This window comes from Nomascus leucogenys, chromosome 5 (assembly GCF_006542625.1).
Source record: "Nomascus leucogenys isolate Asia chromosome 5, Asia_NLE_v1, whole genome shotgun sequence".
Taxonomy (NCBI): domain Eukaryota; kingdom Metazoa; phylum Chordata; class Mammalia; order Primates; family Hylobatidae; genus Nomascus; species Nomascus leucogenys.
In genome coordinates this window covers 116,501,001-116,645,179 of record NC_044385.1, presented here as the reverse complement: position 1 = coordinate 116,645,179, position 144,179 = coordinate 116,501,001, and the positions used below count along the sequence as shown (strand labels likewise).

General features: G+C 37.8%; 1 long non-coding RNA gene across 1 annotated transcript; it reads left to right on the top strand.

Annotated features, from left to right (window-relative positions):
* Nucleotides 1-51,730: 51,730 nt before the first annotated feature.
* Nucleotides 51,731-131,519, top strand: LOC105739800. Its single transcript, XR_001115781.1, has 3 exons — nucleotides 51,731-51,799; nucleotides 69,610-69,676; nucleotides 131,337-131,519. It is a non-coding gene; the product is annotated as an uncharacterized LOC105739800 (long non-coding RNA).
* The last annotated feature ends 12,660 nt before the right edge of the window (nucleotides 131,520-144,179 follow it).

Here is a 144,179-nt window from a genome sequence, read left to right as displayed (position 1 = left end):
GTCCAATCTTGGGGCTTCCCTGGGCCACTTTGGAAAAATAATTGTCTTGGGCCACACATAAAATACGCTAACAATAACGATAGCCGATGAGCTTTAAAAAATCGCAAAACAAACCCTCATAATTTTTTGAGACAGTTTATGAATTTGTTTTGAGCTACATTCAAAGCCGTCTTGGGCCACATGTGGCCCATGGGCCGGGGGTTGGACAAGCTTGCTATAAGAGATGAAGTGGATTTCAACACACAAGGTGCACATGTTTCACAGCTAAATGAACATTAAATTCATACCAAAGAATGGAAAGAAATTAAAAGTTCTCATTGTGTACATTGAAGTTTAAGATACTGCAAACCTTAGAGAGCTATCAACAGGTTTACTGTAGTGTAGGATAAATAACCTTAATTGTCTTACATAAATGAATTTCTTATATTGTCTTCTGTTGAGTGAATTTTAGTACTTAAAAAAGATTTTGGAGGAGAGAGTTAGCTGATTTAACTTTTAGTGTTTGTATTTATAGGTTCATGTAACTATTTAGTTCTATAAAGATAAAAAATGATAAATGTCATAAATAGAAAAAAATTTTTGAATATTCAATTGACACAAACAATTTTAATGGATTAAATAACAGACTTTTAATGGTATTGGTGTCTTCCTTGATTTTAATTTTTGGTTTTGACACCAGAAAGGAAAAACAAAGAATAGTCTTTGCTTTTTCACTTTTAACTAAACGTGATTTTAGCAAAAGATACGGAGGGAAAATAAGTCATCCCAAAATGAAGAGGATATTAAAGAAGTAAGGAAGTGATATAAGCTTTTCTCTTTTTTGATAATGCTGTCTTCACATACACCAACTCCAGTACAACAATAGTAACAAACTGAAAAAATGACGATGAAATGTACAATGTTCATGGATTAAGTTAAACCCACAATGAATAAAGGGACTATGCATCACAGCAATACTATCCCTACTGATTAGCAAAAATTCTCAAAAAATCCGTTGCACTCCACAATGCAGCTCCTTCTTTCTCCTTACATTCATGACAAAAGGACACGTCAGTGGCACTGAAAATCACAGGGCACCTTTGCTAGCTGAGAAGGAGGAAAGTCAAGAGCTGTAGAAAGTTGTCCACAACAATAATAATCTCCAGTCCATAAAATGACACAAATTCTGCCCCTTTGGCATATTTTGTGAATGTGGCCTGGCTTCCTGTGAGCTAGCAACATGCTCCAGACTGGGGTTCTACCACTGGTATAGAAGCTTACCCGTCTTTGTTGCTCAACTATATTTACTTTACAGATAAATGAATGGAGGCTTAAAAATATAAGTAAATTACCCAGAGTACATCATTTGTAGGTGGTTGAAACTGGAATTTTACATGTCTGACTCTGTGTTCTTTATAAAAATTTAAAAAATAGATTTATAGATTTGGGGGTACAAGTGCAGATTTCTTTTTGTTTTATTTATTTTTATTTTTTGAGATGGAGTCTTGCTCTGTCGCCCAGGCTGGAGTGCAGTGGTGCACTCTCAGCTCACTGCAGCCTCTGTCTCCTGGGTTCAAGTGATCCTCCTGCCTCAGCCTCCTTAGTAGCTGGGATTACAGGCTCCCATCACCACATCTGGCTAATTTTGTTGTTGTTGTTGTTTTTTTTTTTTTTTTTTTTTTAGTAGAGATGGGATTTCACCATGTTGGTCAGGCTAGTCTCAAACTCCTGATCTCAGGTAATCCACCTGCCTGGGCCTCCCAAAGTGCTGGGATTACAGATGTGAGCCACTGTGCCCGCCCCAGTGCAGATTTCTTATATGCATGTATTGCATAGTGGTGAAGTCTGGGCTTTTAGGGTAACTGCCACCGGAACACCGAACATCGTACCCAAGAGGTGATTTTTCCACCCTCACCCTGCTCCCACCCTCCCACCTTCCTCCCCTTGGTAGTCTCCAGTGTCTAGTGTTCCACTCTGCCTGTCCATATGTACTCATTGTTTGGCTCCCACTTGAAAGTGAGAACATGTATTTGACTTTCTGTTTTTGTGTTATTTTGCTTTGGGTAATGGCCTCCAATTTCTTCCACGTTGCTGCAGAAGAGGTGATTTCTTTCTTTTTTATGACTAAGTAGTATTCCATGGTATAATTATACCACATTTTCTTTAACCCTCCGTTGATGGACACTTAGGTTGATTCCATATCTTTGCTATTGTGAATAGTGCTGTGGTAAACATACAAGTGCAGATATCTTTTTGATATAATGATATTTTTTCCCTTTGGGTAGCTATCCTGTAGTGGGATTGCTGGGTGGAATAGCAGTTCTATTTTCAGCTCTTTGAGAAATCCCATACTGTTTTCAATAAAGGTTGTACCAATGTTCCTTCCCACCAACGGTGTAAAAGCATTCCCTTCTAAGTTTGTATTCTGAACTGCTCTATTATACTATCTTTTATTAAATTTCAACCTCTCAAAAACCCACACATCTTATTTATAAGTTTGATCCAGTTCCACCTTCTGGCTCACCTGTGTCTTGCTTGTTTTGAGGGATACCTTCCAGCCTGAGGCTCTGCAATTCCTCCTGTCCTTCTGGGTACTTTGAGGTATCCTTCAACAATGTCTACCTAAGGACAAAATAATAAAAACAAAACAAAACAAAAACCACAAAAACCAAAAATGAAAACCCCAAACAAACAAAAGTGTTTTAAGGAATACATAAAATTGCGAATGATCATTTTACATTTTTATTACATGTGAGAACCTTAAAATCACTTAAAAGATATATCTGTGTTAATATTCAGCATACATTAGGTGTAAATTACCTTGGGCTCAGTTCTGTGATCCACACTTAGGAAATACTAGTTCACGTAGCCAAGGGAATGCAATTCTCCTTGGGACTATATGATGTGGGGGAATTAATTCTGATTTCTTCTGCTACAAGCAAAGTAAGTTTCTGGAAACTTGCTTTACTCCTGAACTCCATGACATATTCAGAAGTATTTAGGGGCCTTGCAAATTCCCTGCACAATTTTTTAAAACAGGGAAAATCATAAAATTTCTAAGTAGCCACAATATCTGTTTGTTTATTGTTGTGGTTGTTTCACACGGACCTTAAGGAATCAAGCTCCCTTATGGTGCTTACTTTAATTAAAATTATTATATTAAGAAAGGAAAAGAAAATCAGTCTCTTAGATATTATCACACAAAAGCCAAAATTGTTAGAACTCAATAATTTGGTTGAAAATTTTAATAACTAATGAAAAATTTAAAAGAAAATTAAAATTTAAATGCACAGTGATACACATTGTGTTTTTAGATCCACCCGTTTCTGCATTACGTGTCTGAGATTTTAAGTCTATACTAGACAAAGATTTTTTAAACTTGTTCTATATAATGCTCTCAATTTTTGAAGATAATAAGATTGAAAGTTCGTGCTTCTATATCATACTGTACTTTGACAATCAAAAAGACTAATAATCAGAATCCAATTTTTGTATGTTTCTTAATTGATACAAACCTTTCCACATAAACTCTATTAATTTCTTTAGAATTTCCCTTCTTATCTAGATATTAATCATATTTGATTACATAGAAAATCCCCATTATATTATGGTTTATAAATGCGTGGACTCAGATAATGACACATTTTCTAAAATGTATTTTTTTAAAAGCGTGATCTAATATATTAGCATGTTAGTCAGCGTTCTTCAGAGAAACAGAATCAATGCATTGTTTATTAATTTATTTATTATTAGGTACTGGTTCATGCAATTGTGGAGGATGATTTGTCCCAAGATCTGCAATCTGAAGGCCTGAGCCCTAGGAGAGTTGATGGTGAAAGTTCCAGTCTGAGTCCAAAGTCGAGTGATCTCTGATGTCCCAGCTCAAAGACTGTCAGGCAGGGAGAGTGAATTCTTTCCTGCTCAGCCTTTTCTTCCATCTAGGCCTTCGGCGGATTAGAGGAGCCCATCAGCACTGGAGAGGACAATCTGTCTTACCCAGTCTACTGATTCAAATGTTAGCCTTATCCCTGAAACATGGGGGGTTTTAAATCAAATATCTGGGCACCCTGTAGCCCAGTCAAATTGGTACATAACATTAACCATCACAATTACCTCTGTGTGAATTTCATCAATGTGCCTATGGCCACTGCATACAATTTATGGAGGCTGTGTACTTCCCAAATTTAGGAAACATTATTCATCAAATTATTCATCAAAAGATCTTAAAGGTGCAGGCATTCTCCCCACTAATTTATGTAAAATTGATGTTTAGGCTAGATAGAGGATTGCCTTTACCTATCAAACTGTTATAAAAGGGTTTCCAAGTTATGATTTAAAAACTGCTCCTGTCCGGGCTCAGTGGCTCACATTTGTAATCCTAGCATTTTGGGAGGCCGAGGCAGGCGGATCACTTGAGGTCAGGACTTTAAGACCAGCCTGGCCAACATGGTGAAACCCCCTTCTCTACTAAAAATACAAAAATCAGCTGGGCGTGGTGGCACGTACCTGTAGTCCCAGCTACTTGGGAGGCTGGAAGAATCTCTTGAACCTGGGAGAGCAAGGTTGCAGTGAGATATGATTATGCCATTGCACTCCAGCCTGGGTGACAGAGAAAGACTCCATCTCAAAAAACAAACAAAAAACCAACAAAACAAACAAACAAAAAACCCTGTTCCTACACAGTTAATAAGATAATTAGGTAATCATCTTTACAGTAAAACAAAATTCCCATTTCCTTTAAGGCATATTGGAGATTGAGTTGCCTCTGTTCTTCATTTACTCATTCCTAGCTTAGTGATTAGTTTTTGAAATGAAATTGTATTCTTAATTAAGTATACAATGTTGCAATCTCAAAAAATATATGGTAACTTGTAACTTACAATATTAAAATGCTTCTAAAGGGCAACAACTTAAATATTTCCAAATAGAAAATGAAGAGAAAGAAGGAAAAATTAACTAAAATAATTTTACAGTTATTTTTTCAAGTCATTAATAATCAGTTTGCATAAACTATGGCAACAATGAGAAAAATCTAGTTTAATCAATTTTGAAAATTAGAGTCTCTCTCGTTTCTTTTTTTTTGTTTTGTTTTTACAATAAACTTTTTTCTCAAACTTGTTTGCCATGTTAAAATAACTGTTGATTTGGAGTTCATTTTGTCATGAAAATCATTGCACTGAGAAGAAACAGTGTCTGGCTTGTCAGAGTCTAAATAATGCAGTAATCTGGAACTGCCCCCCACCCCTTTCCGTCTAAGATGAAAGTTGTTAAATAGAAATAAAATCAATGACTTTGAATTCAGACACGAATGGCTTCAGAAATCTTTGCAAAATGACCTCTTTTAGTGATCCAAAAGGTCTTATGAATTTTCATGGGAATAATATCTAGCAAGTAATTCCTAAAAATGAAAAGAAATTATCTTACATTTTAGTTCCTTTCTCACCTACTATCACTTTTGTTGAAAGATGACCCTAAAATTAACCTAAAAATAATCTGTCCTGCATCTCAGTGATGTGTACGTGTACCCTCACCTCATGCTCAAGATTTTTCTTTCTCTCTGGACTTCCTTATTTTCTTTTCTTTTTTTTTTTTTTTTGAGACAGAATCTCGCTCTTTTGCCCAGGCCGGAGTGCAGTGGCGCTATCTCAGCTCACTGCAAGCTCCACCTCCCGGGTTCACGCCATTTTCCTGCCTCAGCCTCCCGAGTAGCTGGGACTACAGGTGCCCGCCACTGCGCCTGGCTAATTTTTTGTATTTTTTTGGTAGAGACGGGGTTTTACCGTGTTAGCCAGGATGGTCTCGATCTCCTGACCTCGTGATCCGCCCGCCTCGGCCTCCCAAAGTGCTGGGATTGCAGGCGTGAGCCACCACGCCCGGCCAACTTCCTTATTTTCTCAAACTAACAAACTATGTTTGTTGTCATTCCGACTTAAGAGGTTTCCTTTATGCCTTTTTCTCATGGTCTCCAAATCCAGTAAGGAGAAACTCACAGTTATTTTTTCTTGTCATTGATACCTCATTTTAATTCCCACTGTTTTCATCTTGGTACTAGAACTCATCACTTCACAGCAAGACGATTTTAATAATTTCTCGGCTGATCTTTCCTGATCTTGTTTCTGGCCTCTCCAATATTTTCTGTATGCCACTGCTTGCTTTATTCAGTTCATCTTTCTATTCAAAATCCATCCATATTTCCTCATAATTAATAGAATAGCTTTCAGATACCTTTAGATTTTCTTTAAGATTTTCCACACTCAGACTCCAATCTACTAATCTAACATATGGTTTGGCTCTGTGTCCCCACCCAAATCACATCTTGAATTGTAATTCCCACAGGTCAAGGGAGGGAGATGGTTGGATTTGCGGGACAATTTCTCCCAAGCTGTTGTAGTGAGAGTGAGCAAGTCTCAGGAGATCTGGTTGCTTGATAAGTGTGGGGCTCTTCCCTCTTCATGCTCTCTCTTCTTTCTCACCTGCTGCCATGTAACATGTGCCTGCTTCCCCTTCTGCCATGACTGTAAGTTTCCTAAGACCTCCCCAGAAATGTGGAACTGTGAGTCAGTTAAACCACTTTTCTTTATAAATTACCCAGTCTTGGGTATTTCTGTATGACAGTGTAAAAACGGGTTAATACAGTAACATCACTGATTGGCTCACCCGGAAGACATTTTTAAGAGTTACTCTGTGCCAGGGGCTGTGCTGGGAACTTGATGCATAAAGTTAAGGAGTATGATTATTGGTCTTGACAAGCTCACAATGCTTCTCAGCAAGAGGAACTTAGAGGCTGGTCATGCTTTCCATTACCCCCTCCCCAAATTGAAGTGCTATTTTTTCATTTAATAACTGATTCATTTCTCATTTTTTTCCATAAAACCTTCTTTAACTATCCCAGTCCATTTTGATTGCTTCCTCCTCTGAACTTTTATCTTATTACATTTACTTATGATAATCTTGATCACTTGTTCTTAACTGGGGTGGACTTTGCTCCCCAGGAGATGTTTAACAATTTCTGGAGACATTTTTAATAGTCAGAACTGAGAAGGGGTGTGCTATTGGCATGTAATGAATAGAGGCCAAGGATACTGCAAAACGTTCAAAAATATGGGGAGAGCCCCCCACAACAAAGAATTATCTGGCCCCAAGTGTCAATCAATAGTGCCAGTTAAGAAACCCTGATCTAGGTAGTTGTTATCAATATATAAGCCTTATTTCCAATTATGCTGTAAACTTACTGAAGTAGAAACCATTTATTTTTCCATATATTTTTCTTTCTTTTTAAAAACACAGTGTAGGCTGGGTGCAGTGGTTCACGCCTATAATCCCAGCACTTTGGGAGACCAAAGCGGGAAGATTGGTTGAGCCCTAGAGTTCGAGACCTGCCTGGGCAACATAAGGAGACCCCATCTCTACAAAAACTTAAAACATTAGCTAGGTATGGTGGCATGTAGTCCCAGCTACTCAGGAGGCTGAGGTCGGGGGATTGATTGAGCCTGGGAGGTCAAGGCTGCAGTGAGCCATGTTTCTACCACTGCGCTCCATCCAGCCTGGGTGAGAGAGCGAGACCCTGTCTCAAAAAACATGTTGTAGTGGGTTGAATGGTGGCCCCTCCCCACAAAAGATAGGTCCACATTAAATCCCTGGAACATGTGAATGTTGCCATATTTTGAGAAAGGGTCTTTGTAGATGTAATTAAGGGTCTTAAAAATGAAGATATCATCCTGGATTATTTAGACAGGCACCAAATTGAATGATAGACAATAAATAGAAGGACAATAAATGATCCTTATAAGACATACAAAGAGGAGCTGCATAGACAGGAGAGACACACACAGAGAGAGGAGGAAATGTGAAGATAGAAGCAGAGATTGCAGCCATGCAGCCACAGCCCAACACAGAGGAGAGGAGAAAAGAGAGACGGAGATGGAAATGATGTGGCTACAAGCCAAGGAAGACAAGGATTGCCAGAAGCCACCAGAAGCTGCAAGAAACAAGGAAGGAGGATTCTCCCCCAGAGCCTCCAGAGAGACTGCAGTCTGCCAAAACTTTACTTTTGAACTTCTGGCCTTCAGAACTGTGAGAGAGTAAATTTCTGCTATTTTAAGCCACCAGGTTTTCAGTAATTTGTTACGACAGCCTCAGGAAACAAATACACCTAGTAGGTACAATGCATTATTTACCCATAGTGGGTGGTTAATGAATATTTCATATTTATAATGAAAACCATCTTTCTTCTTTGTAGAAGTTCAATTATGCCTTTTTACAAAAATTAATCAAATTAATATTCTTGTACTTCGATATAACTTTCCTCAGTTAAACTTCTTCTTTTTTTTTTTTTTTGTGCATGAATAGAACAGAATTTATTTACCTTACCCATTTTGTGCTACATTTCAATTATTTCCTGGATTTATAAAAAATACTCCAGTGCATATCCTTGGAACTAAGTCTTTGAAGAGATCTTTAGTAATTTTCATGGGGTAAATTTCTTGACAGATAAAGGCAAGGAAATGAAGAGTTTTTAGGCTGTTATAGCATTTGGTATTCATTACCTTAAAGAGTTCCAAAAATAATTATGCCACTTTTTTTTTTTTTCTAGCCTCTACCTTTATTTCTTTTTTTTTATTTTTTATTTTTTTATTTTTTATTTTTTTATTATACTTTAGGGTTTTAGGGTACATGTGCACAATGTGCAGGTTTGTTACATATGTTTCCATGTGCCATGTTGATTTCCTGCACCCATTAACTCATCATTTAGCATTAGGTGTATCTCCTAATGCTGTCCCTCCCCCCTCCCCCCACCCCACAACAGTCCCCAGAGTGTGATGTTCCCCTTCCTGTGTCCATGAGTTCTCATTGTTCAATTCCCACCTATGAGTGAGAACATGCGGTGTTTGGTTTTTTATCCTTGCGATAGTTTACTGAGAATGATGTTTTCCAGTTTCATCCATGTCCCTACAAAGGACATGAACTCATCATTTTTTATGGCTGCATAGTATTCCATGGTGTATATGTGCCACATTTTCTTAATCCAGTCTATTGTTGTTGGACATTTGGGTTGGTTCCAACTCTTTGCTATTGTGAATAGTGCTGCAATAAACATACGTGTGCATGTGTCTTTATAGCAGCATGATTTATAGTCCTTTGGGTATATACCCAGTAGTGGGATGGCTGGGTCAAATGGTATTTCTAGTTCTAGATCCCTGAGGAATCGCCACACTGACTTCCACAATGGTTGAACTAGTTTACAGTCCCACCAACAGTGTAAAAGTGTTCCTATTTCTCCACATCCTCTCCAGCACCTGTTGTTTCCTGATTTTTTAATGATGGCCATTCTAACTGGTGTGAGATGGTATCTCACTGTGGTTTTGATTTGCATTTCTCTGATGGCCAGTGATGATGAACATTTCTTCATGTGTTTTTTGGCTGCATAAATGTCTTCTTTTGAGAAGTGTCTGTTCATGTCCTTTGCCCACTTTTTGATGGGGTTGTTTGTTTTTTTCTTGTAAATTTGTTTGAGTTCATTGTAGATTCTGGATATTAGCCCTTTGTCAGATGAGTAGGTTGCAAAAATTTTCTCCCATTCTGTAGGTTGCCTGTTCACTCTGATGGTAGTTTCTTTTGCTGTGCAGAAGCTCTTTAGTTTAATGAGATCCCATTTGTCAATTTTGCCTTTTGTTGCCATTGCTTTTGGTGTTTTAGACATGAAGTCCTTGCCCACGCCTATGTCCTGAATGGTATTGCCTAGGTTTTCTTGTAGGATTTTAATGGTTTTGGGTCTAACATATAAGTCTTTAATCCATCTTGAATTAATTTTTGTATAAGGTGTAAGGAAGGGATCCAGTTTCAGCTTTCTACATATGGCTAGCCAGTTTTCCCAGCACCATTTATTAAATAGGGAATCCTTTCCCCATTGCTTGTTTTTGTCAGGTTTGTCAAAGATCAGATAGTTGTAGCTATGCGGCATCATTTCTGAGGGCTCTGTTCTGTTCCATTGATCTATGTCTCTGTTGTGGTACCAGTACCATGCTGTTTTGGTTACTGTAGCCTTGTAGTATAGTTTAAAGTCAGGTAGTGTGATGCCTCCAGCTTTGTTCTTTTGGCTTAGGATTGACTTGGCAATGCGGGCTCTTTTTTGGTTCCATATGAACTTTAAAGTAGTTTTTTCCAATTCTGTGAAGAAAGTCATTGGTAGCTTGATGGGGATGGCATTGAATCTATAAATTACCTTGGGCAGTATGGCCATTTTCACGATATTGATTCTTCCAACCCATGAGCATGGAATGTTCTTCCATTTGTTTGTATCCTCTTTTATTTCATTGAGCAGTGGTTTGTAGTTCTCCTTGAAGAGGTCCTTCACATCCCTTGTAAGTTGGATTCCTAGGTATTTTATTCTCTTTGAAGCAATTGTGAATGGGAGTTCACTCATGATTTGGCTCTCTGTTTGTCTGTTATTGGTGTACAAGAATGCTTGTGATTTTTGTACATTAATTTTGTATCCTGAGACTTTGCTGAAGTTGCTAATCAGCTTAAGGAGGTTTTGGGCTGAGACAATGGGGTTTTCTAGATATACAATCATGTCATCTGCAAACAGGGACAATTTGACTTCCTCTTTTCCTAATTGAATACCCTTTATTTCCTTCTCCTGCCTGATTGCTCTGGCCAGAACTTCCAGCACTATGTTGAATAGGAGCGGTGAAAGAGGGCATCCCTGTCTTGTGCCAGTTTTCAAAGGGAATGCTTCCAGTTTTTGCCCATTCAGTATGATATTGGCTGTGGGTTTGTCGTAGATAGCTCTTATTATTTTGAGATACATCCCATCAATACCTAATTTATTGAGAGTTTTTAGCATGAAGGGTTGTTGAATTTTGTCAAAGGCCTTTTCTGCATCTATTGAGATAATCATGTGGTTTTTGTCTTTGGTTCTGTTTATATGCTGGATTACATTTATTGATTTGCATATGTTGAACCAGCCTTGCATCCCAGGGATGAAGCCCACTTGATTATGGTGGATAAGCTTTTTGATGTGCTGCTGGATTCGGTTTGCCAGTATTTTATTGAGGATTTTTGCATCAATGTTCATCAAGGATATTGGTCTGAAATTCTCTTTTTTGGTTATGTCTCTGCCAGGCTTTAGTATCAGGACGATGCTGGCTTCGTAAAATGTGTTAGGGAGGATTCCCTCTTTTTCTATCGATTGGAATAGTTTCAGAAGGAATGGTACCAGTTCCTCCTTGTACCTCTGGTAGAATTCAGCTGTGAATCCATCAGGTCCTGGACTCTTTTTGGTTGGTAAGCTATTGATTGTTGCCACAATTTCAGAACCTGTTATTGGTCTATTCAGAGATTCAACTTCTTCCTGGTTTAGTCTTGGGAGGGTGTATTTGTCGAGGAATTTATCCATTTCTTCTAGATTTTCTAGTTTATTTGCATAGAGGTGTTTGTAGTATTCTCTGATGGTAGATTGTATTTCTGTGGGATTGGTGGTGATATCCCCTTTTTCGATTTTATTGCATCTATTTGATTCTTCTCTCTTTTCTTCTTTATTAGTCTTGCTAGCGGTCCATCAATTTTGTTGATCTTTTCAAAAAACCAGCTCCTGGATTCATTAATTTTTTGAAGGGTTTTTTGTGTCTCTATTTCCTTCAGTTCTGCTCTGATTTTAGTTATTTCTAGCCTTCTGCTAGCTTTTGAATGTGTTTGCTCTTGCTTTTCTAGTTCTTTTAATTGTGATGTTAGGGTGTCAATTTTGGATCTTTCTTGCTTTCTCTTGTGGGCATTTAGTGCTATAAATTTCCCTCTACACACTGCTTTGAACGTGTCCCAGAGATTCTGGTATGTTGTGTCTTTGTTCTCGTTGGTTTCAAAGAACATCTTTATTTCTGCCTTCATTTCATTATGTACCCAATAGTCATTCAGGAGCAGGTTGTTCAGTTTCCATGTAGTTGAGCGGTTTTGAGTGAGTTTCTTAATCCTGAGTTCTAGTTTGATTGCACTGTGGTCTGAAAGACAGTTTGTTATAATTTCTGTTCTTTTACATTTGCTGAGGAGAGCTTTACTTCCAACTATGTGGTCAATTTTGGAATAGGTGTGGTGTGGTGCTGAAAAAAATGTATATTCTGTTGACTTGGGGTGGAGAGTTCTGTAGATGTCTATTAGGTCCACTTTATGTAGAGCTGAGTTCAATTCCTGGATATCCTTGTTAACTTTCTGTCTCGTTGATCTGTCTAATGTGACAGTGGGGTGTTAAAATCTCCCATTATTATTGTGTGGGAGTTTAAGTCCCTTTGTAGGTCACTGAGGACTTGCTTTATGAATCTGGGTGCTCCTGTGTTGGGTGCATATATATTTAGGATAGTTAGCTCTTCTTGTTGAATTGATCCCTTTACCATTATGTAATGGCCTTCTTTGTCTCTTTTGATCTTTGTTGGTTTAAAGTCTATTTTATCAGAGACTAGGATTGCAACCCCTGCCTTTTTTTGTTTTCCAGTTTCTTGATAGATCTTCCTCCATCCCTTTATTTTGAGTCTATGTGTGTCTCTGCACGTGAGATGGGTTTCCTGAATACAACACACTGATGGGTCCTGACTCCTTATCCAGTTTGCCAGTCTGTGTCTTTTGATTGGAGCATTTAGCCCATTTACATTAAACGTTAATATTGTTATGTGTGAATCTGATCCTGTCATTATGATGTTAGTTGGTTATTTTGCTCGTTAGTTGCTATAGTTTCTTCCTAGCCTCGATGGTCTTTACAATTTGGCGTGTTTTTGCAGTGGCTGGTACCGGTTGTTCCTTTCCATGTTTAGTGCTTCCTTCAGGAGCTCTTTTAGGGCAGGCCTGGTGGTGACAAAATCACTCAGCATTTGCTTGTCTGTAAAGTATTTTATTTCTCCTTCACTTATGAAGCTTAGTTTGGCGGGATATGAAATTCTGGGTTGAAAATTCTTTTCTTTAAGAATGCTGAATATCGGCCCCCACTGTCTTCTGGCTTGTAGAGTTTCTGCTGAGAGATCAGCTGTTAGTCTGATGGGCTTTCCTTTGTGGGTAACCCGACCTTTCTCTCTGGCTGCCCTTAACATTTTTTCCTTCATTTCAACTTTGGTGAATCTGACAATTATGTGTCTTGGAGTTGCCTTCTCGAGGAGTATCTTTGTGGCGTTCTCTGTATTTCCTGAATCTGAATGCTGGCCTGCTTTGCTAGATTGGGGAAGTTCTCCTGGATAATATCTTGCAGAGTGTTTTCCAACTTGGTTCCATTCTCCCCATCATTTTCAGGTACACCAATCAGACGTAGGTTTGGTCTTTTCACATAGTCCCAAATTTCTTGGAGGCTTTGTTCATTTCTTTTTATTCTTTTTTCTCTAAACTTCCCTTCTCTCTTCATTCATTTCATCTTCCATCAGCGATACCCTTTCTTCCAGTTGATCGCATCTGCTACTGAGGCTTCTGCAATCTTCACGTAGTTCTCGAAACTTGGCTTTCAGCTCCATCAGCTCCTTTAAGCCCTTCTCTCCATTGGTTATTCTAGTTATCCATTCTTCTAATTTTTTTTCAAAATTTTTAACTTCTTTGCTATTGTTTTGAATTTCCTCCCGTAGCTCAGAGTAGTTTGATCGTCTGAAGCCTTCTTCTCTCAACTCGTCAAAGTCATCCTCCATCCAGCTTTGTTCCGTTGCTGGTGAGGAACTGCGTTCCTTTGGAGGAGGAGAGGTGCTCTGTTTTTTAGAGTTTCCAGTTTTTGTGTTCTGTTTTTTCCCCATCTTTGTGGTTTTATCTACTTTTTGTCTTTGATGATGGTGATGTACAGATGGGTTTTTGGTGTGGATGTCCTTTCTGTTAGTTAGTTTTCCTTCTACCAGACAGGACCCTCAGCTGCAGGTCTGTTGGAGTTTACTAGAGGTCCACTCCAGACCCTGTTTGGCTGGGTGTCAGCAGCGGTGGCTGCAGAACAGCGGATTTTCGTGAGACCACAAATTCAGCTGTCTGATAGTTCCTCTGAAAGTTTTGTCTCAGTGGAGTACCCGGCTGAATGAGGTGACAGTCTGTCCCTACTGGGGCGTGCCTCCCAGTTAGGCTGCTCAGGGGTGAGGGACCCACTTTAGGAGGCAGTCTGTCTGTTCTCAGATCTCCAGCTGCGTGCTGGGAGAACCACTACTCTCTTCAAAGCTGTCAGTCAGACAGGGACATTTAAGTCTGTGGAGTTTCTTGCTGAGTTTTTGTTTGTCTGTGCCCTGCCCCCAGAGGTGGAGCCTACAGAGGCAGGCAGGCCTCCTTGAGCTGTGGTGGGCTCCACCCAGTTCGAGCTTCCTGGCTGCTTTGTTTACCTAAGCAAGCCTGGGCAATGGCGGGCGCCCCCTCCCCCAGCCTCGCTGCCGCCTTGCAGCTTGATCTCAGACTGCTGTGCTAGCAATCAGCGAGACTCCGTGGGCATAGGACCCTCCGAGCCAGGTGCGGGACACAATCTCCTGGTGTGCCGTTTTCCAGGCCCGTTGGAAAAGCGCAGTATTAGGATGGGACTGACCCGATATTCCAGGTGCCGTCTGTTTCCCCTTTCTTTGACTAGGAAAGGGAACTCCCTGACCCCTTGCGCTTCCCGAGTGAGGCAATGCCTCGCCCTGCTTCGGCTCGCGCACAGTGCGCTTCACCGACTGTCCTGTACCCATTGTTAGGCACTCCCTAGTGAGATGAAACCAGTACCTCAAGCAGAAATGCAGAAATCATCCGTCTTCTGTGTCGCTGGGGCCGGGAGCTGGAGACCGGAGCTGTTCCTATTCGGCCATCTTGCCTCCACCCTCCAGTTAAACTTCTAGATGTGTCAGCGCAGGCATACCACCTGCTCGCATGAGAAGCCACACAATACAAATATCAGATGCCAATGCAAATCCATCTGTGTAAGTAGTCATTAATTTATTTAAAATATACTCCATGTAGATGTACTTTAAAAAAAACTTAACCTACCCTGCTAAACTTATTAGCTATAAAATAATAATGTTAATACTTTAGAAGCTGGTTATGTTTAATGCCGCTTGTAGCAACATCAGCTTTAATCTCTAGATGGCACTATGTTATAAGGAATCAACCCAAAATCTGATATTACAATTTTCATATAACTCTTCTTGGAAATGAAGAAAATTGTCCTGCTAAAAATCTTCTAAGGAATTATATACCGTACACTGAAAGTCTGATTTTACTAAATATGCATAGGCTTCTAATTTATACATTACTATGGGATAAGGAAAGATAATAGGGGAATTGAGTTCTTAAAACGTGCTAGTCAACAGTAAAAAATACATCATAAAAGTTGTTCACTTACGCTTTTGGATTATTTTGTGTACATTTTGTTGGAAAACTATATATAAACAACAGAGCCAGCGCTAGTGTTCTTACATGAGAATGTCCAAATAACCTAACACTTTATCTTTGATAGTTACAGGTGAAGATTAACGAACTACTTTTCACTTTAGCTTAAAATATAAACAAGAAACACATTTGCTTTTTTAACTCATTATTGAAATTCCAACTTTGGTCTCAGTAGAAAGAGAAAAAGCTACTTGTATCATCTTTTTCTTAATTTTCTTTTTTACATTCCTGACCTCTCCTCTGAAGAATATATTTTGCCTTGAGTCTCCAGTGACTTCTAGGGATTTAAAAAATTCTTTTAACTTCCTGAAGCCTTTAGTAATGAGATTTTTCTCTATTTGCATATGTGGTAAACTCAACGAGGCAATCAATAATCTCTTATCTTAGGCTTCTTCACTTTTATAGCATTTTGAACCACTCCTAAAGTGCACGTTTTCATTTATTGTTTTGTATTTTAATTATCTGCAAATAGGTCTTAACATCTCTGCCAAATTATACTTTCCTGGGGGGATGGCATCCTGACTACCTTTATGCACATGCTATGTGCTTAGTAACTTCCTATTGAATTAAATGGATTTAGTAGCATACAACATTATCCTATTCAAAGTAAAAAAAAAAAAGCTTATTTGTAAGTTGACCTTCAAAAACCCCCAAAACATCAGAGTATCTTTTATTGAAGTATAAAATGAAGATTTCAAGTAAAATTACATATACTTTTCTTGGTCAGATCAATGATTTATGGATTAGTTTTTAGGTAAAATTTGAGTACCTTCAAAACCAGTTTGTTTGAATTTTTCTACTCTCTATGTACAAATAGAAAAATAATCTCTATCATCACCCCTACCAATCCCATTCCCTTAACCTTTACTGTTCCTTCAGATCTCCACCTATCTGCCAATTCTTGCAGGAAGAATTCTTTCATCTTCAGAGAGATGCCACATTTCTGTGTTCCTAAGTCACAGAACCCTTCCCCTATTATAGCATAAAATTAGACTTTCATTGCTTATTTCTTTGTCTATGTCTTTTACTAGTCTTAAATTTCAAAAGAACAGGAACCATGTGTATTTTATTTACTCTTACAAGCCCAGGAGCTAGCACAAAGCCTGCTGCATCTTAATCCACATCTGTGGATGAGGGTAGACGGAATGATTTCAGGATGAAAGGAAAACATTTACATTGTTTACTTTACAAATATGTTGGGATATTTATGAAGTGCCAAGCACTTGTGTATTCTAGACACAAACAATCGAGCAGTGAGCAGGGCAGAAACTTCCCCTGCCTCCATGGAGCTTCCATTTTAGTGGGGCAAAGACAGGCAAGTCAACAAATAAATACATAAGTAAGCAAGTGAGTACAAAATAAGGAATTTGTAAAAAAAAAAAAAGCTAAAAATATTAATAAACAAATAAGTATATAACATATATAACTTAGGTAAGTACATGTGATAAAAAATGATGGAGGTCAGGCGTGGCAGCTCACGCCTGTCGTTCCAGCACTTTGGGAGGCTGAGGTGGGAGGATTGCCTGAACCCAGGAGTTTGAGACCAGTTCATGATAATTTGAAATAAAAGATGATGGTACTTAATTATAGCACATTGAATTAAAAATATGCAGGGACATTAGTAATACTTAGTAATAAGAAAGAAGGAAAAAAGAAAGAGGGGGCCAGGCAGGGTGGCTCATGCCTGTAATGTCAGCACTTTGGGAGGCTGAGGCAAAAGGATCTTCTCAGCTCAGGAGTTTGAGACCAGGCTGGGCAACACAGCAAGACCTCATCTCTACAAAACATAAAAAAAAAAAAAAATTAGCCAGGTATGGTAGTGCATTCCTGTAATCCCAGCTACTCTGGAGGCTGAAGTGGAAGGATCACTTGAGCCCAGGAGTTGGAGGGTGCTGTGAGCTAGGATTGTGCTATTGCACTCCAGCCTGGGTAACAGTGTGAGATCCTACCAAAAATAAATAAATGAATGAATGAATGAATAAATAAATAAATAAATAAATAAATAAATAAATAAATAAAAGTGATGAAATCCTTTCCAAGGAGATACAATTGAAGCAGAATCTGAATGAAGTGGATGAGGGGAAGGGTACCTGTGTGTGTTTGTGGAAGGACATCTCCTTCAGAGGGCAGTTAATGTGAAGGGCATGGAAGCAGAAGATTGCTTGGTGTTTTCCAGGAACAGGCGTGAGGCTGGAGTGCATGAACAAGAGCAGCAGAGTGTGGCTGGAGATATGGCTGGAGAGGAAACCTGGTGTCAGATAATGAAGAACCTTGTAAAACCTGACAATAACTTTGGATTTCACTGGCTATGGGAGGTCCTTGTACTGAGGTGGTGGTGATGGCAGTAGCGGGCATAGCCAGATTTGGTTTATATTTGAGTTGGAGCTGTCAGAATTTGCTGATAAATGTGGAGTATGAGGGAAAGGGAGGCATTAAAGATAACTCCAGGTTTTTGGTGAAGGCAACTGGAAAAATGGAGCTGCTGTTTATTGAGACAGATAAGAAGTAGAGGTTTTAACTTTCTGAAGCAGACACATTGAATTAAAAATATGCAGGGACATTAGTAATACTTAGTAATAAGAAAGAAGGAAAAAAGAAAGAGGGGGCCAGGCAGGGTGGCTCATGCCTGTAATATCAGCACTTTGGGAGGGACAGGGAGGCTTTTGCTTTTTAAGGTAGGAGCTATATCAGTGTGTGTGTATGCTAAAGGAAGTGATCCTCAAGTGTGGGAATGATTAAAGGTGCAGAAAAGAGGGGATAATTCCAAGAGTGCTCCTTTATTTGGTGAGAAGAGCTGTGAACCTATACAGGTGAAGTGGTTGCCTCAGATAGTTCACCCCATGTGCAAGGAGGAACTGTAAGGGTATAAAAGTCAGATGCAGAAAAATTGGTAGATTTGAAGCTGGGAGTACATCAAAGCTCTTTTTGATACCTTCTATGTTAATTGATGAATCAATAAATATGTAATATTTCTGAGTTATCGCAGGAGGCTATGAAGAAACCTTGAGTGGCCTGGCAGCCTAAGGGTAGGTTCTGAAGTGAAAGAGATTTAGGAATTTATTCTCGGGTCCTCCACTTAGTGGCTGTGCAGTTTTGGAAAAAGTAATATCTCCGAGTCTCATTTAGAAAAAGAAAAAAAAAAAAAAGGCCACCATTTATGAGCCAGTCGACCATCTGAGAACCAGGAATTTGTGTTAAAGCTTTACATGAATTATTTCATTTCATCTTTATAACATATATGCAAACAAAATATTATTTATCTCCAATCTTGATGATGTGAAAAACCAAATTTGGGAAGGCTGTAAGGATCTTGATTAGGATCACATATCAGATGAGTGACAGAGGCAAAATGCCTCTGGGAGGCAGACCCCAGATCTCAATGCTCTTAAAAACTAAATTAAGTTACTCATTAATAAACACCATGGAAATACCAGCCTTTGAATGAAATATCTGAAAATGTCTAAGACAGCTTTGGGTCTCATCCATCATATGCCAGTGCTAGGCAAAATTCTGCGATGGCCCTCAATGTTCTCTGCCCTCTGGTGCATGTAGCCTGTATAGCCCCTGGATTTGTGAATACAAAGATTTCGGTCTCTAATTATATTATGTTCTATAGCACAGTTGACCTTTAAAAAGGAAGATTGGCCAGGTGCGGTGGCTCATGCCTATAATTCTAGTACTTCAGGAGGCTGAGAAGGAGGATTGCTTGAGCCCAGGAGCTTGAGACTAGCCTGGACAACATGGCAAGATCCTGTCTCTACAAAAAAAAATGAAAAATTGGCTTGGTGCAGTGGCACATGCCTGTGGCCCCAGCTACTTGTGAGGCTGAGGCAGGAGGATCACTTGAGCCCAGGAATTCAAGGCAGCAGTGAACTATGATCACACCACTGCATACCAGCCCGATTGACAAAAATGTGTGTGGCCTCAAGGACCACACAATGGCCCTGGGTGGCCTCTAGGAGCTAGAAAACCCTCGGCTGACAACCATCAAGGAAACGTGGACATCAATGCCACTGCCACAAGTAGCTGAATTCTTCCACTATCCTGAATAGCTTAGAAGTGGAATTTTCCCCAAAGCTTCCAGATAACAACTCCATTTGGCCAACACCTCAATTTCAGTCTTGTAAGAACCTGAATAAAGAACTCAGTCACAGACTTCCGACCCACAGAACTGTGAGCTAATAAATGGCCATGGCTTCAAGTCACTACAATTGTGGTAATTTACCACACAACAAGAGAAGCATAATAAAATATCTCAAAGATTGTTGTGATGATCAAGTACCCAGTATTCCTACTTACTTATCAAATGGAGGTAGGAAATCAGCAGCACTTGTTTTCTGGTCAGAATTCTGCTGACCAAAACAGGATCTGATCTAGACAGGATGAAATGAAGAAACTGTCAGGAACCAGCAGATGATGAAAAAAGAGATCCCAAGGTGCTCACTGCTCATTAGCATAAGACACTCCCATCAGCACCATGACAGTTTACAAGTGTCATGGCAATGACCTGGAGTTCCCACCCCTTTTCATGGCAACAACCTTGGCATTACCACCCCCTTTTCTAGAAAGTTCTAAATAACCCACTCCTCAATTTGTATCGACCTACCCCTTAATTTGCATGCAATTGAAAGTGGATTTATGTGACTATAAATGCGGTTACCAAGAGCCCATATGTGGCCGACACTGGGCGCACTGCCTCTGAGTTAGCCCTGCTCTACAAGGGGCAGTACCATTCAGTGAAACAGTGCTCTCTAACACCACTGGCTTGCCCTTGAATTCGTTCCTGGGTAAAGCCAAAAACCTCCCTGGCTAAGCCCCAATTTGGGCTTGCCCATCCTGCAACAAAACCATAGTAATTTTCTTGAGAAAGCATTCATTTTAAGTCAGATTTCATTCACTTGAGAATGGAGATCTAAAATAGCAGAAAAGCCTCAAAAGAGCAACTGGTTATGAGAAGCTGAACAGATCTGGAAGAAAGCCCAGATGTGAGGAACACAGGAGGAGGTGGTGTGTTGGAAACCCACACATGAGCCATGGGGAAATAGGAGTGGCTATTAAGGATCCTCAGCAAGTTCACACTCTAGAGGTTCTTGCTGTGGAAACTAAGGCTGAAACTAAAGGGCGGTTCTTACAGTGGAGGGAAGGTATTTAGGGTGGATAGAGCCAAAGCAAACTTGTGTGGTTGCATTTCACACTGGCTTTGCCCTTAATATATTTTTTTCTAATTAGACTCTAATATTTAGTCACCTAGATTCAAAGCAATGCCATTATTTTTGTTGTTGTTGTTGTTTTTGTTTTTGAGAAGGTGTCTTGCTCTGTTGCCCAGGCTGGAGTGCAGTGGCGTGATCTCGGCTCACTGCAAGCTCGGCCTCCTGGGTTCATGCCATTCTACTGCCTCAGCCTCCTGAGTGGCTGGGACTACAGGCACCCGCCACCACACACGGCTATTTTTTTTTTTTTAATTTTTAGTAGAGACGGGGTTTCACCATCTTAGCCAGGATAGTCTCGATCTCCTAACCTCATAATCCACCTGCCGCAGCCTCCCAGAGTGCTGGGATTACAGGCGTGAGCCACTGTGCTGGAGCAATGCCATTATTTTTAAGTCAGTCCTTCTACAAGTCATTGAGTCTGATTAATGATGCCTCAAATATTTCTTACATTTTATTTCTTCTGCTTGCTCCTTATATTAAAACTTCGTCTTCTGGTAATTGGTTTGCTGTTGCAAACACTTCCTTGGCCATTACCCAGGCCATTTCTGTGCATCAGACTCGTCTTACCTGAACCTTTCACTCCTCATGGCATTTCCTTACTCGTACCTTCTCTGCCCAGGACTCTATCTTGCCTAGAACTTTGAGTCTCTTGGTCTGTCTCGATTCATGTATGAGGAAACTGAAGTCAATGCAGTGCACTTGTTAGAGCAGCAAACAGGGCCAAAGGAAGGCCTAGAACAAGATCTCCTGATTTAGCTCAGTGTTTTTCTCCATTACACTATTCATACTTCTTACAATGGCTTCAAGGCTTTTCTCATTTATTTCCAGCCTCACCCCTCCACCTTTGCTGTCTTTACTCCTCATTGTGAATCATCCACTCCAGACAGCCCCATTTCCCATCTGTCCTGTGAATGTGTCAGACTTACCTTATTCCACCCAGTGGATGACTTCTTTTCTCCTTTGCCTTTCTAATGATGGTGTTTATGCTTGCCTGTCACTCTACCAACACAGATATCTTCTCTCTGTGAATTCTGCCAGCATTCACTGTTTGTATCACTCATTAAAACATGAAGTTTACAAACCACCTTATTTGGTTGTAAATGTTTCATGGGTGCCTGTCTTATTTTCCAAGAAGATTATACATTCCCAGACGATATCCATGGTTTCCCTTTTATTTGTAGCCAGCTCTATGCCTTGTACAGCGTAAATAAATAATATATTGAACTAAATTAGTCTTAGTGTTCTGAACTGTTTACAGATTAAATCATGAACATTTACTGAGGGCCTATTTGGTATTAGTCAGGGGATAAATCTCTCCTCAAAAGGAGCCCACACTCTAACGGGGAATTTAGGCAAGTGAATTGCTCCAAAGTTGTATGATAAATACATTGTGTGGAGAGTTTTGAGGTTATGCTACTCCAAATACCAATCCAACTATGATAGAAAAGTGAGATGTCATGGCTGGTCTTGCTCTTGGCATGGCTTTTCTCCAGATGAGACAGATGATTCATGCAGGGATTTTATCCATGCTACATGTTACATTAGTTTCATGCTCTAGCCAGTTGAACACCCTCAGAGAACTAAAATATATTGCAGCAGAGCCACATTTTAAGGACTTTGCTGTAGCATGGATTCAATTATTCTGGGTAAATAACCTATCTGATTAGATGCCCTATTGTATTTTCCTTTGAAAAGTTCTCTGATCCAGATCCAGTTGATAAAAAATCAATTTTCAACGTGAACTTTTTCATTTTAAACAAATATGCCCTTACCATGTTGTGAACAATTTAAAGTTTGGAATGTTGGCCCTTTAGAAACATGTTGAACTTAATTATAATAAATTACGTTGCTTTGACACTGTCTACAAATGACAACAAATCTTTTTCACATAATACTTTCTAAAAAAGCTAAATAAATAAATAAATAAATAAATAATAAAGAAGACTGAAAAGTCCAGCTGACAAATTGCAACCGGTCTGCACTAGGATGCTTTAGTACATCATTCAGTATCACTGAAATGTAAAGGAGCTTTGTTAGAGTCTTAAAAATTGAGGACTTGGATTCCTACCCAGTTGCAGTAACACAGGGTAGCATTGTTAGTTCTGATTCAAGTGCAGCTGATCAAAAGGTTATTGAATATTCCTTGTCTTTCTGCCAACTCTGAGTGTCTTCTCCCTGACTAAATATTTGGATCCTGTTGTTCATTAATGCTTATCTTACATTCCACTCACTATCATTATCTACCTTTCTCAGTAATTAGCTAATTATATTTCGAGATAATTAGTTTAATGAAAGTGTGGGAAGTATGCAGTAAGAATCTAACTGATATTGTCCTGACCTCTACATGTAGATTAAGCAAAAAGTAAGGGACACAAAATATACAAAAATAAGGAACACTTACAATATTATGCATGTTCAAATGATGGTATGTACTTTAGCGAAATATCTCAGGTAAGCTCTAGTCTCCTTTTTGTTTCTATGACTCCTTGAGAGTATATAATGGTCCATTGCATGTTAGAGATATGAAATCATTGCTCCAAGCCATTAGGGCAGCTTTTTGGCCCTACAATGGTAATTTTTGGTTTTGTTTATGGATTTCTCAAATACAAATAAAGAAATGCAGGAATTTAGGAAAATGAATTGAAATAAGATGAATAAAGTAGCTTTCTTAGTAGAGGCAACATAGCCGCACTTGTAGAATTTTTCTATTTTTTAAAAAAGAGCATATTAAAAAAAAAGAGCAAGTTGAAAGTAAAACTAAATGCTTATTTATTACCTTGTGATCTATTTATTTGTAGCTATGTATGTGTGCATTTATGTATGTATGTCCTTGAATGTGGCACTTTGCAGTTTTCTATGGGAGCAAAAAAGAATATTAGACACGATTTCCATCTGTAAGGAGGTTATTCCTCCTTAATGGCAGTTATGAGAATGTGCCTCTCAGTTCTCCAACTCCAGGGGTATTGAGTATGACTGACTGTGTTAGTCCATTCTCCCACTGCTATGAAGAAATACCCGAGACTGGGTAATATATAAAGGAAAGATGTTTAATTGACTCACAGTTCCACATTCCAGGGGAGGCCTCAGGAAACTTACAATCATGGTGGAAAGCAAAGGAAAAGCAGGCATCTTCTTCACAGGGTGGCAGGACGGAGTGAATGGAAACAGGGGAAATGCCAGATGCTTATAAAACCATCAGATCTCATGAGAACTCACTATCACGAGAACAGCATGGAGGAAACTGCCTCCATGATCCTATTATCTCCATCTAGTCCCACCCTTGACACATGGGGATTACGAGGATTACAACTTGAGGTAAGATTTGGGTGGGGACACAAAGCCAAACCATATTACTGACTAAGGACCTCTGCTGTTGTGCTTTGAAGGCCATCACTGCCGCATTTACACTGTTCATAAGGAAAATGATACACTTATCACAGCCTTCCAAGCTACAGTTAAATTTTCTACACTTCCTAGTGACTGTTCTCAGCCGATAACTGAGTACAGTTGAGATACTAAAACAGCTTATTCCCAGAAGACATGAGACTCCTAAGATAGCCCAATTTGGATTGCGGACTCTCCATGAATATTACTGGACCTTCCTCTGACTGCATCGCAATCTAGGATGATTCCACTCAAGATTCCTTCCCACTCTTCTTCCTTCAGGATCAGACTTGCGTTGTATGTGAATAGTTCTTCCAGCCTCCCCTGGCTTGCTCCTTATTTTCCTGTGCAGGCACATTTTCCCCATTAAAAATCCTCACATGCTTAATCTTGTCTTGACATCTTATCTTGGAGGACACAGACTAACATGCTAGAGGAAGAAATCAAATATTACTCAGGAAAAAATTAAAAACATTATCAGTAAGTACGAAAGAAGAGGAAATGGACAATACAGTGGAAAACGTCACAAAATGACATAAAGTACTTGATTCAGATAAGTAAAAAGGGGCTGATATAGAAATTATAATGCATAACATATTTTGGGAATGGTAGGCATCCTAACTGAATGGAATACCGGAGAACTGAGGATATGTTGGAAAGGTTTATTGAAATCAGATTATGGAAGAATTGAATATCATGCTGGAGAATTTGGCTGGTCTCTTTTCTCTACATTTCTTTTGAAAATGTGGCAGCAGTGGAGCTCCAAGGATTTGAGAATGCTGGACACCAGCTGGCATTTTCTTTCTCAGACTATCAGTATAGACGCAGGACTAATGTCTGGTGGAGTTCAGCAGCACAGGAAGAAAGCTGTGAAAAGGAATGTTAACTCTGGAATGGGATTTGCGATTCTAACCCCTTTGTAGTTTCCCAGTGAGCTAAAAACATAACTACACATGCGTGCAACAGATTGCTTTTGAGAATCAGATTTCGGTTCTGCACAAGAACAAGCAAAGGAGCTTCTTTCACTTCTTTCTCCTAGAAATGGGGTAACAAAGAGCAGTTATGGGGCTAGAGTTGAAAGGTTTTGTTTGGCAATCCAAAATAGGGTTTGTTTGGCAATGAATGTGCTTAAAAAACCCAGAAATTTAACATTAAAATATAATTTTATGACCGTTCTTGAATAATGAGTTTATGTGAACAGATTTTTATTTTTGCATGGTCACAAAACTAGATTTGAGTAGCAATCCCTCTGTTTAGATAGGGTAAGCGTCCTTCGGTGCACCACAATCCCCACTCAACCCTATTGTCTAACATCTGTTTCATGTTATAAATATATAGTCCTGTCCAGTGTTTGTAATTTTTGAGTGTATGACCCCAATCTAAACCTACACTTAAACTTTAGCTTTTTAGATCCTCCCACATTAGCGTTGAAACCTCATACCAGCTCAGTCACATGGGCAGGGTGTTTTGCTTTTGGGCAATTACTTTGTGTATATGAGTTAAAACAGCTGAAATGCATTGGATGCCAGGGAAATTTGCTGTGAGATTTTCTTGTTGACCAAGCCATAGAAGGCTAACATTTTCTACTAAGCTCCAAGAGGAATGAATTGACGATCATGGCAACTGAGCTTCCATGCAATGATTGTTGAGAACAATGGTTGGGGAGTCTCGCTCCAACGAATAACCTGAGTACTTTCTTCCTCTACAGGTGCTGAGGAACATCAAGCATTACTTGAAAACAAGTGCTCTCAAACTATTCAATATGTTATCACGTTATATGTCTATGTTATGTGAGAGCTTGCATAATCTTCCTCTAAAGGTTCAAAAACTTTTATTTAAAGACCACAGGAGCCACCTACTCTGTGTCTCAAACCACGAGGCTCATACGTGATTTCTCTAGTCATGGCACCTACCTTACAGATCCATAGATTGGAAATCAGCAAACTTTTTCTATGAAGTAGCAGATAATGAACATTTCCAGTTTTGTGGGCCATACAATCTTTGTCACAACTATTCAACTTGGCCCTTGTAGCGTGAAAGCAGTCATAGTCATTATGTAAATGAAGGAGCGTGGTTGTGTTCCAATAAAACTTTATTTACAAAAACAGGCCGTGGGTAGAATTTGGCCTGCAAATATAGTTTGCCAACACTGCCACGGAGCATAAGGAAAATGATACACTTATCACAGCCTTCCAAGCTACAGTTAAATTCTCCAAGAATTTAGGAAGTGTTAAAACTCCAACCACGACTCCATGTATTCCAGGTCCCTTCCCTCTTTGGTTAAAATGTAAGCTTCTCCATATTTCTACAATCTGCTTTCCAGAAAACTCTCATTTTTTTCTTCCTAACTTGCTCACGAACTCCCCAAGAATTTTGTCCTTCCTAAGCCTCTGTAGCTTCTTGGCCTTACCAAAAGCCTGGTTCTCCCACTGAGCACACCACCTCTATAGCCTGTGTAAGTGAATGCAACATCTGGAACCCGGACTTTCAGGTCATCGACCCTCTCATGCTCAAATAATTGAGCTCTGGCGACTCCTGACAACCTCCTCTGACATTTCCATTGCTTATATTATTTCCACATTTCTATCTGCAGTCCTGACAAGAATTTCAACTTGTTTATCCTACTGCATGACTGATATCCTTTTAGAGACCTAACAAAGAACCCAAACTTAGTATTTCCAGAACAGAATTTATTATTGCTGCCCCTAAATCTGCTCCATCTTTGTCTTCTCGCCTCTGAAAATGACTCCACTTGACCCTCATTGCCTTAGTCCCAAGCTTATCTTGTTCTCTTTTTCTTATTCCTCACCTCCAAGTCATGAAAACATATTCCAGCTCTCACCTTGTCATTGTCACTCTTTAGACTATTCTTCCTTAGTCTCTTCCCTGGATCACTGGAATGACTACCAGCAACCTGATATCCCTGAGGCCTACTCTTCACAGTCTACACAAAGCAGCCAGAATTGACTTTGAAAGCATGAAGTAGATCACTCCTCCATTTTAATCTTCTGACGTGAAAAAAAAAAAAAAAAAAGGAGCAAACTCCATGTATTTTTCTGTTAGGCTGTACACAATACGGCCTGTGTCACTTGGATGTCATTCTTGTTTATTTTATTTTATTTATTTTATTTTTTTTTGAGATGGAGTCTTGTTGGTATCCCAGGCTGGAGTGCAATGGTGCAATCTCAGCTCACTGCAACCTCTGCTTTCTGAGTTCAAGCGATTCTTCTGCCTTAGCCTCCTGAGTAGCTGGGATTACAGGCACCTGCCACCACGTTGGGCCAATTTTTGTATTTTTAGTAGTGACGGGGTTTCACCATGTCGGCTAGGCTGTTCTCGATCTCCTGACCTCAACTGATCCCCTGCCTCGGCCTCCTAAAGTGCTGGGATTACAGATGTGAGCCACCGCGCCTGGCCGCATGTCATTCTTAATCACTCTTCTCCGTGTTTGCTCCCCCTTGTGCCGTGGGCCTTCTCTCCATTCTAAGCTCATTCCCATGTTAGTGCATCTGCACTTTTGCTCTGGCATCTTTCCAGATTGTTTTTCCCTTCATGTTTCAAAGCAGAATATTTCTTGTCATTCAGATTTTAACTTAAATGGAGTCTCCCAGAGATCCTGACCCCTCAATAGAAAGTAAGCACCCTGTCCTTCTGTATCCCTTCACCATGGTATAATTTTATCTGTGGTATTCCTCACGCTCTTCGCCATTTTATCTATGTTTTTTTTATGGCTCCTCCGGTAGAATGTGAGCTTCAAAGGAACAATAATTGTCTGCTTATTCAATTACGTTGGGTCCTTAGTCATCACCCCTTCTAGTTTTCTCTCCTTGGTTTTGGTTGTAAATTGTCTTGATGATCATTTCAGCAACTTTCCTGCCAATTGTTCGGGCCTCTTTTCTTTTCATCACACCATTCTGCCAAGTCATCATCCCTGGATGAAACTAACTTCTACCCACTCTGTGCCACTAGTCTGCCTGATAAGACTTGCTGTAGAAAATTACATAACCAAGACTGGTACCATTATAAATTTACAGTCATCACTTCCCCTGGGCTCTCATTGTTTCCTTGCGTTCTTAATATATTTCCCAATTGGCTCATGTTGGTGTGCATCACAACAGTTATTTTAAATCTCCACCCCTTCACTTTCACCAAATGACCTCACCCCAATTCCATTTAAACAAAGTCCCAAGAGAGGAGCTTTTACACCTTCCACTACCAAACCTACAAATCTTCCTTTCTTCCTTCCCTCCTGTCATACTGGCAGAGGTGGTTCTTTCTTAGATGTAGCTGCACTTTTATTTTTGCTTTGGACACTATCCTTTCCCCTCTTTCAGGATCTTGCCCTATTAGTTATTTTCTGCTCTGTATCAGACACTTCTCCCTCTTATTAGCCCTTCCTCACTCATTGTTCTTGATAGGTTGAATTCATTTTCAGTTCCTGGCCTCCATCAACCTTATTGTCTTTCTCACTCTTTCCGTTTTCTCCCTCTTTTGGGATTTCTAGCAGCTTCCTCTGCTTGCATCATTCCCTCTTCTGTTCCTCAGCGCCCCTTCCCCTCATATCATATGGCTGATACCCTTTCCTGCAGATTTTAGCTTAGATGTCAATTCTTCGAAGTGGTCTTTTCTTTCTGCAGACTATATTAGGGCCCTTATTATTGCTTCTATCACATTTTTATTTTCCTTTTTAAACCCCCATCATGGTTATAATTATTTGTTTAATATCTGTTTTCCTTGATCGGGAATGAATGCCCCATGAGGGAAGGGACCGTGAGTATCTTGTTCGCTACCTGATATTTGCACCTGACACAGCACTGGTATTCACACAGAGGCTGTTTGTTGGATGAATGAATGAATGAATGAATAGAAGAAAAAGGAAGGGGAGGAGAAAGAATGACAAAGGAAAAGGAAGAACAACCAAAAGAAAAGCACACCCAAAAGCCTGAAGCTGATAAGACTGTATCTATTTCATACTTCCTTTCACTAGAGTCACCCTGTGGCTCCCAATAGATGGGAGGCCCTGGCCTTCCTATCAGGTAGGTGGTCCAGTCTCACTTCATTACCCATATGGGTGATAAGCATTCTAAGCTAGCTCCAAGCTCCTCCAGCCTGATGTGCTTAATACTCCATCTCCTAGAATTGTTGCCCAATGAGTCTGATGTGTACTCAGACCTCCTTGAGGGTGGATTTGGTGTGGGGACAGGGAGGAGAATGTTGTGCACCTCTTAGTGGCCATGACCCCTAACAAGGAAGTTTTGGGTGGAGGGGAGAGATAAGAGTTTGTAGGGGTAGACTGGGCTAATAGAAGGATATTGCAATGATGAAAAATGAGGTGATAAGGATCTATGTTAGAGCAGTGAGAACTCTGGCTTTATACTGCTAATCATGTGTATGCTACTGAATATTAACACACAGCTTAAAAATCACTAAAAGCAGAAGACTAATTCAAACAGTTGTGTTCTTGTGTGTTTCTGCCTAGGGAGATTAGGCTAAGAAATTAATAAAATAAAAATAAAAAGCTAATTTGAACATGTCAAATTGGGTTAGTGAATAACAAGAACCTTGTTTTAAACAAAGGAGGACATATTCAAAATATCAGGCTACTGTTTTAATTAGTAAGTAGGGTTAAAAGAAAAAAAAAAGAGAGAAAAGAAACAAAAAAATCCCTTTAGAGTTCAATTATAGAATCCTCCTAGATAAATGCTATGTGAATTTGATTTTCCTTTTATAATCTTTACCGTGTCACATAAAGAGTAGCAGATGACATCAGCAGATGGACTTGTGTTATCTGCTACTGCTTAAAACCTTCTCTAACATTTTTTTGGCCATATTCATAAACATAGGGTATGGTAGAACTAACTTACATCTGTTTAAAATCCTTGGTAACTTCTGTTAAAATTTATTTTAGTAAGTTATAACATCGCAAGGCTTTTCTTTTTTTATTATGGACAATATTCTATCCATTTTAGAAATAAAGTCTGAGGTATATTTCAATACTTCTAGGTAACTATAAGTTTGAAAAAGGAAATGTGCCTTTACTTGAGGTTTCGTATGGGTGAGCATTCCTAAGGAAATCATTGATTTTGGATGGCAGTTTCAATTCATGGAGGAAAGGGGAGAAAGAGATGGAGATTCTTGTTTTAATTCATAATTTCTATAGCTTTTCACAATTCTCAAAGCATTTTAGTTCCATCAATTTCATTCTTTACCTAGGCGTGGCATTTTGATAAGTAATATGTTTTCCAAATGAGCAGAAAACGAACCACTCTCTGTCTACATTACCTTCATTAACTTTATCTGAGAAAAGAATGTGACAATCACCGCTCCTTACTTGGTAAGAATTTGCCTGATTATAGTTAAAGCAACCCCAGGGAATTGCTTGAGCATTGTACCCAGGAAATGTCACACAGAGTCTTAAGAAATCTTAAATAATTAACCCTAATGAATTTTAATACTTATGTAGTTATTGTTCAGGTAATGACCAAATTCAAATCTAATGAAATTTGTGTTTACTCCAGTTAATTTTTAAAGAAAATTATTTCTTAAAACAGGACCTCTAATATATGTAGTTAGTTGTAGAACTAAACAGCAGTAAGAAATATACTTTCTGAAATATATTTCATAACTTTCAAGTTCTGATTATATGACTAGTTTTTTTATTTTAGAACAAATCTGATGACTTTCTAAAATTGCCTTAAAAAGCAAGATTTAAAAACTAGAAGCTGAAAGCCTCAAAGAAGCTCCAGGTCAGATGTAGTTAAACACAGAAAATGTGTTAGTGAAGTATACATTCACTTTCAGGCAAATACTCTTAAAAGAGTTTCTTTAGCAGGAATCATTGAGGAAGGACAATTCCTTCAGTTATGTCTGGATTGTTGCAGCAGGTCACCGATTTCAGACAGACTTTATGGAGTCCTAGAGTCCCATAGAATTCCATGAGAGACTCTCAGTGGGTAGCAGGGAGATGAGAGGGGGTGGGCTACTTGGAAGATATCCTAAAGTATGTAGTCGAAACACAGATCCAAGAAAGTAACCACATAAACCACATTGACTCGGTACTTTTTTTTTTTTTTTTTTTTGGCAGATACCTAGTCGGAACAGAAAGAAATAAAATAATGATAACAAGAATAATATCATGAATAATTTTTGTGGAGAGCTTACTAGGTCCCAGGTGCTAGAATAAATATCTTACATATATTAATACATGTGATTTTCACCTCATCCTCACTAGGTGGCTAATATTATTATCCCCATTTATGTTTGAGGAAACTGAGGCAGAAAGTAATGAAATACCTTGTTCAAAATTTATCCAGGCAGCAAGTGGTAGAGTCCAGATTGAGGCTGACTCTAAGCTTCCCTGAACTTCCCCCTTCTAAAGAGCAGCTCTGCCTTTATATTTGATTTATTGAGGTTTCCCCTAAGATGTTTCATTTATTTATTTATTTATTTATTTATTTTTTTATTATACTTTTAAGTTTTACGGTACATGTGCACAACGTGCAGGTTTGTTACATATGTATACATGAGCCATGTTGGTGTGCTGCACCCACTAACTCGTCATTTACATTAGGTATATCGCCTAATGCTATCCCTCCCCCTCCCCCCACCCCACAACAGGCCCCGGGGTGTGATGTTCCCCTTCCTGTGTCCAAGTGTTCTCATTGTTCAATTCTCACCTATGAGTGAGAACATGCGGTGTTTGGTTTTTTGTCCTTGTGATAGTTTGCTGAGAATGACGGTTTCCAGCTTCATCCATGTCCCTACAAAGGACATGAATTCATCATATTTTATGGCTGCATAGTATTCCATAGTGTATATGTGCCACATTTTCTTAATCCAGTCTATCATTGTTGGACATTTGGCTTGGTTCCAAGTCTTTGCTATTGTGAATAGTGCCACAATAAACATACATGTGCATGTGTCTTTATAGCAGCGTGATTTTATACTCCTTTGGGTATATACCCAGTAATGGGATGGCTGGGTCAAATATGTATTTCTAGTTCTAGATCCCTGAGAAATCACCACACTGACTTCAAGTTACCAATGACTTTCTTCACAGAATTGGAAAAAACTACTTTAAAGTTCACATGGAACCAAAAAAGAGCCCGCATGGCTAAGTCAATCCTGAGCCAAATGAACAAAGCTGTAGGCATCACCCTATCTGACTTCAAACTATACTACAAGGCTACAGTAACCAAAACAGCATGGTACTGGTACCAAAACAGAGATATAGACCAATAGAACAGAACAGAGCCCTCAGAAATAATGCCACACATCTACAACTATCTGATCTTTGACAAACCTGACAAAAACTAGAAATGGGGAAAGGAGTCCCTATTTAATAAATGGTGCTGGCAAAACTGGCTAGCCATATGTAGAAAGCTGAAATTGGACCCCTTCCTTAAACCTTATACAAAAATTAATTCAAGATGGATGAAAGATTTAAATGTTAGACCTAAAACCATAAAAACACTAGAAGAAAACCTAGGCAATACCATTCAGGATATAGGCATGGGCAAGGACTTCATGTCCAAAACACCAAAAGCAATGGCAACAAAAGCCAAAATTGACAAATGGGATCTAATTAAACAAAAGAGCTTCTGCACAGCAAAAGAAACTACCATCAGAGTGAACAGGCAACCTACAGAATGGGAGAAAATTTTTGCAATCTACTCATCTGACAAAGGGCTAATATACAGAATCTACAAAGAACTCAAACAAATTTACAAGAAAAAATCAAACAACCCCATCAAAAAGTGGGTGAAGGATATGAACAGACACTTCTCAAAAGAAGACATTTATGCAGCCAAAAGACACATGAAAAAATGCTCATTGTCACTGGCCATTAGAGAAATGCAAATCAAAACCGCAATGAGATACCATCTCACACCAGCTGGAATGGCGATCATTAAAAAGTCAGGAAACAACTGGTGCTGGAGAGGATGTGGAGAAATAGGAACACTTTTACACTGTTGGTGGGACTGTAAACTAGATGTTTTATTTGTTAAATAATGTTTTGCTACTAGACACAACTAGTAACCACCATACAAGATAAACAAAATAATTATTTCTTATTAAGGATGTTAAAATGATGAGCTACATCAAATAGCAATCAGATAGATCAGCTACTATTTTCTGAGCATTTGGGCAGTTATTTCTATTTGAATTCCACCCAAGAATCCCAGTATCGTCTCAATGTGTTTTTGAGGTTATTTTGGTGTAACATATTGGCATTAGCATATTTATAACATGCTTTTCTCCTTGATTCTTAATCATACTAAAACTCCTCCTTGTACAATTCAACAATTTGCTAACAGAAGTTGCTAATCTGTTCATTTTTAAGACAATGCAAAATAATTATTCAATATGTAAATGCATTAAAATGATGTCAAGTCACTTTTATATGGCTAGGAACTAACAGCAGGGGAGTCTTAGGTAGTAGCAAACATAGATCCTGAAGTTTATACCTGTTTTGCCATTACTGTACTCAACAGCTACAGATGCTTAGAATCAGGTCATAGAGAAAAGTCCAAGTTGATAGGTCAAAGGAAAAATGATACTTTAATAGATTAAAAGTCAAGAATTCCCAACCAAGAACAGAAAAGATTGGTTGAGATATGAATAGCAGTTCTTTTGTGTGTATCAGATATTTTTGGTCTCTAGTACCTGAGGATAGAAGAGTCAGTGATACCCACAGACATACCTACTTATATTCCACATCAATGTGTTTACTTCCAGCTCTTAATAATGGGGCTGAAGGCCTACAATTCAACAGGGCCATTAGATTCATAATGTCACCCAGGGAATACATTAATGCCAACCACTATTTCTCAGCACAGAAACCTTCTCATTCTGAATTCCTGTGAAGCACTTTCCTTCTTCGTTGGCCACACAGTCTGAAATATTTAGTTCACAATGGAAAAAGATAAAAACTTCAACTCTATCCATTTTTTTTCAGGCTAAAGAGAAATAAACCTTAATGCCTCTCGAGCTTGTGATAGGTGACCTTTGTTGTCTGACAGGAAAATGAAAAGCCCCCTATTTTTATATTTGGCTTAATAAGTTACTTGAGGTAGTATGCTCAGTAGCCAAAACTGACTGGTGATTTCCTTTCTAGATGACCCATTAAAATTGGCTGAAGATAATGAATTCATCCATCACTTATGACTAAGTGTACTGTCCCCTGCATGCACTCAGGATAATAGCATTTCAAAATGAAGGGTATTAAAATCATCAGATAAATCTAACATTACTGAGGAAAGTCATTTCAAAATGATCACCCGGAGGTCATCATTATGCACGTTGATGCCGGTTTCCAACTGGTCGAGGCCCAAAATTGGAAAAGGGAACAGGGCAAGGAGCAGTTTCTTGTGAGTGACATCACTATTTTTTAGCTACTAGGTTTCTCAGCCTTTTTCAGGAAGAAAGAGACTGAGATAGAGAGAGATAAGAATGTTCTTCAGTTCCAGGTTTGTAGAAAATTTTTCTGCATTTTACAAAACTGAACCTTTATTTATTTTATTAACATGAAGCCATATGAAGTCATAATATTTCCAGAGAATAGGATGAAAATGTGATGAAAGGCACACAGCTTTGACACAGCTCCAGGAGAAGCTGTCTGTAGTATAAGAGTGGGCTAACTCAGCTTCAATCTGGACTCTACCACCTGCTGCCTGGATAAACTTTGAACAAGGTATTTAATTACTTTCTGCCTCAGTTTCCTCAAACATAAATGGGGATAATAATAATATTAGCCACCTAATGAGGATGAGGTGAAAATCACATGTATTAATATATGTAAGATATTTATCATAGTAACTGGGACCTAGTAAGCCCTCCACAAAGGTTATTCATGATATTATTCTTATCATTGTTTTATTTCTTTCTGTTCTGACTAGGTATCCGAAAAAAAAAGTACTGAGTAAATGTGGTTTCTGTGGTTACTTTCTTGGATTTGTGTTTCAACTAAATTCTAGGATATCTTCCAAGTCAGCTTGCATTTTCTCTTATTAATTGGATTTCATAACACTCATGATCGGAAACTACTCTTGTTTAATCCAACTTACCTGTTACTTCGGGAAACATGGGATACTGCAAGCATAATATTGGACTTAGTTTGTTGGTGGGGGGTGGTAGAGCAAGGAGTCTGGAATGATAAGAACTCTCTGGAATATGAATGGTCTGATGTTCTTTCATTGTGGAAGGTGATAAAAAGACAGGATAGGAGTGTCAATCTATCTCAACCAAAACCTTCTGTCATTCATTATGGGTGACTGTTGTTATGGTAAAGGAACATAGTGGAGCAGAATGGATGTTGGAGAAGATATTACAACCAGTTTACCTATAAAGCAAAATATGCCAAATTCCCCTAATCTGCTTTCTCCCTATTACCCTGGGACCCCTATATGAGTTAAAGTAGGATCCTCTTCCCACTAAACCTGTAGGGAATATTCTCATTTGTTTTCTTTTTATCAGATTAAGAGACTATAACCAACTACTGTGTACAGGGAAAACTTGTTGATGAAAAGTTTCACATATTTGTGGCCCATCTTTATTAAGAAATATCTATTTAGCTAATTAACTCTTTGTTTAGATCCTAGGACTACAAATATAAGTAAGATATAATCCTTGCCTTCAGGGATCTCATAGTCCAACAGAGGAAAACCCTATGATAGAATGACTCTAACAATAACAAATCATTTAAGCATAAAAATTGTTCTAGAAACTGAGAGGAGGAAGAAGCTGGTTGACCAAGTAATCAGTTGCTGCTGACCAATTTTTATAGCATCAGTGAAAATTCATTCATTTAAATGAAGCTCATTCAAAGAGACAGATGGTCTCAGAAATTAAAATATCCCTAGATGCTTTCCTGAGTTAACATATTTTGATAGAACTGAATAAAAAGAAGACTTCTTTAGGTTTTAATGTTTTCTATGTTATAGCACTGAAAGAGGTGATTCTTATTCAGCAAGGACTTCTTCTAGGCATTCTTGGTCTCTATGTTTGCATTTTGATTCTATTAATATTTATAGAACAGCCACAGGGTGCTCAGCACAGTCACCAGTTATATAATTTCATTGAGTTTCACTCTTAAAAAGCAATGTTGGAGCATCCAACAGGGATAAATATTTAGTGGTGAAACTATGTATCAGAAGAAATCATTTGAATTCATTACTCACCATGCCCCTGGGCTATAATTCTATAGTATTGGAGGCAAAACTAAGCATAAACCCCCAAATGCCATAACTTGGGCTTAGAATTCAAGACAATGAATGTAGCTATGTAAATTCTGTATTTCACAAATAAGATTATTATTCTTTACCATAGTAAACTGAAATGTAAAAGATAAGGGAAGAGTGAGATTAAATATCTTAACCTGATGGTTAATTGAATTATAAATGGCAAGTTTTGTGGGCCACTTCTACTAAACTATACACTGGAATATTTTTAAATATAGTAAAATTTTGGTTGCAAGATAATACATAAAGGTCGAACAGAAATTAGATTGTATTTAATATACATATCTATTCATCTTTTCTTGTAGATACTTTTAGATTTATACCTCCTTACTTTGCCATTTATCACTCTTCCCGCTAGCACCATTCCTTGGATGGGTTCAGAGTTCCCAACTTAAAAATTCATTCTCAATTGTATGACTAATCTTTTTAACAATTCTTATTATTTTGGTAAAATATATATATATAACATAAAAATTACTATTTTAACAACTTTCAAGTGTACAATTCAGTGGCATTAAGTACATTTACAATGCTGTGCAAACATCATCGTTATCTAGTTCCAGGAAACTCCATGCCCATTCAGCAGTCACTCCTTCCCTCCCTCCTTCCCCTAGACCGTGGAAACCACTAATATGCTTTCTGTATCTACGTATTTGTCTATCCTGGATTGTGTGGCTAATTGAGATGACAAGTGCTGACCTGGGAACAAACATTTTAGTGCCTGGGATGCTGACCTCATTCTTATTCTGGGAAAAGCTTTCAAAATTTTACTTCTTTTCAACTTTGGAATGCATGTCCCAACATTTACCATTACTTGCCCCGCGGTAGGATACTGACTTTTAACTCTGTTTTGCCTTTGGGCTCACATTCTGTTGATATTAGACCCCCAAGTTGTTAAGAATGCCATCTGTGAATGGCATGTAAATGTAAATGGCATGAACGTAAATGACATAGGTGAATGAATGTAAATGGCAATAGGATAGTAGAATGAGTAATTAATTCAGAGCTATTACTTGGGGTTTACTCTCCAAAATGATCTTAAAATTCAACACGTGTTTATTGAGTCCTTCCTAAGTGGAAAGTGCTGTAAGTGTGTGAAGGTAAAATTTCTGGGGACTATGGATGGATGCACAACACTTAATCCCTCCAATGATAGAAAAGAACAAAAGGACCATCTCTCAGGCCTCACAACCAAAGGAGGCCCAGCACCTTATTGAACTTTGGGATATTAGAGACAATATGTCTCAGTTGGCCATTCTACTTTATCCTTTATATCAGCTATTCTGCAAATCCATATCCTTTGAAAAGCACTTGAATCAATGGACATCTCTGAAAGTTGTCCAAAACGCTTTGACTGATGACAGTCCACATGAGTGGCAATTTTGCCTATTATAGTCTCTGGGAAAGGGAGGCCATCTGAATCACTTCTGCAGATGCTTACGGTAAGTGTCTGTTTTATGATGAAATTGACTGCTGTGAAGCTGCTGATCGAGCCTGCACTGCCCTGGGTAACAATACTAATAGCTGGATCCTTCAGTGTATCAGAACTCATAACACATTGACCATCATAGACTGGGCACAAATTAAAAGACTTTATGCTTTGAATGCAGAGCTACCACTGCATGAAAGATTTGTCACTTTCCCCAAAAGTTGATGGGGAGGCCGCTTTGCATGGGCTATGACCTCTGCTTACTCCTGGGAGTCTATCAGGCATATGGCTCCTTTGGGGGCCATAAAGGTGGCCTGATTGCTGTTGATACTTGTCAGGGTATGGAGTTGTTGCAGTCTGATCAGCTGACTCTGGTCACAACATTGTGGCCCTTGAACTAATCCAATGTGTCATGTTTTTGGCTTTTCAGACCATTTTTAGTCTGACAATTGTGAGCCTTCTAACACAAAAGCCACGTGGTAGTGGACTGATAGTCAAAATGTTCAATAGCCTTTCATGCTCTGTGCTTTCTACAGGCATCTGGTATTTGGTGCACTGGAATGGCCCCCTCAAAAGTTGACTCAAAAACATTTTGACTCCACCTCTCTCACTTCTTCTGATCCATACACCTTCGTGAAGCAGTTTGCTCACCGAATGCACTATTCTCAGAAAGGGATTATCGCCTTTAGGCCACTTCCTGGGTTACGATCAAGGCAAAAAGCATTGGATTGGGAAGTTATACAGACCTACTTTGAAAAATTTGGGATTCTGTTCCAACCATGCCTGGGCATGATTCTTCTTTCTTTTTCTTTAATGACATCCACATTTTAGTGTGGTTTATGCCTCCATGGGATGGCAGCCTGACCTAGGAGATTCAAACTTTATTTAGTTCAGCCACCTGGATACTATTCTTGCATTGACATGGTCCAAGATCATATGGCTAATGACCACTTGGCTAAGTACATTAGTCAGGAATTCCCACAAAATGGCCCACATAAGACAAAATAGAGAACATAATGGGTCTTTGAAAGATTTAGTAAAATGCCTTTATCATTCCTGTGGCTGGCTCTTCATGATGACACGTCTGGATGCAACTAGGAGGAGATAAGAGAAAAATGTAAAGCTATAGCTACTGGACTAGGACGTGCTTTTTTCGGGAGGTTTTGCAGGGAGGTGAAATATGAGCAATGACCTGGAGGGAAACACTGTAGACCCTGAGAAGTACAAGAGAATGAGGGACATTAGTGATCACTGACTTGCAGAATCAACACTGGAACTTCTTTCATAAAGGAAAATACTCTGATAAGGCTCTCTGAAAGTTTTGTAAACACCTCAATATAGTTAACTAACTGTTGGTCTGTCATCTTCTGCCACATGATTTTGACTATGATTTGATCTCTGCTCCCTAAAACTTTACCTGGGAGTCTGTTGGAAACATCAGGGAGGGCCGAGCTCCTGCACTTCCCATGCAAAACACCCCATCAGTACCTCAGAATATTGTTTCTAACCCCATTCCTGCAGCCATTGTAGTGACATGGAAATACAGGCAGGTTGGACTGATACCCTGAGGCAGTCTCTTCAGAAACAAGGAGTAGATTTAATTATTTGAACTGAACTGGAAATCTAAGCCCTGCCAGTTACCTAAGAAATTGTGTTGGAAGCACTGCCTCCTGTTTCCTTAACTGATATAGGTCCCAGTTAGGAGGCACTGACATTTAATTTGGTCCCAGCCTCTGTTCAGATTAAGTACTGTGGCTGACGAAGTGGTGTACTCAAGAAAAATTTACCAAAAGAAAAGATAGTATAGACATGAAGAGGAAATATTATTGGGAGACAGTTCTTCATGGGTTTCTTCCTTTTCTGCACATCTTGCAAACAGAGGGGCTAACTCACCTTGGTTCAGGGCTCTCTTTTAAAGGATTTTTGTGTGGCAAACAGCCTCAGAAGTTAGAGCTATTTTCACCAAGGACGTGTTACTGTATATTATAAACACTGGGATTTCCTAAGCTCAGGGTAACTCGCTGTAATGCCATTCACTCCACATGCAAGTGTCACCAGACCCTTTTTACATTGTCTTATGGGAATTGGGACGTAGGGGTCAGCACAAGAAAATTGACACTCTGACCAATGCTCTTTCTGCAAGTAATAAACTGTGCTTTGTTTCTGACCCAAGAGTCTCATCTTCTGCCAGCATCCATGGAACTGGCAGAAGCTTGCTCAACTTGCTAGCTTAAAAGCAGGTTAAAAATTTTAGACTCTTTACTATTTCTTAAGAAGCCTGCCCTGATATAGGGTCTAACCTGCGATGTGGATGATGCCGTTTGTGAAAATAAAATTTCCAAATGTTGAAGCCAGATCCACCTGCCAGAATTGCTAATGAAAATATAGATCATTCTAATATGTTTTGGAAAATCAGAGAAATGAACTTGAGGTTTGATGATTGGTTTTACTTAGAAAGTATGAATTTTTGGTGGGCTAATCAACTGCCTTTCTATTTTGGCTAAATTGACTAAATAATATGATTCCATATTAATCATATTCCTTATCCAAAGAGCCAAAACACTAAATGCTTCTTGGTTATAGCAACTAAGCATAAATAACTGCTAATTCCTGCATACTTGAATGAGTAACTAGAACACAACTCTCATAATATAAACCAAGATAGAAAGAAACCCAGTTTTGCAAACTGGGTTATAGTTTTGAATTTAAAGGAAGGCAGGGATCCGGTCCGCCATTTTCAGAAAGAGGCACCATTGTGACAGTGTAAACTGATTTGAGAAACAATGCTGAAAGCCCACGGTGAGTACTGAAGGACACTGGATTAAGGTCACAAAGACGATTCACAGCACAAATGGGGAGTTTCAGGTTGGCAGAAAGAAAACCCTTTGAGATACATAATGGGGAGAGTGACAAAACTGAGCCCCACAGAATGTGGAAAGTTGGATGGCTTAAATGTATCTTTTCAAACTCATGCCAGCAAGGAATGGATTAATATATTACTAAACCTGAAGGTGTGGTATATTGGAGCTAGGAGGTGGTGTGCATTCTGCGATCAGTGGGTTGAAAATGTTGGGAAAATCAGGGAAAGGGAAAGGAGTCAAGGAGCTGCTGCCTTCTGGAAACTTAGTATCTATGAGAATAGTACACACTGAAGGAGCTGAGGGAGTGGAGAATGGAAAACAGAAGACTGCTCCAGGAACTGGGAAAGATTGCCTGAAGAGGAATTAGGATAGTGCAAAAGCATACTTTCTTTGACCTCATAATTGTTTTCTTGGAGCTTCTAGTATGCTTAGTTAGGAGACTCATCTCCACATGCAAAGGACAGAATGTTTATTGTTATTATTGGTGTCATTGTTATTACATGAATATGTATGAGTATGTCACACTAAAACATGTCTTTGGACCAAAAAGTAATGAAATTTTGTCATTTTACTACTTTATCAAGTGGAAAGTCACATGAATTCATTTTATTTCTATTTAGCTCTGAAGAATAAATTTGAATTCTTTCCTTCAGCGGCAATATTGCTTTTAGTAATTTCTATCAAAAGATGACAGATGAAATAATTTTGGAAAGATGGGTTGCACTAAATATATGGTTTTATTAATGGGGTCTACAGTATACATTTGCATCATGAAAATATGAATATGTATAAAACATACTTGTAAATTCTGATTTCCTAAATTACACCAGCCTTGGGGAGGGATAGGAAGATAAAACTTGGGTAACCTTCAGAGTGGCATTACTCAAGTCTCAAGTCAGATCTTGAAGTTTGTAACTATACTTATTTTAGATTGCAAACTTTATTATGTTTCCTATTTTATAGGTAGGAAAAAAATGCAGATTACTTAGGGAAATATAACAGATACTGAACCAAACTCCAACTGAGTGTTGGTTAGAGAAAAGCAAGGATCGGGAATCCTATCAGCAGATGAGGGCTTTCACAGATCTTGGTTCCCTTTCACCTCTATTTCTCCATTATTTGCATCTTTTACATACTTTGTGTGCCCAATAAAAATACATCTCAAATGCAATGTGACATTCCCCAAGTGAGGATCATCCCTTTCCATTTTGAAGTAGGATGGCTTTGTTATTGCAAGAATGACTGCCATCCCTTCGTTGTGTTCCTCCTGTGATAATAATGCCAAGACACAATTATGGTTATTCAGCAAACAGATTTAGTTTTGGTTTCTCCTACAAACTAACCCAGAAAAAAAACCCAGAAAACTGGCTCAGTCATTCAAGGTCAAGGTTAAAGAATTCTTTTTTCTAGTTTTAATTTGGATGCCACTGTCATGTGGTCACAAAGATCCTTTGCTTGGCCAAACTTGAGTCAGGGTTCTGAAATTTCTCCTCAGCCCATCTCTTACTTCCTTATAACATCCTGGTTTAGCAAGGCAGTTTACCTCGATATCTGCTCACACCAGATATCTGATCGGATTCTTCATCCTTCACCATCCCCCAGGTGATGTCTCATTACCCTGGCCTGCATTTAACAAGAATCCTGTTAGGTTGGTTTAGCCAGAATCCCTCTTACCTCTGATGTTTCCTCTTAGTAATTTTCCATCCTTTGACCCTCTACTTTGCTCCTTGGATGTAAATTCCCACCTGCCCATGCTGTATTTGGAGTTGAGCCTGATCTCCCCCACTACAAGACTCTATTGCAGTGGTCTGTATACCTATTGCAATGGTCCTGAATAAAGTCTTTCATACTGTGCTTTAACAAACATCATTAAATAATTGTTTCTTTTTTTTTTTTTTTTGAGACAGAGTCTCGCTCTGTTGCCTAGGCTATAGTGCAGTGGCACGATCTCGGCTCACTGCAAGCTCTGCCTCCAAGGTTCACGCCATTCTCCTGCCTCAGCCTCCCGAGTAGCTGGGACTACAAGCACCCACCACCACACCCGGCTAATTTTTTGTATTTTTAGTAGAGACGGGGTTTCACTGTGTTAGCCAGGATGGTCTCGATCTCCTGACCTCGTGATCCGCCCACCTCAGTCTCCCAAAGTGCTGGGATTACAGGAGTGAGCCACCGCGCCTGGCCCAAATAATTGTTTCTTTAACAATGGTGTCACTTTTTTTTTTGAGACAGGGTCTCACTCTGTTACCCAGGCTGGAGTTTGGTGGCTGGATCATGACTTACTGCAGCCTCAACCTCCCCAGGCCCAGGTGATCCTCCCACCTCATCCTCCCAAGTAGCTGGGACCACATGTGCACACCACCACACCCAGCTAATTTATGTATTTTTTTTATAGAGACGGGGTTTTGCCATATTGCCCAGGTTGGTCTCGAACTCCTAGGCTCAAATGATCCTCCTCTCTTGGCCTCCCAAAGTGCTAGGATTACAGATATAAGCCATCGTGCCCTGCCTACGTTTAATAAACAGTCTTGCCATGCGGCTCATGTGGCAGTGCAGGGAAAACATCTTGGGTGTCTGGAACAGGGTAAGTAAACACCACAGTGAGGCAGAATCGGTGGCCACCGCCTGGTGTGAACCTGGCTAGTGAGAGTTAAGGCCTCTCTGTACAGTAGCATCTTCCCAAGTCAGGAAAGCGCCACAGATTTGACATCACAGCTTTCTCTCCCTGGATTCGGAACACTGTTTTCTCCTTAAGAACCTAACAGGAAGGCACAAATATACTTCTAGGGTAATATCTAGCAAGAGAGAATAAAATAACAATCTCAAGGCTGCCTTTAAGGGGCAATAGTGAAGTTATTCCCATACTGAGGGGGAAACATTTTTATCCCCAGCTCACTTATTGCCTTATTTGCTGAAGTTGATTCCTTCGTATTCCTTAAGAATTATTAGCTAATGTTTTAATGAGGGTCACTGGGAGATGGGATGTGATCATTAAATAGGGAAAAGACGAGCTTCACACACAAGCTTTAGTCTACTTTTCAGTTTTGTCCAAAGTTGGATAGGGTCTTGGTTCCTCCCCACCTTCATGTTTCCACTATTCACATCCCATGCACACTTTGTGCATCCAACAAGAATACACCTCAAATGCAATGCTGTTTCCTGAGCCTCTTAAGGAGCTTATTTTTATCATGCCAAGAACTTTCTGCTTTCCATGAAAGTAGTTCTTTTAGTTAGCACCTTGAATATTCCTTTTTCTAAATTCTTGCTCTCAAATGAAGAACTGCTTTGAACACTACAAAAAATCTAAGTAGAGAAGAGGACTGGGAGAAAAACAGACAGTGGCCATCTGTTGCTCTGGCTATCCTTATGCAAATTGGGAAAGCTGTTTCTTTTCTTTTTTTAAAAGACATGTTTAATTTTGAAATTATATAAATGTTTAAAGTAGCTAAAAAGCCCAATATTAAACTAATAATTTATCTCAAAGTTTATGAAACATGATTGACTTTACTCACCTTCTAGCACATAAACATACCTTCTAGCACATAAACATCCGAATAAATATTATCAAAACCAGATTACAAAATGGGAAGCTTTATTCTTACTCAATTGGTAGTATCATTTTCTAAAACTTTTTAGAAATAAACTTTGGCAATTGGCTTCAAAACTAAATTAAAATTAGACGAAACTTTTTTTTTTTTTTTTTTTTTGAGATGGAGTCTCGCTCTGTTGCCCAGACTGGAGTGCAGTGGCGCAATCTCGGCTCACTGCAAGCTCCGCCTCCCGGGTTCATGCCATTCTCCTGCCTCAGCCTCTCGAGTAGCTGGGACTACAGGCGCCCGCCACCACGCCCGGCTAATTTTTTGTATTTTTAGTAGAGACGGGGTTTCACCGTGGTCTCGATCTCCTGACCTCGTGATCCGCCCACCTCGGCCTCCCAAAGTGCTGGGATTACAAGCGTGAGCCACTGCGCCCAGCCCAAAACATTATTTTTACTAAATAATCATATTTTTTCTTTTCCCCAACTTTTCATCAGACTTGAAGCCATGTATCTGCTAGCTGTTTTCAAAATTCAAATCTGTGATCAACACAATTTGTTACATTTTATTTTTCAAGACATTTTCTTTTAGTTTCAGAAAAGATCCCTGATTCTATAGAAGTAACAACGAAAAAAATGTCTAAAGCCACCAATGAAAACAAGTATTATAAAAAGTATTATAAAGGGTCAACAATTTTTGGGTGTGTGGCATATGGCAGGTTTGTTTTAAAAAGTCACTTTTCTAAATGTTATGCCCCATATTTTGTCTGTTTTCAGACCAATGTGATTGAAGAAATCAGCTTTGAGTGTCATAATAACTTCCTGAGTTTTCTTTCGTTTGTTTCTTTATTGTCACGAGATCGCTTATTGCTTACATTGAACCATTTATTTATTCTTCTGTAAAGATGCCAATGCCAGAATTTCAGCAGAGAAGCAGTCAGTAGATGTAAGAGGTTCTTTTCTGAAAGGAATAGATTCATGCTTCTTGTCTAGCATTTATGTAGTTATTCTGATAATGAATTTCTAGGTCAATTTCGTAAGTGGAAGGTATACAACTCTCACAACCATAATAGGCATTCGGAATCTGTAGTAAGAAGCACTAGACAATTTGAAAGAAGCACTAGACAATTTGAAAACAAAGTCAGAAACAGGAACTCATAATAAAATTGATAACGGATATTCAGTATATAATATGAAAGACAGCTAACTGCAGAAATCATACACTAAAGAAAAAATAATAAAATTCACCCACTCTAAGAAGGCATTTGTAAACATTTTAATAACACCAAGTTGTTGTTTTAATATTTAAACCTCATCAAGATAATTACAGCAATTGAATTCAGTGGATCCAAATGCCAGTCCATGGATAAACTGCATCAGAATTACCTGGGGAGTTTTAAAATTGTTTCCACTTTAGAAACTTTTGACATAGTCCCTAGGGCCTTAATTTAAAACTATTGAAACAAAATTGCAAAGATCAAGGTATCCTTAACTTAAAAAATATCTCAGGTGATTCCGATACAGTTAAGCTATGGACAGGACTACATTCGAGAACTCCAGGTGCAAAGGAGAGTATCCTTAGCAGTTTTCTCAGAGAAACTGCAGAGTAGAATAACCTTTAGCAATCAGAGATGAGTAACACATGATTCCTGCTTTAAAAAGGCTCTGTTAGGGGAGAGGAGTTGGAGATTGCCAAGAATGGGTTCTCTGCAGACGCTGAAGAGAGAGAAACCTGAACAATTCTGAAGAATCTAGATGGACTTTGAAAAATGTGGAGGCTTTTACTGAGTGATATAGGATGTTAAGTTCAGCAGCTGATGGAAGATACAGGTAAGACACTCTATGTACGAAGGGATAGGTCTATAAGAGAACGTGTAATGATCTCTTAAAATGTTTGCTGGGCCTCTCTCCTTAGAGTTAAATTTCCCTTCAGGGGATCTTTGGCAGATGTCCTTTGAGCTGAGAGCAGAAGGGCAAAGGGCATGACCCTTGCCCTCTAGCTGGTCCCTGTATTCTCTTATGCAGCTGTTAGAGATGCTTATCAGCCTTCAAAGGTTGCCCGCAGGGAATCCCTGCTGGGTGCCTACTGGCACGTAGAAGTCCTTTTCTTTAGGGAGTCTCTCTCAAGCTAGAGGCAAATCTAACCAACACATGTTCAACCTAGGACAGTATATAAAACCCTTTTGTATGCACCATTTCATCTAATCTTCACAACAATCCTGCAAGACAAGTGTTATTTCTCAACATTTTTTTTTCTTAGGGGATTAAGTCACTTGGTTAAGAACATAAACAGCTAATAAGCTGTGCAGCAGGAACTCAAACCTATGTCTTGGACTCAGAATCCTGTGATCTTTGCTCTACATTTATAAAGCCTCTCTGCTTCTGGGTAAACTGATGAAATTGAGATTCTGGGTTTATAAGGCTGAAAGCCACACCTGCACTAGTCATACTTCCACCTTGAGATTTTAAGTTTCCTTGGAGTGTTTTTTAAAAGGACTTTGTGGATCTCAGTAAAAACACAACAAATATTTGTTAAAAAACACACGGATATATTTTATACTTTGAGAGTCTTTGCAAAGTGTATCAAAGTTAATCTTCCTTAAAAGTTTAATTCAGAGGAATTTTATTTCTTCTAGGTCTGAAAATTATGCTCCCATGCCTTTAATTAACAGAGGACAATGCCTTAAAAAGAAGGCTTTCCCAATGCAGAAAGCAACATACTAACAGATTGAAATAAGGTCAGCTACTGGTATAAGGGTGTAATGTTGACATGAGAAGGGAAAATACAAAATAGTGGGTATCAAGACCTGTGTGAACAGAAGGGGAACTAGAAGACAGACTTACAAAAGTGACAATGAGGACATTTCTTTTTTATAATGATGTCTAGGGTTTCCCCAGTCTACACCTGCTATTTTTGTAGTTTCTTTGTGAAATACTTTGAGCTTTTTAGCAAATTATAGATCATTCATACTCTTTCACTTAGTCCCCTGACTTCTATTGCCAACCTAGCAACTGTTGTTTTCCTCAGTAGAAATAGATATAAAAATAAAGCATCAGACCAAATGTGCTTAAATGCAGTGATCAAATTCTCTTAGAGAGTGGTTTCAAAATCTGGATGCAGCTGAGCCCATTCCTTAAGCAGAAACATGGAAGCCCAATAAGTAAAACAAAAGCAGATCTGATGTCATAGAAATGGGGTCAGGGGGACAAACCTCTATTTCATCACGTCCTTCGAGGCAACCTTTCGACTCCTCTGGCAAGGGAGATCCACTTCTGGGATTTGAAATGGGGTGAATTATCCTGTTTTGTTTTTGTTTTACAATGGGACCTAGAATCTATTCTTTGCGTGTCTTTTTTGGCTCCACTAAAAAGTAGAGTTCAGGACAGTCAGGAATCTGGGTGGCACATAAGCTAAGTCCCATGAAAATGAGAAGTGGAAAAACTGACATATATCTAGTAACATTTCAATAGCAACAAAGAACTATTTTCCTTTGAAAATTTTCACAGTGAATGTAATCTCATGAAAGAATAAATGTTCTGTCATTTTCGGAATTTAAAGAGTGGGACGAATAACTTTTAAAAATACTGAAAAGTGCATTATATCTCTTTGACTTGTGGTTTAGCTCCACCATCCATCATAATTGTAGACGATAGGAAGAGAATCTTGATCATCAATCTACCCTCCTGCTCTTGTCAGCGCTGCTGTCCTCAGATAAACATAATTTGTTTCTACTATTTTTATTTTCTGAAAAGATTTGAATAAATGGAAACATAGAAGCTTTTATTTTAGGCATAGTTTTTTGTGGAACTGAGTGGCTTTGGAGCTTGTTTAAAGCTTGGCCAACCAAAAATGGAGAAAGGAAATTATATGTACATTTTATGTTATATAGTAAACTTTAGGTCAGCTTGCTTTCTACTGGGCTAGAGGATATTAGATCTTTTGTGCTTTTGTAAATCACAGGATGAGATATTTATGAAGCTCTTATGAAAATTACATAATTTTCAAAGTGCTCTTTCTATTAAGGATATGTGTAGTTTTTTCACTGAGTAATGTTTCACAGACAGCATTCTTCTGCCTATGTGCAATAGCTAGAAATCTTGAAGAAAGGAGATTCAACTGAACTTGGACCTGGCATTGTTGAGTACTTCGCACTTATAAATTAGATTTACCCTCATATGAGATACAATTTCTTTTTGTATTCAATCAAATTCTTCATTCACTTTATGGCATTTCTCTAGTCTAGGCCTTTTAGCATCCAAGTTTTTCAGAACTTTAGTCCAATTACACATCTCTGAAAATATTCATAGGTATACACCAACTATCTCTGAATCCCAGAGAAAATTAGGAGATGCTCGGCTTACTCTTTTTCTGTAATTATATCTTTAGAAATAAGAAGTCTTCTAAATTTATCTCCATTCTATATTGACTGGAAAGGCCATTACATACACAAGAAAACTTAGAGGTATAAATATACAATGTGAAATGTCTGTTTTTTGAGTTTTTTCTTTTCTTTAAAGTAACTTATTTAGAGATTTTGGGGTACAGAAGACTAAGGAAGACAGCACAGACTCAGTAGCAAAAAATTCCTGCATATCAGAGCATTTCTTTGAGGAAATATCATGAAGAGGATGTATGGAAATTTTAATTGACTACCTAAGAAAGAGCTACCATGTTTTTATACACATGGACTCAAAATAAGTTTGGCCACCGATTTTAATTCTCCACATAGTCCTTTGGCATTAGGTGGCCAGTCAGATGATCTTGTTGCTAACACTTTCCTTTTTGGTCCTTACGATAGAGAAGGTAATTCCTAAAATGGCTACGTAAATAAGGTGTCATGAAAATAACCTTAAAAATGGGTGCAAAAGTTGGAAAAAAAAAAACTGAATCCAGATTATGGGCTCATTCCACAAGAATGTATCAAACAGGGCTGATATTCTTTTCTAAATGCAGATGAGTGTTGGAATAGCATGCATATTCTTAAAGGCTCAGACAACCTGAAATTCCATTTTTTTGAGCCCTTCAAAGTTTGGGCTTTTCAGAAAAAGACTAAAGAGAGGAAATGACTCAGCATCATTGAAAAAAGGAATAGATCAAACTTGAACTCAAAAGTTCTATTTTCAGTTGAGGAAGTCTTGTTGCTAAAGCGTGGATCTGTTTGCAACTTGAACACACTGAACAAGCCCCACTTCTTTTGCAACCTCTAGTCTTACAACAGAATATGTGTAGATGTGTACCCCTTTACGATGATTTTGTTTTGCATGCAATCAAATGGTTATGAAGTTTTTGTACAAGAATTTCCGTTTGAGGCTAAACTTTATTCCTGAAGTGTCATATATAGTTCCTCATAAAATATTTATTGCTATTACTTTTGATTCCTTAATGTGAGGTTTGGTAGAGCAGTAACTGCCATCTCTTACCGTGTTGTTATCTCAGTTGCCAACTATACTTTTCTATTTTTTAGAGCACTTTTAGATTCCCAGCAAAATTGAGCAGAAAGTACAGAGTTCACATTTACTCCCTGCCCCTGCAAATGCACAGCCTCCCCCACCATCAAGGACCCTCACCAGATGGTACATTTGTTACAATCGATGAACATACATTTATATTTCTTTATCACCCAAAGTCTATAATCTCCATTAGGGTTCACTCTCGTGTTGTACGTTCTATGGGTTTTGACAAATGCACAATGCCATATAGTAACCATTAAAGTATCATACAGTATCACCTTAAATATTCTCTGTGCTTCACCTATGGACATATGTGTCTCTTCTTCTCCCTCCTCCCAGCCCCTGCCAACTACTGCTCATCTTACTGTCTTCATACTTTTGCCTTTTCCAGAATGCCATGTAGCTGAAATTATACAGTAGCTAGCCTTTTCAGAAAAATTATACTTTTGGAAAACCGAAAGTATTTAGTTGCAAATCATAGGATTCATTTCTAAATTCATGGCTGTTTTTAAGATTAAAAAATTAGTAACAATTGTAAATATAGTTATTTTAATATGATATAAATATATGTGTGTTTCATATAAAATAAAAATATATATGTATTCTTTGCATGATTGCTGCATCCAATGTCAGGGGCCATTTTCAGATCCTGAAAGAGGCAAACTATTGTCTTGACTGTATTCATATGTAGTTTCCAAGTCTCCTTCAAAATACTTGAAAAAGAGAGATTTACTTTTTTCACTTTAAGATTCAGTTTTTCTATTTTCATCTACTTTGCTGTCAAGAAAGGAAATCCTGATTTTTACCAGGGTCATAACTTCTTAAAATATTTCCTGCCTGACTAGAATTTAGAAGACTTGAAATTTTCAAAATGGATTGCTGGAGGCTTAATTTTTAATTACTTATTTTAGGTTAGCCGTCTTGTTCCTCCAAACTAAACCCCGAGTAGTTTGTGTTTATGATTACCCTGGCAGCTGTGAAACAAGGTGACAAGGAGGTCTTGTTTTTGTTTTGTCAGAAGTAGCTCTTGTGGACCTTGTTAGGCTATAGTGATTTCATCCCTCTACATGGATGGTGTTAAAGTCTTCTCATAAAGTGACGTTTTAAAATCTCATAGTAAAAAAATCAATTTTCCTTTGAACTGCCAACCAAGTTTCCATGTCACAATTTGTAAACGTCATTATGGTGAAGTGAAAACTGCTTGAGAAGTCCTAGAGAACTGTGGAAAGAAACACTTATGTGTGAGTTTTGCTAGCTGTCAATTCTTAAATATGGAAACCTAAGACAAGAAAGTGATAATATTTAAAGAAGAGGAGGGATACTGAAGGAATAAAAGAGTGTGCTAAGCTTTGTTCCATGTGTTAATAATGTTAATGCTTTTTAATTGTTATTAAAAATTTGGTAGTTGGCTCTTCCTTTTATCAATGAAATGTCAATTAATTTTTAGAATAATTTTCAACCCCACGTGAGAGAAAAAAAGTCACAAAACCAAGAGAAATTATTACCTGAAGAGGAAGTGGTTTAGGAAACTTGTCAATCACAGTCATGACTAGGGAACCACTTTGGTCACCGCTTCCGATCCTAACTAGCTGTTATTTGGAGAACAGTTGGTAGCACCCAAGCTAGATGTCACATTCATGACAATTGCTTGCGGTGGGGATGAAGGAGAAGGTTTTAAGATATATGTCCATGGGGTATGTTTTATTTTAAAAAATCAACTTTAAAAATTACTTGTAAAATATTCTAGTAATCAGCTGACCCTAAAATGTAGATGTTCTTTAATGGAAATAATATTCTTGATAAAGTTTGCATAAAACAAAGAGTGTTAAATTCTGTTGAAAAGTAAAGCAGATCTCTAATCTAAAATAAACCACCTTTGTTATATGATATGCTGATAGGCGGATTGGTTGATTGAAAGTTATAGAAGAATTAGATAGGACATTAAACACATTAAAAACATGTGTCTGGACAAATGATAATTTGTTAGAATATGGTCAAAAGTTAAGCATGCAGAGGTGCAGTCTAAGAAAACTTACCTTTCAAATCAGTTTTCAACAGATGTGAGTGTTCTCAAAAATTCTCAATGTATGAGATACCTTTACAAGAATTATTACTTACTACAAATCCTGGCATAGTTCTGTTTCTTTAAAATGCAGCAGGGTGAAAACATGTTATCTTAACAGCTGCCTCCTGAACTCCTTTCCGGGCAGTACTGTTTTGTTTATGCAACATTCACTAGGACAGGGAGACCCTGAGGGAATGGGTATTGGCAGGAATAAAAGTAACGAAGGAACAGTTCTGCTTCTGTGAGCCAGGTGTTTAAGAGAGGGTAGGACCAGAGAAGTAGTGTTGGAAGTGAGGTGGGTGTCAGAGATGCCAGGAAGGTTAAAGGCTGGAGTGCTACATGGCATAAATCTGTCAGTGAAAATTTCTTGGGGGAATATGCTGGAACCTCTTTGGGACCCCCCAAATCTCCAGTAGAAGTCGTTATAATTAATAGGCTTGATTTCTTTGTAGCTTTTGGGAGATGGGTTAGAAAAGGGACCTTTGTTCCATATTTGGGATGACCCCAGGATGAACATATAAAAATAGGCATGAGACACAGGGCAGGGGTAAAAAATTCAACCTGAGGAAGAAAATCATATCATAAGAGATTATGGGAATTTAAGGCATACCTCCACCTTCTCCATTCCCAGGAATTTGAATATAATTAGGGAAGATTTTGAATTTCCACAATCCATGCAATTGGGTGTTTGAATTAATTTTATTTAGATTTTAAGTAGTGAGGAGAACAGGTGACATCATGATTACACAATAAAGTGTGATTCCTTCCACGGTGTTTGAAACTTCAGAAGAGGTCTTTTGTCCATGTTTTTAGCGGATTTTATTTTTCATATTAACATGTAGAAGTTCTTTATATGTATGAATACTAATCCTTGGGCAGTTATGCATGTAGCAAATATTTTTCTACTATATGGCTCTTACTTTATTGCTTTTATAGTATCTTTTGATAAGCAAAAGTTTGAAGTTTTAATGAAGTGTTTATTAATATTTTTCTTTATAGTTGGAACTTTCAGGGTCTTAAGAAATCTTTCCCAATTCTGAAGTCATGAAGTCATGAAGATAAACTGTCTTCAACAACTCAGTTTTAGTCTTGAATCCATTTAAAGTTAATGTCTATGTATGATACAAAGTATGGATGCAATTTTATTTTGTTTTACTTTTTTGCCATAGAAGTGATAATAATGAATATCTTTGTCATTAAGCTGCTTTATCATAAAGCAAATACTCTCAATGTTTTGCCATTAAGTGTGGCATTTGTTTTAATGCTATTTTTATACATGTTCTTTTTCAGGTCATTATACATGTTCTTTTTCTTTCTTGTCATTTTCTTGTTTGCCTCCTTGCTTGGATTTTTTAAGAGTGATACTGAATTTCACCACCCCCCTTTTTTTGTATCTATTGAGGTAATAACATAATTTTCCTTTTTTATTCTTTTAGAGTAGTAACTAATTTTAATACTTTATTATTATTAATTCAATCCTATGTTTCTGAAATAATTCCAGCTGGGTCATGACATATGTACACTTTTAAACAATGCTGTGCTCAATTTGCTGAATTTATGCCCATAAGTAAGATTGATAAGTAATGTTTTCCTTGTTTTTCCTTGGTGTCACAGCTTGAGCGCTCCATCTCAAGCTTGAGAACTACATTCAAAATGTATTGAGGAGACTATCACATTTTCCCATACTCTGAAAACTTGTGTAGGATTGGAATTACCTGCTACAAAGCCATTTCAACCTGGTGTTCTCTTTTGGAGAAGATTTTTCACTGCTGATTTAATTTCTTTAATGGCTCTAAAACTATTAAACTTTTACTTGCTCTTTGAGTAAATTTTGGAATTTGTATTTTTAAAGGATTTATCTATTTTGTCGACATTTTCAAGATACTTGACATTACTGTTGCCCCTAAAAACTTGTCACCTTTTTAAATCTCTGTAGCATGTATTATAATGTTCCTTTTTTATTACAAATATTTTTTATTTTGTGTCTTCTATTTGTCTTTCAGTTGATCTAGCCAGAAGTCTTTCTGTATTATTAATCTGTCCAAAGGCTTAATTTTTGGCTTTGTTGATTCTCTCTATTGTATATTTTTGCTTCTCATTGTTATGATTTTATTTTAAATATTTCTTTCCTCTTATTTCCTTTGTTTTTGATTTTCTGTTCTGTTTCTAAATTTCTGGGTTGCACACTAACTATGTTGAACATTTCTACTTCTCTAATGTAGGTATTTCATGATATATATTTTACTCTGTGTATCAATATAGCTATGTCAAGTATTTTTTGTTGTGTTGTGTGTGTGTATATTTCTTTCATTTTTGTGCCTTTTTTCCTTTTACTTTTTTCTCCACAACTTGTTTAGCAGCTATGTGTTTCATGTCTATTCTTCTAGAAGTATCAAAACATTTACCTTCATCCTGAAAATTACAAGAACTTTAAAATGCTTTAACTTTGATCATACTTCTTTTCCAATTTACATACAGTGGCACCTGATATTTTAATTCTGCTAATCTTTAAAGACAGAAGTTAAATGCTACTACTTTATTCAATCAATATTGTTGAGATTTAATACAAAACTTAATGATATCTCTGCTTATGATCCCTTCTCATACTCAGACCTTCTCCCTGGTATTATCTTTATTCTGCCTAAAATACATCCTCAGACTTTCCATTATTAAGGATTTGGTATGACAAAATGACTTTTAGTTTGTTTCTTTTTCAGTTTTTGTTACAGAGATTCAGTTTTACTTCATTTACTCAAAAGAAGAAAGCAGTAGTTTAAAAGACAGACTGTGGGACTGAGGGAGGGAGAAAAGAATTCATCTTAAAAGGTAGCAAGTTTCTGTTCGGGATGATGAAAAAGTTGTGGAAATTGATAGGGGTCATGGTTGTACAATGTTGTGAATGCACTTAATGTCACTGAATTGTATACTTGAAAATGATTAGAATGGTAAGTTTTATGTTATTGAGTTTACACACAGACTCGCACACACACACATACACACACACACACACACGTGTGCATGCACAGGTTCTGTGTGTGCATGTATAAATGTACCTGTATTCAAATCGCCCATCTCTTGCTAGCAGTGATGTTCAGGCAAGTAAATTAACCCTGCTCTGCCTTTCTTCTCTTATCTGTCAAACGGAACTGTACATGAGGTAGACTGCCTACCTCAGGGTTTTTATGAGGACTAAATGAGGTAGTATATGTAAAATGATTAAAACAAGGCTGGTTTATATTCACTATTCAGTAAGCATTAGCTATTATTATTGTTCCTTGTTCCTTATATGCAGAGATCACTATGCAGTGATAACAAAGACAACACAGGCCTAGGGAGGCCATGGAATTCCCTCCAAGCTTAAACACAAGCTGAAAAACGCCTATGCTGCTTCCCGTGAAATCACGGCTGCATACCCAATGATCTTACACAATTCAGATTTATTTCCGCTCACCTTTTTCTGGGATATGAACATGTGACTTTAATTTCATCATCTAAAAACCAAGTTTTGCCGGGCGCAGCGCCACTCGGGAGGCTGAGGCAGGAGAATGGCGTGAACCCGGGAGGCGGAGCTTGCAGTGAGCAGAGACTGCGCCACTGCACTCCAGCCTGGGCGACAGAGCCAGACTCCGTCTCAAAAACAAACAAACAAACAAACAAAAAAACAAGTTTCAGTTTAATAATTTAGTGTTTAAGATGGTTTATGAAACAAAAGTCATCATCCTGTGAGGGTAACTATCATACCATTTCATGTTAGTATTAGAGTACTTGAGTACTTGTCAGAGAACAAATCTCTGGCTGCCTTTCAATTCTTGTCATAGCCTGAAGGTGCTTGTGAGTAGGATGATTTTTGGCTGTTTTATGTATTTGTTTGTAGTTCTGAACAAAGATATCTGTTTAACCTGGATGTGAAGGCCCATTCTATTTTCATTCTTTAATTTTTTTCTTTCTTGTTTTGATGTTTTGAAAAAAATAAAATTAAAGATATCATTGTAGTTTATGAAGAAAAATAATAGAAAGTTACACAATATAAACGTATCTTATTTCTTAGTCTGCAGATTTTATTGGGCATACAGTATATATTTTTGAATACAGTTAGGAAATTGCTAAAGATTTAATCAATGTGAAAGAATTAATGTTATCTCCATTCTTCTAAGAGGCATATTCAACTGCAGTCATTAAAATTGCTAACCTTATTTATCAGGAAGTCCAAGTATCTTTTAAAGGTATGTAGACTGTTTAAAAACTTATACTTGCATAGACTGGAAAGAGTTTATATTGAAATTTACCCAATTGTTTGGTTTGGAAAAAAATGTAAACCTCTGCAATCACATTTGTAATATGAAAATTATTAGTGAAGACAGAAAGTATCTAACTGATTGAGAACTCATAAACAGAGAAAAAGCTTCTTTCAGGCACCCATGGGATATCAGAGCTCTGCAGCCCCTTGACGCTGAAAGTCCCTCACAGGCACAGCCACTTCAAAGCCTCCCTTTTTCCCAGCTGGCTCTCCACTTCTTATGAATTCCGCCAGGAATATTTCACCAAGCTGGAAGATAAAAATACCTTTCAGTGTCAAAACCTCACAATTTTTAATAATAAGACGTTTTAATTGGATTTTTGCTTTTGTTTTTTACATAGGTCAGCACAGACTAATAACTCAGAGCTGGCATATCTTTTGGTGGTCAAATGTAAGAAATCCACAAATTCCAACTTTTTAATATTATACATAGAGCAAGATCTGGTGGCTGTTGATTTTTGAACCAATTAACCTTATGCCAAAAAAAACTTAGTGATGACTACTATATACTGCTGGGTTTATGTCATATTTTAAGTGCAAATTAACTTAAATCTCTCTAGGAGAGACTTCATATTCGTTGTTTGTTCGTAGTTTTTGTTTGTTTTGAGGCACAAGGGACCTGGAAGAATAACACTCACTTTCTAAATTAGCATCTTCAAAGATGAAGTATCGGATTTTAAATCCCCAAACTGGTGAATCATAGGGCTGCAAGGGATCTTGTTTTGTATTTTTATTCAGTTATTTTGCCTTTTAGAAGGATGTAGGTAATGTAGTCAAATAAGGTTATAGTCCGTATTGAAAGTTTCTCCAAAGAAATAAATGTAATATACAGTTCACTTTTTCCAATAGTAGACAGAGCTATTTGCCTTACAGAAATAGAGAAATCTAAGTTAACAGTTTACTTTCTCCTCACTTTTGAATGTAATGTCTTCTGTCTTTTATTGTTCAGAAGTTTGTTGTCAGTCTACTGTTGATCCCTTGTAAATAATCTGTCCTTTTTTTTCTGGTTGCTTTAAATACCTTCTCTATGACTGTAACTGTACAGTTTCAATATTATTTGTCTGTCTATCTATCTATCTATCTATCTATCTATCTATCTATCTAGATACATGTCTACCTATGTATCTGTTTATCTATCATCCATCTATTATATACCCACCCATCTATGAATCTTGAGAGGATCTTTTGCTTTTTGACTCATGAATGACAGCCTGAATACATTATCAAATAGTAACATTCACAGCCATTATATTTTTGAGTAATATTTCTACATTCCCTCTGTTATCACTATCCAGAACTCCAAATAGCTGTATATTTGAACATCTCATCTTGTTTTCTTTGATGCTTAAATTGTCTTTTATTTTCCTAATTCCTTATCCCTCTTTGATACATTTTAGGTATATTCCTTATCTTTCAATTTGTCAATTGTGCCTTATATTTTTTTATCTCCTGTGTCATCTACCTATTAAGATTTAATTTCTATGATTATATGTTTTACTTTTACAAGTTTGAATTGTTCTTTCTCAAAGCTAGCCAGTCTTTTTCCATTGTGTCTTGTTCTTTTTAGAGGTTGATTTCTCATTCAATAATTTTAAACATGCTCATTTCCAGAGGGTTTATCAGAGTCTTTTATAATATAAAGTTTGTGGGATTCTAATCCTTTTGGCTGTCCCTGCTACTCATTGCTCATAGTGGAATATTTAAAAGTAACTTTAAACATATCTTTAGCATTGCAATTTTAGTGTACTTGCAGGTATGTAGTGAGCTTAGGTGGAAGTCGTGGCCCTCCAATGCAGATTTGCTTTTGCTTCTACCAGATACCCTACAAGCTATCAACGCTCAGAATCATTTTGCTATTGTTGCTAATATCTTGGCTCGGGAGTTCCTAAACAAACTAGTAGGAGAATTCTGAACTGCAAATCCATGCAAGGTGCTGGTCAATGGTTTTTGATACTCAGGGGAGATTTTCTTTTTTTCCGTACCTAAGCCCATGGCAGAGACATAGCTTCCTTGTTCTTTTGTATGTGAGTATATTTTTGCCTTAGTCTACTTGTCATTGACAGTGAAATATTTTGAGGTCCCAGATTTTGGTAGGGGTTTTAGTTCTAACTTCCTCCTCCTGTTTGGGCCCAAGGCCTCATTTCTTGTCACTCATGGTATTTAAACCCAGGCTGTAAGTTTATGGAAGCTGTCCACATCTATCATCCACGGCAAGGATAGCTGCCAGTATATTCGCATACTGCTTTAGTTTTTCAACTCTCTTTTGTTTCTGACTCCTGAGTACTTCCTGTTCTTGGACTTTCAACTATGGATTTAAGTGGATTTTATCCAGCGTTTCTAGGTGTTTGCATCTGGATAATTTTTAGTTTATCATTTTCCACCATCTTGTTAGAGTATGTCATATAGCTATTAAATGCTGCTCCCTCAAAAAACCAGCTGATGCTTTAAAATGACCTCTTCCCAAGCAAAATGCCGTCTTTCTCTATGGCTTCTCTTTGAAGTGAGTATAGTTGTAGTTATAATTTGTTGAATTATTACTATATATTTATGCTTCAATTATATTATTTAATGCTCACATAAAAACCTGAAAGGTTGGGTTTATATGCATTTTATAAGTGAGGATATTGAGACTCAGAGAGGTTAAATGACTTGCCCAAGGTCACATAATAGAAAAATATCACAGGCACGATGTCAGTGGAGGTCTATTCAATGTAAAAACATTGCTTATAAACATTGACAGGTTGAGTATCCCTTCTCCCAAATGCTTGGGACCAGAAGTGTTTCAGATTTCAGGTTTTTTGGGGGTATTTTAGAATATGCACATATACATAATGAGAAATCTTGGGGATGGGACCCAAGTTTAAACACAAAATTTATTTGTGTTTCATACACATTTATACACATAGCCTGAAGATAATTTTACACAAATTTGTAATGATTTTGTGCATGAAACAAAATTTTGACTGCAACCCATCACATGACGTCAGGTATGAAATTTTCCACTTGTGGTATTGTGTTTTACTGAAAATAGCTTTGGATTTTGGAACATTTTGGATTTCAGATTTTCAGACTAGGGATGTTCAACTTGTGTCTATGTGGCCCACAGAGATAATTAGTTTCAAGAGATACTATTCGATATGAATTATCTGGTATGCTCCTTGTAAAAAGTTTTATAGCCATTAATATTTGGCTTTAGAATATGCTATTTATATGTATATATTCACATGCACACATGGAATTTTTTAATTTAAATAATGATCCCTTCCCATTAATGTTTGACTTTAGAATGCATTTTATGATTTAACAAATTTTCTCCCTGTTTCCTAGCCAGACATTAAAATTAATCAGAACCTATTTATCACTAATGAAAATTCACAGAATGCCTTATAAATATATTCTTTCATTTAGCTATATGACAAGGCAATGCTAGCAGTGACTGAATGGCACAATTGTCTATAGGATAATGCCTACAGTTTTCAGCTTGTCACATGAAACTTTTGTGAACTCTTCCCATCTTGTTATTACTCACCCTCCCAAACATTGTCCTAGCTTTCAAAGTGAGAGGTGAAGTAGGAAGTGACCCACGGAATGCTCCTTCTCATTCTAATTTAGTAACTGGATGGGTTGGGGCCAGTTGCTAAGACAGAGAATGTTGGAGGTGAGGATCCGGTCTGGGGTCTGGAGGAGGAAACAAATAAGTATTGAGCCTAATGAGTTTTAGCTCTGGTGGGACATCCAAGTGAAGATGTCTAGGAGGCAGTTTGGTTCTGGAAAAAAGGGGAGAAAGCTTTGGCCTCTATCTTCCCAATTACAGTGAATTTTCTGGGCAGCAGGGACTGGATTTGTATTTTACAATGTCCCAACACAGTGCCTTGCTCAATAGGTCCTCTTGGTCTAGCATCTGAGTCCTTGAAGTTATTTAGCTACATTATCTCCACGCATTTCCAGAACACTCTATTTACCTAAGCCTTAGCCCTTTTCACACTACATGCCTTAAATACTATCACACTGTTTTGAAACCTTCTGCTTAATTTTTGTTCTCCCCACTGGACTATAAGCTTTTGGAGAACAGGGACAGCTGTTTTGTCTATTATCACAAATAGTACCTGGTGCTAAATACATACTCGTGGACTAAATGAGTAGATGCTGACTAATTACAGTTCTAATTCAATACAGCATTACAAAAGCACAGCAGGTAAGGAAGGAAGCCAGGGAATTCTTATGGGGGAATGAGTAGTAAAAAATTAGGGCATTCTCTTTGGGCTAGGTCAGAAGAAAAGTGCCATGAAAGATAAGCTTCATGAAATGCACTTGTTTGGAATTATTTCTTAGTATTTAACTTGGGAATAAACTGGAGCAAGCTCACTTATTTCTGCTCTTATTATACTTTGGTGTTCTATGCACTCCAGTTCCTTATTCATTTTTCACAAGTTAAAAGGGTTATTGGGAATTATACAGAGAGGTCTTCCATTGCTACGAAAGGAATGTGTGTTGGTAACTTCCATTAACATTTATCAAAGTTTATATATCCTTAACTCAATGTAAACAAAATGCTTCAAATTTATGTCTCTTACAAACTTTATCATTAATAATTTTCCTATTTAAATGACACAAAAATGTACATGCTTTAAAACTATATTAGTTGTTTAAAAATGTCAAGAAAGTTAAAGTTTATGTAGTCTGCCACCTGCTTAATGCCTGTAAAATCATTCCTGCTGGAGATACTGAATTGTTTTCCATTATATTAACATCGCATGAATAAAAATCCAAGCCTTTTACATCACAAGTTTCATAAGGTGTTGACTGGCCTGGAGCAGGATAAATTCAGACAAATATTTATGGTGCCAAGAGTTGTGTATATAAATATTCTTCCTTGAAAATGCTTCTAGTGTACTGTTAAACTGCCAAGGTGATATAATTTAACAGTTAAAGCAGTGAATAGAGAGCCAGGGGTCACTGAGTTTGAATTCTTTCTTCATTCCTACTTTAGAATTTGATCCTGAACCATTTGGACCTTACCAAAGTCAAATTTCTACTTTGTGAAATGAGGAAAAATTAACCGTTCAGTTGCTGGGGCATGAGGATTGGGTCCGTGGTTAAAGAGACTTTGAAAATATACAATTACTATTAGAATGTAGGTAGTCACAACATTGCTTTAATAGTTCATTCAGGCTGGTATAACAAGGGCATTAAACCAAATCATGACTTAATCACCTCCCAAAGGCTCCACTTCTTAATACCATCAGCTTGGCAGTAAGGATTTCAACATAAGAGTTTTAAGAAGACATAAACATCAGACCATAACAATTGTCATGTGTGAGGGAATTGGTTTGCCTTTATTATTAATCTTCACAAAGCATCATCAAATTAATTTGCAGTAACACTTGTTATAATTTACTGACTTCTTGCTGTTACTCAGACACTGCCCTAAGTACTCTATGTACCCCGTTTACTCCTTGTAACAAGGAGTTAATAAACCTTTGAGGCAGGTATTATTCCAATATTACTGAGAGTAATATTAAAGGAGGTGAATGAGCTCATCATCACCCAGCTTGAAGATGGCAGAATCACATTCAAACCCATGTGATTCTGAAGCCAGAAGTCTGCGTTTTTATATTCCATGCTATGATGTCTCCATGCTTTGCAAATGAGGTATCTGAGGCTTAGAAAGGTCAAGCAGTTTGGTGAAGATCACAAGCTAACATACTGGACTGGAATGAAAGCTCTGATGTGTCTGACAAGGGAGCTCTAGCTATTTCTATTATTGCTTCTCTAATATTATTAATGTGCTTGGTATCTTTTGCACCACTTTTCTCTCTTGGATTACCAAGATAATTAGAGTCAGTGTTCTGCTGAATGCCTTGACCTCCCTAATCTCAGAAGCCCAATCTTGCTAATGAATTCTACTTTGGGGGATATGAAGGTGGATTATGCATCAAAGGTGGAATCAGTTGCATTTAAATCTTTTGGAATTCAGTTCCTTATTGCTTAAATGAGGGGTTAGGATGGTAGAATCTATGGGTTTTTACCTCCATTATAGTTTAGCGTCTTTGAGTGCAATGAACAAATGTGGTCCATCTACTGAGGCCCTGGTGCCTAACTTTGTAGATAGACCAAAAATATTCATTGGCTTTAATGAAGTTGCATTAAATTCCTTGATTTTAAGACTTGGTAAAACAAAATTTCTACTCTATTTCATTGCTTTATAAAATGGCAGATATTTTATTTTCTTTACAAGATGAAAGGAATTAAATATAGTGGCCAAATGATTTACTTAAATTGTTTATTGGCCAGGCGCAGTGGCTCACGCCTGTAATCCCAGCACTTTGGGAGGCCGAGGCGGGCAGATCACGAGGTCAGGAGATCGAGACCATCCTGGCTAACACAGTGAAACCCCATCTCTACTAAAAATACAAAAAATTAGCTGGGCGAGGTGGCAGGCGCCTGTAGTCCCAGCTACTCGGGAGGCTGAGGCAGGGGAATGGCGTGAACCCCGGGGGGCGGAGCCTGCAGTGAGCCGAGATCGCGCCACTGCACTCCAGCCTGGGTGACAGCGACACTCTGTCTCAAAAAAAAAAAAATTGTTTATTACATCTTTGTTCATTAGACGGAACACGTGAGGTAGTGGCAGGATCAAACTACTTAGGTAGATCCATTTGGAATAATTCATTTGCTTAATCCAGATGAAGCTGCCAAACCAGTCATGCTGTCTTGCTAAGACTGTTGAGAAGAACATACACTGTGGAGAAGAACATTCACAGACAGTGTAAAATGGTTAAACAGTAAAGCCCCAGGTAGTTGCAGCCATGGGATATATTGATTAGGGACATGAAAGTAGTGTCAGAGAGTCCAAGGATTTCAGCATAAATGGGCTTATTTTTAATGCTGACTTCCCACTGCTCTCTGAAGACAGTCATAGAGCTTGATGATTGCTTGTAACTTAATAGCATTTACACTAACACGATTTCACGTGGGTAGAGGAAGAATGGAAAGTTTCTTCAGCATTAAGTTATATGTTTCTAGGGAAGTCCAATGCCGGCAGCAGCAATAGTTACTTACATCTGAGTTCCTGCCACTTGTTGCCACAATACAGGACCCTTCCAGTTGGTCCCATGGTGCCTTTAGTAGGTAGAATAGTGCTGTTTAAATATGTGCATGCTCTAATCTTTGAAACCTGTGAATGTGTTACCATGCAGGGCAAAAGGGACTTAGCAGATGTGATTGTTTCCAGACCTGGAGATGGGGGAGATCATCCTAAGTTAGCTTTGTGGGCCCAATGCAATCACATGAGTCTTTATAAGCAAAAAAACCTTTTCTGGTTTTCTAGTGGCCGGAGAGATGTGATGAGAGGACTCAACCCATTGTTGCTGGTTTTGAAAATAGATTAAAGAGGCCACAAACCAAGAAATGCGGGTGCCCCTAGAATATGGAAAAGGTGAGAAAACAGGTTTTTTTCCTCCCTAGAGTCTGCAGAAAGAAGTGCAGTTCCTTTGATTTTAGCCTGGTGAAACTTGTGTTGTACTAATGATCTGTAAAACCATAAAATAATAATAAACTTCTGTTTAAGTGGCTGTATTTGTGATAATTTGTTAGTGAAGCAATAGAAAACTAATACAGTCTCATTGTACATGATATTTCCTGAATCACAGCAATGAGATTCAATAAGAACTACCTTTTGAAGGATGTGTTAGGTATGGTGTTAAGCTATGTGTGTGTGTATATAATTATCATGCAACAACCACCCCCTAAAAATCTATATTATTGTCTCCATTTCATAGATGAAAGAACTTACATAAGTTCTTTTTTGAAAGAACTTAAAGTAACTTACATAAATCACATATCTAGTAAATGATGCAACAGTTATTTGAAACCAGGTCATTCTGGAGTCAAAACCCATAGTGGGTCTACAATACTCTTTATATACAAAATGTTAGGATTATTTTTCTTTATCAGAAGGTATTTAAAAGCAATCATGTTCACATAAAATAGACTTTGTTACGTCAGATCTTTAACCTTAGATGTCAAGTTATTTTCTCCAGAAGAGTGCCTGGTATATTACGGGCATTCAACATGTGGTAATAGAATGAATGATTGCTGTTTAATATACATGTGTGATATAGGTATATGTTATTACGTTTATTGTATTCTGTGTACATATTATATTACACTATACCTATATATGTATAGGTATCAGCTTTTTTTTTCCTTTGTAAAAATAGGAGAGAGATGTTACTTTTGCCACTGAAAAATCAGGGATTCTAATAGGTTTCTTCTGCATTTATAACATTTGAAGTTATAATTACATATTATTTTTAAGAAGTTATTTAGGCCAGGGGTGGTGGCTCGTGCCTGTAATCGCAGCACTTTGGGAGGCCGAGGCAGGCAGATCACTTGAGGTCGGGAGTTCGAGACCAGCTTGGCCAACACAGAGAAACCCTGTCTCTACTAAAAATGCAAAAAAAATTAGCCAGGCATGGTGGCGCGCACCTGGAACCCAGCTATTCGGGTGGCCGAGGTACCAGAAACGCTTGAACCCGGGAGGCGGAGGTTGCAGGGAGCTGAGATTGCAACAATGCACTCCAGCCTGCGTGACAGAGCGAGGCTCTGTCTCAGAAAAAAAGAAAAAAGAAAAAATGTGATTTGGAGGTCATGTGTGGTTTATTTTCATAATTAGCATCAATAATGAGAGTATATTTAATAAGGTAAAGAGACTAAAGTGGAGTGAATCTTTATGAATTTAGATATTAATGTTATTTTTCATTAGAATATTTTTAAAAGATTACAAACAATGCAAGGAAAGTTAAATGACCTTTGCTTTTTCAAGCCAAGGGTTTCATTCTCTTTCTAAAATTGCTAGTAAAATTAGAAAGATAATAGCATCTAATTAAACTGTATTCATTTTATTTTAAAGTGTACACTAACAGCACAAACTTACCAATAATAGTGCAACCCAACTTATTGGTTAACCTGCACTGTATATTAGTCCACCTTTAAATGATTACTAGATGCCTTAAGGAAGAATCTAGGTGCTACAGAAACTTCACTTTCATAAGGGCATCAATTACAACTAAATTGGTAAAGAGGATTGTTAATTAAGAAGCAATTATTCATATAACCTTTCTTAAAATAACATTTCATTGTACATTTCCTTCCAACTATTTTGTAACAAATTTCAGTGAAGACTCCCAAATGAAAATAGAGATTCATTTTATTAATTAGAAAAGTAATTCCTATCCTTTTACTAAGATGACAAATGTTAATATTTGACAACAAAATAATCATGGGAAATTGGGAATGCTATTTTGCATTTAGTAGAAATTTATTGAGTACCTAGGAGCAGGATACTTAACCGGACACTAAAGTAATTTTTAAAATACTTAGTTTTGTATCCTCTAACCTACGTCTCCTCATTTCCTCCCCCTCTCCCTCCCACCCCTGGTAACCACTGTTTTGTTCTTTCTCTTATATTTGAATTTTTGTTTTAGATTCTACATAAAAGTGAGATCATGAAATATTTGTCATCTGTCTGCATAATGTCCTTCAGCCTCATACATGTGGCAAATGGCAAGATCTTGTTCTTTTTTAGGGCTGAATAATATTCCATTGTATGTCTGTACCACAGTATCTTTATCCATTCATTTGTTGACAGATACAGAGGTCATTTACATATCTTGGCTATTGTGGCTAATGCTGCAATGAACATGAGTATGCAGATATGTTTATGTGCTAGTGACTTTATTACCTTTGGGTATACACCCAGAAGATGGATTGCTGCGTCGTATAATAGTTCTATTTCTAATTTCTTTAGAAATCTCCATACAGTTTTCCATAATGGCTGTAGCAACCTAAATTCTCATCAGCAGTGGACAGGAGTTCCCTTTTCTTCACATCCTTGCTGACATTTGATATCTTTTGTCTTTTTGTTATCAGCCATCCTAATGGGAGGTGAGGTGGTATCTCATAGTGGTTTTGATTTGTGTTTCCCTTTTATTAATGTGAAGCACATTTTCTCACACCTGTTGGCCATTTTTATGTATTCTTTGTAGAAATATCTAATCACGTCTTTTTCCCATGTTTTAACTGGGTTATTTGTTTTTTCACGATTGAATTCTCTGTAGTCTAGAGATCTAATGTTGTAACATGAAGATCATGGGCAGTAAATTTGTACAGTATGCGAGATTCATGCTAAATTAGTAGATTTTAGCTGCTATTGCCACCAACACACATGTACACACAATATGTAACTGTGTGAGGTTATAGATATGTTAATTTGTTTCATTTCAGTAACCTTTTCAGTGTCTTTATATCCCATAACATAATGTCGTAGACTTTAAATATAAACAATGAAACAAAAACTATGACCATTCCGAATTGAAGGCAGAAACTTTAAAAAATATTTGTACATCCACATTCATAGCAGCATTGTTCATAATAGCCAAGAAACAACTTATGTGTTTATCAAGGTTAAAAGGATAAACAAAATGTGGTGTGTGTGTATATGCAATTCTTATACACGCACACACACACACACACACACACACACACAATGGAATGCTATTCAGCCTTAAAAAGGAAGGGAATTCTGACACGTACTAAAACATGAATGAACTTTGAAAACATTATTCTAGCTGTCATAAATGAGTCATAAAAGGCCGAATATTGTACGAGCCAACTTATATGAGGTAACTAGAGTAGTCAAATTCATAGAGATAGAAAAGAGAATGGTAGTTTTCAGTAGCTGGGAGGAGGGAGAATGAAAAGTTATTGTTTAGTGGTTACAGAGTTTCAGTTTGGGAAGATGAAGACAGTTCTGGAGATGAATGGTTGCTATGTTGCAGAACAATGTGAATATGCTAATGCCACAAAACTGTACACTTTAAAATAGTTCAGATGGTATTTTGTATTATGAATACTTTACCAGAATAAAATACTTTTCAGTTATTAACAAAATCTTAGTTGTGATATTAACATGATGATTTATTAAAAGTCTGTAATAGTTATTAATATACATAAATGATATGTATATTTTAATAATATAGAATTACATATAATTTTTAAAATTATATATTCTATAATGTATTGGTGCCTAAATAATAAGCAATGTGAAATTCTTCACATTGAAGACCAAAGGTATGAAACGTGTGTTTTATATGACAACAATCTAGATTGTGGCATATATCAAATATCTTGATTAGCTAATTCAAATATTTTGTAATGACTAAATAGTTACAGCCATGGAAGTAGGGGTGGATTTTGTCAGAAGAGTAAAAAATAAGGAACATTTCAGATGGTAATATTCATGGTAATTTAGAGAATTCAAATCAGAAATCAATCATGGAACCCAATCAGATCCATGGAGTACCAGTACCCGGAGGGCAGTCATCAAAATTGAAATGAGACTTGGGGCACAGGGAGAGAGATTTGAACTACGTGAGTTCAGGAAGCACTTCCTCATACCAGTGGCCCAGAAGGAGTGGTTTAGAAGGAGACAAGAACGAATCGAAGCCCATGAAAAAGCAGCAAATGTCTTTGGCAACTAGTAGTTAATTACATTTGCTTTCGCCTCTTCCCCTCCTGAGGAAAAATTGCTTCTGTGCATTTTCAGGGGAATCCCTTTCCATGTGAGAGAGGAATTCTCATGGCTTTCACCTGCTTTGGGATGTTGCTTCCTAATTATCCTTTGCCATCTTTCTCCCTACTCTCTCTTTTACACCCTTCTCTTGATTATGACGAAGTCAAGTTTATCCACAAAAATGCTTCCCTAAGCCTTCCTGCTAATTTTTATTTTAAAGTTATCTAGTTGATTCCTTTTTCAATCTTATAAATTTTTTAATTCCCTGAAAATAACCACATGCCTTGAACTCAAAACGTCTTACAGTTTCTGTAACTCTTGGTTTGCATAAACCCTAAAATGAAGTAATGTGTACATTAATTATATGCTTTGCCATTTACTTGTGGTTTCTGTGAAAGCAAATGCCACTATTTTTAGTTCCTGATCTTAAAATTACTCTTTCTCAAATGCTGTTAAACCTTAATGAATATCCAAATTCATATAAATTATTTAAGCTATAATTTCCTATACTAAACAGTCATTAGATTAACATATATCCTTAGAGCTCTTCCCAGCTGTACCAAATTAGCTTTTTTTGAATACTTTTAGATTTGAAGCAATGCACAAAGTTTTGCTCTTCTAAGTTGTATTCTAAGGTTACAAACAGCAATTTGCCTTAAAAATGCCATTTAGGATGTTTCCTCCAGTTAGTATTCATGCAATAAAACCTCATGTTTTTCCCTAAGAATTATTGAATTTTAAAACATCCTGATCTTTTCATTTACATACAAGTGAGGAAACTAAGATATAGAAAGTTTGGATGAAGTGCTCAGCATTTCAAAGAAGTCTGTATATTGAAATGTTTTCTTCCTCCTTTCTTTCCTCTTTTTTTTTGTTTTTCTCTATTAAGAAAGCAAGTACGACAGAACCATCTTAGTTTGGATAGTATTCTCACTTAGAAAAAAATATAAACTAATTGAAATGATGGAAATCAAAAATGAAAACATTCGTTTAAATCTTTATTTTTTAAAACTAACACATATTTAAGAATGTATAAATTCCAGTGTGTATCTGTCAAGGTATTCCTGATTTTATTTTTCACTACACTCTTTTCCTGAGTGTTTTCATCCCTAGAAGGCACACTCACATGGAGGAAGCATCTTCATGTTATTCCAACAAATGCATTTTCTTTTTCTTAAATTTCCCCTTTCTAGCCTCTAGATATAGGCTGTCTTTCTATCTCACATCTTTTAGAGATTCTTTTCACATACTTCGCTGTGTAGTTATTAATGTTTCCTCTCTGACAATTCTTTATTTCTCTTCCCTTGAAAGAGAACCCTGCTGCTGTCATTACTTTTTCTTCAGATTTCCTTCAGATCTCTCCTTTTGCCAGCTACCCAATTCCCAGTTTACAGGGAACCCGCTGATGGCAATATTTCTTTCCTTTTCTTTTTGATTCAGAATACTCAGAATGCTGTTTGAATAATAATGGTGATAGGTATATTGTATTTACAAATTACTATCCATCTGGTGATTTCAATGTAATTTATGTGCATGAATTCATTAGTAGTCTCAATTTTCGCACGATGTGTTGGGACAACTTGTGTTTTTTCTCAGTGAGGAAATAAAGGACAAAAGGAAGACAAGATTAGGGACTAACATTATCTATTAGCGTGACGTAGGCACAGTGTCCAATAGAATAGGGTTTGTCTTAGTCCATTTTGTGTTGCTACAAAGGAATACCCGAGGCTGGGTAATTAATAAAGAAAAGAGATTTACTTAGCTCATGGTTCTGCAGGCTGTACAAGAAGCATGGTACCCACATCTGCTTTGGGGGAGGGCCTCAGGAAGCTTCCATTCATGGAGGAGTGGAAGTAGGCTTTACATGGTGAGACAGAAGCAAGAGAAAGGAGAGAATGCTGTTAGACTCTTTTTAGGAGCCAGCTCTTGTTGGAACTTCTAGTGAGAACTCACTTAATCCTTTAAGAATGGCGCCAAGTCACACATGAGGGATCCATCCACATACCTCCAACCAGGCCTCACCTCCAACACGGTGCATCAAATTTCAACATGAGATTTGGAGGGGACAAATGTACCAACTATAACAGGGACTTTTTTGGGACAATATAATAAACATGTATTTCAAAAATTTGATAATTTTGGTAATTTTAAGAAAATGATATTAAGTGAAGTCAGATTACCAGGATTTTAATTTTATTCCACGAAATTCTACTTTCAATTTTCCTTCCCCTACTAGCATTTCTAGGTGCAGACAAGGGATTTGGGGCATAGAAGATCACACTCTTCTTCCTCTGTGTCTTAAGGTGGGTTAATTTTATCTTTTGGGCTTATTACATTGCCCTTCCCATTTGCATCTCAGTCTTTTATCCCAAGTTGTGGCCTGATTGTAATTATGATGGATACCAAAGAAATTTTAGGAGCTCTCCAGAACTTGGCTTAGCGATTTTTGTGCAAATGGTCTGTTGGAAGAGTACATGCAGGAGAAAGGAAGAGAGGGAAGCAAGGCAGGGCAGGGAAGAAGCTCCCGAACAAAGCAAGATTTCAGAGGGAAACTTGGAAACTCACTCCAGCTCCCCAGAGAGAGTCCACAACACCTGAATTGCACCCATTTTGCAGTAGGGGTTTGACCTGTTGTACCTCCCTGTCAGCCATTTATTGTTGACTGCCTTGGGGGCAGAGTGTAATCTCTAAGGTAAGGCAGTTCTCTGAAGTAGGAGCAGCTCTGGGCCCTCAGTAACCTTATAGCAGCTGGAGAACAGGTACTTTAGACTGGAAAAGAAGATTGGAATGTGTGTATGGTTGAACTTTGGCAGTGTAGCAAACCACCTAGAGGCTTAAAACTGCAGTGACTGAGTTCATTTCAGATTTCTTCAGGTTGTTCATGTGGTGGGGCAACTGGACAATCCTGTAGGTCTCAGGAGGTTTTGGCTGATCAAGCCGGGCTTGCCCCCATGTCTGCGGCCTTAGCTGGAATGGCTGGGGCAGTTGGCACGGCTGAGGCCTTTCTTCACATAGTTTCTTATCTGCTATCATATGGATCTGAAACTGTGACCCATGGACCAAATCCAGTTTTTTTTTTGCTTGTTTTTGTAAATAAAGCTTTATTGGAGTACATTCTTTTATATGTTGCCTGTATCTGCTTTATCAGTAAAATGAAAGAGTTAGGCAGAGACTGTACAGACACCGAAGCTAATGTATTTACCATCTGACTCTTTACAGAAAAAGTTTGCTGACCCCTGATTCAGAAAGGTAGCTCAGGCTTGCTTGTGTGGTGGGAGGGTTCTCAGTGCAAGAGTGCAAGCTGCAAGGCTTCTTGAGGTCCAGGCTTGGGGCATGCACAAGGTTACTTCTGCCACATTCTGTTGGTCAAAGGAAGTCACGATGCCAGTTCAGTACCAAGGAATGGAGAAATAGATTCCACCTGATGGGAAGAACTAAAAAAAAAAAAAAAAAAAATGTGTGGCCATTGTTTGCTGTCTACCACGGTGAGGCCCCAACAACATCCCCTACAGAATTCAGCCTTGTCCCTGTCCACTGCAGGCGAGGAGACTGAGATGAAGACAGGAGATATACGTCAAATATCATACAACTTGTTAGGGGAAGAACTCAAACCAGAATCTAGGTCTCCTGATCAATGTTCTGCTACTATCTGAACTCGGTCATGGTGACTTTACTATATCATTACCTGCCAGAAGCATCTATTTTTGGCTATTGAATATTACTACACAGAACTTTAACAGAATTCTACAACACACCAAAGAAAAATGAAATCAAACTCATGCCGAAACCTGCTTCCTCACATCCTGGATTGATGTACAGTTACTCTTTGTCTCGTATTGTTTTCAAAGTCAGCTGCCTTCATTGATACTGTTTATGAAATGCATCTCCATAGATTTCAACTCAAATTTATTGGCAAATTCTATTTATCTTCATTTTTTTTCTTTAACAAGTATCTGTTAAATAGTTAGAACAAACCAAACCCTATGCTAGGTCATGGGAAACAAAAATACATCAAAATGCAGTCTGAGACCTCAAAGAGCTTTATAATGAATAGTGGTTTCCAATCTGTGTATATTACAGACCTCCAAGGATGATAGAAATCAGAGTTGATTTTCTGTAGATTGACTCATGCTTCACAAATTACCTATATAATTACTTTTCAAAATGGTGTGTACTTTTATGACTAATAAAATACAAGTGTATGAATGTCTACTTGTTTGTCATGATGTTTGCCACTCAATATTTTTAAGAGTGGCAAACTCTTAATATTTTTAAGCATGAGCCCTGAATGTCCCCACACACTGCGAGGCGTATCCCACTACTGGTGAACCCATTTCTGTAGTTAGTAATACAGGCAACTAGTAGGTAAAGGGATTATAGTCTGATTTCCCTGTAAATGCGTGCTACTTGGAAAGAAGAGGACTATTATTTGCTACAATATTTGCTGCTTGCTCAAAAATAATGCTGGAGGCTAGGTACGCTGGCTCAGGCTTGTAATCCCAGGACTTTGGGAGGCCAAAGTGGGTAAATCAATTGAGCCCAGAAGTTCAGGACTAGCCTGGGCAACATGGTAAAACCCCACCTCTACAAAAAACATGCACAAATTAGGCATGATGGCCTGCACCTATAGTCCCAGCTACTCAGGAGGCTAAGGTGGGAGGATTGCTTGAGCCCGAGGGGTTGAGGCTGCAGTGAGCCATGATTGTGCCACTGTACTCCAGCCTGGGCAACAGAGCAAGGCTTTCTCAAAAAAAAAAAATTTAAAAATAATGCTGAGATGATGTGCCATATGATCCAGCAATCCCACCACTGGGTCTTTAGCCAAAGGAAAATAAATCAGCATATCAAAGAAATATCTACACTCTCATGTTTATTGCAGCACTGTATATAGTAGCAAAGATATAGAATCGGCTGGGCGCAGTGGCTCATGCCTGTAATCCCAGCACTTTAGGAGGCTGAGGTGGGTGGATCATGAGGTCAGGAGTTTAAGACCAGCCTCGCCAACATGGTGAAACCCTGTCTCTACTGAAAATACAAAAATTAGCCGGGTGTGGTGTTGTGTGCCTGTAATCCCATCTACTCAGGAGGCTGAGGCAGGAGAATTGCTTGAACCTGGTAGGCGGAGGTTGCAGTGAGCCGAGATCGTGCCACTGCACTCCAGCCTGGGTGACAGAACAAACAAACAAAACAAAACAAGACAAAAAAAAAAAAGAAAAGATACGGTTGATTCCATTAACAACAATGTATTTTATATTTGAAAGTAGTTAGAAGAGACGACTTGAATTGTTCCCAACATATAGAAATTTTATTTCTATAAATATAATATAGAAATTTTATTTCTATAAATATAATATAGAAATTTTATTTCTATAAATATAATATAGAAATTTTATTTCTATAAATATAATATAGAAATTTTATTTCTATAAATATAGAAATTATTCATCTGAGGGCTGGAAGTCATTGGTCTGAGGTCTTAGATAAATAAAATACTATTAATTAAAGATTTATGTGAGCTAAAAAGAAAAAAGGAAGGGCATTGGAGAAGAAGAGAGTAACCATGAGCAAAGGTATGGTGTAGAGGAAGAGATTTAAAGTGTGGAGTAAGAGAAATGTGCCTACTTCATTGGATAAAGCAGAAGGGATTGAGTGAGAGAATTCTGAAAAGGTTGGCTGGGACCAGACTTTGGAGCACACTGAACGTCAGGCAACAGGGAACTCTTAAAGGTATTCTAGCAAGAAATGACATATTAGTTTTTCTCAGGGAAAATTAATTTTTAGTAGGGAGAGACTGGACATGAGAGAGCAGTAAGGAAGGTTTTAAAAATGCTTTAGGCACAAGTTCTAAACTATTAGTATAAGAGGAATAAGAGGTGGACAGATCAAGATATTCCATGAAGAAAGATAAAATGGTTGGCCAGGTGCAGTGGCTCATGATTGTAATACTAGCACTTTAGGAGGCCGAGGTGGGAGGATCACTTGAGGTCTGGAGTTCAAGACTAGCCTGGCCAACATGGCAAAATCTCTTCTCTACTAAAAATACAAAAATTAGCCAGGTGTGTTAGTGCATGCCTGCAATCCCAGCTACTCAGGAGGCTAAGGCAGGAGAATTGTTTGAACCTGGGAGGTGGAGGTTGCAGTGAGCCGAGATCGCACCATTGTACTCCAGCCTGGGCAACAGAGCAGACTCTGTCTCAAAAAAAAAAGAAAGATAAGGTGGCGTTCTAATGGATTGTCTTTCAAGGGATTGAGCAAGAAAGTCAGATAGGACTATGGGTTTAAAGTGGGAGATAGTGAAAGCACTGAAAAAACAAACAAACAAACAAACAAAAACCCCTCACATAAACCTAGAGAGAGAGAACTCCAGGGAGTTTCAGTTGTGGGGGAAAATAATGGGTTCACTTTTATTCCATTTTGATGGAGGTTGGCAATACAACCAGCCTTCCTTCTTTCCTTTCTCCCTCTGTTACTCCATCCTTCTCTTTCTTCTTTCTTTCTTTCCACCCATCTATTATTAAATATTTAGCTTTTTGCCAGTCATGTGCTAAGACTTCGGAATAGAAATAAAAATGTTACAATCTAAGAGTGTAAAAAGATGGATTTAAAACTTCAGTATAAGGCGATGAATTAAATAAGGGAGATAATACATGGTATGAGTATAGAAAAGGAACAGCAAGCTCTGTCCAAGGGAATTGAGGAAACCGTCCCAGTGGAGGTGATCACTGAGTTGGGAATGAAATGATGGGTAGGAGATTATCAGTGTGAAAAGGGATAAGAAGAGGACATTCCAAAACATGGGAATAGAGAACATGTGCATGGTACAACCAGGTAGAAAACATATTCACGGAGTCGACGATGAAGGATTAGAAAAATAACTTGACATGTCATTCTGTGGTATTATACTAGCTCCAACTTGGACACAATGATAACAGCTTATCTTATCTTTCTATGTGTTTACTATGTGCCATGCCTCTTATTTAAAAATGTTTTACAGGCATTACTTTTTCTAATACTCAAAATGGTGATACAGGGTTACGGGTGAAGAAACCGAGACTAAGAACTTGACCAAGTTCATGGAGTTTATGAATGGTGGGGGTAGATTTGAACCCCTTCAGAGCTAGGATACCATTCTCTTTATCCTCCCTCTGTGTGGAGCTGTGCACAATGACCCTGAACCATCCAAACCTGGTTCCAGAATTGTTCTTCATCATCATGTTATACAATATCACATTCCTTTTTTATCCTGCTTATCTTATTCCTACCTACATTATCACCTTCTTAAATTGAATAAAACTTCTGTGCATTTTCTGAAACATGCAGAACTGAAGGGAACGTACGTGGATTTTTCTGGAGAGATCATCAGATTCTCAAAGGGATATGTAACAACAACAACTACTACTACTATTACAAAGATTAAAAATCATTATACAAAATGGTCAACTTTAATTATTGGATGGATATTTCTGGTTTTTTTTTTTTTGACAGAAAATCAGGAAAACAAAATAAGAGGCAGTTTTCTCAAAACATGGTCAATCATTACTCAACATAAAACCCCAATGTATATTTCAATTCGTGGTAAATGATTCAGGGTAGCAGAACTTTTCAAGTTATCTCTGCTTTAGTTTCTGTCTTTCGTGAAATCTAAAGAGTGATGAGGCTTCACAGTCTCTTATGGCCAATGACATTTACTATCCTGAACAGGAAGACAATCAGTAAGTGGTTCCCCCCACCACCGCCCCCCACCATTTTATTCTTTTTGTTTTCAATATTTCCACATTATTTTTGAAGCTGAATTAGAAATGCAATGCTGACTTTTTTTCCTGAGTATTTTAGATATTCCCACCAAAAAGTGGAGAGAGCTTTAGATGCTAAAAACATTAGCTAGCAAGTTTTTTCTTGCACTCTTCACATTAAGCCTGTGATAAAAGGCCCACTTGAGGGCTGTGTTCAGTGCCTAAAGTGAATGCTTTAAATTTAATGATACAATCAAAATCATTTTTCCCTAGGAACTACTATTGTGTTCATTTAAATGGATTCTAGAACATTATGCTTTGTGTATAAATATAAGTGAGATGGTTTAGTTCATGTATAACAAGTATCCAGCTAATAATTTACTTTGCCCATTATTTATCTCTGTCAGGATGAATGTCTGCCTCTTTTCTGTCCCTGGTTCATAGCCATTATTTTAATAGTGTTAGTTCTGCATTTTAAGAATTCCACATGGAGTTGCCGAAAATTGCTTAGAAGTACTTCATACAAGAAGGTTAAATCTTAAAGAATTTTGGTTTTGCATCTAGCAAGCTAAATTTCTCCTGACAACATTATATTAATTAATGTCAGGTCAAGCTATTTCTTTTTCTTTGTATTCAATTCCAAATACCCCAGAAAATGTTTTCAGCTGTGCCAGCAACAAACTGATTTGAACAGTAGAGGCTGAATGGACTCAAATCACTTGCTATTCTGAAAATAGCCATTCATTACAAATTTGACAGTATTTTATCAGTTTTCAGAATCACTTTTTAACAGTAATTCAACTCTTTCTTAAAAACTGGCTTGAAATTACATAAATACCATCTTTTCCTATTTTGTCTAAATACATGCATAAATGTCATAAGATGGAATTGGTCAATATGTAGGGACAGAACTATCCCTGGATGATTTTCTGCCTTTTATAAACAGTGATCCTACTTTTTAATTTTGTCAGCCTTAGAAGGGCAATGAAGCAAGCAGAGATCTAAGGGCAATGGGGAAGGGAGGATGCTTGGTGGATAAATCATGGCAAGTTCATCTCTTACTTAGGGATCCTCTTTTCTGGCCCTGAAATTTTGTTCTGTGCACTGCTCAAGTTGTCTTTCCATATGCCACATGGGATGGAGCCATGTCTCAGGCCCATTCATGATGTGAGAACTGTCCTTGTGAAACTGATTAACCAATGGGGTCTACTCGTGGTTTAGTTATACTGACCAAAGCATTCTTACTTTGGGGAAGTTGGGGAAGTTGAAGGATCAAACAAGCTTTAGGCCATGAATTGGATTCTTCTAGGTGTAATATATATGTGGCTATTATAGCACTAGTTATCTAAAACTTGCTCAATCATGTTGACAAGAATGAGTATATCAGTTTTTGTTTTTTGTTTGTTTTTTTTTTTGGATTCACAGTCTCACTGTATCCCCCAGGCTGGAGTGCAGTGATGCCATCTTGACTCATTGCAACATCTGCCTTAGGTTCAAGCGATTCTCATGCCTCTGCCTCCCAAGTAGCTGGGATTACAGGTGCCTATCACCACGCCTGGCCTCCCAAAGTGCTGAGATTACAGGCGTGAGCCACCATGCCCAGCTGAATACCTAATTTTTGGAAGTCACATTAAGAGGAGACTATTAGTTAACATGTAGATTATACAAATGTAATACTTTTTAGAGTGTTTTAAATTTAAGTAAAGATTAAATAAACATGTAAAAACTATGGGAACTTTTCAGGAAGAGTCAAGGTTCTTTAACTTAACAATATATAAATTACCATGAATAATTTTTCTTTTCATTTTTTATATCCAAGCTAAAAGGATCCGAGGGTCACCCAATCTTCTTGTTACCAGGAAATAATTATCAATCAAGTATCGAGAAATAATCCAAGAGAGACAAAAGTAGAACAATGTACACATTTACACTGATATATGTATGTAAAAGTGAAAATAGACCATACTTTTTTTTTCTTTTTCTTTTTTTTTTTTTTTAAGATGGTCTCACTCTGTTGCCCAGGCTGGAGTGCAATGGTGTTGTCATAGCTAACTGCAGCCTCAAACTCCTGGGCTGAAGTGATCCTCACTCCTCAGCCTTCTAAGCAGCTGGAATTACAGACGTGAGTGAATCATGCCTAGCATAGATTATACTTTTCTTTATGCATACAGTACCTGGTCTTATTGTCACACTTTAGACTTTGTTTAGCTTCTGCATTTTTATTTAGTATGTTTATCCAGGCCAAGGGAAGACATGTTTTATCAATACACTTCTCAAGAAGAAGCAAGAGAGGAAAAAAAATCTAAAGAGATTTAAATAGAAAGCAAAATAAATATTGATTATTTCAGTAGGGTTTTACTGACAGTATTTTGTGATGTTGGTCTTATACCTTGTGGAAGGTTATAATGAAATCAGTTTTTGTAATGACTATGCCATCATACCCTGAAACTAAGGTGCCTAAAGCTGGACTGTAATGCTAAAGAGCCACAGTCTCTTGTTACTTTCTAAAGTTTATCTCACAATGATTGATACAGTTATAAGATCCTAGTTGATAATACAATTTGTGCTGCCATTTCTGTTAGTAATGTTGGAGGACAGCACCAGGACACATTCAGTCTAAAATAAATTTGGATTTCTCCATTGGGCATTAGATGGCAGTATTAATCAAGACATTCAGAGCTGACTTATGTTGCAGCTATTTCTAAAGATACTCGTAATTCTCCTAAGAGCGTTTCATGAAATAGATATGTGTCCTGCATTTTCTACTTCTGCAAAGAAAAAGCATAAAACGGACTACAGGTCTGGTTTTGTAATCTTTTGCATCTTATATTTATTTTTGCTTTAGGGAGCTTCCTAGAGGACAAGTGACTTTATTTCCAGTTAATTATCACTAATGTGTCCAAAATGTTTCTTGTACAATTTTTAGTTCTTCTTTTCTTGTGGATATAAATTTATATATGTCAATGATTACAATTTCGGAGTTAGAGAATGCTCAATATTAAGAAGTATTTATAATGGTTACATAAACATGGGTTTATCATGCCATTTGAAAGAGAGCAGAGCACTAGAAGCCGTGCTCAGCAGCTTATTAGCCATGTCTATGGGCAATCTGTTTAACCCCTCTGTGCCTAACATTGCTAACCTGTAAAACGGAGATAATACTGGTTTCCATCTCATGGTGGTGCTGTCGAGGACTGAGTGAATTATTACATGTAAAGTGCTTAGAACAATAGCTGGTATTATATAAATATAATATAGTAGCTTGCATTATATAACACTTAGAGCAAAAGTGTTATATAAATATTTGCTGTTTTTAAGGGGAAAGTGGGATGGAGGTGCCACTGTGTGTGTAATAATAACCCTTCTAGATTGTGTTTCTGTTCTGCAGTACACAACATGTCAGGAATGCAGTTCATACAAAGTGAGGTCTTGTGGCTGCTGTAACCAGGTGGGTTGATGTTCAATGGGGCTAAGCAGGTGGCATCATAGCTTACTTGCCACACAATGGGGGATTCTTTTTGGTGATGACCAAACTCGGAGGTGACTCCTCCGACCAGAAGTGTTATGGAATCAGGTTCCCTCCATCCCTGCCACAACACAGAGCAAACGACACAGATCTGGCATCGCTGGGGGGTGTCAGGCTCAGAGCCGTCCCAGAGGAACAAGAAGCTACGGTATGCACACATTGAGAGAGAAGCCACTTCCTGGGACATGAGTAATCCTTGGCAGGCATTCAGAAGAGCACTTTGGAGGAGAGTTTGAGGATCATTTACCATGGTATACAAAGACTCGGATATTGAAATGTGAACTTTTGAGATATTGCAGATAACATCTGAGACTTCTCAGCCCTGATGCTGGGAGGCATTTGACCCCCCCCTCACCCTGAAGGGCAGAATAAGAACATTGTGGGGGACTTAGAAGATGGTAAGCAAACCCCAGAGATCCAAAGAGAAGAACTATAGCTCAGATCCTTAGCATTGTACATGGCTAAGCATTTTGACCAATCCTCTGTGAGGAGAAAATATATTTTCTATAATGTGCATGATAAAAAATACTAGCTAACACTTTAAAAAACTAGGTGCATGCCAAGCACTTTGCTTGCATTATTTCATTAAATTCACATTAACATTAAGGTATGTGTTTTTCCATTATGCTCCTCAGGAGAAAACTGAAGCTAAGAGATGTTAAGTAACTGCAGGTTTTATAACTGAATTAACTAATTCAGTGTCAGTACATACATTAACTGATTAGTAAAACAGAATATAAGTCTTTTATCATATTAGTTCAGTCCTTCTCCATGAAGCCTTTTATAGGTTCAGAAAACTCTAAGTTGAAGGGCCCCTCTAGGTAATTTTATAGATACCCTTGGATTGCTACAGATGCAATAGGCCTGAAAGGATTTTACCTGGAGATCTCAGTAAAGGCACTGGGTCCCAGAACAGGCAAAGTAAGCAGCTTTCTTTATAGAATATTAGGTAGTGCTACATGTATGTATCTCTGTATACAAAGACACACACACACATATATTTATATGTATATGTGAATGATTGTATTCATTGCATATGGAACTTGCCTTCTTTATGCCTGGTATGTCATCCAATCAAAATTAAATGTAGGATAATTTTCACCATTCAAATGCTGGGATTTTAGGAGCTCTAGACTTGACTTAAAGTCTTATGTCTTTTAATTTTCCAAGATATAATGTTCACTTTAATGTATAAATTTGACCTTGTCTGCCCTCATTACTCCCATCCATCTATATTATCAAATGGAACAACTTCAGATTCCATCGTTAATGTCTATTAATGGAATTCTGGTTTTTCATTTAAATGCTCCCAAGTTAACCTTTCTAATAAGGAGTTAAGCACCTCATTTAAGCAAGAATTTTTTAACTTCAAGTGATCTGAAGGAAAATATCTTTTTAACACTCCCTGACATCCCCTTTCCTTTTATATTCCATAAAATTTATCATTAGCTTTCAATGAAGCTTCCAGTAATGTTTTTTTTCTTGTGCTTGCATCTGACACTAAATACAAAAAAAAAATATGACTCATCTGCCACAGTGGTTGGATATAATGTCTGAAACCACTGTTTACAAGGTCCATTAGTGTTTACAGCCCTGACACTTTCCTTCATGGTCTGCAAAGCATTTTAGTTCAGACTGAGTTATTCTTTCATAGCAACGAATTTTCTATATCTCTTGGATATCTCTTCAGTGTAGAAAACTCCAAAGGGAGTTCTGCTGTCTTCTGTGTGAAGGCCAGGTAATACATTAATGTTGCAGTTCAGCACAGCCCAGTACACTATGATTTGTTTGTGATGCAAGGTGAGCTGTGCATCTGGAACTCCAGAGTCAAAATGGTATCAGAGATGATGCTGTCCAATTTCTACTAAACTGTCCAAAAGCTTGGTGTATTTTTCCTATCAGACAATTCTGTTTTTCTTTAATAATCTCTGGTGCCATCACCACTTCAGATCCTCCATAGCTGTAAATACGCTATGCATGAACATGTACACACATGGTAAAATGTGATTTGGATGGAGACAGATCTTGGGCTAAAACTTTGTCTACGATATTCATCTATAAAATGAGTAATATAATACTTAGTACCCAAGGAGTCAAGCAAGGCCAGGACTAGAGCGAGGGAAGAGAGGAGCCCATAGAGAAGGCCCTTGCAGGATCTTGAGTGAATTCCTCTTTACATTGTGTGCCCAAGGTGCCTCTCGCTTTGCCCTGGTGCCGTGATGCTAGTGTCAAGAAACGTGAAGGGTCTGAGAATTTATCCTATTTGCAAGCTAACAAGTTAGCCTACTTCAGTTTCATGGATGCTGGCAAAAGACAAAAGATCCCTGGGCCAGCACTGAGAACTCATGGCATATGGAGCAGCCTGAGCTTCACATTTGTGCTAGTTCCCTTGCCACCCAAGTCTGCTCTGTAATGGTGAGCAGCCTAGGTGGATGCTGTGTCCTAAGTGGGTTTGTCACATAGCTCAGGAATTCCAGGCTTAAAGAATCCGCATTTTTTCTTATGGTGTGCAAGCAAAGCTACCTGACCTTTGTCCCAGACTAAGATACTATCTTCATTATTGGGCAGTAGAAAAGACAAAAAAAAAAAAAAAAAAAAAGCAGCAACAACCAAAACCAACCAGACACAACCCCTGCCCTCCGCTCTAGAAGGTGACGCCATTTTATCTTTCAAGGCTGTTTGCTATACGAAGATACTCTGGAACTAAAGCTGTGAGTGACTTTGCTCATAACATGTTTACAGTTATCAGAGACTCATGGAGAATTGTCTACTAACACAAGGTTTTTTTTTATTATTTTTATTATTATGCTTTAGGTTTTAGGGTACATGTGCACAATGTGCAGGTCTGTTACATATGTATCCATGTGCCATGTTGTTTTGCTGCACCCATTAACTCGTCATTTAGCATTAGTTATATCTCCTAATGCTGTCCCTCCCCCCAACACAAGGTTTTATATGACTAAATGAAAGAGAGTTGATAAAGCACTCAGTACCCATACTCAGTATGGGTAAATAGATGGCCCACCGACATGGCTAGCCTGGGGAACGTAATAGGAGCTCAATAAACGTTAGCTCACTTTTTATTCCTTCCTCTCCACTCTGAAGCATGGTGCCACTTACATCATTTCGCTACAACCAGAGGGTTAATTGAAGGTAGGAACTATGTTTTGTTTCTTCTACTATGGGAAAACATTTTCAGTTGGTTTCTGATTACTTTATGTCTGCATATGAATCCAGTCGAGTCAACCACTACTGAGTTCATGTGAATTGCTGGTATTCTCTACTTCAGGACCAATCAGTTGAATCATTGATTATGAATTAATCCTCACTAAAGCAGACCATGTTTGAGTAGTCTTGACCTACCAGGCTTACTGACGCAGATCTAGTAACCAGTATCAGAGACTGGTGGATTACTGGGCAACTTATTTGCTCTCTGATCCATTTCCCTCCCTTTGCCCTGTATAGTATATTGACTCCTGCCACCTGCATTTCTCTAGCTTCTTATCCAATCAACTTCCGGCTGGGTTTGGCCAGTGGGAAAAAGGGCAGGAGATAGAAGGAGAGCAAGAGAGTAGAAGCCAGGAAATTTCTCTCACCTCTAACTTTCCTGTTTTGGATGGATTTCTAACTATAGTTGTATCAACTAGGTTTTTAGCTTTGCTAGGCAGCATCACCCTCTATAATCCCATATCCTCATGGGCAGCCCTAACTGTTGTGTTCTATTAGCCCTATCTTCTCCCTCTGGTTCTCCAAACCCATAGGTGGTAGTATCTCCCTGCTATTGCCTGGGTTGCCGCTCCGATTCCACACTTGACCTTTTTTTTGCCCTGTGTAATTATCTCATAGAGGTTCTATTTCTTGACCGGTTTCTGTTCTCATAAACTTAGATATCTATACATTTTCTTATAATACTTTCTTCTAGACTTTTCCTAGGTAGTCCAGCCTGTTGACCATGATTCCATCTTGAATCCTTTATTGCCTTGGGAGTTATTTGGTTGTAGAAAAGAGAAAGGAATTTAAGCTAGCTTCATTGAAGGGGGATATATTGTAAGGATGTTGGATATTTTTCCAGAAACACAAAGTGGGACATGCAATCAATCTGCCTTGTCTGCTTTAATAGCTGATTTTCTTGAATGGGGATAGGTTTAATCTGGTCCTTTGGGGTTGATTTTGAGGAGGGGGGCCAAAGCAAGCAAATCTTTCAACCTAGAATTTCATTACTGTTCAGCTGAACTATATGTACTAAGGAGCCAGGCCAGTATGGGAACTGGGTAGGTGTTGACAGGACCATCAAGAGGCAACCAGGGAAGGCCCAACATGCTAAGTAGACCTGATTATGGGAGTAGTTGGCTATATGTTCCAGCTAGGGAGACCCTTATCTTAGTAATATGCACCCCCAGGGGGCAACCATGGCCCTTAAAAACATTCATCAAACTAATATCCATAGGAATATTAGTGTGATATTAGTGGCTGCAGATACCTAGGAGTAGATGGTGACTGGTAAGAGAGTTTGAAATAGACGCCTGGATCTGTATTGACCCCGAGGCGTATTCTGTATTTTTTTAAGGTACATCTTGCTTTCTGCCATATTTTTAATTTTATTTTTTTGTAATTTGCCTCTTCCTTGGGAAAATGGGGTGCAAACATGCAGCAAAACACCATGATTAGTATAGGTAAAAGCATTTGATCAAAAGAATCTGATCAGATTGAGCATGGTGGCTCACGTTTGTAGTCCCAGCACTTTGGGAGGCTGACGCAGGTGGATCACCTAAGGCCAGGGTTTGAGATCAGCCTGGCCAACATGGTGACACTCTGTCTCTACTAAATATACAAAAATTAGCCAGGCATGGGGGTGCATGCCTATGATCCCAGCTACTCAGGAGGCTGAGGCAGGAGAATCGCTTGAACCCTGGAGGCGGAGGTTGCTGTGAGCCGAGATCACATCACTGCACTCCAGCCTGGGCAACAGAGCAAGACTCTGTCAAAGAAAAAAAAAGCATTTAATCAAAAGCATTTGATCAAATTATTTAGAGCAATAATTTTGTATTGTATTTGTTTTATGGGACTTTAATAAAATTACGGTCTTTGCTATCTTTATTGGTGAACTTTTACACTTTAGTGGCATTTTAAACATGTTATATTTTAGCATTTGCAAGCATCTCAACCTCCTAGGTAGCCTCAACTATACTTTCATACATTCATATTATTTTCATAAAGGGATACTGGTATTTGGTGATTTTTTTTATTACTGTGCTAAAGACTCAAATCAACTTTGTGTTTTTACAGTCACGTGTGTAAATGAGACTTCATAGGCTAGTTGCTTTCCACTGGATTTAACTAGGTACACTATACTTGAACAAGGTTGAATTTTTATATCTTTAAAAATCAAGGTGCTGTGGACTGAATTGTGCCCACCCGCCCATACTTGTATGTTGAGGCTCTGGCCCCACAGTGTGACTATATTTGGAGGTGGAGCCTTCACAAAAATAATGAAGGTTGAACGAGGTCATAAGGGTGGAGCCGTGATTAGATTGGATTAGTATTCTCATAAGAGACCTAGAGGTCGGGCACAGTGGCTCATGCCTGTAATTCCAGCACTTTGGAAGGCTGAGGCCGGTGGATCATCTGAGGTCAGGATTGTGAGACCAGCCTGGCCAACATGGTGAAACCCTGTCTCCACTAAAAATGCAAAAAATTAGCTTGGCCTGGTGGCGGGCACTTGTAATCCCAGCTAGTTGGAAGGCTAAGGCGGGAGAATCACTTGAACCTGGAAGGCGGAGGTTGCAGTGAGCCAAGATTACGCCACTGCACTCCAGCCTGGGTAAGAATAACAAAACTCCGTCTCAAAAAAAAAAAAAAAAATACCTAGACTCTCTCTGTCCCTCTCATCTGTGAGGACACAGTGAGGAGGTCACCATCCACAAACCAGGCAGGTGGCCCTCAACAGCACCAGCCCATGCTGGTACCCTGATCTTGGACATTCAGCCCGCAGACATGTGAGACAATAACTTCTGTTGTTTAAACCACCCAGTCTATGGTATTTAGTTATGGCAACTCGAGCTGACTAGTACACAAGGTTTCACTCTAGTAGATTATGCTGGTGTTGCTACATCTGTTCTTAATTTAATGGCAAGTGAGGTGTCTGAATGACTTGAAGTGGCCTTGAAACATGAGGTAGGAATAAGTTTGAGGAAACAAATATTTGTTTGTGAATCAATAATTTTTTTTTCATTGTCAGAGAGAGACTACCCAAGCCCCAAATGATTGCCTTTTCCAAAAATTACAATATGAGGCTTTTGGCAAAAATTTTTGTTTATTAAAGCACACAATACAGTACTGAAATGCTGTAATTTTGCATTAATTCTGGATTAAAAGAATCACATATTTTTAAACAGATTGAATGCTAAATGGAGAGCAACTTGTGAACATATCTGTTACTTAGGATTTTCTCTTTTAATAGAATTCATTTTAGCCCCACCACAGCCAAGTAGTATTAGTAATGGCTGGGATCCAGGCCTGGAAATAGTATCATTCAATCAAAATGGATGCTATAAGTCTGGTTTTTAAAATGGAAATCCACATGTATACATTTAGTTTGCATACCTTACTAAGAATGATGAGCAGGGAGGTTAACCATTATTAGGTGAACAAATAGCACTAACATTAACCAGAAATAAGCTTTTCCAACTTTATTTTGAGTGGATAAAGATTGATCCCAGTTTATGAATGGTTGCCATGTTGTATCAAAGATGGGCATTATTTCTTTTAACAATAAGTAAAACACAATGTTCGCTATTTTGGATGCCTCATAGCCTTTATTATATATTTTTTAGTCTCCTCCCTATCTGACAGTTGGTGTAGTTTCCCCAAATATCTAACCTAGCACATACATGAAGAGTTGGCACTATTTCCTGCAGAGAACCAGGCATGGGAATTTTTAAACAAACATTGATTGAAATGTACATATGTAAGCACCTACTCTGTGCCTATCACTCTGCTTCAGGCTCAACCTGCCACAAAAATAAAGCTTCTATTTTCTGTCTTCAAGGCACTGAAGGGCTCCTAGGGAAAGCAAACCTACACACAAACAGTTTTGGGTAGAGGTAGCGCTGAGGGAAGTGGACTAAAAATGGAACTAGCCTGCTTCAGCTTCTACCTGGAAGACTGCTGTGGCTCACATATGCCATATCAAAGACAGATCCTCCATACTTGTTTGCTTGATGCTTATAAATAATGCACATCTACAAAAAAGAGGGCAATCTTGCTTTGACCTCCAGTGATTTTAGCAAATCCCTTAAGCAAGTGCCTGGTTTTATATGAATAAGAAAAAAATATCTTTCCCTCTCTCTACTCTTGACACCTTCCTATTCTCTTTCCCTACATTCTCCTGTCTCTTACTAATTCACAAAACTTCTCAGTACTCTCATACTACCATTGTCTGGTAGGATAACAGGGTCCCCCACCATATGACCCTCTAGTCTAGAATGGAATCTTTAAGGGGCCATCTAGTATATATTTTAGGCTTTGTGGGCATAGCCTTATCTGTTTGCTGCTTATATATAGTTCTTTTAAAACATGCATATTATTTTAGGTCTGTGGATGATATAGCATGATGTAGACCAGACAACCCTCATTGGTTGTCAGACTTTAGTGTGCATCAGAATCATCTGGAGGGCTTGCTGAAACACAGATTACTGGGCCTCACCTCCAGAGTTCCTGATTCAGTCTGTCTGGGGTGTGACCTGAGGATCTGTGTTTCTCACCAGCTTCCAGGTTATGATGGTACTGGTGGTCTTGGAACTGTGTTTTGAGAAGGCTTTTAGCAGCACTTCTTAATCATAACGGTATCTTAGAATCAGCAAAGGAATTAAAAAAAAAAAGCAAAACAAAACTCCCCAAATTATGTCCAGGCTTCATCCCAGAGCATAAGAATGGTTTTTATATTTTTAAATGATTAAGATATATCCAGGTCCTATCCCTGGTGCTGTGTGTACACTTGTGCGCACGCGCGTGCGTGCACACACACACAACGGAATACCGTTGCTCTCTACCTTGCTCCAGAACCCCTCCTTCCTACAAAAGATTTCTACTAAGTACCCTTTCAGGGGTACCCTATGCTGTGTGCTGGGCAATACCTGATAAGCTGAGACATGTTTTTAAGTTATGGATATAGAAGTTTAACTTCTATTACTCCAGGGTCTAGTCTGATCCCTTTCAACACACAAGTGCCCCCTGCCAGCAAGATCTCAAAGTCAAAGGGTCCTCGGGAGAAATGGTGGGATTAATAGAGTGTACCTGGAGGTTCTATGGTTATTAGCACACTGAGACCTAAAGAGAAGAGAATTTTTAGTATAAAATAACTACCTTGGATGAGAAGTTTGTGGCCTCCTTTTACTTGTTTTTAATGAACATATCCATTGAGGGGCAGGGTAAGGGGGGAGATTTGGTGGGAGAAAAGGGAGAGACAAATGCAGGCTTAGGCTAAGTGGAGGTGGAGCCGATATATCCCAGTCACCTGGCAGGCCCTGGAGAAAATGAGACAGGAGAGTATCCATTTGATGCAGAAAGACATAGCACATATGTTCTCATTGTTCAATTCTTGGGGGAGGGATAGCATTAGGAGATATACCTAATGTAAATGACGAGTTAATGGGTGCAGCACAACAACATGGCACATGTATACATATGTAACAAACCTGCACGTTGTGCACTTGTACCCTAGAACTTAAAGTATAATAAATATATATATATTTTCAAAAAAAGACATAGCACATAAAATGCCATCTGTGGGGAGCGGCTGGGTCCCGCAGAGGGTGAGCACATGGATGTGCGCATGCCTGCTTGGCGGTGTGTGTGCGGGATCACAGAAGGGCAATGATGTAATCACTTGATAATTTCGCCCAGGGTTGATGTTTCTCTTGGACTACTGTTTCCAGGTGTGCATGTGTGGGAGTGAATGGAGTATGACTCTTTCTAGAAGCCGGATCCTTTGCTTTTTCTTTTCCAACCCAGCTTGGAAGGGGCCATCAGGAATGTGCAAAGTCAAAAGAGCAGCAGGGCGGTGGCTCCTCCTCTCACTGTTTCAGTGAGTATGTGGGAGGAGAGCTGCAGAAAGATCAAGAGTGGGAAGGATGGAAGGATCGAAGGGGAGTAGGAAGAGGAGAGGGAATGGGATAAGAAATAAAGGGGAAAGGAAGCCGAGAGGTGCCTGCTCCCCTGCGCCCCGCCCTCCTTCCTGGGCTAGCGCGTCCCTTTCGCTTGGGCCGGCGGCTCCTGGCGCACAAGATTGCGCTGAGCTGGGTGGGATCCTGCCAACGGGGACCACGAGTGCCGGGCTCGTCGTTTCCCCGCGGGAGTCTGGGAGGCCCCAGACTCCGTTGTGAACGCAGATTGTCCGTTCCTGGGCGGAGGGCCGTCCCCGCGTCCCTTCAGGGCTGGGCACTGCGCGCTCGCGGAGGACACAGAGGCGCGCCCAGGCCCGCGGGCATCCGGGCAAACGCCCGAGGACAGGCGCCGTCCACCGGACATGGAAAACAACAGAAGATCGGCCCTTTCGCTTCTTCTCCCTTCTTGCTGGTCCTTTACCCTTCCTTCCGGGTTGTGCGGGTGGAGCTGGGCTCCCTCGTCAAGGCGCCCGGGGCTGGCGAGGGACAGCGCACACCGGGTGTTCCCGGGAGGGGGCTATGAGTGGGTGGGGTGACTGGGCGGCTCTGTTGGACTCTAGCTTAGGTTTGACCCTGGCCGCCAGCTCAATGCTGTGCCTCAGGGAATGAAGACAGAGGCTTTAATTTCGGCAAAACTTGACTGAGCCACTTTGGAAAGACGCTGGGGATGGGGTGGGGTGGAGCTGATCAGTGGCTTCGGAACAGAAGGCAATGCCGCTTTCCATAACACCTCCTGTTCTTGGGCTCACGATGTGCAACTCTCTTCAGATCGTTGTCATCAGAAGATGGAAAGTAAATGGGACATATGGGAGTTAAGATCGCCAGTCTATGGTCTGTAAAAGCCCACCTGACGTTGCCTTGTCCATGGTCACCGTCAAATCCTAAAGCAGCGTAATAATTTGAGAGGCTGCTGAAAGGGCTGTGTGGAAAGTCTTCCCACAGTGAGGCTTAATCCTTTCTTCTTCTGGACTATTATAGTACATTGTTATTCTTTCCCGATGATACCATGCCAAATTAGAAGCTCACTTCCATTTTATCTTTATAGACAGAGTGGCTGGGCACAGGAAAGACTCACAAAATATCGTGGAATGACTGTCCTCTTGCAGTTGTTCTCAGACTTGAGCATTCGCGTCAGAATATCTTGGAGGCATTTCTGAAGCAGACTTGGGCCTCACCCTTGGAATCCAGACTCGGTAGGCTTGGGGTGGACCCTGAGAATCTGTATTTCTAACAAGTTCCCAGGTGATCCCAATGCTGCTGATTTGGAGACCCAATTTTGAGAGCCACTGCCCTAGGGATTGATTTGCCAACTTTGCTGCACATTAACATTAGAATCATCTTCGAAGTATTCAAATCAAACCAAACGAACAATAAAGTGTGCCCAAGCCCCAGTGCCAGATATTCTGAATTAATAGGTTTTGCTGGTTAGAAATTGGATTTGGTGGCCAGGGGCGGTGGCTCACGCCTGTAATCCCAGCAATTTGGGAGGCTGAGGCGGGCGGTTCATGAGGTCAGGAGATTGAGACCAACCTGGCTAACATGGTGAAACCCCGTCTCTACTAAAAATTAAAAAAAAAAAAAAAAAATTAGCCAGGCGTGGTGGCGGGCGCCTGTAGTCCCAGCTACTCAGGAGGCTGAGCCGGGAGAATGGTGTGAACCCGGGAGGCGGAGCTTGCAGTGAGCCTAGATCGTGCCACTGCACTCCAGCCTGGGCGACAGAGCAAGACTCTGTTTCAAACAAACAAACAAACGAAAAAAAAGAAAAAGAAGAAGAAGAAGAAAGAAATTGGCTTTGGTGTCATCCTCAGGTGAATGAATCTGCTTCCAGGGCCGAGCACCCATGCCGTGGCGCCAGCAAGTGCCACCATTAGAACCACCTGTTTAGATTAAGAATAGAGTTAATAGATACACCCACTACCTCATTAATAGGGATAAGTTTGATTGATTTGCTTATCCTGAGAAAATGGCAAATGGGACAAATGCAGTCTTATGTGAAAGGCGTTGTGAAAAGGAGGGTCTGTCTTGCAGGCAGATGATCCGAAGAAGAGATAAAGTAAGGAGACGGGATACTTAAGCAGAGGTGACCTAATTACCAATGATATTCTCGTGTGGGCCTGCAATTCATCCCAACTGCATCCCGACTCCTTAAGCCTTCTTTTCCCAATTAGCCAAGAAACCTGGTTTGTGGAGTTATGATTTAATTCTAGCAGAAAGGAAGTCATTATTTGACAGTGAGCGATATTTCTCTAACATCTTATGTGCCTGATCATATTTAAAGTTATGAGCAACAGGAAGGACCTAGAATCCCAGGTAGGAATAGCAAAAATAATAGGTAACTATAGGTGTGAATTAAAGGCACATCTAAGCCCCAAGGTTTAGAACACAGGAGAGACTTAGAGATTCTACAGGTCTGTAGAAGACATGCTGCTGTCGTGGCATAGGTGGTCCCAGTGGGAGGGGAGTTCCATAAACCTTAATTTGCATTCACTTTTCCAATCTGCAAGTTGCCCTGCTAGTGCAATGTGTTTTCTTACCAATCTGATAGTTGACATATAACCTCTCATTTTCGTTTTGAGTTGAAATTTTGAATTGCTACTGAAGCTGAAATCTTTATATGCCCACCGTCAATTTTAACCGATTCTGCTATGATGTGATTATTCTAATTCTTTGTTCATGTTTCTATTGGTACCGCTTTTTCTCAATAACTTGTATGAACTTTAGGTGTCTTAAAGACATGGATATCTTCTGTATACATTTGTATGCATTTGATGCTATGTATGCCAATGTGTACATTGACTTTTAGGTGTCTTAAAGACATGAATATCTTTTGTATACATTTTCCAAATTTTTTTCACTTTCCTGTGATAAATGCTCTAATATTTATTTATTTTTTTTCATGTAAGCCATTTTTTGGTCTGGAAATAACTTTGCTATATAAAATGAGGTAGAGATTGGTTTTTGCTGCTTTTTCCAAATGGAGAACTAGTTATTCCAGCACCATTAACACCTAATCTTTTCTCTTGATCTGAGATGCTGCCTTAACCTATAAATATATACATACATGTATGTGTGTATATATACAATTTGTGTGTATATATGTGCATATATATGTGTGTGTATATATGTGTTTATGTGTGCATATATGTGCATGTGTGTGTATATGTGTATGTGTGTGTATCTGTATATATGTGTGTGTATGTGTGTGTATATATATGTGTGTGTATATGTGTGTGTGTGTGTATATATGTGTGTGTATTCTGTCTCATCTTGTCATCTGTCTGTTCTCTGGCCAGTATCTCCCTTTAAAAAATGATTGTAGTTTTTCAAAAGTATTTTAATATTTCAAAGGGCAAGGACCTCCTTATTATTATTTTTAAAATTCTGGTCTATTCTAGCTCACTTATAATTCCAACTGAAATAAGAAATTGCTTTGTCATATACTCTCTCCTCTCAAAACTTATAATTATGATAACTTGGAACAACTGCAGATGTTCAAGGATGCCATTCAGATGAAGGGAACAGCCTCAAGGAAAATATATCACTGGGAAAGCACAGCTCACATGAGTTTGTTTAACAGGTACAAATGAAATTTGCTTATTTTTGGTCCGGAATGGCAAGGTATTGAATATTCAAAGCTGTTTTTTAATTAATAAATTAGTATAAAGTTAATTAACTGACAAATGTGGATATCTAGGCTGTATAGGGCATATTATTTGGGATAAAACTAAACTTCAAGAGACAGTCTTAAAGAATATAGAAGATGGTTCCTTGCTCAGAGGATAGTTGTAGGTCAGCAGGGTGACTCTACTCCTTGAAGTTAATTTGGTATCTAGATTTCTGCTAATTTCATGTTCCGGCATTGATATTGATTGGCTCTGTATCCCCATCCAAATCTCATCTTGAATTGTAAGCCCCTCGTGTTGAGGGAGGGAGGTGTTTGGATGATAGGGGGTGGTTTCCCTCCTGCTGTTCTCGTGATAGTGAGCTCTCATAAGATCTGATGGTTTTATCAGTGTTTGACAGTTCCTCCTTCATGCTTTCTCTCCTGCCGCCTTGTGAATTGGTTGATGCCTGCTTCCCCTTCTGCTGTGATTGTAAGTTTCCTGAGGCCTCCTTAGCTATGTGAAACGGAGTCAATTAAACCTCTTTCCTTTACCCAGTCTCTGGTATTACTTTATAGCAGTGTAAAAACGGACTAATACAGGCATCCTCTGGGGCAATCACAATGCTGAACTGCTGCGCTGTCTGGGTTGCAGCAAGGAGAAAAAAGAAAGAGAGCATGGAACAGATATGTTCATGGTTTTAAGGCACAGTCTTATTTCATTATAAGACTAAAAAGACATCCATCACTTCTGCCTACATTGTTTTGCCAAAAGCATAGTGATACGGCGACAACTAAGTGTAAATAAACCTAGAACCTAGAACCATGGGAAGGGACATGCTCAGCACTGTCTATACTGTGTAACAGAAAGATCAGATTTTGTGATCAGCTTGCAGTCACCATTCAGAGAGCAAAGAGACAGCCAGTGTATCAGCACTAGAAAAAGCATGTGGTATGGTAATGTTTGATCATCTAAATTCCTTTCTACCCACAACTGCTGTCAATGTTCCAAAGAGCAAAAGTCAGTTCTTTAGTTTGTCAACTCATAGTTGCCCTCGATGTCACCTTCTTACAAGAGCAATTGTAGGAGCAGCTGTATAACAAGCTAGGGACGGCTAGTAAAAGATGGCTAGGGGTTGTTCGTAGTGATAATTTTCATTTCTCCAGATACTGTAGAACCAAACTACTGAAATCACTGTAGTTGTTAGATCGGCTACAATGAATTTTTCTGTCTAGCATTTCTGAACTTTTTTTTCCTAATCACATTCTCATGTCTGGCACCGTCCCTATCGATAACTATGTAGCATCAGGAAAGAACGATATGGTCTTAGATGCTACAGCCACATTCTGAAGTCTCAGCCAACCCACCTCTACTAGGCTGAAACATCTAGTGTGCCAATAGGCAGCGTTTTGGTTAAGAGTAAGACATCTCCTTTTCTTTATTTTTTCTTTTGTAGAGACAGGATCCTGCTATGTTACCCGGACTGGTCTTGAACTCCTGCCCTCAGCCTCCCCAGTCGCCGGGTTACAGGCATGAGCCACTGCACCCCGCTAAGACATCTCTTTTTCTTTAAGTGATTGATGGTTGGGAAGGTTGCTTTCATATTTGATGCACTCATAATGGGAAAAGCAAATCCACAGGCTCTGGAGCTGAGCAATAAGGCCATAAACTCAGATTTAGACCTACTCTGTTAGCAGCCAAGCTACTAGTGGTACTGGATATAGATTTAAACTTCATTTTTATTCATTAGAACTACGGCGTTTACTGTTATTTTGCAAGAAAAGATTTATGGTTGTTTAGGTAGGTAGTATTTTCATGCTGCTTTAGTGGAATTATGTTTGCTGCTGTGTGAAATTCTTCCTGATAATCTAAAATTAAAGCCATTCTTTGGCAATTTACACATTTTCCCCCTAGAGAGTTTTTCTGATTTTTTTTTTTTGATCATGTAATGAAGCCAATGGCAATTTAGGACAGATTTATTCTAATTAGCTTGAGTGTCATAGATTCCTTAAAGACTGAGACCTTTGGTCTGATGGTAGGAAAATAAGATTTGATCTCTCTTTTTTTTTTTTTTTTTTTTTTGTGAGCAGTGAAGCACAACAAGCCGTTTGACTTTTCTTTGTTTCACTGAAAGGATTTTCCTTTCCTGGCCCTTTGCTTTATGTCTCCAAGAGAAAAAAAAAAATCCCCTCTTTAACCACATGGATTTCTGGGTGCAGATGAAAAACTTTTTGGTATTTTCTTTTTACTGGTAATGGAAAACCCAACCTACGTTATGTTTGATGATGGGATTACCAAAAATTTCCTAGAAAGGGGCTAGACTGGGGCTATCTGATATCAACTAAAAACCAGAGTCAGGGATTATGGACCGTTTTTGCCTGTGAGTGTATTCATTGCTATGTTTAAATACTGTTTTTCTTGAAGATTTAACATGGCCAAACCAGTTTTTCAAGTAAGCAGATTATATATGTATGTGCATGTGTGTACTGACCTGCCACCAAGGATCCTGAGTACGCTTCTGGACTACTTTTTCTCTAATACCACTTTTCTTGTATCTTTCTCTTCTTCAAAACTTTAGAACAGTTTCTCATGAGCCACTGACTTCTGTCTCTCAGGGTGTCCAGACATTTGCCCTCTGTGTCTGTTTCCTAACAACTCCTATCAGACTCTCTGTTCTACCATGTAAGCTTCTTCGTTGTCATTGTACATATCATGCTTATTTCTCTCCCTACCAGAAATCTAACACCTATTACATTTGCTTGGTTAATGACTGAATAAACGAATTATTGACTTAAGTGCTTTGCTCAGGCTGATACCTAAGAGACCTGGAATGAAGAAAATGAAATTCACACCCTTTTCTCCATTTTTGCTTCAAATCCCTCAATGCCTGTCTCTAGTCGACACTTCCTTCATGAAGTCTTCCTTGATAACTGTCCAGCTTTCTTTTCCCTTCAGGTCATTCATCCTGAAATCATGTAGTATATACTTGGGTATTTAATTTTATGTTTAATTTAGCATTTTATTGTACAGTTTCTTATATTCTTTGGCTCTTTGTTTCACAGTAAGTATTAACTATACCATACCAAAGATTTCTAAGTGCTGGTACTTTGCCATATATTTTTTTCAATCCTCTAAGGAACATGCACACACTATCAAACACATAATACATCCTTAAAATAAATACTTTGAGAATTGAAATGAATGATATTGATATTTAAAGAGAATGTGATCAATTTGTGCTATGGCTACAATTCAGTTCAATTCAGCACCTGCCCCTCTATACTATTACCATTAAGCCAGTGAATCACATTTCATATGTATTTCTTACACACATACACAGCCAAAACCAATAGTCTACTGCAGGATTAATTTTAAGTGGTTTTGATCCTATGCAAAAGAAAAGGAAGTAATTCGCTGATCTCTCCATTCATTCTCCCTCCCAGTCATGGGAAACCACCACAAACGGTTGCAACTGCCCTTATTCTCAAAATCCTGGGCAAGGCTCCATTGTTAAAACGTTGCCCCGAGTTTAATGGCTGCTCTGCCATTTACAAACTGTATGACTTTGGGCAAGTTATGGAAGCTGTCTGAACCTTGATTTCCTCCTTGTAAAATGAGGATAATCATGACACCCTTTCAAGGCCACTTTTGGGATTAGCAGCAACGCTTATAGTAGTCACTATTTATAGAGATTACTGTGTGCTTGGCAGTAGGCTGTGTACATAAATTTTCTCCTTTAATTGTTCTGACATTTTTGGCATATATTAGATGCTCAGTAACAGTGGCTATTATATTTCATGCTTTGGCTTAAATGCACACTGAGTCAGACTGGAGATTGCCAAAGACTCATTTCTCATTTCCCAGGCTTGGCAGAAAAGTTTAATAAAGTCAGGCTACCACCAGGGACTTGTGGTCAGTGTAATGGTTACTCTGAGCTGAAACCAAAATGTGGGGTCCTGCCATCCCATCCACCTGACGGCCCTTGGAACAGAGATGCTTGCTCTCACAATGGAACTTGGCTTAGGATACAAGATGGATGCTGCTTTGAGTGGCTTGTGAGCTGATTCCTAGGACAGCCTGGCAGAAATGGTGACTCAATCTCATTAAGCATGAAAAGAACTCACCTTATGTAAACTTGGGTGACACTTCAAGAGACGGGCAACATCTGAGTGTTGTTGGCAAGTCTTATTTCCTCTGAGCTAAACAGGCTCTGAGCTGGAATAATGGGACTTATCTTTCAATAGGAGGGATTTAGATTAAACTCTAGTAAGAGTTTCTTAACTGTAAAGGTTTTGAGCTATTGGAAACACATCAACAATAGAACCCAAAAGAACTTGTTTAGGGTTTTTATCTTTCTGCATGGATTTTAGGGTATTTCTAGGAAGTGGGCAAATGATCTAGATGATCTCGGTCAGTAACTTCCCTGGATAGTGTTTCCTTCTCTCTCTTCCTTTCTAATACAAAATTATATTTTAAATTATATTTATTTCCCCTGTTAATGCAGTTCCACATTAGACTTCTGATGATGGGGCTTGGAGATTGATATTTTTGAAAAAGTCTTCAAAAGATTCCATTGTCTAGCCAGGTTTGAGACCATCTCTTTGGAGAGGATGCATCCCAAAGCCTGGGAGAGCCTGGGCTTCAATCCTGTGTGGGTTTGACTGTGATGTTGTCCTTTTTCCTGTCATCTTGCTGTTATATCTCCCATTATGATCCACACGGTGCTGGCTGAGGTTGGAAGAGGGCTTTCTCTCCATTGGTCTTACAATAATTTTATAAAGTGCCTGAATGGAGTGATCTTAATCTTAGTTTCTTACAGAGTCACTAACCGTTATATCTTCCATTAGCTTATTGTAACCTCTGATCAGAGCAGGCCATAGAGCCTTTTCCATTACAGTATCCTGACAGAAGCTTCGGACTACTCATAGTTAAGTGCACTTATTGAGATAACAATCAAAGGCATTTTTAACGTGCCAGATTCATTAGCATCCTTATTATACAGATGATGCCAATGAGTCCTGGAGAGGTTAACTAACTTGTCTAAGGTCACACAACTTATGAGTAGTAGAGGTTGATTCAAAGCCAAGTCCCTCTGGCTTCTGAGCTGATGTCATGGTAGTAGGATCCAGTCACTAGGATGCTAGAGATTGGTGGCAAAATGGTTTACAAGATAAAACAAAGCACTAGTCTTAGAAACGGCTGTTGGGGTGTGTTTCTTTTAAACCAAATATGGAACTCAAGAATACAGATGAAGGCAGAATTTCTTTTATTCACAAGAAAATATGTTGAGGAGATGGAGTCTTAAGATAAAGAAGGGTAACTAGACAAACTCCAAAAAGCAGTCAAGATCACTGGACACAGAAGCCTGGTATCAAGATTCTCCTCAGCTCTGGGAGAAAGAGGAATATAAAAATTTAGGCATTTATTCAAAGTAGCTGTCCTGGTAATGCATGTGTTGGCACCATGGTGGGAGGAAAGTGGAGCTGCATAGTCTAAGTGGTAATAGTTGCTGACACTTTACGAGCACTTACCAATATTCCAGGCAACATGGTAAGGGAGTGATATGCATTTTTTCATTTCGTCCTCAGAATAAATCTATGAGGTGAATAGCATTTTTATTTTTGTTTTTGACATTACCAATATGAAGCTGCAATAGATTTACCCAAGTTCAAAGACAGCAAATGTTGTAACTGAGATTTAAATCTTGGACTATAGAGCCTTTACCATTAGCCCTCTCCACCTCAATTTTCTCCTCCCCCAGCCATCACCCTACATCTTCATTTTGTGATGGAAAATCAAACAGGAAAACTGAATCCTAGCTAATTCCATTCATCAATTCAACTAAATTAAATTGAATACACTGTCAAATATTCCATTTTAATGGAAGCTATTTGATGAGTCTTACTTGGTGGTGGGGGCAAGGAGAAGGGGCTTCTGTATTTGAGGAATCCGCCCCACGCCCCCAACACACACACGCACAGTCTATGAGCTGTGGTAAGAGACATGGTTGTTTCTCTCTTTAGAACCAGTCATGTGACATAGGCTCATCCCACGAAATGTTCTTGTCTGAGACTTTGAACTTGAAATCTCAAGAAGAAAAGTGACTGGTGAGAAATTTTCCAGAGTGGTGGTGGAAGCATCGGAGGAGACTTGAGTGCCCATTGGGAGTGTTGCTAAGAAAGCATCCGAATCACGCTTTTTGGTGGTAGGTCTTTAGCCGCCTCCTCTCCCTGGGTAGTACCCATTTCTGAAACCCATTCTGCAGCACCCTCCCCTCAAATCAAGTCTTTGAGATATTGGGTATCTTTTAGTAAATTTTTTTTTTTTTTTGCTTAAAGTTGAGTTGATTTCTGTTGCTTGCCACCTTGAATCCATACTGTTTGACTGCTACATTTTAAGACAACTTATAAATACACTAATTAATTATACATAGGAAATACATAGACTCTTGATACAAATGGGTATTTTAAAAAAAACTATTATCATCTTACATGGCTGGCTCCCTCAAAATCTTGGTCATACTATATAAAAGGTTTTTTCTTGCCTTTTAATTTACTTAGATTGCTCTTGCTCTCAAAGTTTCTTTTTGATCTACTTTTCTGATTTATTCATTTGACTGTTTCTCCAGATTTTTTTCCCCAGCCAGGTGGGCCACATATGGAGTCTTTAATACTTCCGTCAGCACTCTCTCTGGGTGTTCTGCACCTAAGCTTCTCTAATCATAACCATGATTGCCTTGTACTTTTACAAGCCATTTGCTTATTTAATTTATTTAGTGTACTGTTCCATTAATGACTTAGTCACAGTCTGCTTAAAGCTTCTGCACCCCACCTTGGAAATGGAAAAAGAGAAGTGTTGCCTTTTTAAAATCCCTGAATTACACTGAAACAGAAAATGAGTATTTTAATTCTTTCATCACTGTCGTATCTCCTATAACCCTGAGTTAGGTTGTTATAAATCTCTTCTCTTGCAAAAGCACTTCTAAAGCTTAAGGGTATTCATTGAGTCTTTGGTTATGATGACCCTGATGTAAAGGACTACATTAGTTGTTGAATAACATAAAGTAACAGAGAGAAAAAAAATGCTAGTTAAAACTACAAATAACATAACTGCCTTTGCCCCTAAGGAGGTGGCATAATTTTTCTCTGGTCTTTTGTTTAAGAAAATACGTTAACAGTCTAACCTTGGGAGTTAATGCGTATAGGATTTGGAAGGAGACAGCAAAACAGAAGATTGGTAAATTGGCTTTAAACAAAATAAAAAGAAAGTAGACAGCGGGGAGCTGCCTGGAAGTGAGAAGGACAGATGAGGCCTTGCAATAAGGCAGGAGTTTGCCCAAGTAGAGGGGACACTCAGGAAACAGCCTCTCGAGATGGCGAGGGTGAAAAGAATTTTGAGGATAGAATGTTTAATAGTTTAAGTGTTTTTTTCAATTCTCCAGTAAAAAATGTTATACATAACCTTGATTTAATTATTTTTGGGGGTGTGAATGGGTGGAGGTGATTGCCAGCCAAGGGGTAGAAGTCTCTGATGGGGTTAGGAAAGAGGTGCAGAATAGAAATGACTCAGTAGGAAACAGAACTATCTTCTCTTTCCCCCAAATAGAGCAGAGCTAGGAGAACCCTGCAGGAAGATGACAGTGGGCTGACAGCTTTTGGGTTGTAATTGTTACTGCATAGACAAAATTTTGGGGAAAGAATTGAGCAACTCGGGGGGGGCAAAAAAGGAGCTACAAGAACAGTTATCACAAAGAATCAGCCTGATGAATAAAAGCAGGAAGAATTGAACCTTCCCTTATTTTCCTCACTACCTTTTGTAATGCTGAAATGTGACAAAGTCTATTGTTCTTTGTAAGTATCGCTCTTAGGTCTATAGCCAAGCGGCATGAACTCTATTTAGCACTGTCTAAAATGAGACGAGAAGAATCAGGTTATTTCCCCGCCAAGAGCATTAGTCAAAAGCAGAAAATATTAAAAGAATATCCAAACGTCTAACAGAAATGTAACTAAGTAACTATTTAGAATTTAAGTTTTTTTTTAGTGAGAATATTTGTGTAATGGAAGTGATTTCCTTACAGATGATGGGTAGAGAAGTCACTGTCTGCTATTTCACATTTATGTTTATGATTCCAAACATGTAAAATTTGATCATAGCCATAAATTCTTAATATAGCAGGCCTTATTAATCATTTTATGACTGAGAACAACTTTCAAACCTAAAAAAAAAATGTGATTACACTCCATGGGAATGAACAATTCCCCAGCTAGGATTTCTAATATATATAAGAGAGAGATATAATGATTGAGAGGGAAGAAGTAAGGGTCTTTTACAGAATTAAAACAGAAAGAGAATAAAGAAGAGGATAGGCTAGGGAAAGCAAAGGTATTGAGAAAAACAAAATTGGTGAGAGTTACTTTTCAAACCATCAGAAATATATTTTCTTCAATTTTTATCATGCTTGGGGTAAGTTCTCACCTTTAGGAGGTACATACAAAAAATAAAATTTCTACTCAAAAAGTAAAAATAGCTTCTTATTTCTAAGTTAACCCTTTACAGCAGCTGGTCAGTAATCGTAAAAATCTATGCTACAGTAATGATTTGTAGTCACCACCACGGTCAGCATAGAACTTACAGTAGTTTTGAAATAAATACTTTGGTTTAATGTTTCTATACCTGAAAACACTTGTAAAGAAATTCATAATTCTTAAAACATTCCCCACTCAATTCAGTTTTAGAACTTAGAATTCAAATTGTATCATATTTTTAAGAATGTGTAGGTTCTCATAGGCCATTGGTGGCCATCTGAACCTGAATCTTCCTACACCTTCTCTGAAAAGCCATACATATCAAAATAATAGCAAACAAATCATCCACAACCCACATGTAGAGCATAACTAGGATACGGTGATTTCCACCAACTTATATTATATGTAAGGAGGGAAGGAAATATATAGTTAAAACTAGAAAATCCAGTTTCATACCCCACAGTGAAATAGAGAGTTCGTTGGAAACTGACTGGAAAAGTTACCAGAGACTTGGCATAAAGTCTTCCCTAGAAATAAAGAGTTATTTGAGTCTTTTTCTAAAAGAAGGCATTTAGATATTTTTCAAAATAACATTATTTTTTCTAATAGGATTACTATGCTGTGTGGGGACTTGGTGGAGAAAAAAACAACCTTTAGGCAGGAAATGATTAATTTGTGTGAACTGAAAGCTGTTCATCATATTCAACATCATTCTGCTTCCTATTCCTCATTTAAAAGTAAAATATAAGAGGAAAAAAATAAATATGCAAAAACATTATTCATTAATGTAAACACTAAAAGCAATCCAATATAGGGAAAAGATAGAAACCCAATTAGATAGAACCATTGAAAGGAACCGTATTAAAATCCTTATGTCATTAGAACTAAAGAGTTTGGGATGTGGATGTGAATGTAAGTCAAGTGTAAATCAGGAGGAGTTTTTATGGGACAGTTACAGGTGAGGGCTCACCAGCATCAGGCACCCAGTCTAGTTACCTTTGATGACAGCCCAAGTCCAGGCAGCTATAAGGCCCCCAAATGGCATACTGTCATTTCTAGCTGACATAAATGTAAGTTCTGCCACCTGCAGGATAAAACCTGCCTGCCAGTTTTTAGGTAAAGACACTTGTTTCTTTCTCCATTGGTAGCAGGCTCCTGCTACAGAAACACTTCTCTTGCTAACTCAAGTACCTGAACAGAAATTACGGAGGTTCCTCTGCTCCCAACCCTGCCCTACTCTGTTTAATAGGTCTTGTCCTCTAGGTCTCAGCTGTGACTTCCTCTGCAGAAGACTTCCCAGAGCCCAAACCCATTTCCCACTCCCATTCCCCTGCCCACCACCTGCCTCTGCTCATATCCCAGATGGTTCAGCTGTCTTTTCCCATATCTGGTGTTTACTGAACTTACCCTCATCCTTCCGCTTCAATTACATTATTATTTCCTGTTGACTTATCTTCCACTAGACTGTAAGCCCAACTTTTCCCCCTCTTTGAACTGTGTCTATCATTGTGCACATTGTGTATATTCAACAAATAATTTGCTAAGAGAATACCCTTGTTCTTCACCATGAGAGAAGAAATTGAGTATAATGATGGAAACTTTCAGAGGTGCATAGTAAAATATGAGTACAATTGTGATTGCGCTATCATATGCCTCACGCACATGAATGAATGGAATAACCCTCTACACAGCTTTCCAATGAGAGCCATTCCACTTGCATTTTTCTGTCAATTTAGGCAATATTATTCAACCATATGAAAAAATAACGAGTCATTCTCTGCAAATTATACCCCCACCGTAGATAGATTAGATGGATTGGTTTGAGTATGTCACACGACTTTCTTAACTTCTGACATTCAGTCTAGCCTTTCCACGCCTGTTGTAGCCACCAGCATAGTTTGGACCTTTATAGACCTCTACAGAACTAGTTTTTAAATTGTGAAAAGGTAGCTTTTCTCCCTGTCACTTCATCCAATCTCTGCCACACATTGCGGCTGCTTCAAACCTCCCCCAGCATAGAGGTGATCATGTCACTCTTTTAACCAACAACCTATAGTGAGAGACTCTCCCTTTCATGTTTGTCTTATTGGCAGTGAATAAAAAGTTTTCCAACTCACCTTCGATTTTCAATTTTTCCCTCTTCTTTATTTTTTTAATCAAGGTGCAATTCACATAACATAAAACTTACCAGTTTAAAGTTAACAATTCAGTGGCATTTGGTACAGTCACATGTTGTTCAACCACCTCTCTCCGGTTGCAAAACATTTTCATCACCCCCAAAGGAAAACCATACTTACTGAGCAGTTACTCCCTGTGTTAGTCTGTTTTTGCTTTGCTATGAAGAAATACCCAAGGCTGGGTCATTTATAAAGAAAAGAAGTTTAATTGGGTCATGGTTCTGCAGGCTGTATAAGAAGCATGGTGGCAGCATCTCCTGGTGAGGCCTCAGGAAGCTTTCACTCATGGTGGAAGGTGAAGGGGGATCAGGCACATCACATGTTAAGAGCAGGAGCAAGAGAGAGAAGCAGGAGATCCCAGACTCTTTTAAATAACCAGATGTCCCATGAACTCAGATTGAGAACTCACTCATCACCACCGAGATGTTGCTAAGGCATTCGTGAGGGATATGCCCCCATGACCCAAACACCTCCCACCAGGCCCCATCTCCAAAACTGTGGATTACGTTTCAACATGAGATTTGGAGGGGACAGGCATCCAAACTTCATCACTCCCCATTTACTCCTCCCCAGCCACTGACAATCACCAATATCCTTTCTCTCTCTATGGATTTATCTATTCTAGATATTTCATATAGATGAAATTTTACAGTTTTGACTGGATAATTCATTATGTGGTCAAATTATCGACCTTTGTCTGACTTTTTGATGCAGGGCATAATGTTTCCAGTTTTACTGATGTATCGGTAACTTCACTTCTTTTTATGGCCAAACAGTATTCCACTACATAGATATGCCACATTTTGTTTAAACATTCACCCATTAATCGACATTTAGGTCATTTCCACTTTTTGGCTATTGTGAATAGAGCTGGTATGAACATGCATGTACATGTATTTGAGTACTTGTTTTGTATCTTTTGCATATATAAGTAGGAATGGGATTGCTGGGTCACAGGTCTCAGCTCAGCAAACTGAGTGAATTAATGAATGCAGAAATACAAGCATTTTCTAAACATTCTACCACTGTGAATGTAGACAACTGCCTCTAAATCCTTGAACTTCACGTATCTTCAGCTAACATGAAGTATTGATCTCAGCCAAAGCTGGAGAAGTTTGTAGCAGTACTCTTTCTCCAAACTTATCAAATTTACTGCACCATCTCTCCTTTGACCCACTACGCGTCCTTTCTTCATAAATAGAATTTTCAGTTTCTCTGGGGTGGGAATTGTTGCATCAAGATAACCATCAGCTATTTCCTGGCAGTGAAACCAAAAGAATGCAGGACTACTTCAACTTGCTTATAGATTTTATATAAATGTTTTTGCCAGACTCATTTGAAGTTTTAGTAAAGCCATTTAACAAAATCCCAACATAAGAAGTGTTTCATACATTTTTAACTATTTCCCAAATATTCCTTATATGAAGACTAGAGGAAGTTATGATAGTCTTGTTATTGTGTATGTGTGTCTGCGTGTGTGTATGTGTGAGATATGCTTCTTCTACCTCCTTCATTATAAACAGGTTTTCAAAATTTTTCTAGTCTTGAAGCAATGAAAATGGCCATGGTGAATACAGGATTGATAGCTTCTAACAGAACATCTGACATTTTAATCACATCCACTGTTGAGTAAAGACAAATTATTGGATATTTTCTAGGTCTAGACTTTGATTACTTATTTTCTCCAAGCTACAAAATAATCCTAAATTAGCAAATTTCTGAATTTAAATACTATTTCCTACACAGTACTGGTTAAAAAAAAATCTATTATTTAAAAATGAGAAGAGATAGTGTGGCAGGTATTCCGTAAATAAATTCAGTTGGTGTGCTAAAACAAAATAATAAGACACAAGGACAATGATTCATTTAAATACTTCATTCAATGTAATTTGAAGTAAAATCCTGATGATGGCATTTCTAATTAGGTGGTTATTTTCAGTTTCTCTTGTTTCCCAGTGTTAAGTTCCCAAAATACTTGCTGATTTTAAGTAATGCGTTAGATGGCACTATTCACAAAGTTTAGAACGGCAGCCACTGCAGCTGTTTTCAATGCACAGACCCAAATATACACCTTCTTTTTGGGTTTTACACCTCCATCTCTGTCTCTAACTGTTAGTTTCCTGGCCTCTTTTCATGCCTTTGGTGCAACTACAGAAAAAAAAAAAAAAAAAAAAAAACTTACATAGGAAAGTTAGTAATTATGGATATCCCATGACAGACATAAAAGCAGGTTCTGTGTCTTTTGAATCTTTATAGCTTACTTAAGCAATAAGGAAATATGGAAGTTCATAGCTGTTTCTCATTCATGGCTATTTATGGGTTCACAGAAATACACATCGCTATCGTTTGCTAATACGGTGCCAGCCATGCTCGCTTAAAAGTAATGGGATGACTTTGTTATTAAGAAAATGTTCAGATTTGAGTCACGTTCTTCATTAAAAATTGTTACTAATTTAAAAGTCTTATTAGATTTTACTATTTTTTCCTTATTATTTCCTCTTTAGCTTTTTCATAGATTTTGACCATTTGGCTTTTTAAAAGAAAACCTCTATTCTAACCCTCCTTATGTTTCTATTTATTTTTATCCTCAAATCCAATAAGGATAATTTGGCAGGTCGAAGGCTGACTTAACTCCATTGGAGCAGAGTCCATATGGACCAGATGCCAAATAATTTAATATATCTTAGAGCCATCAGGGAAATATCTCAAAAGCCCAAATCAAGATGCCTTTTAGCATCAGGGCATAGCTTTCTTTTAGAAATTTAGCTTGGAAAAATAAATCCTCAAGTCACTGTTTTTCTTCAAGTAGCTGAATGGTCTACCCTCTCCAATTTCCACCACCCAGTAAAATCTGTTTTCCAGTTTTCCAGAAACCCTGAGACCTCTTGACCCAGGAAGGTATGATGCCATATGTTAAATCCACTTAGACTAAATTTAGAAGCATCTTTTCCCCTTCCCCAAGTGAGATCAAGCAGTCTTTGAGGAGAGGCTAGGCATTGTTTCCGGAACTAAGGGTTGCAAGGTCAGAGGAATAAAGGGGACTTTGTAATACCTGAGATTTAACCCTTTTCATTCCTTCCAAAAACACCACAGATTTTGGATGTATATAATGATAAACTTTCAAATGGAATAAAATCTTTTTTGGGGGAATGAGCACTGAAAATATATTTGTTAAATCAATGCCATCTGATGGAATAATAACGTAGATCCAATTAGAGTTACAAAATTCTTCCTCACATAAAAACAGAAGCTCATAATTTCTATTATCCTATGTTATCGATGAGAAAATTGAAAAACAGAAAGACACACTTGAAGTTCACAGATCTAAGACTCATTCATACTCATCTTCTGATTCCTGATTTAATATACTTTCAATCAAACTTGGAAATCTCAACTAAATTCTATGGTATTTTTCTGTTTAGCAGTCTTCATTATGGATGTCTCACTTAAACATTGGCTTAAATTTGTCTTAATTTATTAACTCAGGGCAAAGCTATAGGTTATTCCCTTTTCTGGTCAGGAAACAATTATTGGAATAGCTAGAAAGTCTCCACTTACTTCTTGGCTGGCTAAATTGCCCTATTACTCCTAAATTAATCTGAATACTTTTAGGAGCCATGTTCTCCTGGGTTTAAGGATTTTTGAAAGGGTGAATAGTATTTTAGAGAATTTATCTCTTAAAGGAAACCTGAAGCAGAGAAATGACCTTTAAGTGAGAGTTTTCATGAAAAGACAAACAAAAATTTAGGAAATTGTGATAGACTACATTTGCTTTTTAATACTCACCATATGTCTGATTTTATTCAGGGACTAGAGGAGTGGGTTAGTGCTTATTTTCACAGATTGTATAAATAACAGGCCTGCTATTGCTTCTTTCTTCTAGGTGATAACATTTTGGGTTGTACTAAAGTGCTAGGAAAAAACTTAAAACCATCACTAATTATTAATAGAGACAGTCCCCTCATAGGTCTTTGGCTTTTCTGTAATGCTGTGGGCTGTGAGCTTTTAGAGTGGGGATTGTTTAACCAACCAGAGATAAAGGTGATTGCCCTCAGGCATTTCAATATTAATATTTCATTTCTTGTTGTTTATTTTTCTCTCTGATTTTTCCAGGTTTTGCTTAATGATCTATACAGCTAAAAGTAAGTTTTAAAATAAGGGTCCAGTAACATCTTTTTTTAATATATATTTTTACTTTTGTATCTATTCCCTTTTAGGACAGCAAACACCAACTTTCCTACTTTCCTTTTCCTGTGTGTCAGTGGTAGGAGGGTAAGTAGATCTTGCTTACTCTCGTGCGCACAGGAAAGGAAGCACTAACATTTGCAGAGTGCTCTCTGGGTCCAGGCACTGTGCTAACCTGTTACATATGTGGTGGTATAATATTTCAAAGTGCTAATTGTCCAGTAGAACTGCCAATTCTCCCAGCTTGGCAGCTAAATGGAAAAGCAACATGGCCGTGGGGACGATTTACAGTGAGGAACGAAGTTCTTCAGCTTTTAAGTTCAAAGGGCACTATCTGGGTATGAGACAGGGAAATTTCCGAAAAGGAATGCAGTCAGGGAGAACAGGTTTTTCTTCCTAGTTTGAGACTAAAGAGATAAAGGAGCCTGGAGTTCGCAACCAACTTATGCCCAAAGTCATCCAGTTCTAAAAACACTGGACTTGATGTTACTTTCTGCTTCCCTTCCTTGAAATATGTCTGTGGCTTCTTCATTTCAGAGGCCACCAAAAATCAGCAGTTTCTCAAAGGATAGCAGATTGAGGTTACTTCTTCGGGATTTGTAACAAAAAGGGAACAATTGAGTACAATGGACTGTTACAGAAGAATTCATTAAACATTTTAGTGGACGAGTTTGCAGATACTGCTCTTTGGTAGTAGACATAAATCTCCCTATTCTTCCTCATTTCCAAGTTAGTAACAACACGTCTTGTCTCAGCATTACCCTTCTTGCTGCTGCTTCTGTTGGGTTTCAGGGGGCTTGCAGACTTCTCCTGCGATGACTTCATCTCTAAGGAGGATCACTATAAGTATTTTCTAGCCTTTGTGGCAAATCTTTTTAAGTTCCCCATTTTCTTTAAGCCCATCCCTGGGGCCTCCTCATTGGCCACTGGCTTTCTGTTTCTCACTTGCGTTTCTCTTCTCTGTATCTTTGCTCTAATGTATCCAGCATCTGATACATTTTCACAGATATTCCCCCATGGGTTTTTGTCAATATGCAGGATGAAAAGAGTTATCCATTTCCTTTAGAAAATTGTCGTTTTGTAATAAAAAGTTTGACTTCCGGTAGTGAAAAATTTAGCATACCACTAGGAGGAATCCTCTCCACTTCCTCCTTCTCCAGAAAATAAATAAGCCACACCCCTTTCTAGTTACTTCCTCAGTTTCTAATTGTAAAGCATCCCCGAAGCAACCATGCTCAGAACAGCAGTGACCAGCAGCTGCTGGAATTACAGAAGGGAGACAAAAGCTTTCAACTCTCTACTGCACGTGGTATGTTGGCTACTTCAGCAGTGTGGCCACTGTGAGAGAGCTGGGCTAGATGTTTGGGTTTTAGGTTCGTGCATAGCTCCTTGTACAGATGTCACTTCAGACAAAATCATTCGTCTTAATTCTTCATCTGCAAGACAGATTTCTACTACCACTGAGTTAGGATAAAATGAGATGAAATATATACAAACATTCAAGATAAACATGCTTTTTATAATGCAGAGTAGTGGTGGTGTTCTTTGGAGATAAGGTGATAAAAAATTCACTGTCTTTTGTTAAAGACGAATAGACTCAAAATATGTGTACTGTTTAGATAGGATTTTTTTTTAAGATTAGATTTCAATGCAAATCTGTTTTGAAGATAAGTACAATTTGAACTGTTTTGGACATCTTTGTTTTGTAAATTATTTAAATGAAACAATTTTTGTAAAGCTGAGCAAATTATGCCACTTATAAGTCAGATTTTTTTCTTTTATTTTAACATAACAGCAAGGCAAATTAAAAGTCATCGTGCAGAGTGTATACAAAGAACAATGACTGTGAGATTCTTGCTACTTAATAAGAGTTGTTTAGTTCCAGACTTTAGAAAAAGTTATCACTTTTTATATTTGCTGGTGGCAATCAAATGCAAGGAAAAAACAGTTTTGAAGAAAAAAAACTAAATAAACATTTCAAAGGCTATGCAGATCTATTTTCATTTTCACAGATGGAAATACTGCAAAGTTGGTTATAGTATATTTATTTTATTCAGAACAATCTCAGTTGGATCTTTCCTTCTGTACAAAAAAATGTAATTTAAATGAAAAAGTGTGCTTTCATGTCACATTGATGTCCTATGTGGCCTGCATTTCAAAATTGATAGATGATATACATAATCTTTTCTCCTTTGTTAAAAACAATACTCAAATTGTAAGTTTGTTTCTCTTCAATTGCTGTGATATGGCAGGGAAAGAGTAGAAGATTTGGTCAGGAATTAAGGCTGAAAGATTGATGTATTCCAGATAGTTGCAACATGAGAAAGCAAGAGGGAAATAGGTGACTGCAAAAATACCATCTTGCATTTCTGAAGGAAAATGATGGAAAGTGGAAGAAAACCTAATTTGCATCAGAAATGCAAAGCCATCTCAGGACTCCATTAGCTACATTCCTGGGATGAGATTCAGAAGTATCACATCTCTCATTTCACCATCCCCTTCCAATATTTGCTCAACTCTGATGGAATTTTAAAGCTACATGCATCATCAGGTCAATATTTCAACCTGGAATTTTACATCTGGTTAAAGACACAGCACTCCCTTCCTTTCACTTTGTACCATGCACTGGTGTCTTTTTGTAAGCATTTCTGTCTCCTGCACAGGATTAAGAATAACTCTGAGGTCAGGGAAATCTCCCTCTCTCTATTGCTAAGTGTATCACTAGCAGGACTTACCACAGTACCATGCTTTTAATTAAATTTAAGAAATAAAATACCTCCAGTTTACATAGTGTTTGTTTACTGATCAAAAACTACAAATACATCTTCACAACAAATAGAATAATACTGATCATAGGACCAACTAGGCAGAAGCCTACATAGACAACTGAAAAAAATGTGAAAATTTCAGAAAAATAAATACTACTATTAAAAGAAAAATTTTGCTCTGAGAAATGCAAGAAGAAAGTATTTGCATATGGCAGAAATGGACAGGTTTCTCCATTTGCCCCTGACTCTCTGTTCCCACGTCTATTCTCTGCCTTGGTCTGTTTTCTAGGAATGCAGCTTCTGTGAACTTTCACTTACAGAGTTCTTCATGATTGCATGTTTTTATTTTTCTGGGACAAATGCTCAAGAGTATATGATTGCTGGGTTGTATGGTAAGAGCATTTTTTGGTTTCATACATTAGTTCCACTTTTACCTCCCAGATAGCTTTGTAAATACTACCTTTACAACTCTTCAAATTGGCCGTCACTTTCCTGTTGAGGTGGAAAGACTGAAATTAGGGAAAAACAAAATGTTGGAAATATAAGAAATTTCTAAATTATGTAGAATATGTTTAGTCATGCACTCTTTGCATATAAATATATACACCTTCTTTGTCTTACATTCAACTGCAAACACGGGACAAGAAAGATGGACAAAGAATAATAATTGTCTTCCACTTGTCAGAGGAAATCCAAGATAACATTATTTTCTGAAATAGATCAGCAGAAGTTTAATTTGGCTCTGGTTATATCTACTAGCTATTGTCTTCCATAAGTCTGTGTGTACTCTTCATAATAAAAAATAAACTGGAAACATCAAAAAGTTACAAAACTCAAATTAACACTAAAAATGAGAATCGCCCACATACACCTGAATGTGTAGTAGCAGGACTGTATCTCACATTGCCTAAACACAACAATTGCATAAGTTGTCACAAAGGGCAGAGAAAATATCTTTTGTCTGAGGTATAATTGTGAGGTACAGGATGCTCTGAGCCTCTCCCCAAATCAGAGTGCCTCATGTCACTAATGATTCAGTTATTAATGCATTCTAAAAATATTTCTTGGCCACCTACTGTGTAAAATGCATGTACAGGAAGACGAGCTATAATTCTATGCTCCAAGATAATTCTCTGAGGACAGAGCAGTTCCTCCAGAATTGTTTGGGATAGCACTCAAACACTAGTAAACATAACAGCAAACTTGAACAGAGAACTCTGAGTTTTAATAGCTGCACAATATGCATAACAAAACAATGGAATCAGATAAATTCACCCCAAAACAAAGCTCTTGATTTTATAAAATATTGGAGGTGATCATAAAGATAAGTGTTGTTTTATTGATTTTTTTTTTCTCATTGTCTTTATTGTGCAAATGACACAAACCTAGATACAAAATTGTTAGATTTTGTAACATTGAAATTTCTACTCTACAAATACAAAAATAATGTATTTTTCAAATAAAATCAGAAGCTCGACATGCTTTGTTGTATAAAAGGGTAGTGTAGATAAGGAAACAGCTCAAAGAAAAAAAAATAGATACAGATTCTCTTATTACTCTCCAGGATGCACAGGAATGGAAAGTGGGCAGGAATTAAAAGACCTTGGACAAATTCTGCCTCTAGCATATTCCCACTGTGTGTAACCTTGGTAAATAAATCACCGTCTAGATTCTCCTATCCTCCTCTATCTTTCTCTTTCAAAAAATTAAATAAAAATGGCAGGATAATAATGCTTGCCTTCACAAAGTAATTATAATGCTTACTTCACCAGAGTGCTGAGGTAGTAAAAATATAGTAGGAAAGCACTATTTAATAAATGCTTACACACCTATCTGAACAAATAGTATGATTTCATACAAACAAGTGCTGAAATTCAAATAGTCATTCTTCCTCCCAGTTTTCCATTGTTTAAAATTTTTGGAAATCCTCTTATGACATGTTATTATTAAGATCAGTTTCTCAGTCTCTTTTTTTTTTTTTTTTTTTTTTTTTTTTTTGAGACGGAGTCTCGCTCTGTCGCCCAGGCTGGAGTGCAGTGGCGCGATCTCGGCTCACTGCAAGCTCCGCCTCCCGGGTTCACGCCATTCTCCTGCCTCAGCCTCTCCAAGTAGCTGGGACTACAGGCGCCCGCCACCACGCCCGGCTAATTTTTTGTATTTTTAGTAGAGACAGGGTTTCACCGTGGTCTCGATCTCCTGACCTCGTGATCCACCCGCCTCGGCCTCCCAAAGTGCTGGGATTACAAGCGTGAGCCACCGCGCCCGGCCTTCTCAGTCTCATAAGAGTGTCATTCCCATTATGTTACAGCCATGTGTCCTGTTTGGTCAGGCAACCCCTCCTTCTTCCTTCGCTTAATAACCTACTTTATTCATCACATGGCATCAAAATTACCTTTGATTTTTCTTTTCAAAATGGTGAATCAAGTCATCAAAGAAGGGACCATTCACCATGAGTGAAGGTATCTAAAAGAATTTGTCTCAAGCTTTTAAGTCGATTGTGTAGTTTAAATAATATATACTTACAGAAAGCTGCATAAATTAGATGTAAAGCTTGATCAGTTTTCACAAAATGAACACATTGGCTAACTATAACCTAGGTCAGGAAATAGAATGTTACTGGCAGCTTATCGCCTCCTTTTTGCCCTCTTATAGTCATTAACAATTTCCTATCTGCCCAAAGGTAATTACTATCCTGATATCCATTTATGCAATTTATGGAAATAAAGTTGTTATATATAGGATGACAAAATATGTACATTGTGTCATATACACTCAAAATTAATAATTCCCCACCTCATTATATATATCTGTAGTCAATTTTCATGTGTTAATATATTGAATAAACATTATGAATATGTCATTATTATTCATTCTGATGTCTTGGTGATGATTTGAGAGAAATATTAACCAGTTTCAGGCTATTTCAAATAGTGTGGCCATAAACATCTTTGTATATGTGTTTTGGTGAACATAAATATTTCTTTATGTTCTGTATATTCTTTATGAACACACTCTGTTGTATATTCTTACGAGTGGAATTACTACATCCATGGACTTATATGATTTCCATTTAATTAGATACTGCCAGTTTTCAAAAGTAATGATACCAATTTAGACTCCCACCACTATTATATAAAATTCTGATTTCATTTTTTTAGGGAATATTACTTAATTTCTAGACATAAGGTGATTTTATAGTGATTTTGTTGTTATTAATTTCTAGTTTTTTTATAGTCAGTGAAGATATTCTCTCTGATTAAAATCCTTTGACATTTGTTGCAGCTTACTTTATAGACTTGTATATGGTCAGTTTTTGATAAATACTCAACATTTCCTTGATGTATTAGTCAATTTTCACACTGCTATAAAGAACTACCTGAGACTGGGTAATTTATTAAAAAGAGAGGTTTAATTGACTCAGTTCTGTATGGCTGGGGAAGCCTCAGGAAACTTAAAATCATGGCGGAAGGTGAAGGGGAAGCAAGGCACATCTTACCATGGTGGCAGGAGAGAGAGAGACAGAGAGAGAGAGAGAAAGAAGGGGAAAGTGCTGCACTGTTAAACGATCAGATCTCATGAGAACCCACTCACTATCATGAGAAAGCAAGGGGGAAATCCACCCCCCTGATCCAGTCACCTCACACCAGACCCCTCCCCTGACATGTAGGGATTACAATTCAACATGAGACTTGCATGGAGACACAGAACCAAACCATATCACTTGATAAAGAATGTACGTTCTGCAGTTGTTGGTGCATTGTTTTATATTTGGTCAATTAGGTCAGATTAGTTACAAGCATCCAAATCTTTTATAATCTTATAGACTTTTTTGGTCTGATTTTTCTTTCTGTTACTAAGGTGGGAATGTTAATATCTCCCATTAGGGGCCTGGTGCAGTGCGAGGCCAAGGCAGGTGGGGAGGCTAAGGCCAGAGGCCAAGGTGGGTGGATCACGAGGTCAAGAGTTCAAGACCAACCTGGCCAGTATGGTAAAACCCCATCTTTACAAAAAATACAAAAATTAGCTGGGCATGGAGGTGCATGCTTGTGATCACAGCTACTCAGAAGGCTGAGGCAGGAGAATCGCTTGAACCCAGGAGGCGGATGTTGCAGTGAGCCGGGATCGCACCACTGCATTCCAGCCTGGGAGAGAGAGTGAGACTCCATCTCAAAAAATAAATATATATATATATATATATATATATATATATATATACACACACACACACACACACACACACACGTATATATACATATACGTGTGTGTGTGTGTATATATGTGTGTGTGTGTATATATATATATATATATCTCCCATTGTGATAATTCAACTTCTGTATATAGTCTTGCATTTTTTGCTGTATATATTTTGAAGGTATGTTATTAGATGCATAGAGTTTTTTTTTTTTTTAATTTTTTTTGAGGCAGAGTCTCGCTCTGTCGCCCAGGCTGGCGTGATCTCGACTACTGCAACCTCTGCCTCCCAGCTTCAAGCAATTCTCCTGCCTCAGTCTCCAGAGTAGCTGAGATTACAGGTGTGTGCCACCACACTCAGCTAATTTTTGTATTTTTAGTAGAGACAAGGTTTCTCCATGTTGACCAGGCTGGTCTTGAACTGCAGACCTCAGGTGATCTGCCCACCTAAGCCTCCCAAAGTGCTAGGATTACAGGTGTGAGTCACTGTACCCGGCCTAGAGTTTTGTTTTAATCTTCTTTGTGGAGGAATGTGAAGGATTATTCCTAGTAATGCTACTTTCCTTACACCCTATATTGTCTGGTATTAATTTATACACATTAGTTTTCATTGGATTAGTATTTGCATGGAATATGTTTTTTCCATTCTTTTACTTTCAACCTTATTTTGTTCCTTTGTGTATCTTTATATTGTGTCTTATAAGCAGCATTTATTTTGGATTGTTTCATACAGTTTGATAATTTTTAAAAATTAGAATATTGAGTCCATTTATCTTTGTGGGTATACTTTTGTTTTTTGCTTGCTTTTAATTTTTTTACTAAAGTGGAATTTTCATACAGTGAGACCTATACATATATCTTATCTATAATATGATAACTTTAAAAAACTGTGTACTCATCAAACCACTCAATCAAAATATAGAATATTTCCATCTTTCCAGAAAGTTCCCTGGGTCACATTCCAGGCACTCTCTACTCCCATAGACAACCGTTTTTCTGAGCTCTAACTCTATAGACTGGATATGTACTTCATATAAATGAATCATACAGCATGTAAACTTCTGTGTGTATGGTTTCCTTTCTTTTGCATGATACATGCTTACCATTTATAAGCAATTTTTTTATTGCTGAGTAGCGTTATATTGTATGACTGGTTCTTTTTTTTTTTGGTGATATACAGTTGAATTGTTTCCAGTCTTCATATATAGTGAATAAAGATTCCATAAGCATTTATATGTACATACATTCTTATTTTTCTTAGGAAAAATTCAGTGGGGTGGAATTTCAGGGTCAGAGAATAGATTTATATTTAATTTCACATAAGAAACTGTGAAAAAATTTTCCAAAGCCATTGCACTACTTTACAATTCTACTAAGCCATGTGTATGTGATATAATCACTGATATATTTGACATTAAATCTATCATCTTACTCTTTTCTACTTGTTCTGCCTGTGATACGTCTCTTTTTACGCAAGTTTTTTTGTATTTATTATATTTCATAAAATATTTTATCACTCCACTTTCCTTTCTTTAACTCTGTAGGTAGACATTAGTTACATAACCATATTAGAAGTCACTGTATGTATCCTTAACCTATGAGACTCTAATATAAATTGTATCTTTATCACCTCTTATACCTTATGGAGATCATAGACCCTTTAACACCAGTTACTGTCATTCTTGCTTTTTGGATTATTATAATCATGCATTTTACTTCTATAAATATTTCTACCACATAAGGTGAAATTATATTTATTTTCAGTCAATATTTATTTAGATTTATCCACATATTTAAAATTTCTTTTTTTATTCTTTCTTGCATTTCTGTGCTTCTGTTACAATTTTCCTTTTGCTTGAAAAAACATTTTAATATTTCTTGTATGCAGATATGTTGGCAAAAATTTGTTATAGTTTAAGTTTGCATAGAAAAGTATTCATCTCATTCTAGAAGACTAGCATTTCTTGGCATAGATTTCTAAGTTGGCTGTTTCTTTTTTCTTGAAAGATACAATTTCATTGTTTTCTGGATTTATTTATTTCTATTGAGAAATTTACTATGAAAAGTATTTTGCCCCTTGAAAGTAAAAGCTTGTAATTTTTCTGTAGCAGCTTTGAAGGTTACCTCCTTTCTTTTGTTTTCAGTAGATTTTACTAATTTACAGAGGCATGGTTTTCATTGTATTTACTCTACTTTGCGTTCATATTGCTTTTTGAATCTGTGGGTTGATAACTTTTATTAATTTTGAAGAGATCCTGGCTATTATCTTCATAAATGTTGTTCGTTTTACTTTTGTTCCTTCTCTCCTTTGGGACTCTAATTACACACATATTAGACCTTGGCATCTTGTCCCACATTCTCTGAAGTCTTTGTTCTGTATATTCTAGCTTTGTTCTCCCTCTGTTTTAATCTGGATATTTTTTGTAGTCACCTATTCTCCAGATCATTGTCTTTTCTTCAGTTGTGTCTAACCTGTCATGGAGATCTATTGCATGTTTATTTTAGTTTATTTTAATTTTTAGATCTAGAGATTTCTTCTTCTTTGAATAGATTTCAGTTTTCAAATGCAATTCATTTTGCCAAGTATGTTCTTAAGTTATTGGAAAGTCTGCCTCATAACTCCATTATACCTATTACATCACCATCTGTTTCTGTCATCCACTTTCTCACTGGGTCTCCTTTCAAATTGTTCAGTTCACTTCTCTGTGCTTACCTTCTCTCCAATGTTATGGCTCCTTGGGGGTTAGACTCCAAGTTTTAGCTCTCCAGTTTGGTGAGACCACAGGAAACTCTGGGATTGCTTAGGGAGAAAAGTGGCATAAAATAGGAGACTCATCTCAATGAATTTCTCTGATCTGTGGGATCTTGACTCCTTTAGGTTGGGGCTGCTCTGCTAGTTCTCTAAAACTTTCAGGCAATTTTTTTTTTTTTTTTTTTTTTTTTTTTTTAGACACGGTCTTGCTCTGTTGCCAAAGATAGAGTCACTGGCTTGCTTATGGCTCACTGTTAGCCTCAACCTCCCAGGCCTGGGCTATCTTCTCACTTCAGTCTCCTGAGTAGCTGGGACCATGCCTGGCTTATTATTATTATTTTTATTTTTTTATAAAAACAAGGTCTCCTTGTGTTGCCCAGGCTGGTCTCAAACTCCTGGCCTCAAGTGATCCTTCTGCCTTGGCCTCCCAAAGTGCTGGGATTACAGGCGTGAGCCACACGCCTAGCCTCAAGCAGATTCTTGAAAAGTAGTTTGTTAAGCTTTTCTAGTTGTTCTGGGTATGAAGACCAGTCAACACTAGTCTGTCATAGCCAATGGTATGTATCTTATGCTTTCATAGCGAAGCTAAATGATTTAATAGCCATAGAACCACTGCGATTGCACTTTAATCCAAAGGCCCCTGGGATTTTTAGCTTCACGACAGACGCAAGCTGCCATCAGGAAAAAAACCGATCAGCTGTTCTTCCAAATTAGCCATAAGCAAAGCTTAGAGAAACTGAAGTAGTATGTCCTTGGCCATACTACCTCCCAGACATATTTCTGGAAAGAACAGTCACTGGATAAAGTCTGGTCCGAGCAGCTCTAATCTATTCATGAAAATTCCACACCTGAATTTTCACATTTTTTGCATGATTATTATATTATGGAAATAGTAAAAAAATGATGAAATCTCCTTACAAGCAGAAGTGGAGACTGATACAGTTATGACATCAACTTGTGCTATGACTGTGCAATTAGTTGAAATATCTTAATAATCAAGTCCATTGCCCTCCTCCAAAGCACACCGCACACACCTCCCCTCACCAAACCCCAAACCAGTATGTGTTAATTTAAATTTAGGATAAATCAAGAGAAATATTGCCAGCTTCTGTTTCAACTTTAATTGAACTAAAATACCACAAGGATTACTTTTTATTTTCTAAATTTTCAGATTTAAAAAAATTTAGCAAAAATGGAACTAGTATGACTAAAAGACAAAATGTAAAATTAACAAAATAAGTGCTATAATAAATCAGAGTAATGAAATTAGAAAATAAGTTTATAAAGACAAATATAGTTCACTCATTTCCTTTCAGTTGTAATGAATTTCATCCTTTTTTACTGCAACTGTATTATTGCTGTTTACCTTGTAACTGCATTATGATGCATTTCTGTACAGGTAATTTGATTTTCTTTCTTTTTAAAAATCAAGTCCTATTTTAATTGTGGTAGATGAGTTCATTATTTAAATGATACTATAAGGAATGCATAAGGAAAAATAATTTATTTGGTAAAGTCAACTCTTCCTTCTCATTTATGTTTTCCAAATTTGAAATATCCATTATTAATTTTTTAAAAAATGAAACACAGATGTTTTAGAGTGGATATAAATTATAAGTAATTCTGATTCCCTAGTCAAGAAAATGGGATTGTATTTGAGGTAATATGACAGATTTTGAAAACACAATTAGAGTCTTCGATATTAATAAACACATATTTGTCTAAATTAATGTTTGATACCTGAAATCTTTCATGGGTACATTGTCAAGAGACTTACTCCATACGAAGAACACCTATATTCCTATGGTTCTGAGGCCGTATTTAATACTCAGCATGCCCTTACATGTTACAATAATATGAATTTATGTTTTAATCAGAACAATAAATGTAGCCTTATATGTTCTTTAAGTTCTCATTCTCTTTATTCACTTTCCTTTGGTAGTTGTCTAAATGCCAGAACCCTGCATGTTAGTTTGCTTAGAAATGTTTAAACCAGACTGCCAAGAACCTTTTCCTATAACTTTAAAAAACCATTTCTCAGACGTATAGGAATTCTTATTTGTTGAAAATCTGCATGAATCTAAAATTAAACACAACAACAGCAATTCATGTTGAAAAGAATTTATAAAGAAGGAAACCATGGCAACAGAATCATTTATTTTTAACTGTACCAACCCTTATCTCTACTTTCACCCCCAAACCAAGCACACTAAAGCCACAGCCTTTTCTAGACTGCCTTATCCCCATTGTAATTTTGCACCAGTCAAAAATAGCAACAGGAATTGTCATATTTCCATTACTAAGTACGGTGCATGCCATGCCTCTCTTCCTCTTTACTTGCTCACATTATCCTGCAGACAGCCTTTGAGGAACTTTGTGGTTGTCAAGGGGAAGCTCAGCTATTGCATACTGCAGGGCCAATGTCACTGCTAATGCCAACGACAGGCTCTCTAGTGGTTAGATTGAGGTCCTGACTTAATTCCTCAGAGATCCCACATTTTATCAGAAGCGAGCTGACCACACAGAACAAGAGCAGATGTGACTGCAGCATATCACAACACATCATCCCTTGTCTCCTGGGGATCCTCTCTGTACACATATCTGAATAGCTCTGTTTTGCTACACCACTGCCTTTTATCTTCCTGGTCATACTTACACCGCAATGCCAGGAGAACTTACACTTACAATATGCATGCTTTCCTTAACCAAAGGCTTACATACTACAGGAAAAGGTTATTTTTGTTAAAATATCTTAAAAGTGCTCATCAAAACTTTTCACGGGATTGATAAAGTTGGAAAATGTCAGTGTATTTTCCCGTTAGTAATTTCAAAAACAAATTACTTGTAAGACCAGTCTAAGTCTGAAAATCTAGTCGTCTGTTTTATTAAAATATCAACGATAGGATATGGTATCTAAAATGTGTCTTTTGCAATTCCTTTGTCTGTTTTGATTTCTGTTGGCTCACTTGCACGAGGAACTGAGGGTGTTCAGAGATAAGGGTTCATTCCTCCTTGATTCGGTTGAGCTTGTCATCCCAGAAGGGCCCTAAGAGAAACACAAGCTTTATTGTGGAAGATCATAGACTTGGGTAATACAAATAGGTACAAGAATATGTTTGAAGGCATGAAGGGCACTAATCCAGTAACCCAATTGAATCACATGGAAAATTGATCTTATATTTTCTGAAATGAATGGAAAATCTGATGGTTAAAAGGACACTGGCCCATTTATCTATGAACCATATTCAGGGTTAAATAAGAAACCAAGAGAAGGCTACGTCTGGTAATGCGGTGGTTACAGCAATAGGAGACAGAGGCACTGACTCCTTTTTGGTTCATTTACACTTCTTTTTTTATCTGTTTCTGTCATTTGTTCCCATGGCCCATTTCTCCGAATTGCTCCCATTAGACTGGCCTGTAGGTCCATTTGCCTGGCTTTTCTTCACCAAAGGCTTTCTGGAATATGATCCAAGGTTACCAGGGCCATCTGCATAAAAACATCAACAAATTCTCACATAGATACTTAACAAAAAGACACGGCAAAGTGTCACGTTTTCTCTGAAATAAAGGAAAACAAGAAAAACATTGTTTGGAATTCTTTGAAATCAGACGAAGACAAAGCTACGTTGTTTTTCAGCTTCAGTACAGAGAAACAAAATCTGCCTCTCTTTGGAGGAATTATGAAGAGAAAAGCAAGAATATCATATAGTTTCTCTGTTTCCACAGCTGCAGTTACTTCATTTTCTGTGATTGCTTTTTTTGTTTCCAAGATTTCCCATTTTTGGTAGCAGCTCTGAGGGTTTATTCAGCAAATATTTATTTTGCCCCTACAAGGTATGAGTCACCACTGCCCATGATAAATGATAACTGTGGAAGTCTGGCCACGGAAGCACAGAAACATGAGGGAGTCTAGGTGTAAATAAGGTTTTGAATAGCCATCTCTCATCATCCTGGAGACACAAGAAAGAAAGCTGCTCATTCAGCAAAGAAAAAACAATAAAAGCACAAAAATAAGAGAAAGGACACAAATTTCTTTTTTTCCCACACAATTTGTAGAGTATTGCTAAATGACCGTCTTTGAAAGAAACCACATTTTGACACTATAATTTGATAAAGAAAGAAGAAAAAATTAAAGTTTATTCTTTCTGAGCCTGTGGCCAGCCTTGTAATAGTCAAACGTGATCAATTTGGATAACTTTGCATTGAAAAAAAATGCTGAAAAGTTGATAAAGCCCAGGCTAACAATTTTTGTGATTTGGATATGAAATTGGACATTTATTAAACATATTAATTAGGTAAGCAAGTGGTAAAGGAAATTTTGAAATATCTGAACAAATTGCTCTTGGGTCTCCGAGGTGCACCTATTCTCAGGAAGACACAAGTATTTGAATTCTTTGTTGCTGTAAGGAAACAGTAATAAAAAGAACAATGAAGTTAGCTTGAGGAGAACAGATTTGTACTTTGATATTTTGTTTACAGCCAACTCACTCTTAAATGGATGTTTTAAAGCGTCTGATGTATACCATAGGATAACAATAATAAATACATGAGGCAATCAAGGCAAGGGAAAAAGCAGGGTGGAAAACAACCGAGGTTAAGCCAGAGGAGCAGGAATGTAAAGCGTCATTGTCGTGGGGCATTGCTTGCTTACCAGGAGAGAGCTACGGTTTTGCTCCTGACCTTTCTGGCCACTGTTCTAAATAGGAACCAAGCAGTTACATGTTTCACAGTGTCCACGAACTAAATCCAAAAGAGTCATTCAGAAGAAGTGTGACTATTCCCAGTTCTTAGGCTTGACAGAACTTTCTCCCTCCCATGGGTCCTCATAAAAACATCAGTGCATCATCTGGTGCAGCTCCTGGAGAGGGTCCTCAGCGGCAGCCAGGGGAATCTCAAGGAGAAGCTGCCTCCCAGCATGTCCCATGCAGCCATTCCATAAACAAAGCCACTTCACCCCTGGGTGACCAGGATGGTTCAACTGGAAAGGCTGGTGGCCTCTTGGGCTCCATCCAGCAGTAAAAATCTATTCCTTGGAGTCTGATGATTACATTAGGTCTTTAAAAAGCTCTGCCTGCTAACATTTTTTTTAGCCTAGTAAGGCAGAATATTCTTGAATTAAGACTGAGTAAATGTCCTATGTATTCAGACTTCTTACTCATTGATTTACTGTACGAGACAGAGTCCAAAAAGGAAACAGAATCAACACCAGTAATTTATCCGGGAATATTTAATAGAAAGAATTACTAACTGGTAGCAGGTGAGTAGCCACTCAGAGGATATAAAAGAGAATTCAGGGAATTCCCTTGAATTGTCTGAAAGTCCCAAATGAAGAAAGACACTTGGAGAAGGGGGTTCCTCTCCAGCACTAAGATTCAGACTTCATTGGAGTCTAAATTCATTGTGGCTGGACCTACTGGATGGCAGAGAAGTTGGATCGCTTCAGGCCAAATCTGGTCTATGGCCAGCTGGCTGGGACTGGTGAGCTGGGAAATCTGGGTAGGAACTGGCATTCAGAAAGCTTTCCACTGGGGTCCAAGCAAAACTGGCTGGAGGGCATGTGCCACGTCACCTCTTGGACACACACCTCCAACTGCTACACTCTAGAACAAGAAGAGAGGAAGCAACCAAATCAAGAGAAGTCTTTTTCTCTGGCACTGTCCCTCCTCTGATGTCTTTCACCGACAAAGATTAACGTGATGCTGATTAGCAAAAGATAAGTCTTTTAGGGTTCCATCTCCAATGTTCCAAAGCAGGGCAATGAAGGGTGAATTTGGAGCACAGGGGCAATAAATGGGTAACTGGCATACCTACTGTGAACTCTCAAAATCTGAGACTGGTCTCAGTAAATTTAAGAAGTTTATTTTGCCAAAGTTAAGGACGTATGCCCATGACCAGCCTCAGGAGATCCTGACGACACATGCTCAAGGTGGTCAGATCACAGCTTAGTTTCATACATTTTAGGGAGACATGAGACATCAATCAACTTGTATAAAATGAACATTGGCTCTGTTCAGAAAGGCTGCGACAACTGAAAGCAAAGGTAGGACAACTTGAAGTGCGGAGGGGCTTCCAGGTCATAGGTAGATAAGAGACAAATAGTTGCATTCTCAGTTTCTGATTAGCCTCTCCAAAGGAGGCAATCAAATATGCATTTACCTCAGTGAGCAGAGGGGTGACTTTGAATAGAATGGGAGGCAGGTTTGCCCTAAGCAGTTCCCAGCTAGACTTTTCCCTTCAGCTTGTGATTTTAGGGCCCTAAGACGTATTTTCCTTTCACACTACTTTTCCCCAAATCATTAAATTCCAAGATATGTAATGCACATTTATGAATGCTCATTACACATTTTATGCTACAATAAATAAAGTGATGCATTTTATAGTTTTCAAGGAGTTGCAATAAGAAACAGTGGCAATGGAGTCTAAGGCATCTGTAGTTTTTCTAATAGCTCATAGGCAGCTGACAATGAATGTTTGTCAAATAAGCATGCTGTATTGCTATATTGACTTTCTGATATTCATGCATAGAAGCTTGTGATTCAGACCATTACAACATCATTCAGTAAGCCAGTAATTGTCAGAAAAAGGATACCATATTTTGAGTGAATGCTAATTCATTTATTTGGTCAGTCAACAAATATTTGACGAATACCTACTGTATGTTAGGTATTGGGGATATAGAGCAAGGCAAACATTTAAAACCCTCAAAGACTTTAAAGTGATAAATGTCTTGAGGAAGACGCGTAAGTGCTACAACAGCAAATAATGGGGAGACTTCATCTACTTAGGAAGGTTGGGAAGAATTTATAATTGCAAGAGGTGCAATTGAGGTTGAACTGAAAGAGGGAGTTAGTTGCCTAATGGCAGAGTGTAGTGGGAAAAGGTCTTCCAGGACTGGGGAATATCATATGCAAAGATCCTTTGATGAGAAAAATCATATATTCAAGGAAATGAAATAAGGTCTGTGTGGCTGAAGCATGGGGATAATGGAAAGGGATCATTGAGGCACATGAATTCTCCAGCAGATTTCATTTGCACCATTGATTCTCCTGGGTCTCCAGTTTACCTGTCTACACTGCAGATTTGGACTTGCTAGCCTTCATAATCACGGAAGCCAACTCCTTATAACAAATCTCTTTCTCTCTATATATGCAAATCCTATTGGTTCAGTTTCTCCGGAGAACCCTGACTATTACAGACATTAATAGGTAGGAAAACACCTTAAATCCTTCTTCAGGATTTCATTCCATCTCACTGGTTTATCACTGAGGGTAATTTCCCCCTCCTGGAAACATTTAGCAATATCTCAAGATGTTTTTGGTTGTCATCACTTGGGGATAATGTTCCTGGCATCTAGAGGGTAGAGATTAGGCTAAGCCTCCTAAAATAAAAAAAGATAGTCCTCTCCCCACCTCCATAAAGAATTATTCCATAGTTGAGAAACCCGGCTCCATCTGAATGGATAGCCACTGAACTGTTTTATGCAGGACTCCGGGTGGAGAGTTAGGGTGGGTTGGGGGAGGGAGGACAGTGAGAGTGATCTTTTGCATTTCAAAAGTATCTTGCTCTGGAGAAAGCTAATAGTAGATACAGGCTGACATCAAAGGGGTCATAAAGAAATTACTGTCACTATTAGCCATATGAAGCCTAAAGTAAAATTTGTTTACTATCTTATATAGTAGTATTAAATTTTTTTTTTATCATGACTATAAAAACTGCACCCATCCCTCGGGAGGATGGAGAAAGTCAGTGACATTATTCATTCAAATGGCTTAACATAGGGGAAAAAATTAAAACATGGATAATATTCGTCGTTTAGTTATCTCATTCCGATGACATGTGTTACAGATTGTCATGAAATTAAGGAATCTATTTTCTATCAACTCAACTTTCAGACCTGTAAACATTTTCAGGTAAGAAAGCAATGCAACAAATTCCCCTAAATTTCCATATGGTTAAAAGCTATTGAAGCCTGGCTCTACAGGAAGTCATAAATATTCTAGTGGAAAGGTAATGAAAACTAAATCCTGAGAGTTTTAATTGGAAGCCATAGGACCCTTAGCTGAGATCTGAGGGGAAAGAATTTTGACTGCTCTAGGAAGTATTTGGTATTGCGGTGATAGATCTGAAAATGAGGAAAAAATACATTCAGGCAGCATAGGATGTCACAGGCTGGCCACTGTCAAGTATTTTTTTCAACAGTTATTAGCCCATTCAAATGACCTTACCTCTAACTCAGGAAGGGTAATATTTTAATCCTCTGGGCATCTTTTTGTCTAATCTTTTTCTTTGTAGCCACCATAAAAACTATAGGCTGCAGATACACTGCTATAAACAGATTTATGTAAGAATTTTAGAAGAGATTTTGTTTTCAACTCTCTTTAAAATGAATCACAAATATTGAAAGTCTTTGTTGCAAAGGCTTTAACTAAATGAGCATTTATTTGGCAAGCTCTTAATTTTCCTTTTAAATTCTGATTGAACCAGGTGTACTGGCTCACCTAAACTGACTTCATTAAGGTGCCAATTTTCACTGTTTTCGAAGAATCAAACACGTGTTTTGAGCCTCAGAGAAAGAGAAACTGCCAGGAAAAAACAAAACAGTGGATTGTGAATGAATGCAAAAAGTGGGTGGAAATAGCTAAAAATAAAACTATTCCCAAAGCAAATATTAAAATACTTCTGTCTTGGTGCAAAAAGAAAAAAATAAGAATCTCCATGCTGGCTGGGCAGTAAAAATAACCACAAAACTTCCCATAAGTAGACAAATCCTAAAGTATTATGATCCAAGAGATTTCATTCATTCTCATCTTGGTGAAAATGTATACATCATTCTTTGTTGTGTCGAACCTTCTAGACACTTTCATTAATGTATATCTTCAAGCTTTTTTCCCCTTATTACTTGCTTAAAGCAAGCAAGCAAACAAACTTCAGTATTAGAAAGGAAAACTTGTGAAAACTCGAATCATGTGTTACCAATCAGCAGTGTGTATTAAATAGATTCTGAATAGTTGCTATTATCGTAAAGACTAAATAAGGTTTGGGACTTAGAATTGTATGTGTTAAGTGGTTGAATATTCTACCCGGAGAGCTTCTATGTATGCTTTTGCAAGCCTGGTTTCCTCTTCTGTACTTGAGTTAGCTCCAACTCTACATTTTATTCCCAAAGTTTGCACAAATTCACCTTTCACTCACAATCTTAATAAAAGGAATTGCATTTCTTTGGAAATGGAAACGATCTAGAAAGTGAGTAAAAGGAGGTATTGATAACACACAGCTGTGAGATGATGTCTGCAATTTTTAGCGACTAGAGTGCAAAGTACAAGAAGTATAATTTATTAAAACACCAATCGTTTCACCTCTTACTACATTATATTTTAAATCAAAGAAAGTAAAGATTTTTAAAAGAGGGAACATGAATCCAGGTGTTTACACTGTAGTCACTGAAATCAATCTATGCCACTAGAGGAAACTTTATATGTTAGAGCATTTTCCTCCATGCTTTGTAATTTTTTTTATACTTATTCTCTCTTTGCCTGATGGTTGGCAGACAAAATATTTGCAAACATTTGTATGACTTCTTCTTATGTGTTCCAGAGGGGAAAAGGCCTTTTGTTGTAGGTAGTAAAAATCAAGCGAAACAGATAGGGTCATGATTTGCCAAAGGTCAAAGGTCATGACAAGTGAGTGACTCAAGAAGCCTTGAGGTCAAAGGTGCAGCTGGAATCCCATAACCTCCACTCCACTTTTTACATGACAAAGGAAAGCTGTGCTTCCCTAACTTCTGCGAAGGAATCTAGCTACATGTTCACATTTTTCCTTGAAAAATTATTTGCAAATGATTCTGCCCATGATTATTTTCTCCCTTGAAACCAAGTGGCATGAAATAGGCTTTTGTATAAATTGAATGTCTCCTTAGCCTTTTATTAGTATTCTATATCGGGAACCTAGAAGAGGAAGAACTAACAGAGATTAATATGTGTTTTTTAAATGGAAAATAAGCACATTTTTTAGATCAACACAGAGTAAAGAAGTACATTTATCCTCTTTGTTATTTTCTTTTTCAATCTCTTGTGTATTTACTGACTGTACCTAAAAATGTTTTTCTTGCGAAAGTAACTAAGAGTGATAGTGATCTCTTACGCTTTCCATTTGGAACGTATTCTTCTTGTAAATCCTTAATACAGCTCCAAAAATAAGGTTTTGTAACAAGAACCATTCTGGTGTTAATTTTTTTTTTTGTTTCTGATTTAAAGCAATTAAAACTTTAATGATACCACGAGGGCCACTGTTTAGGTTTGAATGTCTGTGGCAGATCTCAGGATATCTTAGTAGCTGCCTATATCTCTACCATGTGAACTGGAGGAAAAATGCAGAACCTTGCTTTTCAACTCCATTGGTTTCTAACCTCTCATGAGCACTTAATTCCTCATAGAGAAGGAAATAGTCACGCTGTAGAATCCTGTGGCCCATGAAGGGTAATTGGATAACATCTTTTGAAAGATTTACAAGGCTGCCAAGGATTTTGCCAGCTTTAAACCTGATTGATTCAGTGTGAAAAGATCTGAACAATTCTGACCTAAAAGTTTAAAGACAGACCTTTCCTGTGAACGTATAATTTAGAGCCTGTAATAAAATTGTATTGGAAAACACCACATTGAAGAACACAGCCATAAATTGCATTATGTTAAAGGACCCTTTCCCCTTAAATCCTCTGAAAGAAGCCTAATTGTTCACCAGATACTTTAATAATGAAGTGTTTTTGTTTTTGCTCTCCTAACCCCTAAATAAGTCCCTAAAGAAAGACAAACTTGCCAACTACTTTGCCTCTCTAACCAAAAAGTTTGACTTCTTGGTTATATGTAGAGATAGAATTTATGTACCTTTTTTTCTCATTAGGTACAATAAAGGAAAGCAAAATTTCATTTATCTTTAACAAACAAAGAGTAGACCAAACAGACTTGTCTGATATTTTAATTTTTCAAAGTGCTAATTCTCATCTCATATTAATTTCCATCTTGACAAAATATACACACTCATGATTAGTGGAATATTTTATGGGTAAGCTCAAATGCTTCTGATGACTCAGACAAATTAATGATTAAACATCTTCCAGCTAATTACTCCAGGCCATTAATTATTTATCCAAGTCCATCAGTCTATCATCTATATTAGCTTCTCTTTTCTGCTGCCCATTTTAGAAGAGACAGGTTTGGAAAAACTAAAACATAAGAATTTCGAGTAAACAAAATTAAATAGAATACTTACATTTTTTCTTCTTTGTCTCTAGAATCTGGGAAATTGAGACCATGGTATTTAGACAAGAGCCTCTTTATCTTTAAACAATACCCGCTTTGTCACACGCTCACTAACTTTGTGTCTCCTCCTCAAATTTCAGTTTGAAGGATTTAGGGAAAAATGCCATGTGCCCACTTACCTGTGATTTGGGTGCTAGGCCATTTTGCCTTTTGAAATTTCAAATCATACAAACTAGTCTTAGATGTTTAAAATAGGAAGCCTGATACGCGTACTAGGCATATTTACAAGTGACCAAGAATGATTGCTTTTTATAGAGGTTGGTGAGAACTGAAACTTTCCAACAAATTGAAAGCCTACTTCTCTCGCATTATTTAAAAAAAAAAAAAAAAGACAAAACAAAAGCAGAACTGTGACATTAAGAAAAAAAAATTTGCTTAAGAAATATGTAAAGGAGCGAGCCCTCAGCGGTGTAAAGTAGTTGATAGCGTGAAAAGCCACTTGGAAAGGAAAGAGGGGACACAGTGCTGTACTCTCACATTTCTTTCCTGAAGAATTAGGTAGTAAGTTGGCTGAGACTTTCGTCTCCTTCCACATCCTAACTAAAGTGTCAAGAAGGTAATTTAACGGGCCACCTGAAAAACCTCTCCGTCTTGTGAACTAGAACAGCTCCCCCCTTCTGGAAGTCATCGAGGGTCGAACAAATTCCACTGTATCAACTTCCAGCTGGTCATTAGCATTTTCTAGGATGTGTTGTTTATGATTTTGGTCTACAACGGTCTCTAAACTGGCACAGTTCCCAGAAGTTCTTCAGAATGTTGCAGTCGGTTAAGATGAAAATTGTTAACTCCTGGAAAAATACACCAGAGTGAATGAAGAGGCCGATTAGAAATTGGTAATAAAAATATATTTTGACACGTTCACCTCACAAGTATCTTTACAGGAGTCATCCTACAGTTAAAGGCTTGGAACAGTGAGAGAACCTTCCAGGGAGTTCTGATTTTGAGTTCTGGTGCCACCTTGTGGACAGTGGGAGGAAGAGAAGATGCAAAAGAGGCTTGACTGAGTCATTCTGCAGTAGATCAAGAATGTCATCTGATTAATTTCCTTCATACCCTTTGTATCTAAAACAAAACAAAACAAAAAACTCCAAACCAGAAAAAAAAAAAAAAAGACAAAACTTTATCACTTTCCCGAGGAGAAACTCTTTAGGGCTTCCCATCAGTTAAAGGATTAAGAGGATTAAGATCAAAACCCGATTTTGCTGACATTCAGGGCCTCTCGCAATCTGATTCTAGCCGATTTTTGCAGCATTACTGGAAACTACTCTTCTCCATGAATTTCTCATTACAGCCAGACTGGTCTGTTCCTCCCAGATAGTCATTACCTTTGCCCATGTTATCTTCCCATCCAGAATAGACCTTTAGATCCTTTTACAATCTTCCATTTGGAAGGACTTTACAATTGGATTTGATGTCTTCAGTGTTGGTGCCTCTCATAAAACTCCCTCTTAAGAAGTCCTTGAACCTCTTCTTCAACATCTCTGGGGCAGTGCATTCAACCTGATTGAGATGAGTTATGATTTTTTCAGCGATCTCTAGTAGTAAACGCTTTCTTAAGTTGGACGCGTACCTTTTGCTCAAGAGCCGGGTGAGTGCTAGATGTATGAGGACTTCTGTGCACAGACTCTGGACCAAGATGAGTTGGGTTCAAACTTCAGCTTTGTAGCTTTCTAACTGTGTGGCATTGGGCACATAACTTATCTAGGCCTCAGCTGTTTCTTCACCTGTAAAATAAGAATAAAAACAGTGCCTACTATCAATCATATCAGTGTTGTAAGTCATCTTATATGTATGAAAGTACTTACAACAGTGTGTACCATGTAGTTGATACTATGTAAGTGCTGGTTTTATTTATAGCTTTGGGAAGTCATCAAGACGTGGGTGATGATTGCAGTAATGGAAACAGATGAAAAGAGAATATTGAACAACATATCTCAATGTGTACACTTGGAGCATCCAACCTAAAGATGCCACACTAGTTAAAGTTCCATAGGGATACGAGTTTGGGATATGCTGAATGCTATATACAGAGGCATACTGTGTGCACGTATGTACTCTATCTATGCAGATATATGATAATTAGCATAATCGAGGCTCCTAATTCTTGACGTATAACAACCCACCTTTGTCTAACTTGGCATTTCCTAAACTTATGCGACCCGTGAATCCTTTTCAAAGTAACATCTTAACATCTCATTACATATGTATGTTGTAGAAGAAGAATCCTCAACTCAAAACATTTAGGGACAAAGCAAATAATGTAAATGAGGGAAGAAGGCCAGGTAAAATACAGTATGGAGTAGTGTGAATCATGGAAGTCTAGAGGATGCATGCTTCGCCTAAATGCATTTCACTTTGGCTTGTGAAAAAACACTGTGCAGGCCAAGGAAAACATATCTGAAATCTGAATCTGGGCCGTGTCCAGCAAATTTGTGATTCCTGTAGAGTGAGAAAAGGGAAGTAACTGCATAATCTGGAGAAGAACCAATTTTTAGAGATAAAGAGAAGCCAGAAAAAGAGACTGTGAAGGAAAAGTAGGAGATGTAGCCGGGAAAGAGCAGCATCCTGGAAACAGAAAGAGGCAAAACAGAGGGGTCTCTGGGTCTCGAGAGGTCATGTTGGTTTCCTATTGCTGCTGTTCCGAATTACCACACATTTAGTGGCTTAAAGCAACACAAATTTATTATCTTATAGTTCTACAGGCCAGAAGTTTGATGTGGGTCTGACTGGGCTAAAATCAAGGTGTGGTCAGGGCTGCGTTACTTCTGGAGGTTCTAAGACAGGGGTCCTCAACCCCCAGGGCCATGGACTGGTACTGCACAGCAGCAGGTAAGTGGCGGGCAGGTGAGAAGTTTCATCTGTACTGAAGGCTGCTCCCCCGTCGCTCCACTGGCATTACCGCCTGAGCTACACCTCCTGTCACATCAGAGCAGCATTAGATTTTCATAAGAGCCCAAACCCTATTGTGAACTGTGTATGTGAGGATCTAGGTTGCACACTCCTTATGAGAATCTAATGTCTGATGATCTGTCACTGTCTTCCATCACCCCCAGATGGGACCATCTAGTTGCAGGAAAACAAACTCAGGGCTCCGACTGATTATACTTTATGGTAAGCTGTATAATCATTTCATTATATATTACAACATAATAATAATGGAAATAAAGTGCACAATAAATGTAATGCGCTTGAACCATCTTGAAACCATCCACCCTCCACAGTCCATGGAAAAATTGTTTTCCACAAAACTGGTCCCTGGTGCCAAAAGGCTGGAGACCACTGTTCTAGGAGAAAATCCACTTCCTTACTTTCCTAGCCTCTAGAGGCTGCTTGTAGTCTTTGGTTTATGGCTCCTTCCCCCAGCCAGAAGTGTGGAGTCCTTCTCATATCACACCATCTGACCTCCTCTCCTGCATCCCTCTCCTGATTCCCGCCCCCCAAAGAAATCATGTTCATTTTATTAACTCTAAGCCAAATAAATTAACAAGGCTTTCTAGACACATATTAGGTATTATCACAGTAATATGTTATTGACACAATTAGTAATGTCTCAAAATGTATTGAACTTACTGAAATATTGTTATGGTTATTTTAATTGTTATTAGTGCTATTAATCATATGCATTATAGTTTGATAGCTTTTTGAACTTATAAGAGGCAAGGTATAATATGGGAACAAATTATAATTGTGTAGTAATTAATTTTAGGTGTTGAAGAAAATATTCAAGAAGTTCTTGAGCATATCACTGAGGATGTGTGCAGGCCTCTAATGGCAAAATATTTTGTTTTTATATATGCTTATGATATCTGGTTAAATTATTGCCTTATTAGTAGGAATTTAAAAAAAAACTGATACCAGCTTGAACTCAAGCTGTTATTTTTTCAAATTAACACATAAATATAGGCTAATAAAATACATTTGAAATAATAATTGCCAGTTTTCTCTCTGAGAAAGAAAATTGGAAAATTCTTAGTTTTTATATATATATATATATATATATATATAGAATTTTTTTTTTTTTACAGATTTTACTTTATAGTAATTTATCTTAGTCCAGGTGCAGTGCCTCACACCTGTAATCCCAGCACTTTGGAAGGCTGAGCTGGGAGGATTGCTTGAGGCTGGCAGTTCGAGACTTCTTCCATTTTAAGGGACCTTGTGATTACAGCTGGTCCACCTGGATCCAAGATACTCTCCCTATTTTAAGGTCAGTCAGTTAACAACATTAATTCCATTTTCAACCTTAATTCTCCTTTGTCATGTAACACAACATATTCACAAGTTCAGGGGATTAGAACATGAACATCTCTGGGGGACCATTATCCTGCCTGTGACAGAGGGTAAATAGAATACTGAAGAAAGGCCAGGAATCTCTGAGAACTGGAACTAGGGCTTTCTCATCCTCTTCTCCCCTCACCTAAACGATCCATCCTCTTACCTTCTACTAATGGGATAGAAAGTTGGGAAAGGAGAAGAGAATTGAACCCCATTTGACAAGAAATTATGCACATAATTCATGATGTGTGGCACTAAATAAGGATGGGATGTCTTTTGGTAGGAAGGAAATAGTTCAGGAAAGGAGCTCTATGATGTCTGTGCAAATTAGAATAAAGATGCCCCCCGAGGAAGATGAACAAGAAGAGGGAGCCTCTTCCAGGAAGATAAATGCTGAAAAAGCTACCCTTTCTCCATCTGGGGATGGATGATACCAAAATGATGCCCCCTTCCAGGCTGATATGGTTTGGCTATGTCCCCACCCAAATCTCATCTTGAATTCCCACATATTGTGGGAGACACCCAGTGGGAGGTAATTGAATCATGGGGGCAGGTCTTTCTGTGCTATTCTCATGATAGTGAAGAAGTCTCATGAGATCTGATGGTTTTATAAGGCGGAGTTTCCCTGCGCAAGCTCTCTCTTTGCCTGCTGCCATCCATGTGAGATGTGACTTGCTCCTCCTTGCCTTCTGCCATGATTGTGAGGCTTCCCCAGCCATGTGGAACTATGAGTCAATTAAACCTCCTTTTCTTCCCAGTCTCGGGTATGTCTTTATCAGCAGCATGAAAACAGACTAATACACAGGCCAATGCAGTCCTCTGAAGGTCTGCAGAAATGGACAAGTGGCACACCCACGCAGCCCTTGGCTGGGTTCCATTGCATGGGGCACAGCCTTCACAACTGTAGAGGCAGGCAGGAGACAGCCCAGGTTCTGGGCTCCCCTGACCCTCCTACCCCTCCAACTAGTTCTTTCCTATCAAAAGATGTACTACCATTATTTTCATGCTCAGAGACACACTTTTTCCATAGTCTTCCCCAAATTTCCAGGATTTTCTCAGAGCATTTTGTACTGAGCTCTAGAATAGCCCATAGCACATGTTACTTTGGTTTCTTATATAATTATCTTTCTTCTTGGCAGTGAATTCCCAGAGAGCAAAGGAAATTTAATTTTTTTAACCTCAGTAGAGTGTTTGTATTTATATCATTGAATTTACCACTGATGGGGTATATGAAACAATTTTACTTGATATGAAGATAAATTTTAAAAAGTTGCTAGCTAAGTATTTAAGTGTTTATCAGAATATGTATGTGGCATCTTGATATTCATAATGTGGTTCTGAGACTCATCTGAGAACTTGTGAGAAACCCAGACTGATGGCATCAGAATCATTTTAGCTTTAACCCAGGTGACTTGAGCTCACATCAAAGTATGATAAGCGGCCACGGGGGCTCACGCCTGTAATCCCAGCACTTTGGGAGAAGGAGGCAGGTGAATCACCACCTGAGGTCAAGAGTTCGAGACCAGCCTGGCCAATATGGCGAAAACCCGTCTCTACTAAAAATACAAAAAATTAGCCAGGCATGGTGTCAGGCGCCTGTAATCCCAGCTACTTGGGAGGTTGAGGCAGGAGAATTGTTTGCACCCAGGAGGCGGAGGTTGCTGTGAGCCAACATCATATCATTGCACTCCAGCCCAGGCAACAAGAGCCAAACACTGCCTTAAAAAAAAGAAAAAAAAGGAAAAAAAAAAAGTATGAGAAGCACTGAGAGCACCAAACCCATCATCTAGCAGGTGATACTGTGTAGAATGGACCGCATTTAAAAAAGATCCGTTGATTGAAGTTTCATTTAAAGGAAAATAACATGTAGGTATTGCTTCAATATGATAAGCTGTGAAGGAACTAAACAAATGACTGATGTGTGGGAAACAGTGAACTAATGCATGAAGGTGGCCGTAAATGTGTGTGGAATTTGTTGAGTATTTAATTTTCTGTAACTTTTGACAACATATTGATCTACTAACCTAATAGGTACCTAATTCTTTCTTTCTTTCTTTCCACCTACACCCAGATTTTTTCTTTTTCCTGCTTAACTCACTCACTTCCAGGCTTTGCCTTATACATTTCTTCACTCAGTCATCAAGCAACAGATAGTTATTGAGCCCTTGTCTATGCCCCATCTTAGGTATCCATAAATGAGTCAAAATCTGTGCTTCATCAATATAACATTGCGTTACCATACATATGGTCTCAGAAATCCCTTTAAGCACTTAAAGTAATTCCTTTATTACTGACAACTTAACTAAGAACAAACTCAACTCTTCTCAGGATTGAGTTAATCACACAGAGCAAGGAGCACAGGTGCATGTTACAACAGTTACATTGTAACGTGAAGTCCATCAGATTACATAAGGAAGTTCTAGCTGCTCATGCAAAATCAGCTGAGCCATGTTGGCAATCGGATTCCACCCAGATGCCACAGGTTTCAGGAATGGAGTCTGCCATTTATGCATTCTAACTTGACGTGCCAGTCATCAACAGACTTGAGCACTCTCAGGCAAATAACAGCAAGAGGTTAGAAAGCAGAGAAAGAACCCTAGGCTCAGAATTGATAATTGCTAACTGCTTTGGGGCTACCACTTCGGGCAATACAGTTTTATTCTTGAGATCCTGGGCATAAATTGTTCAACCCTGTTATACTTAGCCTAGCCCTCACTAAACCAGTAATCTGAGAAGCAAAATGCCCCACCTATAATTCTTCTCAAATTGTCAAAATACCCATACTTTATGTACAAAATGGAAGATGCTTGTTATGATTCTATGTTGCCTGTTTATGGATAAATCTTTTAAGATGTAACATTAGGAACACTGTTAGATTGTGTTATGCTGGTTTGACACTTCCAAATGACTGATTCAAGTGATTCATGTGTGGTTTGGTGTGTGGTTTTAAGATAGAGAGGGAAAGAGCATTTGTGCCCATAGAATATGATTCATTTTTAAAAAACCCTTATTATTTGAAAATTTAGGGAGATTGGCAATCAATACTCTTTTCGAGAAAAGATTTCAAGTAATGAAATTTACAGGAAAAAATCCTCTTTTCTGAATAAGCAATCGTGGTGTTAATCCTAATTAATCCCTAATCTTTATATTTACATTGTTCTTAAAGCTTGGTGTTTTCTACCAAAACCATCTGTGTATCTCTGTCAATCTTCACGTGTTCTTTCTGTATACATTCATGCATGCACACACACATAGAGATTTCATTATTTATTCATAAAATAGTTGAAAATCACTGCTTTGGCCCTTTTTAACTGTATATAAATCTCTCAGTTCTCTAGCGCTTGGAAAGGATTTATTTTATTTTATTTTTATTTTATTTATTTTGAGATAGAGTCTCACTCTGTCGCCCAGGCTGGAGTGCAGTGGTGCAATCCTGGCTCACTGCAACCTTACTCTCCAAGGCTCAAGCTGTCCTCCCACCTCAGCTTCCCTCATAGCTGGGACCACAGGCATGCCACCACACCCAGCTAATTTTTGTGTTTTTTTTGTAGTGATGGGGTTTCATCATGTTGCCCACGGTGGTCTGGAACTCCTGGGTTCAAGCGACTGGCCCTGCGTTGTCCTCCCAAAGTTCTATGATTATAGGCGTGAGTCACCCTCCCTCGCCAGGAAGTATGACAAACAGAATGAGCCTGCAACCAGAGTCTTTGATTCAAACCCTTGCTCACCATGCACTGACTGTTTGAGCCTCAGTATCTTTATGTGGAACATGAGGTCTGTAACAGAACTTAACAAACAGTAGATTATTATTAATGAGATTAAATGCAATGAGGAACGTCAGTGGTACCCTCTCTGTAGAGGAACTTAAGGAGTTGAGCCTCCAAGCTTATTTCTTGATATGCCGATAAAAGACGTAGTCTAGTTTATGGCGGGTGCTGCTTAAATTCCAGCCCTCTCTCTTTCAGTCAACAGGCTTGGACTCAAAATAAGCCCCATTCAGGCTGATTTGCCTGCCTGTATCAGTCACAAACTGCACCTCTTGCAAAAATAGCTTTCCCTCCAATGTGCACTGGCCTTGAAGAAGACTGAGAAATAGGGAAACAAAGATCCTTTAAAATCAAGTTACTGAAAGGTCACTGAAATAATATACAGTGAAAGATGGATGATGCCATCATTGTATAAATAAAGTCAGTACAACCATTAAAGAACTTACAAGTATGGGTTTTTTCTTCTCTATGGTTACGATCATGGATAGAATAATTTTGACATGACCATGATTATATTATATCTGGATGGTTTAGATGTCTTTCTTTTGTGTCTTTCAGAAAATTAATATTTATTCTTTGGCATTATATCCTTTCTTAAATAAATATGAAGACAGAAATATTTTGAATAACAATTCTCCAGTCCTAAATTTTCTATACTTAGCATGTATTTTTTTTTAATAACTTACAACAACTTTATTTTAAAATTAATTTAGGTAATTTTTTTGAAATGGCTTCTTTGAAGTCACTTCTTGGAATGATTATAACCATTGTGTAAAGCCAGCAATAAAAGAAGGATTTGAAAGTAGAGAGTAGAACGGTAGTTACCAAGGGCTGGAGGCAGGGGTGGAGGAGATATTGGTCAAAGGACACAAAATTTCATTTAGGAGGAATAAGTTAAAGAGACGCACTGTCACATGGTGACTACAGTTAATAACAATGTATTGCGTTATTGAAAATCCATGAGAGTAGATTTTAAGTGTTCTGACCACAAAAAATGTATGTGAGGTAATACATACGTTAATTAGCTCTGTGTAGCCATTCTATAATGTATACGTTTCAAAACAACATGTACACAATAAATATATATGATTTTTTATTTGCTAGTTAAGAAAAGGGTTTGACACTTCAAAAAACAAAATACTTTTGGCATATTAAGAGTCATTTGCAGCCGGGCGCGGTGGCTCACGCTTGTAATCCCAGCACTTTGGGAGGCCGAGGCGGGCGGATCACGAGGTCAGGAGATGGAGACCATGGTGAAACCCCGTCTCTACTAAAAAAATACAAAAAATTAGCCGGGCGTGGTGGCGGGCGCCTGTAGTCCCAGCTACGCGGAGAGGCTGACGCAGGAGAATGGCGTGTACCCGGGAGGCGGAGCTTGCAGTGAGCCGAGATGGCGCCACTGAACTCCAGCCTGGGCGACAGAGCAAGACTCCGTTTCAAAAAAAAAAAAAAAGAGTCATTTACAATCACACCTCAGACTTTGTTGTTAATATTAGCAGGGATAGTCATTGCTGAAAAGGTCTTCACATGCTTATAAAAGAAGTTACACTAAATCTAGTTAGCATTGAGAAGTGTTGACAAGAAGAGTTGAAAATAAACCTCAAGACAACTTTCTGATTTAAAATTCGATTTCTTGGTGTGTGAATGTTATTTTTGAAGAAACATACACTTTATTGCAATGTAATAAATAAATGAGAAAATAAGACAAAGAAAATGTTATTTCACCCAATATAGCAGGGTGGTCTTTAAATAAGTGCATAAATAGCCTATGAGATAGTTTGAAGCTTTCATCTTGGTCACCCTGTTGGTCTAGTCAAATGACTCACATATCAGCAATTTGTTTGCAAAACATCTTCTTCTTATAGTTTCAATTGGATTACATAAGATCGTTTTATCCTGATAGATAATCTGGACTTTCTTCACCAAAAGAAGGTTAATATTCCTACAAATTTTAAACCAGAACATTAAATTTTATACTGAAAATACATCTTCCTTGAGGTCAAGAATATAGGGGAAGGCAGATTTTTGGTGTCCTTATCCAAATGATAGCTTTGCAACCAGGCTATTTTCATGAGAGGATTTTCTTACTTTATTTAAATCTTCTCTGAGTGTAACAGGAAATAAATCTGGAGACTCCAGCTTCTAGAGCTTTTCCACAAAGAAGATAATCTTTCTGATATAAAGACACAATAAACTCTTCTTTCTCCATGTTCTTCAAATTCCATACAGCTCAAATAACTACTTCTTTTCATTTGCTATAGAACAGCGTTATTTCCAAAATTGCATTTAAATCATCTACATACAGAAGGTTAAATTTGTTTAAAACTGAATAATTACATTCATTTCCTTACGTTTGTACTCTGAGGAACGTGGAATTTAAACTAAGTGCGATTGCGCTTTAGCTATGAGACATTGGGCAGGTCACTTATTTTCTTCAGAGGATTAAAAGGATAAAATATTTTTTAAAATTTATCTGTCTATCTACTTATAGCTAGATACACATACACACACACACACACACATAGAGTTCTTATACAAACCCTCATTAAATGTAATCCAAGTTTTAGACCCACCGTACTGATTTAGGTAGGCAAAATATCAAATTAACAAAACAAAAAAATACCAGACATAAAAAATGTGTCTCATATTCTGGACACATCATTATTTCTCTGAAATATCCACAGACCACTCTAATCTGAGCACACCCTAGGTGGACCAGGAACACAAGTAATGTGAATGACTGCAATAATAAAATGAGTATGTTAAACTATCAATTACTTGGCTTTGATTGTATGCTTGAAATATATTCAATGAGCCTCTGCTATGCCAGACAATGTTCTAGGCAGCAGCGACACACTGGTGAACAGTCCTTGCCTGTATGGAGCTTACATTTTCGAAGGCAGAGACAGACCAATAAATAAGTCAGCAAACAATTCATCAATATAACTTCAAATAATAACAAATACTTTGAAGAAAATCAACTAGGGTCGTGCCCTGAGGGCTTGGGAATTAAATGTACTTTAGTTTGGAAACCAGAGAAGTCATGGCTGAGGGATTTATATCTTCACTGACAACTGAAGACCCAGAAGAAACCAGCAAGGCAAAGGCTGGGAATCAATGTCTCCAGCTGTGTCCTTGAGGAAGCAGGAAATGCAAAAGGCTCTAAAGGAAGAAGGAGCTTACTTATTTGCCAAACAGAAAGAAAGTTGATGAGAGCAATGAAAGTGCAGTAAGTGAAGGGAGAGTGGGAGGAAAAGGCTGGGTCATTAAAAGCCTTTTTAGTCATTTTAAGAGTTTTGAAATTTTTAAACAGGGGAATGAGATCATCTGATTTTTGACTGAACAATGACCCTGGTTGCTACATGCAGAATGGCAGCAGGGAGATAAGGATGTAAACAGAAGACTGATTAGGAAGTTATTTTAATTCAGGGAAGACATGATGCACTTGGATTGAGGTAGTAGCTACAGAAACGGAGAGGATGTTATAGGTCCTACGACGTAGAAGAGAATACTCTGGAAGCAGAGTTGATAGACTTCATGATAGGTTATGTGAGGAAGGATCAGAAAGGAACCAAGGACAGCTATACAGTGGTGGGTTTGAACAGTTGACGGTTCATGATGCCATTGCTGAGATAAGGATATTTAAGGAGGAAGATAACGTGCTGAGGAAACTTTTTAGAGCAACTAGGTGAACCTTAGCTGTGGATATTGTCCATTTCTCCAAATGTGATGCAGTTACTGGGTAACTGAAAAAAACTACTGCCTTCTCCATCTTTCTAAAATATAATTCACTTTTTTCTCATGTCTAAAACTCTTTGCAAAACCTAGATTCTTTATGTCTAACATATGTTCACAACACCATATTGGTGTTGGAATTCCAAATTCCATTAGCCTGGAAAAGTAATAGATTTGTGTAACCTACTTGGCAGCAAAATTCACCTGATCTGGTCTAATTTGATGTCAAAATCCAGCTTGAATTTAAGGGGTGTCATTGATAATGTTAAAGCAAGATTAAAATGGAGACTGCCTGAAGAATGCCTTACCAAACAAAACCAACAAGGCTTTAAAGAGAGCCTTAGCTTTGCTTAAGTTGCAAACATAAGCAAAAGTTAACTCGGATCTTTTTGGGTAAAAGCTTATGTTATACAGAGACAAAACTTAACCTTAGCCAATCGTGAGCAGCCTACTAAGATATGATTATGTGACTAGGGACTTTCCAAAAAGGTAAACCATAAAAAGCAATTTGTAACTACCACTAGTCAAATTACTTGTTTTGTTTTCTTATTCACCCTATAAATATTTGCCTCTGAAGCTGTGTCATCGGAACACTAAACTTCATTTATTCTGGTGTTCCCCAATTCATGAATTATTTCTTACTCAAATAAACTCTTTAAAATTTTATTGTGCCCCAGATTTTTCTTTTATAAGAATCTTTATCCCTTTTAATATTACTATTTATACATTTTGGTGTAGAAATGTTAGAGTTTGATTTCAGAGTGCCACTCTAGACCCCCATTGGGGTTACGTAGGATATAGTACATGTACTGTATAATCTTTATGACATTTTTAAAAAAAATTAAGAGTTCTGAAACTCATCTATCCTCTGGTCCTAGAGAAGAGATATAGACCTTTAACTTTAAATTGGATAGTATTTTATTATGTGTTTTACTGCTTGGTATAAAGAAATATTGGATCCTTTTCTGAGAGAAGTGGTTTACAAAGTATCCTTCATGAAAGGAGGAGAAATTTGGAGAGCAAAATTTGCTGATATTACAAACTCTAGACCCAGGCATAGAGGGCAATGTAAGTGACTTCAGTGTAATGGATTATGAGGGCAGGAAAGATGGGTTCTTATGAAAGGGAAAGTCACATAGACAGACAGATTAAATTAATCAGCAGTCTAATGACTTAATAATTGTGTCAAAATTCCTAACTCAGCTTGCCCAAGTTAACTTGGGGCAGCTTGAACACTTAATTTTATTGATTCTAGGCTGCATATTTTCCACATTTTAATTTTTCTGAAGTTGGGACATGTCTTATGATTGATGGAATCTTAAAATGGACTCTGATTGGGTAGAAGTGATGATATGTTATTTCCCGCCCATGCTTGGCCTTGTCTGTTGCTTCTGTACCATACGGCAAATAAAAACTTTGATATTTCAACCATAAACTATTTTAGAGCATTAATAGGAAACTTTATGCCTTTTGACTGTTACCCAAACTTTTCCATTGTCAGAATTAATTAAGATCAAGAAAACACTAACACCAAAACTCAAAGGATGTTGGAAGCTTGAAAGAAGACCTCAAAGACAATATTTGGGCATATTTTAAGAGCATAATCAATACTCTCCATGGCACCAAGGATGACTTATGGGAAAACAGAGTTATCAATGACTTTTTGTTGGAAATTATCCAAAAGAGTAAGATTCTGCAAAGAAGTTTGTGAATTTCTTTACCAGTTTATTTTTATTTCTATTTTCATTTTACAAGTGCGTGAGAGTGATATTTGAAGTGTTATATTCATAGATGTCTAAATTTTTCAACAAGTATCAAATGAAGATTCTAAGTTATAAGAAAGCATTGTGTCAGTTTAATTGGATGATGTCTTAAAATTAGCTCCACATGAATGAATGGTGCATCTAAAATTGATAATTTGATAATTGTCTCAGATTCAAGGAAATACTATCCTCCATTATAGACAAAGGCTAGAAGGACCTAGGAATGGGGAGGGGGACTATGTAAGAGACAAATATTCCAATCTCAGATGATTATTCTTCCACTCTCCTTTTTTCTCTGAGTCTAAGCTCATCTTTTACTGTCCCTCTGGACTTTAACAGGCACTCTGCTACTAATGCTTAAATGGAGCATCTACTTAATTAGATTACAGCATTTACAGGACATAAACCTTTGGGTACATGTCAAAGACCCTGGACTTTAGGCCACAATCAATGTAAGTGGATGATTTCCCAATGATAGCATATGCCTAGAAAGGTTAGGCTTTATTTTCCATGAGTTCTTATCTAATGCAAAATAAACTTTGAATTTATATTTCTTGAGTTTTCCTGCACACAATGTTTTGCTTGTATAATTTCTATTATTAAAAGAAGAGTATTACACCATTTGTAAATATTTTTGATGTGCAAAATTTATACCTATAGGTTGCAAAATCTGTGCATTGCACTAGAAATTTTGCTGAGTTTTCAGCTCTTAGCCACAGCATTTAAGTAGCACAATTCATTTCATACTTAACTTTATTTAAATATCATAGTGAGTAGACCATTGGTTTTCAGATTATTTTAAATTTCTTTGTATAATCTGAGTTGATTTCCCATTGTGTCTGCCAAGGTACTCTTCTTTCTTCTTGAGGACAGTGCACATTTAGAAATTGCCTTTTTGAAACGTTTTGAAAACTGACTCTTCAAAAATGACTTTCAATACTTAAGAACATGACAAAAATATATTTTTAACATATCTTTTAGTAACATATTATGCCGTATATAAAACTATGTACTTGTGAATGTTCAACACCTATCCCCCTCCCCCCAAAACAGCAACTTCTTTTGTTGCATTTGCTGATTTCTGTAGTATAAATACTTCCACATGTCCAGTTTCAAAGTACCAACTTGATGTCACTGGACATACAGTTAGTAAGAAGTATCATTATAAAGTGTTTTTACAGTAAAGAAGCAATAAATATAAGCAACTACAAAAGCACACATAATAGTGAAATGCACTAAAGTAATTGGGAAATATTAAGTTTTGAGTATTACTTCATTTGCTTATCTTGTAATTTATTTAATTGTAAGTTTATATAATTCAATTTTTGACAATGGCTATTTAACAACTGGTTTCCAAATTTACAAATGTACTCTTTTAGGCCTACATGAACTGGGTGTAGTTCAGCACTCCTGTATATATGATATTTGATATTGCCTATTATAACATAGGTTAAAAATAGTGAAGCTTAAACTCATTTGAGACTTCCTCCCTCCCTCTTTTCCTTCCTTCCTTTCCTTTCCCTCCTTCCCTTGTTCCTTCCTTCCTTCCTTCCTTCCTTCCTTCCTTCCCTCCATCCTTAAGTTCTTACAGATTTGCTAGACATGTCAAAATGAGTAGAAATCAGTATGAACAAACTAAATTATAAAGTTACCTATTTATGCTATTGATATGGGGACAGACAGAAATAAGAAGGTTATACTTTTCTAGGATTCTATAATATACATTTTCTTTATATGTCAGGATATATGTACGTATCCAGTTATATATCTCGATTCAGTTATTTTTGTTTCTATGAAACCATGTTGAATACTATGGAAAGCCTTGATAATGGTAAGTTACTAAAAAAGGCTCTCTAGGTATGAGCAAGAAGGCGAAAGACTGAGATAAAAAATACTAGTTTTTAGTTTCTGTATTCTGATTGCTTTGCTAGTATCTTTATATTCTCGGACCACTTTAAAGAAACAAAACCCAAAATTTTAAATAATGAATTTCTGAAGAATACCTATCTACTGATTTGTAATTAACAAAAAGACATATGTATAAAAAAAGTAAATAAATGTGTGCATTTTTGTTAAAATACAAATCAATTTTAATTATTTTTCATGGTTATTTGTATCATTTTTATTTAGAATTTTTTGTTTTGTTTGTTTTTGCCATTAACTGATAAAATATTACCCCAAACATAGTGGATATTAGGGCTTCACCTATGAATATACTTACCATTTCCAAAATTTATACTTACTACATTCTGAGAAATGCAGAGTTAGAATGTAGTAAAGTAAGGCAAGACACATAATTACTAGCATCAGGTGTTAGAAGGTCCAATTAAATTTCACAGAATTCAAGAGAAAAAAAAATGAATGTAGTCAGGTAATCTCTCTTGCTGAAATTATGACACAATGTATTTAGTTTATAATCAAATTGCTGATTGCTAACAATTTTTATTGACTTTTTGTTATGTAGCCCTGGCATAAGAGGTAGCTATAAGGAAAAAAAAAAAATCCAAATTCTCTTTAACCTAAAAGTTATTGTCTTGAATGTGGGACTTTATTGATGCTTTGGAGGATTTTTTAAAAACTTGTGTGTATCTGTACACAAAATGATTATTCAGAATTTTCTGTCTAAAAAATTAGTGTTAAATATTTTGAAGTTATAGTTTTTAGAATTTAGTTATCTGTTAGGCCTACAAATCTCGTATATTTATAAATCTAGAAAAATGTAACAATACTTTGAAGAAGTCTTCAAAGATTAGTGCTGTTTAAAACTTAAAAATGAGTATTTTAAAATAAATTTATAAATTTATCATATTAAAAATACTTTCTAAGTAGTTTAATTTTCTGACTGACCAACTTTAAGTACTCAAATATTACATAACAATTGAATAAATTAAACTTATTAAAATGCTTGTGTCACTAAACGTTCTAATAATTTTCATTGGTGTTTCACTTATACGTTTAAACTTTAAATCACAAATTGAAATCAATTATTTAGCAATACATATTCAATCAAATTCATAAGGTTACTGTTATTCTATTAAGAGTAGGACAAATTATCTTCAGCACTATACAAATCATAGAAAGCAATGCTCAGATGTCTTAATATAAATATAAATATAATTAATTAACACCAGAATTTTGATCCTCTTAGGTCTTTTTATACTTAAGTTTACATCTTCTCTGGGTTAAAAGAATCTTATTTATTAAATGAACAGTTTTGTCATCCCACACAATTTGGGAGGTTGCTTTTTCGGTTGGTTATGATAGCTTAGTGAATGACCATTTGAGAGAATATTTACTGGGCTCTTTTTTTATGATGTTCTTGGGACAT